Here is a 104113-nt window from a genome sequence, read left to right on the forward strand (position 1 = left end):
CCTCCTTGCGCAACAAGAGCAGGCTCGTTCAAACCGAAGCTGACGAGGAGACGACGCCGACAATGATAACAAAGCAAGCCTCGGCAGGTGTGTGGTCGTGTGCGTGTGTGTCACACGGGTCAGAAAGCAAGCGTATCCGCTCCCCCCCCCCAAAAAAAAAAATTGCCCTTTCTGTGAGTTGCGGGTATGATTTCGAGGCGCGCGTGTAGCGATACACACACGCGGCCTCTACCTCTGCTCCTGCCTCCCAAGTGGTGGAGGCTCCCTGCCTAGAGGAGACGACGAGGGCGGTGCTGGCCGCTGGCAGCAGAAGATGAGAGAGAAGCAGAAGCGACAAGATCCCCGACAGTGTAGTACGAAGAAGAAGAAAAGCGGGCCGCTGGTACACACATCAGAAAGAGCAGTCCGATATCTGCAGGCACCCGAAGTACCAAAGGAAAAGGAAGAGCACGAAATATATCTGGTCACGCTTCGCCCTGCAATGCGAGTATGGCGGTTCTCTGAGTCTGTCGTCTGCGTGTTCTCTGCCGACAACTGAGATGCAAAAAAAAACGAAACAAAAAAGGACCGAGAGGTAAGGCGACAATCGGCGACACTGAGCGAGCGAAAAATAACGTCTGCGCCGCTCGAAGTCGTTCAAAGGCGGGGAAAAGGGCGCCGTTGTGGTGCCGCTGTCAGCCGTGTGCTGCTCGGCTGTACCGGTGAAGACAAAGATACGCGACGCCCAAGCCGAAAGAAGCGAAGCCTTGAACGACAACGACAGTGAAAGATTTGTCAAGAGAGAAAGGGAGAGGGAAGGGGGGCGCTCAGCAGGGTGGGGGAGAGAGAAGGGGAGGGGGCACTAACCACAGCACGTCAGATGATCAACAGCAGCACGAACAAGATGCTATCAAGCACGGCGCTCTCTTTGCTCTGCTAAGTTGAGGAAAGCGAGGCGGTCAATCGTGTTAGGGCGCAGCAGATCGGTAGTACAAGGAGACAAGCACTTGGCAGAGAGGCTCACCAAAAGAGTCCGCGTACGTGCTGCAGCACGCGGCGTCACGGTCTCCGACACTCAGAGAAGCGAAATGATAGGGAAAGAAAAAGAGCAGCGAGAGAGAAAGAGAGAAAGTGACAGAGGGTACAGATAGCGCGCGCTTACCAGCCAACACAACCGGAAGGAAAGACGAAGGGCAACGGCGGAGAAACGAAGGAAAACAACTGTATGTCTACGGGGGACACCACATACAAAAAAAAAGAAAGGGAGTTCGAGGTGAGAGATCCGCAAGACCGCACAAGTATCACCGGCTGTACGCAAGCAGCCGAAGCACCCCTGTTTGGATCCACACCTATAGCTCGGACTCTTACGCGAATTGACTTTCCGAGGTGCACTTGCCCTCTCTCCCTTCTTTTTCCCTCAAACTCCGATCGACGCTGCAGAGCTTGGGGATATCGCGTCGAAGCACTTTTTTTTTCGCTGAGGCGCCACCGCTCGTGCCGAGGGGCGGAGCCTTCCGCACAGCACTCGGATAAGAGAAGCGTCGTCAGCACAAGTTGTACAGGCACAAGTACAGATATCCCGGACGCGCATATAATGTATCACGGAAAAGAAAAAGAGGGGACAGAACAAAAGGCGGTGAAGAAAGGTGTAAGTAAAAAAAAGCACGTCAAAGCGTTGGGCCAGGCAGGACTTGTGTCCTGCTGCCGTCGCGTACTGACGTGTTGCGTGCGCTAGTGTGCGGTTCAAGAGGGGAAAGGCAGCGCTGCGGGTGCCAGTTGAAAAAGACGCAGAGACACGAGAGAGGCAGAGAGGGAGTCAGTGAGTAGGTCGAGCTCATCAAAGGAAAAGGGATGCGTAGGACGGCCCGTCATTGCTGCGGGAGGAGGGAGGTCACTGCAAGCATGACAGCAGCCCTGACGGGCTCGGTTCACGAGAGGACCCTTCTGCGAAGTAAGGGTCATCATCCAGTGGAGACGGAGCTCACAATTGTCCATGAGCGCCGTGTGCTCCGCAAGGCACTCTAAGCCTTACTGCGGAAGGCACACGAGTGGCCGCATCTCCTTCGCAGGCGGATGTGTGTAAAGCATAACACGGAGCTGCACTTCGTGCGCCACTCCTCCACCTCATACGTCGCTCTTTGGTCTTTTTTTTCTGTTCGCTTGTGGCTCGTTGTTGCGGATACAAGGACGCGGTAACATTGACGCGCGTCTCGGCAACGCATGTGAGTGCGCGGACGACAACGAAAAGCAAGGAGGGGGCTTTAAAATGAAAAGTAACATAAAAACAAAAAACAAAAACAGCAGAAGACCGTTGATGAGAGAGGGGAACGAGCATGCCAACGACGTCGGTGACACATGAGCGACACGACGAAGAGAGCAACCCACAGTGTGTCGAGTGCCAACGGCAAACCGGCGGAATAGTGTGTGCAGAGCACCCATGACAGAAATCTAAAAAGGGGGATAAAAAAGATGATGAGACAAAGTCAGCAACAAGACACGCAAAACGGTTCGCGGAGACGTCGTATGCGGACTTCCCGTGCAGAGGGGGAAGGAGAGACGATCCCTCGTCACTCTCGTCAGTGGTTGCTGTTGTTTCGCTCTCCATCGGCGTTGCCGTGCATACCTTCCTCTACGCGCCAACAATAGAAAAAAATGAGGAGGAGGAAGAATAAGCTATCAAAAGTCCGTACAGAGAGAGAGAGACGGAGGGAGGGAGGGGAGGGGAGGGGGAGGGGGAGGCCAAGAACGGAATACAAAGGAGTCGTCCGTCGCAGGAGCGACTCCGTCAGAAGGCAGGCACAGCACACTGCAACGGAATCACGCTCACAGACACAGACACGCAAATGGTGAGAAGAAAAAAAGGACGCAGGGGAACTCGACAGGCTGTGGTAGTAAAACCAAGAGCATGTCACACACAGTAGAGGGATAGAGAGATAGAAAGAAAGCATATCGGGACGAAGGAGCCCGTCGGATGAGCGCACGAGTCGAGTGGCCGGCCACCTCCCCTCCACCTTGCCACTCATACGCCTGTGTCGCTAACATGAAGGGCAGCGACAGAGAGTCGATATCCACTCAGCCCCCGTTTCCCCTTTTTCTCTTTCACTTTCTCTTCGTTTTTTTTCCCGTGTGCCCTCTCTCCCACCAAGCACGCCCTCTTTGACTCACACTATTTTCTGTGTTGTTGGCGTTTACTTGATGATGCAGCCGACTGCCCATCCACATCTCCTTTTCTTTTTTTTTGCTGGACTTCAAAGTTTCCGCGAGACGCACGGTCGTTGTATCTCCGCCATACATCGCGCCCGCCTTTCTCTCTCTCTCTCCCCCCCAATCACACGAACGGCGCGGCACGCAGCATGTCCAACAACAAAGAGCAACGAGCGGGTCTCTTGAAAGCGAGAAGGACAGGGTCAATACAAAGAAAAAAAGGAAAGAGCACAGAAGAAGCGGCATGAACATGCTCGCGAGATGACGTGCGAATGCCTGCTTGCTTGTTTGCTTGTTGGGGGGGGGGGCGGCGGCAGGGGCGGCGGAATCACGAGACACACAGCAAGTCAAGAAGACATTTCTCAAGGTCGCCCACACCTTCTTTTTTTTTCATTCCGTATCTCGCTAAACATGTTTTTTTGTGGTTGTTTGTTTGTTGGCGTTGGAGGGGAGGAGGGGGAGGGGAAGAGGTCGCTTGAGTCGACCTAGAGAGCGCACCAAAACAAAATGCCCAACGACAGCGGCACGCACTAAAGTACTAGAGTAACGCAGGTCCTCCCCCCTCTCTCTCCCCAAATCGCTCAGACGGGGAAAACGCAGAGTCAACTAAAGCGCTCACGCGACGAAAGGAAAACACAGAAAGGCAAGTAAGGCAAAAAGGGAGGGGGGAGAAGGAAGGCTAAATCTGTGCCGTGCATGAGGAATCACTGCTCGACTCTCTCGGCTTCACCTTTTCATTTGGCCACTCGCACTCCGTGTTCGCCAGAAAACAGGTAAGCACAAAGCAGCCACAACACCGAAGAGAAGCGAACGACGATGGCGATGCCCTCATAGTCTGTTGCACGCCTCTGCTGCTTCTCTCTTGTTGTTGTTGCTTGGTTTCCTCTACACTTGCATGACAGCTCTCAGTGCCGTCATCGCATCGGTGTACAGCAAGCACGCATGCATGCGTGCACACAGAGAGAGAGAGTGGGGCCGAGAGCGAAAGACCCCAACGCGGGGACCAAATTACGCATGGACAAACCATAACCATAACAGACATGCGGAAAACAAAAAAAAACACTAAAGTATGGCATGTAAACAGAAAAAAGAAAAGCAACCCAGCATGCCAGCCAGCATACCAGCCAGCCAGTGTCCACCCACCGTATTGGGGCACCGGGAGAACACGACAGAAAACAACAAATTACATAAAACACACCGACGACCACAACGACGACGATAGCGAGAGAGAGAGATGGGATGGGATGGGATGGGATGGGATGGGATGGGATGGGATGGGATCGCCAAGAGGCGAACGAGGCGGTCAATGAAAAAGAAGAGCACACGAGGAGGCAGCCATCTTTTTTTTTCTGCGTGTTGTTTATTTCGTTGGAGGGCCTTCGCGGAGCCGTTCGAAGCAACAAGGAAAGACAACGGAAAGCCGTGTGCACGCGTAGAGGTCCATCTCTACGTGAGATGATCCAGCTCTTCACCTTCTGCTATCCCGTTGTGCTCGCGTTCGTGCCGTATTGTTTGCGTCGTATCTTGCTTTCCTTCACTCACTCCCAGGTGGAGGGGGTGCCTCGCCAGCGTCGCCCATTTTCTGGGGTATCACCCCCTAGTCACCCGTGTGCGCACGGACCAAGAGACTCCGTCTTGCGCACATGAAACCTTTCCCTGGGACTGTAAAAAAAAACGCACAAGCGAAAAGGCAGTAAGCTGGACGTCATCAAGCACATCGACAAAGGCGCAGCATTCACCGATGACACCCGACCTTCGCATACTTCAAGAAAAAAAAGAGGCACACACGCGCACGGGAGCATACAACGAGGCATAGAAAGAATGAACGACAGATGGAAGGCGGGAGATGTGTGCACACGGGTAGAGACGAGCGGTTCGCTGCTGTAGTGACGGAGCCTGAAAAGGAAAGACCGATCGGAAGAGGTGAGACAACGTGGGAGCAGGCAGCGCGGTCGAGACCTCAAGCAAGGGGTTGAAAAGCAAGAGAGAGCATATGCATATATATATATGTGTGTGTATGTGTGTGGACAAAGTACAGAAAAGTTAAACCCCGTACTAAAGTGTTCGATGATGCGGATGGGGGGCGACGAGCCCTGCATGAACCAACGTGAGGATCGACTTTGTAGGAAGGAGTGTGCCCCGCCCGGGGCACAGCATGAAAGAGTCATCACGAGCATTTCCCTAATACCTAGAGCACGCCCATAAAAAAAGAAGGGAGACAAAAAAAAGTCGGCCTGAGGAGATGCTCAACCAGAAAAGAAAAGCAAGAGTGACGCACGAGAAGGGAGTGGAGGCTGCCCTGCACCCACGGCGCGTGTTTTACGCTGCGTCTCTGCCTGTGTTGACGTGAGCGAGGGGGAAAAAAGGCGATGGAGACAAGCAAGTAAAGGGAGAGGCGAGGGAGGAGGGCGATTCGGGGCCCCTACGAGCGCTATCTGCGCCCGCTCCGCCGTTGGCTGCGTGCGCGCAGGCCACTGGGGAACACATGACAGGAGAGCACAGGGAAAATGCATTTCAAGATAGAAGAGAGAAAAAGAGTCCCCCTCCGCCGCCCCCATTCTTGTAAAATGGGGAAACAAAAAAGAGAGCGAGGGCGGTGGCGGTGGCGGGCGGCGCAGGCTTAAGTAACCATGTGAGCAGCGAAGCACACAATAGTCTACAAAGAGAGCAGGCAAATGACTGCGCGGGAATCGAGTCGGAAGAGCACAGAGACGAAAGCGTAGCAGGAGAAGCGGCAAAAGAAAATATGCCGCGGCTGAATGCGGCCACCTTCACACCAGAGACTCCCGTTACCAGAGTCACACCGGGGAAGCCATCGTTTCTTCAAACTCCTGAGCTTTCGCCTTGCCTTTGGACAACCTCGCCTCATTCTCGCCACCGTACCCTCCATGATCTCCTTTGTGAGGTAAGGTGCACGCCTCCGCACTAGACGCATCTGCATCGGAAAGTTTCTCTGTGTGGGGCCGCCCGCGCACCGGCGTAGAGTCGTAGCGGGGGGTGGGGGTGGGGGTGGGATTGACTCAGCACGGACGAAAAAAAAATGTGCACGCGGCCGAGAAAAGAGACAGGCACACACACACACACACACACGCAAGCGGTGACAAGTACGCACAAACCCCCGAAACAACAACAAAAAAAAGAAACGAAAAAAGAGTAGTGGTAGGTGGTGGGTGGTGGGTGGACGAGGAGCAGAGACGGAAGCATGTAGCAGCACAAGCACTGCAGAGAGACGCGCTCGCGGAGGAGGAGGGGGGGGGTAAAACCAAAAAGGGAGCGAGGCGGAACAGCAACGAAGCCCTCAAGGCGAAAGGGAAAGCCGAAAATGAAAAGAAAACTGTAAACAGCAAAACAAGAAGCCATCACACTTCATAAGGCAAGAGAGTGGAGGCGCGGCACCTTATATATAAAGAGAGAGAGGAGGAGGAGGGGGAAGAGCGGACACCTGTCCAATGACAGACAACCCTAGTTCTTTCGTGTCCTGGTGAGCCCCACGTATGCAAGTCATGGGGCGCACGTCTGCATTCACGCCTGCGCCCCCGGCCGACCGTGAATGAAGGCTAACCCGTGCAGGCGTGAATGCAGACGTGCGCACAGGAAATAACGGGCGAAGAGGAGCGGTTGCAATGTTTCTCTTTTTCTTTTTTTTATTCGTCGCTGCGCCTACGGAACATCAGACTTCGTATTCCACTACGTGAGCGTTTCGCGCAGAACGTCTCCGTCATGAATGGAGACGCGCACGGTGCTGTGGGCGCACGCAGCCCGCACGCACACACACACACACACATGTACTTCGCTTGGATTATGTCCCCCTCCCAGTGCGCTATGAGGACGGTGCATGTAAAAAAAAGCAAGCCTACCCCCGCTCCCCGATAAGCAAGAGGAGAATCGATTCGGGCAGCAATCAATGACAACCAGTCAGTCGCAAGACAACGCCAACATCTAGAAGGGAGATGCCGAGCAGCAGAGAAAACGGCCAGCACACGCACACACACAAAAACGCGATAGAGGAAACGCGCTACACATGGGGAAGGAATAATCCGCATGAGAATGAAAGCAGAACGGGCAAAACACTGGCGAGGTCGGGGAACGAGGAGATGTGGAGAGGAGAAGAGGTTTGGCACCCCTTCAATGCATCGGTGAAGGCACAAACAAAAGAAAAACGGACCAGTACCCAAAGTAATAACCAAAATAATAATAAACACCAGCAACTTTGTGCAGCTCTGTCGACTGCACATGTGTGCTGCTTGATAGTTCTCGAGTTCGCGTCTTCTGACCGTTTTCCCGGCACTGTCAACGCCGCCTTTTTTTTTGACTTTTCATTTTTTTGTGTCATTTTGGCGGTCTCTTTCCTCCCTGTAGCACAAAGATGGATCGAGCACCGAGGGAGGTGAAGGGAAAGGAGAGCACGGGGGTCCTGAAGAGCCGCTACGAGACATGATGGGTGGAGACACGCCACACAGTCAGCCACCCCGGCCGTCAACAGAGAGAGCACACATGAGTGTTTGGTACAACCAAGACAGAGAACGAGAGAGTCGAAGATGTACACTGGGGCAAGACAAAGATAGACCGTAAAAGCAAAACGAAGAGAGAAAGATGTATGGGAAACAACAGCTGCATCCGCAGCTGAGCCGATAAATAGGAGCAACGAAAAAAAAAAGCGCTTCATTCAACGAGCGTGCCAGGACGGGGCCACACCGCCTCACCTCCCCGTACACACATGTACAGAATATAAATGCGTTCCGCATTCGCATGACTACCCTGTTTGCGCGCGCGTTCTGTTTTCTGCCAGCTCATGGATTAGCATCCTTGTGCGCGCTTTGCCGAGACGCGCATGTGAGCGGGTAGCCATATCGTGTGTATGCGTACACATAGAAGGGGATGAGGAGGAGGAGGGGGGGGTGCGTCACTGAGAGGCATCGAATGACGGTACAAAGCGAAAAAAAAAAGAAGAGAGGAGAGGAAGAGACCGAGGAACCATTCCCAAAACAAAAACAAAACGCAATATACATATATACATATACAGAAACCTTTATAGATATATCTGTATATAGAGGTAGACATACATATACATGCATGTACATATATGTATATGCATACATGCATGTACGCAGTCGACTTCGAGAAAGCCGCCAGGAAGCGAGTTTGGGGCACAGAGGCAGAGAGCAAGGAAGGCTGAGCAAGACGCAGAGAAACGTACAAGAAAAAAAGCTGTTGGCACAACACGATAAAAAAGCAGCACTGCTACAAAAGTATGGAAGAGCTACATGCGTTTCGGCGGTGCTCCGCAGTACCACAGAGGGAGGAGGACCGGAGAATACACCCTCCAGTGGGGGGGAGGCGGAGACCGACAACGAAAGGGCAAAGCCAAAGACATGAGCTGAGATATAACGATGAGAAAACACTTACAAGCATCAGAAGGAGAGGCGGGACAGGGAGGGCTCCCGCATCTGCAGAGCACAGAGAAAGACCAACCGGCAAGAGACGAGATTTGGGGGCACCGAACTGAAGAAAGAAGATTATCCGAGCACAACAGTCGCGCACACACACACACACACACACACGCAATGAAGACCGCACCTACAAGACACCATAACGAGCGCCCGCATCGGCAGGCAAGAAGCGCAAGCAGACGATATCCGCGACAAAGAATAAGAAGAGATAACCGCACTGCGGACGCGCAGGAAACGAAACAGGAAAAGAAAAGCTGAATACGAGCCTTGAAAAAGACTACTGCCCACCACAACAAGAAAGTCATGGGAGGGAGGGAAGGAGGGGAGGGAGGGAGGGAGGGCAGCAACGGCCAACAGCGAAACGTCAGCCGCAACGAAAATGCGCCACTGCAGCACCAATGCGAAGACTCGATTGCACCTACACGCATCCACTCAAATCGTCTACGAGGACCGCCAGTTTCGCGGGGAGGGGTGCCACTGAGATGAAGCCTGCGGTGAGGCCGACATGGCTGCCCCGTTCGGTGCAGCTTGCACAGATGAAGAGATGGGAGGCGGTGAAGGTGCAAAGAGCGACTGGGCAGGCGCCAGAGCAGGGCTAGGGGCCCACATGAACGGCTGCTGGCCAGTACCCATGCCGACCCCGGCGCCTATACATGGGTTCGGGTAGAGGCCTCTGCTCTCCGGTGCAGCACGCAACCCAGTCGCCGCCTGCAGGACAGCCGTGTTGTTAAAAAACATGAAGACGAGATTCGAAGCCTCATGCTGCTGCTGGGAAAGAGTGGTATTGCCTGCATGACCGAGGGTGACACGGATAGAGGTCCGTTGGCCTCCAGAGGGGGTGCTGCGCTGGATCTGCTGTTGCAGCGGCGACCGCTGCTGCGGCTTGGGATATGGAAGCGACTGCGACGGCGCTGCGTTGTCCTGAATCCACGGCGAAGACAGGTCGCTGACGAGGCTCTGCGGCATCGGCACCGGGTGAGAGAGCGTCTTGAAGGTGTTGATACTGCGCCTGCTGCTCTTGTTCAGCTTTGAGTCCGACTTTCTCTCCATCGATGTTCTCGACAAGGGCTGCGAGACCTGCTGACTCTCCGGCGGCACCAGGGTAAACGGAAACACATTGCGGCCATTCGCTGGGCTGCATGAGTCGCAGCATTTTCTACCGTGCACCGGGGGCGCAGTGCTGATCGAAGTCTTCTTGTCGAAGGTAGCCACAAGGTTGTGGTAGAATTCGCTGTCGGTGTTCTTCGTGTGGCCATGCGCCGGCACATTACCACCCGCTCTACGTGCAGCCGATGAGAAAGGGACTTGCCGTCCTTCAGCTGTTTGCACCGAACCATGAAAAGGCAGATGTGCGTTACTGCCAGACGTCGGAGGCTCCCCGGCCACGGGTATGGCAGACGGCACCTCTGCGAGGCAGGGAGATGCGGGATCACTGCTCGCACCTCGCGGGACGGAGACGGCCTTGATCTTGAGTTCTTTCACTGTGTCGCATGGCAGCGCGATGATGGTGACACCACGTGGCACCTGCGCTGCCAGCTTTGGGGGTAGGCTGGCCACTTCCACCATCACGAGTGCAGGCACAGCGTTGTCCTTTAGCAGCATTTGCTGGCCGTCGGCACTGCTTCTCTTCTTGTACGCGCCGGTTCGCGGGCGAGCACTATCGCCATTACCGTTGCTCTCATCCTGTGTCAGGTGCGTTGTGCCGGTCTGACCACTATTGCCGTCATGCATCGGCGGCTGTGACAACAAAGGGTTCGCCTCACGACCGACTGGATCTCCGCGATTGCTGTGGTTGCCCGTTGCGCTCCGTGAGCCACTGGCCTCCGCAACACCCTCATCTTCCTCCATGCCGCGCAAAGAGTTGCTATCGAGCTCACCAACGGCGGAAAGAGGCACCACCTTCGGCACAAGCGCAGCGGCACCGAGGCTGGCACCGCCACCGCTCATCTGGCTCGGTGTCGCTGCCGCTGCGGTGATTTTCGCGCTGTGGTGAGGAATCAATTTGAAGTCTGTCTTGTGCATCATAATATCCTTCACACTCTCGTTCGCTATCTTGAGGTTGAACACCTCCGTCCAGTCAGGTGCTGGACCGGGGTTCGAGTCTGGGATCGTGTTGCCCGAGGGCGTCGTCGTCGCGTTCGAATCCTTTTCATCCTCATCGCTGCCACCGCCGCTGTTCGAGCGCACAGGCACCTCAGATAACTCCGCGTCGTCACGCGAGCGGGAGTCAGAGAAGTCACCGTTGACCAGCAAAGGTGCAGCTGCCTGTGCTATAGCGGCAGCGCTGCCAATGCTTAGTTCACGGTTGCGGTGGCCTTCATAGCCTTTGCGAGCAGCCGTATTTGAATGTGCCAAAACTGGCACATTGCTGCCACCGGTCACTGCTGCCGCTGCCCCTGCTGCTGGCCTTTCGTTGCCGTGACAGTGGTCCTTGTCAGCCTTGCGACCGGCTCCACAGCCGCTAAAGGAAGAGATTGAGGGTTCATCCATGTCGCCAGACAAGCCAAGGTCCTTGCAGTCGCCAAAGAAGTCGGTCAGTATCGGGCCACTCGCTCGGCCGCAGCTGTCCTTCCGATCATCGATGCTGTTTTGCAGCGCCTGACTGTGGCTGCCGGTGTTGTGGGCACTGCTCTGCGCCGGGTTTGTCGCAGTCGCAGACGTCGTTGTCACGTTGCGTGAGTGACACCCACTCGTCTGCGTGACGGTGCCACCAGTGTTGCCGTGGCCGCTCGTCACATCGTTCTTGCTGCTCGTCAGCCCGCCGCCAGAGAAGGCGCTTGGGTCCGTGTCCAGGTGATTGTTGAACGCATTCTTCAGGGATGTGCCGTTTCCCAGACTTTCCACCTCCTCTGCGGCCGGCACGCTTGGCTCCGTCGCCTTCATCGTCGTCTCGTCGAAGATGTCACACTTTTTTGCCGGCGCTGGCGTGGCCGGTGTGATCGCGGGTGCGCCTGGTTTGCCCTGCAACGCCCTCTGATCCTCTCTATCCATGGCCAGAAATGTGGCGGTGATGCTGCCTGGATGGACCACATCTAGCAACTGTGGGCCGCCGCGTAGGGCTTCCTTGGCGCCTGTACACATCGGCTCCTTGGTGCTGGCATCGCTCACCTGAGCGCCAGTTGCCGCAACAGTATTGGGCATTGCGCTCCCGTTCTCCGTTGCGCTTGTGCTCTGCGAGATGTCGACACCACCCTTGGTAGCGGTGGTGGTGGCCGGGGCGCTGCGCACCGCTGCTCGGTCGGTTGTCGCCCCACTCCTCGTCGATGCCACAGTTGTCTGGGATGGAATCGGCCCCGTCTTCGGCGGCACACACACGATGACAAGCTCACTCTGACCCTCGACAGAGTTCGGAATGGCCGCTGAGGGAATAACAGCCATGTCGGTCCACTGCACAGAGACCCCGCCCACGCGACTCTGCGGCACGCCGCCACACTTTTTGCCTGTGTCGTCGCCGCGCTGCTCCGCCAGGTGGTGGTAGCGAAGCACAGTGGCGGCGGTAGGAGTAACCTTGTACAGGGACGGCTGTGCGAGCGCTTCCGGCGACAGCGGCTTCTCCCACTCGGGGCCGAGTGGGATGACGTCGACCGCCTGCACCGTGTCCATCAACACAGACACACTGAAGCGTACCGTTGTGCCCTGCACAAAGACACGGAAGCCATCCATGGAAATACAGGAGTGATGCACGAAGATGTCGCCCAGCTGTGCTGGCTCGCGCTCAAGCTTGCCAAAATCCTCGAACGGCGCACGATAGTCATGTCTGCCTTCATCGGCGTCGTCTTCGGCTTCCCATGCAGCGGCATCATCCTCAGCAGAGGCTCGCTTACCCGCCGCGTCCACTATGTGGAAGTACCACTGCATCGTGCTGTATACAACGGTGCCGTGAGCCTTCCCAGTCGACTTCGTCGCCGTCGCGGACGAGAGAGTGGGATCAGAAGCCTCAGCGACCTCCGCGTCATTTGTGTCTGTCGTTGCAGCAGGCGCTGCTGCGTCGTTGTCGCTCTCGCGGTGGGCTTCGGCGGCCACCGACTTGTGCGGTAAGCAGATGTCGCCCTTCTTGACGGAGTCCATCGAAGTCAAAAGTAGCGCGGCGCTTGTGTCGTCTGCGTGCGACACGCTCCTGTTCGAGAGCGACTGCAGCTGCTGCTCGCCTTGCTCTGGTTCATCCTCGCTGACGGACTGCAACGTTGCACGCGTGCTGGTCGTGGCGGCAGCCGCAGCTTTCTCCAGCTCGCGCTGCTGCTGTTTCTCGGGCACCGCATCCGCGTGGCGAGTGCAGGCACGCTCGCAGGCGTGGGGGTCGAAGCGCAGCTGGTGCGTGCAAGTCAAGAACCCAAAGCCGCGTAGCGGATTGTAGCGCTTGACGACGCCCTCGTACCATGCACCAACGACGAAGTTTGCGCCATTCTTGGGCTCGGTGTGTGCGTCGCCCGCGGTGTGAGCGGCAGCACCTTTCCCACTGTTCGCATGGCCGTCGTCGTCTACCTGCTGGCGCCGGCTACCGTTGCGGTTGTTGCCGCCAGCGGAGGTGTTATGGTTCCCGGTGGCCGGCGCTGTACCGTGTCCTCGGCCTCCATGCCGATTGCCGGCACGGCTCGTTGGCTTAAGAGGAGGCTGTGACTGCGCAGCCGTCGGCGGTGGTGGCGGAGGGAGGCCAGGCTGACAGTACGGCACAGCACCTGTGAAAAGAGAGTACATGCCCGCCGACAGCATCGGCAGAGTCGCCGCGCCAGAGGGAGACGGTGGAGAAAAGGCGTGGTGCAGCGGATTCATTGCAGGCAGCAAAACTGCCGGGGCAAGCGTGTTTATATGTGCTCCGCTATCCGAACCCTTCCTAGACGCTGGCGGGGGTGGCCGTGAGACAAAGTGGTAGGGGTAAAGGCTCGTCTGCCCCAGTGATCCGGACAACGATGCCGCTGGGTTGTTGCTGCCGTTGCCTCTGGCCCTTGTACTCGCTAAAGACTTGGTCGCTGTATTGCCTCGTATCTGGGCTTCGTCGTAAACGGTGCCGGCGCCAGGGGTGCCGAGCGACGTTGCTGTCGGTACACTATCTGAGTCGATGATGTTGTTGCCCTGGGGCGCTCGTGGCGCCGGCTCAGTAGACGGCGAAGGTGGTGGCAGTGGGTTAAGAACGAATAGCTGCTGCAGTGGAGCATGAGGAGTCGTCTGCCCAGCCTCGTTGCCTCCGTTTCCGCTCATCAGCTGCATCAGGCAGGCACTGATGGCGGGCATCGTCGTAGCACTCCCAGCGGTACACGACTCCTCCAGCCCTCCCAGTGCGTTCGCCCTCGGAGAGCTGGAGGGTATGAAGCTATTTGGTGGGGCAGTGCCCTGTGGCTGGTGCGGCTGCAGCTGCTGCTGGAGGAGCATCTGCAAAAGTTGCGGCTGCAGCATGGCGTGCTCATTCCCATCCGCGATCTCGCCGTTGCCGCCACGGTCACCACCAGTGTTCGCAGTTCCCAGATTGCTGCTGCGATGCTCCCCCTGCCGCAGCGTGCTCACACTTCCCCCGCCACCGCTGTCGGGCCATGCCACTGCCGCTGCCGAGGCGCCGTCACCACACCCCGAAGCCCCGGAAACACACCCCATAAAATCGGAATAGGCTCCGCTGACGCCGTTGGGACCGACGTCAAAGCACGAGGCTGTCACAGACGATAAAGCGGGTGCGCGTGCAACGTTGTGACTCCCGGCACTGCTGGGAGGGTAGCTCATCGTTAACCACGGCAGCAAGCGAGCGTTTCCGTTAGCTTGACAGTCCTCCTGCAAACGCTCTGGCTGTTCGTTGCGCTGGCGGCGGTCTTCGGGGTCATCGACACGGTCCGCTGGCGAGGTATCGACTGCGCCGGCACTGGCACTGTGCGCCTTTTGAAACGACAGCGTTGGCAACATCTGCAGCGGCTGCTGCAGTTGGTTTTTGTTCGTGTTGAAAGAGGTGAGAGATGCTGCGGCGCCAGGGGCGTGTGGAAAGTCCGACCCGCGATCCGCGCTGATAGACGTCTCTGACGAGGACGGGTCATCGAACCGCGTGTACGAAATCTGCGTGCATAGCGGCAGCAGGCTTAAATCATCAAAGTCCTCGCTGCAGTGCGGGTCGAAGTGGGCGGCCGACTCGGCATCGGCCCGGTTTCTGGCAGTGCGGGAGTGCCTGTGACCCCTGTGGTCACTGATACGGGTATTGCCTCCAGCCGAGCTCATTCTCCACCTGGCGAAAACGAAAAGAACGCTCCGCTCGGCAGTTGAACTACGACGAAAAAAAGGCGGGGAGAAGTGAAGATGCTCGCAGAGACGCGCACCAACGCAGACCTTCAAGTCGACTGAGAGAGCTCCGCAGCGTGCGAAGAGGGGCTCGGGGAAGGGAGGGGAGGGGAGGCCAGCGAGAACAGAAAGCGACAGAGCCAGACAACTGCGCAAGAGCTAAAATGTATTGTTGCGGTTGTTGTTTCCTTTTTTTTGGCCTTGTAGGAGATATCCGGAAGAGAAAAACGAAAAGGTCGACGCGGCATAAGACAAAGGAGAGAGCCGGAGATGCAGAGAGCTGGCACAACAGCGTGGAGGGAAGCTGAACAGCTTCACGCTCACGGTCGCTTCGGCGGAAAAAAAGGGGAGGGGGGGGAAGAGGACAGAAAACCGCAGAACAAGGAAGACACGAAGCGACACACGTTCCGGTGAGTGGAAAAGACAAACCAACGAAAAAAAAAATGAGGGGCGGCCTAGCCGGTAACAGAACAAACCACGACGAACAAAGAAAACGAAAACGATGCGATGAACACACGGGGAGAAGGGGGAGGGCGGTGGAGGGACGCCAGATATGGTAGGGCCGGAGCAAGAACACGAGAAGACGCGAAAGAAACGGGAAAAGAGGACGGCAAAAAAAAAATGATTTCACCTCGATGTGGCTACGGTACTCATCTACTTGCCTAAATGAAATAAATAAACGGAATTTTTTTGATGCGTCTGTGTTGCTTTGCTGATCGATGCGCGCGCCTGTCTGCCTGTCCGTGCTTCCGTGTGTGCGTGTGGGTGGGTGTGTTTTCTATCTTTGTTTTTGAGTCGCTGCAGCCAGCGACTACGTGGCTTTAAGGCGAAAGAGGGAAGAAGAAGAAAAAAAAAGCACAGTACCACACAAAAGTCAAAGCAGTGCGACCGCAAAATCGGAACGGATGCGTCTACAAGACGACGGCAAACCACGAAAAATAAAAAGGAGGAAGGGAGGGAGGGGGGTTGGAGACACGCACACGCGCACAAAATAGAGAGAGAAAGGATCAGCTGTACGGGAAGATGTGGCGACAGCCAGAGCAACACAACGAGCACGACTCTAACGGGAGGGGTAATAAAATGATAAAGGCGTAGCAAAGCCAAAATGAGCCTGGCGAAAATAAACTGCACGGCTACACAGTCATGGAGAAGAGGAGAGGCGAGAAGTCGCCGGTGTCGCTCCACGGGGGAGAAGGGGTGGGTAAACACCAACGAGCACAGACGCAAAGCCGAAGGAAAAAAATGAGAGAGGAAGACAACGCGACAAAGAAGAGAGGCGTTTGGCAGGGAGAGCGACGCCTCCACACAAACAGAAACAGAGAGTGGCGTGCGCGCAGGGTCGTTTTGGTTTCCTTCAAGATCCACAGCCGGGTTGATCAGGAATGTGAAGGGAGAGGAGGGCCTCGCTTTCTTTTGCGGTGGAGAGCGCGGATCGCCCTTCGTTTCGCCCCTCGGCTACGAAAAGAGAGAGATATGTACGAAGAGCGTTATGCGAAACGGCAACACGCGCACCGTCTCTCACACGCCCCCAAAAGCACACACACAGAGAGAACGTTAAACGCGGGAGACGAGTCCGCGCATGTGAGCCCCGTACACGGACAAAATCGTACGAAGAGGCGTAAAACGAGTGCCACCAAGCAAGTTCACGGAGGGGGAGGCAAGCGGCGGAAGAGAAGAGAAGGGAGGGAAGGGGGAGAGAGAGGGAAAGCGAAGAGTACTAGACCGGCGATGCGCACGAACCGATAGGTAAAGAGGTGGTGGTGGTGTGAGGAGAGGAGGACTGTAGAAGTGTGAAGCAAACAAAGGACCTGGAAAGCAGCAATTAACTACGGAGCAAGACGCGGTGGGGGAGGGAGGGAAAAAAATAAAAGATGGAAAACCGAAAACAGCAACTCGTCCGCAATGCTGAGTGTGTACGAGAGAGTCTGTTGAAGGGGAACAAACAAAACACACAAAAGGGGAGAAAGACTCTCGTGCCGATCGGCCTCTTCGCCTTTTTCCCACCGAAGCAAGTAGCTCGGTCTTTTTCACTTCTTCGCTGCTCTCGTCATGAATGTGTGCGCGTAGTCGTGCACAGACCTTGGTGCGTCAGAGTCGGCAATGCACGGAGGGGAGAAAGAGTCACGAAGCCAACGCGTGCACGGATGTTCACACTCTTCTCGAGATAAACGTACAACGCAAAAACGAAAAAGAAAAAAAAGCCAAAAGACACCGTACAGCAACTCGCTGAACAGCTTACCGATCCTCGACGCTGCTGAGCGAGGCTGGTACACACAGGCCGGGGAGAGGGACTCGAGTAAATACGCAAGAGAAATGAGTTCTCTATTCTTGGCAGGAGGGACGGAAGGAAGGCAGGGAGGGAGGGAGGGAAATAAAACGGAGGTAACACAAACAAAGAAAAAAGGTGCCGTTGAGAATACGAGAATAGTGCGATGACTAATCGACAGAGAGAGGGGAAGGAAGGGGAGGGGGAGGGGGAAGAGGGGGACAGATATACAGAGAGGTGAGGGAACACACGTCTACACGAGAGGGCCAGCACGTGCGCGGTTCAACGACAAGGCAAAGGGGGGGAAGAACAACAGAAAAGGTTTTGAGTGTGACGTAGCACTGCGCACAAGAAAAAAAATCGTAGGGCTGAATACCAACGAGAAGAGCACCGCAGAAAACCGCCGTGCTGACCGTGAAAAAAATATATAGATATATATAGAGAGAGATAAATATGGTTATAGACTGAGCGGGTGGGTGTTCTTCTGCAAATAGAGCCTCCGCAGCCGCGCACAACGAGCACAGGAACAAAAGGGGGGAGGGGGTCGGGTGTACCTTCTCGCTGACCTTGCGGCGATGCTTCTGCGCCGATGTGTGGTGTTGGTGATGTTTGGATAGTCCGACTCGAGGAACGAGGTAAGCAAAATCGCCTGTTTTTTTGTTTGTTCGTCAGAATACGTGGACACTCGAGAACTTTTCGCCCCGCAGAAAAAGAGGCCAGGCAAGATGAGAAGGACGGGGGAGTGTTAGAAGGGGGAAGCCCAGCCGATAGCAGTCGCGAGAGAAGTCGTCGTGGGGCGGCGTGGTGCAACAAATGGGGTCTGCAGATGCGTCTTTGTTTTGTGGCGGCTGTGCGCGTGCGTGGGTGTGCGTACGTCGAGAACGGCAGAACGCGCGACCGGGAGGATACAAGAGAGGTTGGGAAGAGAGGGCAAAGGGGAGGGGCGCATGAAGCGTGCCACAGATAACCAGAGCAACACGGAGTCGGTGCCACCCATACACCAAGCATGAAGGGACACGTTCTGTGCCAGTGCGGCAAGCAACTCTGCAGAATGCGGGTATCATCAGGACACGATATCGCAGAGCGATTGTCTAAACTGCCCCCGCACGCACACTCGCATACTAAAGCGGTGCGGGGAGCTGCTATTCGAAGCTGGACAACGCGGACCCACAGAGAGAGACGCACGTGCGGTTGCCCCCTCACATGGGTGCCCAAGCCACCAACGAGCTGCGTTTCTATCCACGCACGAAAAGAAAATTATATATATATATCGTTTTCTCACAAGTGCGCTGTCGTTATGTGCCAGGTGTCGCCACCTTTTCCCCACTGTTACTTCTCGTGCCGCACATCGTACGACAGTCAAGAATCGCTTCAAAGAATGGAGGGCGTACATTGCCATCTCCTGAGTCGCAGCGGCAGGAATCTTCAGGGGACTGTGAGGAGGGGAGCACAAGCACAACGCATCTCTTGACATCTATAGTGCCCAACAATGTTTTTTTCTTCCAACATGCCCATTTCACCACGGGCACGTCAGCAGACATACGTGCACAGCCACACCCCGCCTACCCCTGTCGCACCATGGCTGCACCCGCGTCGTCCAGCACCAGCCGTCCGGCCGTCGAAGCGGGCCATGCGTCTCACGGGCTCCTCCGGTCCTTCCGCGTCCCTCTTCCTCGCATACCCGCTGCGCCATCGCCGCAGCACCGACTCAGCTGGACTGCGCGCCTCCATCCACGCCGCCCACGTCCACGGTCCTGCTCCAGGGCGGCGGCTCTGGTGGGAGTGGGGTTACCACGGTGCTAGCTGGATAGCAGGCGGCATACAATCTTCATTTTGTCGCTGCCAGTTACCCGCTGCTGCAGGAATACACTGTGCGGACCGGCGCCCGCATATTGAACGACGCAAGGACGGCCTCCCGTCCTCTCGCCAGCTCAACATCGTCGTTCTTGGGTGCCGGAGAGCGGCCGCCAAGCACCTCTTGTCCCAGCGCGTCGCATCGTGTGGAGCTGTTTCAGGGGATACGTGCCTGGCGTCCGAGACCGGCGATCAGGTCCCCAATCCGTGCAGCTGGCGTCGGCACCTCTGGCATAGCTGGCTTTGCAAACTTGTCAGCTTCGCCGTTGTGCACCAAGTTGCCATGGGCCACCGAGAACCTGCAATGAGAAGCGCACGCGGCCGCTGCGTATGGCGCAGGTGCGTCCGTGCAGGGCTCCCAAAAAGGTCGATGCGTGAATGCCGGCGTGGGAGCTGTGGAAGCACTGCGACAACACCGCCATCCGGCGGTGTGCACCTCCCTACATCAAAGGCGCCGGGTAGCCTCCTCGCTCGCTTGCGGGGAAAATGCAGCCTGGTCCACCACCGCAGCGAGATAGAGTCGAGGCGCAGGAGATCGGCCCCTCGAAGTGGGCGTCCGCCGGGTGCGTGTTTTGGGGTACCCACCATGACTACAGCTGCCTTGGCGTGAAGGTGCGCCGAAACCTTGGTGCGGTTGCTGACCAGCACCACCCGACCGCGCGGTGGCACCGTGGAGCAACGCTGACTGCAGCCGTATCATGTAGAAAGACCGAAGGAGGTCCCTTGACGGGTCACACTCGTGCGCGCAGCCACCACTCTCAGCCTGGGGAGCTTCATGAAAAGAAAAGGCGATCAACAGACATGCGAGCATGAAGCGTGTCAGTGGCAACAGCCGCAGCGTCCGTTGACACCCTCAACCCTTGTTTCTCCCCATCTCCATCCCCCACCCAAAAAAAAAAACGCGAGACTCAAGCAGGTGGTGAGGGCACTAAGCCTTACCCCGCCGGCCAGGACACAGTGAGCAGGCTGCTTCTCCTCATCAATCCTACGCAGGCGCTTAAAAAAAAGATGCGAAGAGGTACAAACAGCAGAGAGTAAGTGAGAGTGATGAAGCATTACCACTAAAAACGAAATCAAAGATGTCGTCAAGCATGCCACGCTTACGAGGAGGCACATACACGCATCGCAGGCAAGCGTCGCGCTTTACCCTCCGTCGTGCTTACGCAGTGTTAGATATTGCTGCGGTTCGCTTCACTCGCTCTCGGTCTCTCTCGATCCTTTCCTTTTTTTCGATGATGATGATGATCTTGGCTGTGTCTTGCTTCCTTCATGGATCCTTCTCGGTGTCTGGCCACTCCTCGGGCTCTGCCACTCTGTCGTACCGTGTAGAGCGGGAAAAAAAACGGGGAGCCATATGAGCGCGGCGGCTAAGCAATTTGGAAAACGTCATCCGGCAGAAAAAAAAAACGAAAAGATATGATGACGGTTGTTGGAGAGGAGAGCGGCAGGCAGGCGCACAGTCTCACACACACGCACACACATACAGACATACAGACACAGAAACACAAGCCGCCTTCACTCGCCCACTCAAAGCAGAAAAAAAAAACAGAAAAGACAGGAGAAACGCATGTAGGCTCGCAGTGGCGGGGGTACGACGGCCACGCGAGGGCACACAATTCGAGGGAAAGAGAGGAACGAATGAGAAGGAACGCGCAGCCACGAGAGATGACGTCGACCAAAACGGAGTGAGGAGTGGTGGTGGTGTGGTGGTGGGAAGGGGGGGTTATGGGGTGGGGGGGGGGAGAAGCTCAGCAAGCAAAACGAGGACGAGAGAAGTCACGGATGTGTCGCGTACAAGAAAGTAAAATGAGTCAGCATACGTCACTAGAGAACAGAAAAGGTACAAAGCAAGGCAAAAAAAGAAAGAAAAAGGGCACACGCAGAGACAGAGAGAGCGCGAGCGAGCGCCGTGAGAAGACGCGCAGCAAGAGAGCATAACACGGAGAACAAGCCAAGATAAAACATGAAACCAGCTGGAGGGGGGGGGAAGATTTATTTTAAGGAAGACGAAGAAATAAATAAACGAAATAATAAAAGAGCATCGAAGCAGATGTCGCCCGCAGGAGAGTGAAAAACAAAATCGTGAGGGACGGAGCATAAAGACGAAGACGGGGAGAGTCTTTTCCCTTCCCTGTGGGTGTGGCTCTTCCGCTTGCCGACTTCGCGCGCGCGGAACACAGGAAAGAGGAAGAGGGCCCGGACAACCATGTGCCTCGGTGATGGCGAATCAAGGAGCAGCCAACATAGAGATGACGACTGCAACAGCCAGAGGACGGCGGGGAAGGAACGGGATGGAAAACCGCACACGCTCGCCAACCAAAATGAGTGATACAAGACAAAGTCCATCAAAGCTACACGAGGAGCGCGAAAGGAAAACAACAAAAAAATGGATAAAACAGAGAACCACGCAGAAAGAAGTGACGATCATCTACAGCCGCGTGCATGAGTAGAAAGAGGATATCATCGCGCCAGTGCCAGCGCGGCGAGCAGCGGTTGCACAGGAGACGAGGGCGTCAAACTACCAAACAGGCAAAACGAAAAAGACGCGAGAGGATCACGAGAAGACATCATCACGCAGTCAAGCAATGCTCTGAAAGAATTCCTCACCACAGGAAGAGAGAGCAGAGAGCAGAGAGCAACGGGCAAATGAAAGACCAACAAATGAAAAAAAAGTAGACCTGCCGCTCACTCGGTGTACATGAGCACCAACAAGAGCAAGCAGAAGGGCAACCGTTATTAAAAGAAGTGCAGAAGTTGCAAAGACATGAGAGACGATGGGGCGGAGGGAGGTTGCTGTGCTCATGGGATATGTTCTCTGTGCTCGTTCGAGAGCCGACAAGAAATCGTAACGCGCAGGAAGGATGAGAGCCCGTGCTCCCCTCCCCCCTCCCCATCCCCCAAGAGAAAAAAAGCACGAAAAGGCAGACCACTAGCAAGCGAAGAAACCAGCACCAGTGATACACCGCGTAGCCATCACAGCAGGTGAGTGGGCACCTGTTCCCATCCGTGCGCCTGTCGGCACTGTCGTAAACTGTCTAAGGGACGTGGAACGAAAACAAAAGGCAGAAAAAAAAGCGCACACCAAAAAAATCGGCGGAGAGAAAATAATAAAAATAATAAAGCAGAATGCTGAGCGTGGATATATAAATATATACATACATATAGATAGATATGGGAAGGAAGAACAGCGAGAAGTCGCAAACAAAAAAAAAACACACAGCGGTGTTTTCGTTAGGTAAATTTCTATATATATATATATATATACATATACACATAGATACACATATACATATATTTATGTGCATGTATGTATATGTATATGTGTGTGGGAGGAGGGGGATGGAAACGCGTGTGGATAGGCGACAGAGAGAGCGTGGCCAGCAGCTGAGCAGAAGCGCGCCGACAGAAGAGAACCCGAGAAGGCGCACCTCGCACCTCCCCCGCCCCCTCCCCCAAGCATGATGAGGGGAGACAAGGGAGGCCCATGGCAAGGAGCCGCGCATACGTCCATCCTGCCTGTTCCTGTTTGCTTCGCTTTTTCGCTCTTGCGGAGTTTGGCTGGGCTCCGTCCCGAGGAGAGAAGCAGGCGAGGTACACACCATACTGCGCAGAGAGACACGGAGAGAGCGGTCGGTCAAAAAAAGAAGGCACTCCCGAGATGTGTGTCCGCGGCCAGCTAGCATTTGGACCACTACGTCATGTGCGTGAATCACAGCTTGCTGTCGCCATCAGTGCAGCCAATAGTACCCACGTCATAATCCGCGTTGAATCGCACACCCAGTCGGTCAAAACCCGCTACCAGGGCTTGAGTTGTACAAGGAAAGAGAGGGGAAGAAAGGGTTGAGGGGCGTTTCATAAACTTGCTGCCACCGGAGTCAACCACGTTCATGATGTTCATACAGAGAACAGCACATACACGCCCTACCACGACGCCAGCGTGGGCGCAGAGACCAGGCATGTAGAGGGACAGTGAGAGAGCCAGGTCACAAGGGCCAAAGAACCGCTGAAAGAGGAGCCCAAGGCAGAAAATAATAGGAAAGAGAGGAGAAAAGAAAAAAAAACAGATAAAAGGCATCGTGATGAGCCTCCATGTAGAAGAAGAAGCGGCCGCGACCACCAGCACAATAGACTCCATCTTTTTTTTTCGTGTTGCTGTGTGGCTGCGCGTCTATGCCATGGACTTTGCTCTCCTGTCCATCAGCTCACCAACCGATAGGCGTACGCGCACATTTTGGACTGTTACGATACGATCACAACACCGAAAGAAAAACTCTTTTCCAGCACGCATGCGCGCATTCTGTTCCAAGAGACCCGGCGCGGCACTGATGTCCTGCCAGGCTCATGACAGCAGCGGTGAGGGAGAAAGGGTGTGTGTGTGTGTGTCCACCGACAGCAGTGCAACGATAAATGCATATAAATACGTATAGAGAGAGCGAGAAACCAAGGTAACAGTGTACCAAAAAAAAATGGAAAAGGTAACAACAGCAACAACGGCAAAGAAAACAGCAGTAAGAGAGCATCGATAGCCACGCAAGATACAAGTTTTTGGAGAATCGACAAACAACAGGGCGTCACACACATATATATATATATATACGAGTGAGACAAGCACGGATAGGAGGGTTGAGGGAGCACAAAGCAGCACGATGAAGTCCTTGAGCCCTTCGCAAGTTCCCATAAACCGACACGCACCACGAAAAAAAAGAGTCAAGAGGAACGACAAGTACCCAAAGAAACAACAACCAACAGCAACAAAATAATAATAAAAACAGATCGAAAACACACAGATAAAGAGTATATATATATATATACATACATATATATAGATATATAGATATATAGATATATAGATAGATACCTATATATATATGCATTTGTATATGGATATAGATACTGTATATATATATAGTAAGCAAAGGGGAACCGGAAACAGGGGGTGGGGGGCACGATAGAAAGCGTGACAAGGCACTGCGTCTTCGTGGAGGCACAGAACAGTAAAGCAAAGGCCAATAGTGATAATAATAATAAGAGAGAAGAAGCACGCGAAAGGGTTTAAATACGGCAGCAGAAAAAGAAAAAAGAAAAACATGATACCATTTGGATCTGAGAGAAGTGCAGGCTGACGGAGGAGGAGGGGGGAGGGGGGGAGATCGGACGGAAAAGCCCCCAACCGAACGAAAAACAAAAAAAGGAGGGGGGAGGGGGGACGGCAAAGAAAAAGAAAGTACATGTCACAGCCACAGCCACAAAAAGGAAAAGAAAAGTGTAGGCGCATCGGCAAAGATGGCGCTACAACAGCGAGGGGGAGCCACATAGACAGGTGCGCAGGCCTGACCGAGAGGTGCCATGAGGCGCTCCTCTTTCATGAAGAACTACGACCTGGGTATGTATGAAAATGATTTTCAGCAAGAGGAAGGATTGTTGGGCATGGCGCGTGTGGTGTGTGTGTGAGAGAGAGGATGTGGAGGAGCCGAAGCAACGAAGATCGTGAGACGAAAAAAAAATAGAAAAAAGGGGGCCCTCGGAGTCTGAAGGAGCGCGAAAAAAAAACGAAGAAACATATCTGGCCGTGAACCCCCGCAACAAAACAACAACAAAAGAAAAAAACGAAAGAGACCGAGTGACAGGTGAAGGCCTTCGCACGCAAGCAGAAAAGGATAGAGAGGAGAGGCGGACAACCACGGGAGAAGAAGCGCTGAATACCAATGAGAAAGAAAAAAATCGGAGAGAAAGCGAGGCACAAGTAGAAAAGGAAAAATAAACCGAACGCCACTACCTCAGACACAAGAACGCCACAGAGGGAGGCGGGGACAGAGACACAGAGTCGGAAGCTGCGGGACCGAGTCAGCATACTCTTCGCATACGTTTCTTCTGCTCGAATCTTGCGAGTCCCTCTCGGCCGTGAGTTGTGCACGTGGTACGCATGGCTGCTCCCAGGTACAGCAAGAGCTCAAAGTGCGCCCTTGTGAGCCTGTCTTCCTCTGTGTCCCGCTGTTGAGACCTTGGACGGTGAAGATGCTGAGTGGAGTGAGGGAGCTTACCCAGCCGTTGTGGAGGGAAGTGCAATACATTTCGGGCATACCCTCGTATGTGCCGAAGTCTCCAAGATCCAGCGACGATATAAGTAAGACAGAGAGAAGGACACCAATCTCGACTCGCGTTCGATGAAGAGAGATAAGGGGGGCAGTATACGTGATAAGCTACAAGAAAACAATATATATATATATATTAATAATAGTACAAGAATGACTGCTCTTGTGTTCGAGGAGGTGGTGGTGAATAACATACCGGACTTCACCGTAGGGAAGCGAAGCGGGACACGGCAAGCAACAAACAGCAAGCGAAGCGCGCGGATGTGCAGACATACCTCGGGGACCAACGGACACGCGGACATACGTCGCGGTAACCCCCGTACGTCTCTCTCTTCAGGCGCTCACCACCATATCTTTCGCTTTTCGGTCATGCCACTCGAACGATCCAGCCTCTGCCTTGCTTTAATTACGTATTTGTGGCGTTTGCCCCTTAAACCCCACACCCGTGGATGCTGCTTGCTGATATCACGTGTATGTGTGGGTGTGGGTGTATGTGTGTGCGGCCATGATGTCAACTGAAAAAAAGAAAGCATGCGCACACACGAAAACACCGTCCACATGAATGCCAAAAGAAGCACGACATCGATATATATATATATATAATCAGGTCGAAGAACAAAAGAGACATCGGCACAGACACCGATACTCCCAGACAACATATGTGTATACATACATCTCATATGCGCCTCCGTCTGGGAGACGGAGAGGGGGGAGGCAGACGGGGAGGGCGTACGAGCCCCTCTTCTGACGCACCGAATGCAAAAGGATGGGCAACAAAAAGGAAGACGAGCAGGGCAGCATCGAGAACGCTCAGGCCACGCACAACGACACACGAGAGAACAACCAAGATGATTCCACACCGTATTTTTATATATTTCTTTTTTCGGGGGGAGAGGGATAGGGGATTGTGGAGGAGGAGGAGAGAGATGTACAGAGAAAGAGAGGCATATCATCTAGGCAGGCGAAGATCCCGAAACAGCAACGATCTCATCTCTCCCTTTTCGTCTCAGACAGCTCTAGTGAAGGCGGCGTAGGACAATAAACGGGTGCGGAGAGAGTTAACAGAAATAAAAACAACAGAGGGAGCAGGAAGAAATCGGAAAGCGCTTCAACCAACAGTAAAGATGGACGCGGGAGGTCAAACAACAACAAGGAAAGGATGGGAGTCGCCGTGGCAATCTCGGAAAGAATCCGGACAAGGAAGAGGGGAGAGAATCAAGCAAGTGTTGTGTATATATTTATATATATATATATATATATATATATTTTTCGTACCTTGGGTAGGTACCCTAACGCTTCTAACATGGAGGAGGAGGGCAGAAGAAGAAAAACGAGCGAAAACAGAAGGACATGCAAGAGAGAGAAAGACACGCACACACACAAGCATGGGTAAAATGAAAAAAAAAAAAACGATAAAACGATAAAACGATAGACAAGGTGATATGCAAGAAAAGACAAGGAATGTATCCCTTTTCGAGGCTTTTCTTTGCTTTTTCCTATGTCCTCCCTCTCCCGCTCTCTTCCTTCCAGCCGTGGGGACGTTTGTAGCGAGCGAGCGCAGTCCACATCACCGTTGCCGTCTTTTCCATCCGAGAGAGAGAGGGGGGAGAAAAGGCAGAGGGTCGGAAAAAAAAAAACACGCACACACACAAACACAGAGAGAGGCTTGGCTCACAACAAGGCGTATTCTCAGAAAAAAGGGGGTGCGGGCGAGTGGCAGAGAACACAGATGATGAATGAAGGGAGACGTGAAAAAGCAATGCGTTGATGCCTTTTGTGTTTTGTAAATCTCTCTCTCCCTTTCATGAGCCTGAGAACCGAGTGTTACACTGCAAAAAAAAAAAGTGAGGGGGAGAAAAAAAGCAATACCGTTCACTATGCGTTTGCGGGGAGGGGGCACACTCGATGAGCTGGTAAGCCGTCCTCGCACACCATTCCGTATGAGACACAGCACAAAATACACACACACATACATACATATATGTATATATATGTGTGTGTACGTGTGTGCATAAGAAAATTTGTTGAAGCAAAAAAAAAAACGAAACTGAGGGCGAAACATGCAGCGTGACTTTTTTTCCGTTCTGATAGATGTGCACATACCGATCCACCACTGCTGGTGCTTTGCGGCGGTTTCCTTTTGCTTCGTGTTTTATTTTATTTTCCGTGTTTTCAACCCATACGTTTCCTGTGTGGAGGAGGGAGCCGCGAGGTGCCAGAAAAGCGCGGAGTGCGTGGGTGAAGAGAGGAGAGAGGGGTGGGGCATGAAGAGCGAAACAAACAACGAAAAAAAAAACGCTCCAGCGCCGCCGGCTCCCTTTCCTGTCTCGCTTACGGGCGCCGCTGTGCCTCTCCGTGCGCACGAGCTGCGTCTTTCGCTGCAGAAGCCCGCACATGGCGCAGAGAAGAATACCAGAAAGAACAACAGTGTGCATCGCACTCCATGAGGAGAGACAGAGCAGGACATCATCGATCCGGTGAAGTGGAAAAAAAAGAAGTAACAAAAGAAAAGAAAGAAAATGACAGCGCATGCATCACATCGCGCACACAAACGTTTGTGTTGTCCTCTCGCATTGAAGTCGTTTCTTCGGCATGTGGCACTGGATACAACTGCTCTGGCCTTTTTTCTTGTTGCTGTTGTTCTGCTTCGTGTGTGCCCGTGCCTGATATCGTGCTGCTGTGCACCGCCTTTGAAATAATAATAATAGTAATAAACAGACCAAAATACATCAAAAATAATAATAAAAGGGATTAGACATGTTGGAGGTGCATGTGCTCACAGCAGCAGTGGGCCTGGAGAGGGGGAGAGGGAGAGGGAGAGGGAGAGACACACAATGTGGCCAGCACGCAGAGCGTTCCCGGAGAGCGAGAGCGACAAGAGGAGAGCGTGCATGCGGAAGGAGGAAGAGAAGATGGCAAAAACGATAAAGAGAGACGCGAAAGAACGAAGGAAAAGGAAAAAAAAACGGGCATCCAAAATCACCATGATATAACAGGGCACCGCAACACAAGAAGAAACGTCTGCTGAATGCATCTCTCTCTCTTCCGCTCTGCCCTTTTTTGCCGTCTTTTCTCTCTCCCTCCCCCCTGTATGGCTTGCGGTTGCCTCTTCTCACGTTTTCTGTCCGTTGTGGAGGGAGGGAGGGAGGGAGGGAGGGAGGGACACGTGTGTCTGTGTGTCTGTGCAAGGAAGATCAAAAACGGAAAAAAAAAGTTGAGTGAGAGATGAACGGAGAAAAAAAAAAGAAAAGAAAAACGAACCCAAACAAAAAGCCAAAAAACGCATGCGAAAGAGATGCGCAGCAATACAGACGCACGTGCAGCAGTAATACACGCAGCGAGAGCGAGAGCGAGCGAGGCACATGAGGACACTGTGAGTGGGAAGGAGTGCGACAGAGGGAAAGGGAGGGGGTCGTTTTTTTTTGGCCTGTAGAGATGACGAATGCAGCATAAGCCGCCGTCTCTCTGGGAGCCCGACCCACTTCTTGTTGTGTGTGTGTGTGTGTGTTTCATATATCCCCCGCGACGATGACGGACAATAAAAAGAGAGAGAAGAGAGCCCGCCGCTTTCCACGGCTCTCGCGCATCCCCACTCGCCTCCGCTTACCTGCCTGTCTCTCTCCCTCTTGCCGTGTCTGCGCGTGCGTGTAGCCGACGCAGAGAAGAACGGGAAAAAACACGAAAACACGAAAACACAAAAACGCTACTGGATCATTTCGAAAGGGGGAAAACGAAGAACAAAAAACGGAAGGCAATGCGCAGTCATACCGTAAAAAATTCAATGCGCATACACGCCCACACATACGCACACACGCGCGCGTCGAGTATCCGACTTGAGCAGACGATGCAAGGTGGTTGTCACAAGAGAGCCACATTCGCGGAGGTATGCTGCACCTCCGCATGAGAAAACGGCCATAAGGTCGAGGAGAAGAGCTGTCGCCTGATAGCGCGTGAGTAATATAAGAAACGCAAGCGAGTGCGAGCGTGAAGGGGCACAGCATTCCACACGAAGCACATACTGTCGAATTCTTCTCCCGCTGCGCAACGCATGTTTCGCGAGGATGAGGCTCACATGCGCACATCGAACACTTCATTCGAAGCTGGCGCACATATCGTACGCCAGCTCTATGAGTGGCTTGTCGTCCTCGGAGGCGAAGTTGATGGCGTACCCCTCCAAGCCCCGCTCCTTCACGGAGCTGCCACCGTCACAGATAGAAGGTAGCTCCGCCTGCGGCCGCGACACCATGTTGTCGGTCTTTTCATTGGGCACTGCAATTGCCGTTTGCTGCGCTGACGATGCCGACGACGTCATCTCTATATTCGGTGGCAGCATCTGCGGCAGCAACTCTACATTGACCGCCTGGAGCGTCTGCTGGCCGTCTTTGTAGCCGATACGGAAGCGCACACGGCCGCCAACAGGCAGCGTGCGGAAGCCCTCCATCTGCATGGAGGACTGGTGCACGAAAATGTCACCGAGATGCACCGGCGTGAGGTGCTTCTTAGGGTTCTTCTCTTCTCCCGTTGTGGGGACCGCCTTGGCGGTGGCGTTCACAGAGGCGATAGGCGTGCCTGCCGCACTGTCGCTGTTAGAGCCATCGTTAACCATTGTAACGTGAGCCGTTGCTGTCAGGAAGCCAAAACCGCGGTTGGGGTTGTAGCGCTTCACGAAGCCCTCATACAGCTCACCCAGCTGGTACTGCAAACCATTCAACGTCTTCGCCGGTCGTGGCGGTTGCGGCAGCGGCAGAGTAGGCACCGAAAACGGTGTGGAGCCGGAGAGCGACTCGGAGAAGGCCTGTACCATGGCCCCGCCGAAGGAGGACACCTGCGGCGCCATCAGGTAAGTAGGAACTGATGTGGCCGAGGCCGAAGAGGACTGTGACGGCATCGGCGGCGGTGGCGGCATAGCGTACGAATGCGTGCTTGTACTCGCACTCGTGTCGCTGATAGTCATCATGTCCTCTTTCCGGATAGGCGTCAGTGTCCCCGTAGTGTGGCTCAGCCAGAAGCACGTCTGCGGCTGCTGTGGCGACGCAGCCACGGCGGTCATGGCGCCAGTCGGAAGCGGCACAGACATCTGGAAGCCTGGCAACGCAGGTGAAGTGCCCGTGGGAGCCATGGAGCCGTTCGTCGTGCCTGCCGTGCCGGTGGCAGCGCCGCTGCCCACAGTCGAGCTCGTGACGCTCGTGGTAGAAGCGCCAAAGGTGGTCGTACCCTCACTCGTCGAGCACAGGCCTCTGGGTAACCGCGACAGCGTCGGGGAGGGCTGGGCCGCCATGGGCGGGAGCTGCTGCTTGTCGGTCACAAACGCCGGAGCACCCATGGTCGGCTGAAGCAGTACAGGGGATCTGTCGGCGCCCCCGTTCGCGCCGCTCGCACACGAAGCAAAGCACACGGCGCTATGGGTTTCCGCGGCGCACTGGGCAGTGTTTTCGGCGGGCACGGACAACCAGCGCTGCCCTGCTGTGCGAAAGTACGACACCTGTTGCAGGCTCGCTTCGCTCTTCGCCGGTATGCAGTACATCACCGTCCGCCCGTCGTTCAAGGCGAAAGGGCAGCCTCGCATCACCTGGCTTCCTGTGCTGTGCAGCAGCTGTGGCGGTAGAGGCTGAGACCCAGCAAGGATGCGATTCGAGCCCGGGACGCCTGTCACCGGGTTACTGTAGACGGCGTGAAACATGCTTGTGGTGCAGCTCGTTGCTATCTACGCTTTAAGGTTGCAGTGGAGACTGAGTAGACGGCAGAGATGTGCTGGAAGCAGCCGAGCTTAAACAAGGCAAGTCCCTTTTCGTGGTTGATGTTGACATGAAGTACGCCGCAAAAAAGGGGGTAAGTCGGAGAGACGTGAGGCTGGATAGATGACGCCTAGAACGCTGGAGGTGCGTGAAGTAGTAGATCGAAGCTTTCTGCGAGCCCATCGGTAGTGTGGGGGCGGGGGCGAGAACAGGAAGAAAAAGAGGATGCGCAAGTGGACAGAGGCAGGGAACAAGGCAAAGAGGCAAGACGTGCAGCTTCCCGTTTACACGCGCCCCCCTCATTCTCTGCCATGGAGCATGAGACAGACGCCGCTACGGATGCCCGGCCCCGCAGGTCCAATCGCGTGGTGCAGAGCAGTCGCAGGCGCATCCCACGGCAATGTGTCAGCTCCGTGATCGGAGCACAACCTCTGCCTCATACTCTACCCACCCCTCACTTCGCCTGTCGCCTCACAGTCGCGCCACCTATGCCAGTCACCACGCTGTGTGCGTCCCTCCGGAGTGGCTCAGGCTCCCCAACAGTAGGCAGCGAGGGCCGGGGGTGGGATATGCTGGAGTCAAGCTAACGCATTGCCCATCATGTCAACATTACGAGTGTGCTCGCTATCGCAGGTCTCGCGGACGCCATCCAGGATCCGTCTGTCGGCATCAGTAGGGATACATCGCTCTGAATTCGCCACGTCATAGGTACCTGGTCCTGCCACCACCAGAAGTGGTTCAGCATTTGGCAGGATAGAGGGGGTGCTGCTTGCTTTGCTCCCCCGCAGAGTGGGGTTTTGCACTGGACCCTGAGGTAACACTCACTGTGAGGTGCGGTGTGCCCCTCCCCTCCTCTTTCTCCGTCGTCAGCGCGAAGACAGTGCAGATAAAACGAGAAACAAAGCAAGGAGGGCAGCGCATATTCTCGTCGCCAGCGATGGACAGAAAAAAAAACGGCGGCAGAGGAGGAAGCGTCACGAGTTTGAGCGACGAGAACAGTAAACAAGACTCACTGCACCCTATGCAAGTGCACGAGCGACCGAAACACACAGAGATGCAGACAGGCACGGCGCCACACAGCGAGGGCTCAAACACCGGGCGCGACCATGGAGGAGAGAGCACACACACCAAACAGCAAAAGAAAGAAAATAAAGCCAAGGCGAGAAATAAAACCAACAAAAAAAATAATAAGGAGTGAGAGGCCTGTAAACGACGAATTCATGTCCCTCATGGACGACAAAAGATAAACGGGGTGAGTGGAGAAGTGAGGATGAAGGGGTGCCGGGTGACTAAAACACAAAAAGAGCAAAGGCGCATGTCGAACACGATCGAGGGCTCGAAAAGTGCTCAAAGACGCCTGAGGTCGCTTGTAGCTGAAGAGAACGAAAGAAAAAAAAGAAAATGGACGTGTCCGCGCGCGCGCTCCTCCTCCCTCCACAAGTTAAGCAACCAGCTGAGATACGGTTTTCTTTTCTGGTTGTGGCGGTGGTTTGCGGTGGTGCTGCCTTCCCCTTTCGTTGCTCGCGATGCGTAAGGATGGAACACAGGGAAGAGTGTGTGCGTCCGCTAGCGCCTGCCCGCCCCTATCCTTTGCCGCAATGCTCTCCCCGATGTAGGAGCCGCTCCTCTCTTTCCATGTGCCTTGTGCCGCGCCTCACTCCAGTGGAGTATGCATGCCGGCCTCGCCGCATCTTTTTCGTTGCTCCTTCTTTGTCGGCTCTCTCCCGCCACGGCGACAGTGTACAAGGTCGTGTCGCGCCGGTCCACCTACAGCCCTATTGCTATCACGGCAAGGGGAAAGGCACACACAGGGGGAGGGAGGGAGGGGGATCAGAGAGGGAGCGAGAGCGAGCGGTCCGAGCTGGAGACGAGCAAGTGCAAATGGCGCGCACTCCTATACCCAGACGTACACCGCAGACAAAACGAAAAGCATCGGGAGAGGTAAGAGCAACACAGACGACGACAGCGACAAGCAGGGGGAGCGAGAGAGGAACAGGAAGGACGTGCACGGGTTGGCCGCGCTACCTCTCTTTCCTTTATTTTTTTTGATGGTTGGCACCGCTCACCGCATTCACCCTCTTCCGTTTCGTGACGAAGCCACACAAATTACAGCCACCCACTGCACAGCAAAACAAAAGAGCGCGCGCGGAGGGGAGGAGGCGGGGAGAAAGCAAGCAATAAAGAGATCGGCGAAAACCCAGAGAGTAACGTGCGCATGCACGAGGAGTGAGGGGGGTGGTGGGGGTCGGGATGAAGCAGCTCTGAAGCCACGCAGATGCCGTGATGGTGCATCTTCGTTCTCGGTATACGAGAGAGAGAGAAAAATGCAGCATCCGCCATAAAAAAAAAACGTTCAAGCCCAGGCTTTGGCCTGAAAAAAATATAAAAAGGCGTAGCGCGGGAGGAGATAGGCATGGCCACGGAACAGAAACAAGGTGGAGAACGCACACATCTGAATAGCATAGCAGCGACAATACAACGAAACGTTAAAGCGCGCGCGAGAGAGAGCAAGAGTGGACGGGGTGGGCGTCCCAGCGCACGATTGAGCTGGGTCCCAGCAAGAAGGATAAACGAACGGGGAAAAGAGAGAAAGGGGGAACCAAAATCCTCCGAAAGGGAGACGACCAGACACACACATATATATGCACGTAACGCGAAAGAACGTATCATACGAATATAACAGAGCCTGAAAAATGCACGCACGCACACACGCACGCAAGAGGGAAGGAAAAAAAACGTCGAGGAAGAGGAGGGGAGGCGCCAAAGTGAAGAGTACAACGACCAGAGCCGAGCGCATCTCAGGATGGGAAGCAACAACGCTGAGAGAGGACGGGGAAAGACGCGAGACAACGGAGAAAAAATAGATAGAGAGAGGCACGTATAGAAACACGTGCACACGCATCCGAAAAAATTGCACACAAGACACGGTGCATGTGCTGGAAAACGGGGAAGGAGTCTACCAGGCTACCCACACGTGCACACACAAGGACAGAGAGACTATATGCATATACGCTGGCACTGCTAGGCACAAAGAAAGCAGAAGAGAGAAACCAGCACCCGCATGCACGTCAACACGTCCTGTGGGCAGTTGGAGAGCGCGTACTGGAAGTGCACACCGTCCGTAAACGAGCGCGAACAGAACAGAAAGATGGGAAGGCCATAAAAAAAAAACAACAAAAAGAAATGAAAGACAAGATATGAGAGAGAGACAAAGTGAAGAGCACGCGGTGTGGTGAGACGGAAGAAAAGGGCGGGGCGGGGGAGAAAAAAAAATGTGAGGAGCGGAGCGTGTGTGTGGGTGTGGAAGGAGGGAGGGAGGAGCCGTCCCAGCGAAGAAACGCAAGCGCAAAACACATGTCACAAACAATGGCAAAGAAAAAAAAACGTTTTATGCACTCATTAGAAGCGTGGCGCACATTCTTGAGAAATCGGGAACCGAAGCACGAACACCTTAAGAAAATGGAAAGAGGGGGAGAGGGAGAGGGAGGGGGAGGGGGAGGGGGAGGGGGAAAAGGGGGATGGGTGGGAGGGAGGGCAGCCCAAGCTGATGCGAAAAGATGGGTGGAGCGAAAAACGAAGAAGTAAAACGCCTCGAGAAAAAAAAATATATATATAAACGAAAATGTCGAGAAAACAAATTGAGAAGAGATAGAGGGGAGAGAGAGAGGTGTGTGGGTGGGTGAGAGGGGGGGGGGCCAAAGACATAAATTTAAAGGAAGACGTATACATCAAAAATGTGTGCAGAATAAAAGCCATAAAGCGGCAGCACAAAACAAAACAAAACAAAAAAAAACACCAACCCCACAAGCATCAAAAAAAAAGAAAGAAACGAAGAGCAATAGCATGACGTGTCGATGGGAGACACGGTGGGTGAAGAGGGGGGGGGGGGCGAAAAGAAAAAAAAACACAAACGCAGCTCAAAGGTAAGGAGGGGAAACAAACACGCCCGGGGAACGGCTAGAGGGCCAAGAGCAAAGAACACACACACACACACACACACACACACGTGCGCGACATGGAGAAATGGAGAGAGAAGCTATTCGTCATGCGGGAAAGGGCATCAGCAAGACGTCGGGAAAACAAGAGAGGGAGAGAGAGAGAGAGGACGAATACAACAACAACGAGGAGGCGGAGGACACTCGTGTGCGGGATGGCGTGTGGATGTCGAACCAAGACACAAGACAGCTGCGAATGCCAAGTGTTTCTACGTGAAGCGACGATGGAAGCAAAGACGGCGGCGCCTACTCCCGCCTCTGCCGTACAAGGAAGCTGCCCGGCAGGGGAGGGAGAGAGAGGAAGGGAGCTGAGCGGTCTGGGAATGGCAGATGGTCCGAGAGAGACGGGAGATAACAGAAGACTCCGGTGTCACCACGTCGTTCCCGCTGCCCCCACTTCTTCCGTTTGTCTTCATCCCCGTCATCTCCTCCTCTGTCGCTCACGGAGCTCACACACAAAGCCAAGAAAAAGGAGAGAGAGGAGAATCAAAAGGGCGGAAGCAGGTGTGTGTCACGTGAGCGAGGGTGAATCAGCACAGAGCTGCGAGGCGGCCAGTGGAAACAGAGGGAGGCAGAAGGCAGGTTACATGTAAGCTGCAACAGACACGGCAAAGGCAAACAAACAAAAAACGACCACGAGGCTACACACGAAGAGCAGGCGGTGAAAACAAGGTGGGGCGCATGCGTACATGCATCACACACACACACACGGGCATACACGCGTACATACAGCCTGTACGAGAGAGAGCGACACACGTACACAGGAGGTCAGTGTCGGCAAACATGGTGTACGCTGTCCTGCATCTCAGCCTTGAGGCCATGAAGGGCACGATACTGCAACTGAATTCGTTGTCTCGTTGCTTTCGCCTCCATCTTCAGCCACACGCAGAGAGGGAGGGGGCGGAGGATGAGGAAAGGAACGCTTTCTTTTCGTTTTCGTGCACGTGTATGTGTGTGTGTGTGTGTGCAACAGGATTAGGAAAAGGCGAAGAGCGGCTTTGCAGTCAAGCACACATGCCCCCAAACGGTGGTGGATGTGTGTTTTCCAGATGGAGGTCGTCGTCGTATACATATATATATACGCACAACACAAGGTACTGCAGACACATCATAGAGATCATTACAGAGGTGTAATGAGTACAAGTGAAAAACAAAACGAAGACAACGACGCTCACCTACGCACACGCACACCTGCATATCAAGTGCGAAAGTGCCTCTGCTGCAGATGTGCTGTGCTACAAAAGGCTTGTCGAGCGTTGCTGTTATCGTTTGGCTGCTATACTTGCGCTCGAAATCGAAGTCGCGTCAACGACTACAAGACCACCACCACGATGATGACGCTCGCTTACGTATGATTGCCCACAGTGTAGCTTGGCATCCCCGTGGCGCCGCTGAGAAGTACTGTCGTGTACTGCATACCACCAGTGGCCGCCTCGAACCACGAAGGCAGAGGCACGTCGACCTTCTCCACCGAGGTGTGAATCCTCAGCGGCGGCAAGAATGATGCGTCATTGGGGGTTCTGTGCAGCCCCTCGCTGTCGCTGTGGCTCGACTTCCGTTCACCAGCGGCGCCGGGTGGCGACGATGCCATGCGCCTACAAGGTACACAAAGAGCTCAGGGAGACGCTGGAAGCGCTTCCCGAGGCAACGCCCTCGGTGGCGGTTGCTGAGTTCCGAGGGGCAAGTTGTGCCGGCAGGGTGCCCTTCGGTGGCAACACAAGAACGTCAATGGCCTGATAGCCCCACCCCTTCTTCGCCGCGATCGCCCCACTCAGCAGGTTCGGGTTCTCTTCTACAGGTACGCCCAAGTTGTTCAGCATCGCTGCAGCCTCTTTGTCGTCCGACGCCTTTTCCATCAGCTCCGCCGGGACAAACATCTCGACCTTGAACTGTACCCGCGACCCGGCTGGCAGGTTCACAAAGCCCCCGTTCGCCTCCATGTTCACCTCGCCCGGCAGGCGCTGCAGGCAGTTGTAATGGACAAAGACGTCACCCATCGTGACGGGTTCGCGGACGTGCGGAACACCTTTGATGTACACAAGGTCGTCCCCATCGATTTCAGCACGCAGCTCCGCCGCGGCGTGCGCATCACTTGCGAGAATGAGAGGCGCGCCCTCGCTCGCCTTGCCCCCCTCCTTGTCGGCGCCGCTACCTGCGCTGTCCCGGGGTCTCGCGTGTGGGGTGTGACGCTGCTTCTCAGACGTGCTGATGGGCCCTGGCGCCTTTCCCTCCGTCATTTTCCTGTATTTCAGCAACGGGATAAGCTTGTACGTGGCAGACACGAAGCCGTAGCCGCGGATCGGGTTGAAGCGCTTCACGCGACCTTCGTAGTGCACGCCGGCCCTGTAGCCCTTGCCAGCGTCGCCCTTGCGCAACACAGGTGTTGGATGAGAATCGAAGATGAGCCTGGATGCACCACCCGCTGGTGACTTCACAATGCTGCTGTACTGCGGAGGAGGAGGAGGAGGCAGGTGCACCGACGGTGCCGATGCCGACGCCTGCACAAGGACCGCACCCGTTGGAGAAAAGTGGCTGGTGGCGCTAAAAGATGGCGCTGCTCCCGGGAAGCACACCGGTGCCATATTCGACGTAGTCGAAGCGAACGGGCACGAGCCAAGTGTGTCCTCGCTCATAGTGCCCAAGGAGGGAAGCTGCGACATCCCAGATGCACTACCAGCTTGATAGACCGCCAAGGGCGCAGCACCCACGTTAAGAGGGCCGCCACCGCCGTCAGGCAGCATTGAGTAAGTTGAGCTGCACATCGACGCGCCAGAGGCGGTGTACGCAAACGTGGCCCCAGAAGCCATCATGACGGGGGCACCGCTTGTGGGTGCAAAGGTCTGCGTCACGTAGCTGACAGGCATGCCTACACCAGGGAAACCCATCATGTACATCTGGCTTTGGTCCATCATGGAAAGCATGACAGAGGCTGCCGTCGCTGCACCCTCAGCTCCTTGCGCGATGCACAGCTGCTGGGGAGGCGTGCACAGGAGCGTATTTGTGTCCAGCGGCTGCGAGGCGGAGGTCACCATTGAAAGGTGCATCATCATAGGCGCGGAACCAGAAACGGGAGCTCTAGCGGCTGCAGGTGGCGTTGCTGTTTGCGCCGCCGAGGTGATCGAGCTCGGCGGCACACCCACATTGTAGGCAGACGCTATGGACGGCGCGCCTTTTGAGGCACACGGAGAAGCCATGGGAAGCCAGTACATGGTGAGTGCGAGGGAGATAATGGGCAATTGCTGTCTGAGCACACAAGGGTGACGTATCGCCTGCTGTTGCCCGCCGTGAATGTGAGGTGAGCCTGAAGCGCTGCCGCTCCCGTATCGTTCAACTGTCCAATTTGCTAGCAAGATATCTGTGCCTGTGCGTCAGTGAAGACACGCGCAAAGCAGTTCAAGTGAAACACAAAGGTGAAAAGACTCGAAGCGTAAAACCAAGAATAGAAAAAAAAACACAAAAGAAGCCTGCGGAAGCACCGAGCCTACGGAGCAGACGGCACCACTGGTGAATCGAAGAAGTACAGGTACCGGTTGGGAGAGGGGTCTCGAGCACTTGGCTAATCGATCCCCAGGAAAAGAAAAAAAAACAGACAAGAGCCTCAGATTCGGTGCGCACACGTCCCCCCTGCCTCTTCGAGTTTACTCGACTCCAGCGTACAGTGAACAAGCGAGGGTCGCTCCGTTGCACAGCTACGGTTGGTCCCTACGCGCGTGGCGAAACGCGGTGGAGGCTCTGAAGATCAGCAGCAAAGCGTAGCGATTCTTGTCCTGGCACACCGCACAGGGGAAAAAAATAAAGACAAAACGGAAACAACACCAAAAAAAAGAGGGAGAGACGTCCGACTCAACACGAAACAAAATCGTACGAGGGAAGGCGAAGCGTGTCTGCAGCTCCTAATATATATATATATATATTTAGATATATCCAAGGCCGACCAAGGCAGTGCGAGGAGACGGGCAACACGAAATACAGCGCGAAGTAGCGAAGGATTAGACGAAAGAGGAGCGAAGAGAGAAGGCACAGCCCACAGCATGAACGACGCGAAGCCAAAAAAAGAAGATCCAGGCCGAAGAGGAAAGCGACCACGGGAGTACGCCAGCCTTTGCAAGCCTCGTCTTCCGTTGATGCGGTGCGGGCTTTTTCGTTGTTGTTTGCTTTCCTCTGTTCTCCACAACGCTTGAGAGGACTATCGGCGCGCGTGTGGAGAGGAGGAGGTGGTGGAGATGGAGGGGGATGATGACGCGAAAGAGGGAAGCGAGACAAGGAATAACAATAATAAGGATACACGGAGAGTAGAACAGCACACACACACACGCACACGCACACAGACAGACAGACAGAGCTTTCTCAACTTAGCGCTGGATTTTTTTATATTTTGGGTGTTCGTTCGGGACAGAGGCGGGGGCGGGGGTGTACGTGGTTAGCGCTCCAGATGAGCTGCTGCTGTTTCCTCTTCTTTTTTTTCGCTGCCGTTTTCAGTCGTCGCCCTTCGTCCACCGAGCCTACAAGGCGCCTCCTTACACACTCACAAGCCACTGAAAGCAAGGGCAAGGTCGGGTGCAGCAGAAGAGAGGGGGTGGGCTGGAGAGGCCCAGAGACTGGTTGGGGGGGGATGTGTGTGGGAAAGGGTGGAGGATCTGCTCTTCGTGAGCCAAAAGGGGGGAAGAGAACACGAAAACACCCGCAGACGAGGTCCGACAAATAGAGCCGGGAAACAAGAGCACAACGTTTCCGAGGAAGTGGGCCTAAAGAATACAAAGAATAGTTTTTTTTTAAAGATATATATATATATGCATCAACAGACGCACACACACACTTGTATTATGTATAGATGTATGTGAGGAACTATACATACACAGCCCAGATGATGGAGGAAAAGACGCGAGGGGCCCAAGTGCAGACAGAAGGCAGAGGAGGAGCTGCACCAAGATGGAGGCGGAAAAAAAAAGACAACGACTGTAGAAGAGCTCGTCGACGCCCCCGGGAACCAGACGCAGCGACTTCGGGGGAGAAAAAAAAAGGCGAAGGTAGAGAGAGTGGTGTGTGCGTGTGCGTGCGTATGTGTGTGGGCGTGTGAAAGAAAACGGAGGAGGCAAAGTGGTAAGTAATCCTACGCAACAATGACAGGAAACAAAATTAGGCGAGAACGGGAGGGAACGGGAGGGAACGGGCGTACAGGTAGCAGCGAGACAAGCACACGAGAGGCGCAGCGCAGACGCACCCGTGGAAAGAGAGCGGACACCTCAAGCAGCCACACGAATTTTGCGAAACAACAGAAAAAATGAAGTAGCAACCGATATTAGCAATGAAAAGATAACAGACGGTGGGGAAAGGGAACGAGAGAACCAGAAAGTGTGGAGTACACAAAGGCGGTCGATGCCAGCTGAGCAAGCACGCACGAAAAACGAGGGAGGGAGATGAGTGACGCACACACACAACAACAACAACAAAGAAAAGAAAGGAGGTAAAGAGTGAGTGCGGTTCACAATATTTACAGGCGCCAACACGGAACAACAAAAGACTGATGTTCAGCGATGCGCACAAGACAAGGCACTTGCGGATATTCTTTCCCCTCTTGCTTGCTTGCTGCGCTTCCCACGTGCACAACTGAAGACAGTGATGGGATTGGCCTGCTCCACCGTGCTCGTATCGTTTTTGGTGTTGAAGTTTTCGTTTCGGGGCTTCGCTTCCACGCACACTTTGTCCCCACCACAACCACCGCTAAAAGCAAATATGATCAATCAACACAGCCGCAAAAAGCCAGCACGAAAAAAAAATGAAAGAAGAGGAGAAGAGCAAATTATAAAACACGAAGACGCAGTGCAAACACGACGGAGAAATAGACCCAAATGTGGATCGAAGCGAAGGAGACAGCGTGGGACACGGAGGTGCAGACGGAAATACGCAAGCAGGCCAGCAGGAAGGGAAGGAGAGGAGCGACGGGCACAGGCAGGCGTAGAAACGTAGATGCGCACGCTCGACAATGTGCGGCAGCTGTCAGCAACAGGCTAGTCGACCGTCTTGTTGGGATTCGGAGGAACGAACGCGGTTCGGCATCACAAATCGAGCAGGAAAGGGCAGAGCTGAAGAGACCGTGTGCGCAAAGTGCGCGAGACGGGGAGGAGAGTTGTGCTCGTACTCGGGTGTGCTGGGAGGGAGAAGAGAGAGGATGATGTGTCGCAGTGCGTGTGTGTACAACAACAGGCACAAACAGCACCACACGACAGAGACGAGAGCCGCGATCTCTCCAGAGAAATAACAAAGCACTTGTGGCAGGTCCAATCCTCTGTCTGCAGAGCCAGAAAAAAAAAGAAGGCTGTCGTGAAGCTCAAGACGAATGAAAAAGGGAGGGGCACACAAAGGATGTGGTGACGACAGCAAGCCTAACGGCAATACCGAAAGGGCAGTCACCAAATCGAAGCCAATTAAAACGAGTGCAAGACAACAACAGAGCCTGTCCCTCTCTCTGTCGCTTTTTTTTGCTGCAGCAGTAGCGGCAACGGTGGCGGTGGCGGCGCCTGGAACCGAGACGAAGAAGGGCAGAAGAAGTGGGAGGGGGAGGGGCGCGAATCACAGAGAGCGTCACGGTCCGACAGGGAAAGCGAAGGAGAGTGAAAGGGTTTTCGTTGTCCTTCTGTTTTCTGGCAGGTGGAGAGGAGAGGGGAGGAGAAGGGCTCGCCGTGGTGCACAACGCTAAAAAAAAAGAAAGCAAAGAAGAAGCGCACCCCCTCCCCTCTTGTCAAAAGGATTTGTTCTCCGACTGAAAATGAGGCCTCTGTTCCGCGTGTGTATGTGTGTGTGTGTGTGTGTGTGTGTGTGTGTGTGTATGTGCGTGGGTGTGTCTTTTGGTCGCCTTTTACGCTCCTTCGCTTTCCGCTCGTACGATTGGAAGTCTGCCGGACCCGTTTTTTGCGTGTTGTGTGCGTGTGTGTACGCGCTTACAGAGGGTTTATGTGTGCGTAATGAGGCAACGGCACGCTTTGCTTGTCTTTTAGCGTGTGTCCCGGAGATGAAAGGAGAGGCAAGGGGAAGGGGGAGGAGGAGGAGGATGCAGCGGGGCGACGCTGTTGTTCTACGGAAACGGTCGTGTGCTGCGTAACGATGGAGGGAAGGACACGATATACGAAAGTAAAACACGAAAGGTGCCGCGGTGGTGGTGATCTTAGCGGGATGAAAAATAAATAAATAATAAAGGAAAGAAGACCTGAGAGTCTGCAGCGAAGGCGCTCGGCAGATGCACAGAGACGGACTGGAGGAGGCAGAGAGCAGAGACTCCACAACGATTGGGAAGGAGAAGAACGCACACACGCGAGCGGAAACAAAAAAAAACGGAAATAAGAAAAGGGTCGGGAATTCCGTGGCGTGTGGTGTGCGCCTCCCTCCCTCTCCCTCTCTCTCTCTCTCTGCGTCTTTTTTTGCGTGTGCGTCTCTTCCGTTTTTTTTCAGTGCTTGACTCTGCCACGCGTCCCTGGCGTTAGGGATGCCCCTCTATCAAGCGCTTGGGTGCAAGTGGCGGAGTAAGATGTGCTGAACGCGGGTCTCCACTGCCGTTTGGCTTCGCCTCGTGTACTGCTGCTCAGCTGCCGTCTCTCCTGCCTATAAATATGTGTACTGAGCTTCGGTTTCCTTTTCTATCGTCCTCCTCGAAGGGTGATCTGTGTGTGATGTGGCGAACGGGAAGCGGAGCGAGAGGGAGGGGCAGGCGTGTTTGTCACGGCGTGCTCTGCTGTTTCTGTGCGACGGCTTGGTCGATCTCTATCCTCCCGCCAGCAGGGTGAAGCCTTGATAGGCGGCGAGCAATCAATGTACGGCCGGGACACACACACAAGGAATATGACGAGGGAGGAGAAATTGAGAGAGGGAGAGAGAAGGTTGGGGACGGAGGGAGGGGGGAAGAAGTGAGGAAAACGCACGTAGGAGGACACGCAGGGAAATTGACAGGGAGAAAGTGACAGGGACACAAGAAAACGGCGGACGAGTGCGACAAAGAAAAGATGAGAGAGCTGCGTGGATGTCCAAATGAGGCGCAACGCCGGCTCGGACGCAGAGACAAGGTCGCGAAACACTTACGAGAATGCGTGAGCGGACGAAATCGAGAGAGAGAGGAGAGGAGAGGGGAGGGGGTGGGGGATGAAGTACCAAAAAGGAAAACAGAAGAGGAACAGAGAAGGGAGAATCCAGCGAGTCGAAAAGGGCACGGGGCCGTGACGTCATAGAGAGACAGAGGGGAAGGAGGCGTAGAACGGGCGCGCGGCGAGAGGGACAACCGAGCAAAAGAGTCCGGATCCTCTCTGCGATGTTGGTGGGAGGAGACGGAGGTGTAGAGAGGGACGAGACGTGGACAGTTCGTCGGTGAAAAGATTATAATATCCAGACGAAACAACAACCATAATAATAATAATAAACGAGAACGAATCGCACAATGAAAAGCAAGAAGATAGATGTGTGGTGAACTACATAGAGCGAAGATGTGGTGAGGGTGTGGGTGTGTTGGAAAAGAGGGAGGGAAGGGCACACGGAATGCACGAGGAGAAAGCGGTCGTGGTGGCGGGGGATGCAGGGGGGGAGGTGACACAGCAGAAACGAAAAAAAGGGGCGGTAAAGTAGGAGCGGGCGTCTACCTTTCGCTCTTCAACGTTGTTGTTGCTGTTGTCTTGCTTCACCCCTATTCCCTTTTTGCTTTGCCCAACGACGCTCACAAAACAAGGCAGACGGACCAGACTAGACACGGGATGTCCACACACCACGCTCAAAGACCAGCTGCACGTTTCCTTTGTTTTCTTCGTCCCCTGATCTTTTTCTTTACGGGGGAAGGGGAGGGGGAGGGGTCAAGCAGGGGCAGAAAGGGGCAGGAAGTGGCGAAGATGACGCGGAGAAACAAAGAAAAATACCCAGCGAGAGGCGGTGTGTAAGAGTCCGAATAGCTGAGCAGATCCTTAATGGGCGTGGTCGACTCTCTTGTGATTGTGGTCGTCGTCGCAGTTACGAAATGAGTGCGGGCGCGCGCCTGAGCAGCATACACGCGGTGAAAGAGGGACTCGGAAGAACGGGCCGGCTAAGCTGCATTCATGTGCGACTTCAAGGTTGCTGAACACTCCCGCCTTTTCCTTTTTTTCTTCTTCGCCGGTCCCCTGCGGCAGTGTTCAGGAGAGTGGGGCAGGGGAAGGCGCGAAGAAAGCTCGACTGGGGAGAAAGCAAGGGGCGGGGAGAAACGGAAACGGAAACGGAAAAGAGAGCGGTCCTGCAACTATGAGAGGAGACGAATCGAAGCAGGCGCCAGATCGTTGTGCGTACGTTTGTGTGTGTGTGTGTTACGTTGCGGGCGGGGGGAGGAGGAAAGACTTTATCCTGTGGTGTGTGTGTGTATTGGTGTGGTGTTGTCTGTGTACTCCTATTGATCTACAGAGGACGAGCATAAAACCAAAACGGAGATTAGTGTCCTTGTTTGTGGTGCAACAGCGGGAGGAGAGTTCGCATACGGTTTCACGTGCGCACGTGTAAGAGGAAGCAGCACGTCCGTAAAGGCGAGAAGAGGCGCGAAGGAGAGCTAGCAGTGGCTGGTAAGAGTGGTGTGAACATCTGCGGTGAGCTGGTTCCTGGGCAACTCGTTCCAGGAAGATCCGGTGACCAGACGATCCACGAATGGTAAAAGCAGCGCGGGGTACGCCAAACTGCGTACCGCTGCACGCACAACCTCCAGTTTAGCGAGACGAGGCTGATGTGCTGCTGTACAGCTGACAAGATCGCATAGACTCCCCCCCCTTGAGGGCCTCTTGAGGACGCACATTAGAAAGCAGCGTTGTTATTCAAAGAAACGGGAGATCGACAGAGCGCTGTCCATCGACCTCTAGCAGAATAAAAAAGCGGTAGAGGCACTCGCACAATCTGTGGTAATGGGATTTCGCCTACGTTCTCCTCCACCCCTCTCTCCTTCGGTATCTGTCACACGAAGCCGTCAAAAAGGTCGCAGGTGCATCTCTGGCACTGCCGGAGCACACCTCCACCTGCTCCACTTGCGGCGTCATTCAAGGCGTTATGGTACGCCTTTTGCTCTCGCTGCTGCGCTGCGTCGGCCCCTTCGATCTCTTGGCAAAGCAGCAAGACCTGCCGTTTCAGATCCACGCGGAGGTCCTCGAGCCTCGCTTGCTCTGCAGCCTGCTGAGTCTCGGCGGTCTTGCGTGCGGCCACCTGCTCAGACCGCCGTCTCGTCGCCTCCGAGAGCCTATCCTCTTCACTCAGAAGAGGCACACACGCAGCGCGCTCTTTGTCCTCAGCGTTTAGCGCTTCCCCGTTCCCGTCGCTAGCTAGTGCCGACACTGCAGCAGCTTCCTGGTTGCCCTTGGTTCCTAGAGGTTGGCCATGGCCTGCGGTGGCGTTTCCGTTTGGATCGGTTGGCGCATCAAGCCTGTCGGCAGCTATGAGTGCTGCCAATTCCGCCTTTTGCTCCTCCAGATGCCGCTTGGACGCCGTCAAACCCTCTGCCTGTGAGGCACGCCGCTGCTGGAGTTGTGCAAGCTGGCATCGAAGATTTTCCAGGCTGTTCTGCGGTTGCAAAAACTGCGCAATGAATGCGTGTACCTGTGCCGCTCGAAGCCCGTACTGTCGACGGAGCGTCTTGACGTCTGCCTTCAGCGCATCCGCCCGCTCGGTGAGCCTCGTGCGGGGCTCTTTCAGGTGCTGGATGTGGGCCGCCGTCGCGGCAATGGCCTCGCGTTGATGCCGCGTGTGATGCGACATCTTTAGCTTTTCCGCTTGAAGTGCCTCCCGTCGCTGACGAGTGGCGCTGTTGGGGGCGCTGTCTGCTTTCAGGCAGTCCACCTCTAGCGTCAGATCACCTAGCAGCTGCGCCGTTGCGCGGAGGCGCTCCTCATCTCGCTGGAGCGACTGCTGGGCTTGATCTAGCGCGTTGTGGAAGCTGCGCAGAGCATCTCCAGTGGCGGCGTCCAAGTTTCCGAGCATCCTGTGGCGCTTGCCTCGCGCCGGAGCAGTCTCCCACGCTGAGCGAGTCTGTGAGGGCGTACAGCTGCGGCTTGATGTGCGTTGATACGACGGCGGTCAGCAAACACGGAAAAAGCCACGGAAAGAGAGAGACCGCCTGGGTGAAAGCACAGCAGCTCTCGAGGAGAAGCCGCCACGAAGTGTCTGTGGATACAAGAGAGCGCGTGGACTCAGAGTTCAAGAGCACAAAAAAAGGGGTGACGCGGAATATAGAAGCCATAAACCCGAATAAGCACACCAGCATCGGAAGAAGCGCCGACACAGGGCAGGTCTCGTAATCGGAGAAGAGGCATTGGGCAGCGGAAAACCGACACGCCGTCCGTTTACACCGGCGCTGCCCGCTGTACAGCCGTCATCTTACGTCATACGCAAAATGAGGCATGTGGCGCCTTGACCCACGTGCATCCTCGCATGCGTGCTGCGGTCGAATACCGATTTGCCCGGCGCCCCGACGCTGGTGCGTCCAGCACCAACACTCGGAGCACCGTAATCGGCTACACTAGTAGTTACCCACGTGAAGCCCAGTGCAGCACACAAAGATAGGTAGGCACACGCTTGCGCGAGCGAGACGAGAAACGACACGAAACCAAAAGGCAGAGCGAGCATGGCAAGCATGAGAAAACGCAAGGCAAGAGGAGGGGAGGCTGCACACCATCCAGACGATGCGTCACGGATGAGGATAGAAAGCGCCCCACCGTTTTGTCGGCTGTTTTTTTGTTATTGATGTTGTTGTTATCCTTTTTTACGCAGGAAACGTGAAACAAAACAAACAACGATGGCGGTGAAGTCTAAGGCGGGGTTCGAATAACGAAACAACGTACAGGTACAGAAAGGGGGAAAAAAGGAGGTGTGAGATGAAAGCGTCGCAGGGTCGGCGTCTGTTCGGCTGTGCGGCAAGTGCCACGTGAAGCAGGGGTACGGTGACGCACATCCTTCCTGGGCATCACGGGAGCGTGAGGTGCCAAACCCGCACCGTCAGCGGCTGCTGGAATCGATTCCGAGGAGTTCTAACGTGCCGCCAGAGGTATTTACCTCGACGCACGGGTAAAGGGAGGGCGACAGAGACACCGACGTGAACGCAACACCGCACTCGACGCCGTTCCATGAATAGCTGATCGACCGCTCATCCGTACGGAGGGTGCAGGCGATTTCGTCACCGGCCCGCGCGACGCACTCGGGCCTCGGCAGCACACGTCTGTGCACGGGTGAGGAAGTCGCACGCGCCCCCGTGAGAGGCGCCTCGACGCCGTCCGAAAAAGTGACGGAGCCGCCTCGGTCACCCCTTGGCCCCGCCCCGCTGCCACAGCGTCGCCCTGCTGCCTCCGCCGCTGCCGCTGACCAGCCCTCATACGTCGCATCACAAATATCCTGAGCAGGACAGAAGAGGCCACCGTCACGCAGGCTGAGGTAGTAGCAGCCCCTGTAGCGCAGTGCGTTTCGCTTAGCGCCGAAGCTCTCCATCGGAATATAGCGGTCCGCAAACCCGATGAGGATGTCGCCGCCGCTCTTGAAATCGCTAAGAACGCGAACGATAAAGCGGAAGATGTGCTTGAGGTGGTAGTGCCCCTTCGCCAACATGTGGGAGGCGTAAATTGTGTGGCTCATCGAGCCGATGGCGGCGCAGCACACATCCAGATCCGCAGCCTCGCTCGCTGCGGCGGGAAACACGGGGCGCTGCACGCGGTGCCCACGTTTGCTCACCAAAAGCCGCCCCGCACTGCTGCTGAACTGCAGCTCCACCGCAGCACACGGTCCTGCCCCATTGCCACTGCTGCCAGCAACGCGAGTGGAGTAGTACACCGAGGTAGCCGGAAGCTCAGAGAACACTGAGGCGACGCTCGCGCTGCTGTCGCTGCAGTAGGGCTGGAGTGCAGAGGTAGACGTCGACAGCACCATAGACCGAGGCGAAAGCCCTCGATACGTCGACTGAGCATCGCCTCTACTGCGCACGCCCGGTGACAGCTGAAGTACTTGAGAGGGCAGTGATCGGCTTCGCTGCTGCAGCTCTACGTACTGGTGTAAATTCGCCGCGCCATGTCCCCTGACCTTGACGGAATCAACTCCAGCGCAGCGAGTCGGGCTCTCCTGGCAGGAGAGTAGGGTGGGGTCAAAGTAGCGACTGTCGAGTGCGTGCGTGGCCTGGGGCGAGCGAGCGCGACCCGGCGAGCGTGCGCGACCCGGCGCGCCACAGGTGGCGAGACTTGGTTGCAGGGCTACAGGCATCCACGACGATTGCGGAGGGTCTCTTGGTCGATCATGCGTGCTCCCCAATGGCAGGTTCGTCGGTGATGCACCAGTGACAGAACAAGCTCTCCCTCGCTCCACCGAATGCCAGGGTCTTTGTTCGAGGTGGTCGATGGCGGATATCTTCGAGTAGAGGGACAGAACGTCCGACTCAAGCTGCTCGCGAGCCTGCCGTTCCTGATCCAGTGCCGCCATCGCCCACGCAGTGGAAGTCGCCCCTATTACAGGAGCCAGCCTGTTTGCGGAGAGGAGAGCGTCGGAAAGATTTCGGGACACGCTGGCAGTGGGCTTCCCTTTCAAGGGAGACACCGCTCGAATCACCGCTTCCGTCTCTCTCGTCGTGGTGTGCTGCTCTATGTATGTACCCGGCTCTCCACGCATCAACCTGCGTGTCTCAGCGATCGCGCTCTTCTCAGTGTCGGGCATCGCCGCCGTCTTACGCTCCTCGCAGATGCGCTCGTACTCTTCTCCCAGCACCGCGAGCTCCCGCAGAGCTTCGTCTAGCTTCCTGGTGAGCTGCTTCATTTTTTTCTTGTAGTGATCAGCCTGCTGCTTCGATGCGTCGACAGCGGCGGCCTTTGCTGCCGCCTCCTCCTGCGCAGCTCGCTTCTCCTTTTCCAGGTTAGAGCACCGCTGCTGCTCCTCATCAAGTTGACTGCGAAGAGCCTTCGATGCCTCCTGATGCCCCTGCGCGGAATCTGCGGCGGCGCGCAACTCGGCCTTCACTGAACGCAGCTCTATCCGAGCTTTCTCCAGCGCCCCGGACAGCTCCGTTTTCTGGGCCGCCAGCGCGGTCGCCGCCTTTGCCTCAGCTTCGGAAACTCGGGACCGCAGCTCTCGAATCTGCCGTACGCGTGCATCTCGGTCGTCTTCCGCTTCTTGGAGTGCGGACTGCAGCGTGGTGGCCTCCTCGGTCCGCTCCCGTGCGCGCTGCCGCAGCTCACTACACTCGGCTGCCACACTCGCCAGTTGCTCCTTCATGGAAGCCATCGTCTCCTTTAAACTGGCAGTGGCCGCGTCCGTAGAGGCAGGAGAGCCTGCCGCCTGAGGCGCGATCCCCTTGGCCGCCTCTTCTGCTGTTTCAGCGCGGCGCCGGACAGCAGCCAACTCTATCTCGAGTCGCTTGATGCGGCGCTCGGCATGTTCGTGCATGCGCTTGTACTCGCCCACCTGGGTTTGTGCCGCCGTTAGCTCCTCCCGCAGGTGCGCCATCGCTTTCTTCTCAGGGGTTTCCAGCGTCGCTGCCTGACGAGGCGACCGCACTAAAAACGACTGCTCCTCGCTCACCCCCTTGCCTGATGCTGCAACCGTTCGCGGAGTGGAAACAGCGGCATCCTTGCGCGCGGGCCTCCGTTCAGCTTTCTCGCGTTCCCTGAGACCTTTGTTCTCTTCCAGGAGTGCATCCAGCCTTTCTTGCTGAGCACGCACCATCGTGTCCTGCGTAGAAAGTTGCTGCCGAAGATGCAGCACGTCCCTCCGCAGCGTCGCAACCGTCCCCGCCTCTTTCGTAGCTGCGGCTGCAGAAGAAGCGTCGCGCTGCTCCTCGGCTGTCTTCGCAAGACCAGCAGCAGCAGCAGAAACCTTCTCTTCCAACTGCCGAATCGTGTCCTTCATGAGCTTCCTCTCACTCTCTAAGCTCGACACCTTCGCCTGCAGCATGGCATCGAAGGAGGCCGAGGACGGCGCCGCAGACCTTGGAGTCATGACGGGGGTGGTGGTAGTGCTCGCTGCACGCGACGACGCGGTGGCCAGCTTCTCCTTTTGTTTTTCTAGCTCTCGCTGCAACTTATCTTGTACCTGCTCCGCCAAGCGCAGCGCTGCCTGGGCCTGCCGCAGCTCCTTCTGCAGTTCCTGCCTCTGGGCCAGGGTATCCTTCTTGTGCGCCACAAAAGCTGACTTCTCGCTCTCCAACTTGCCCTGCAGTTCTTCGGTTTTCTTCTGCGCCTTCGCTGCGGTCTGCGTAGCCTTTTCCACGTCACGTGTGAGCCGAGTGAGGTCCCGTTCCTTGTCCTTGAGCGCCTGACGGAGCTCCCGCAGCTCCGTCAGGGCAGTGGCCTCCGCCGACTTGGCATCAGCCGTGCTACCAGCAGAAGCGCCAGCATTCAAGCTGCCTGTAGAGGTGCGTGTCGTAGACAGACTGGAGGCCGCTGCAAGACGACCTCTAAGAGCTGCCACTGTGGCAGAAGCGCTACCGGAGTCGGTGCGGCGTGGCGCAGTCGATGCTCTCTGGGTGCCATACGTCCCTCTCTCGTTGCTGCCTGCTGTTGCTGCCGTGTGGGCGATGTCCACCCTCCTCTTGGGAACGGCTGGGCTGCCCTCCTCCTTTTCATCGTTGCTGCTTAGGGTACGAGTCGATGCGGTGGTGAGCGGCGACACAGACATTGTAGGCCGAAGAACACTGTAGCGCTTCCGAGGGGTAACGAGAGCACCGCCCCCGTCGCACGGCTTGCTGCTGGACCGCATTTCTGGCGTCGTGGTGACAGTCTCCTCGGCCGAAGCAGCCTTCCCACTATTTGTGGGAAGAAACGCTGCCCCTGCACTTGGCTTCGCTGCTGCAGGCTTCGCGGTCTCTCCGGTCACCGCGCCGACAGATGTGGCGGGTGTGCTGCTGTCGCTCTCACCGCCACCCTTGACCTCAGGGGACGCAGCCGCAGCGGCAGTTCCATTGACGGCTCTGCGAGGTGACACCACTGGCCTCCTCGGCGCGTGCATCTGATTAGGGCTTTCCTGCAGTTTTGCGGGAGAAGAAGTACACTTGGCGCGTGTGCACGCCTTCTCTGTATTGGGCAAGGCGGAGGGCTCGTCGGAGACGATGCGCAGACGTGTTCCGGCCGCCGCATCCTTCTCCTGCCGTCGCTGCAGCAAAGATGCCCTCCCGGATGGACTCAGCGTAGATGTTAGGTCGAGAGAATCAACAGTTTTTGAGGCGGCACTGCTGGCGGCGACAGGAGCGTCGCCTGAAGAGGCTGGTACTTCACAGAGTGGGCCTGATGCCGGCGTTTTCGTCGATGCCAAGGCGGTGTTCACGTCTGATGGAGACAGAGGGCTCATAGTACCCACTGCCGTGGCGGGGGGAGTGTCGATCGCTTTCCTTAGTGAGCGTGATGCCGCTTGAGAGGAGGAAGTGGGCGCTGGTGGCAGGGTGGGCGGCGCCACGGCGTCTTCTAAATGACGTACACTGGACGACGACATTCGTGGCGTAAGCGTCAGCGAAACCGTACGAGACAGTGCAACGAGGAAAAAAAACGTCGACACGCACTCGGCTGTCCGCTCCAGCGGTATAAACGTGCAGTGTGCCTCAGTGGCTCTTGCACTAGGGGAGCTGTGCACCAAGACAAAGCAAGGGAGGGAGAGAGAGAGAGGTGTCCCGCCACACGTGCGCAGGAGAAGTGGTATGGTGCTCTACTGATATCTGTGTATGCCTGTGTGTCGATTCACCAGCACCAGGAAGATGTCGTGGCGGCAGGAGAGCCGGAATATATATATATAAAAAAGACGAAAACGAGAAAAAAGAAAAGAGAGCGCATGAGCGAAGGCATCAGGAAGGCAAGGCGGTAGACACAATGGCAGATCGAGGCGAACACGCGGGACGCTGAGCAGTAGACCACCGCACACGTATATCAGCCGTGCGCGTTGGGCAACCCAAACGGCGTTGGCCGTACGACCACTACCGACTCGTACCATGGATGCGGCGCTTGTAAGTCGCGGTAAAACGCGGCGACGGTCCTCCATCCGCTGGACTCGGTTGCTTTGTTTTTTTCTTGCGCGGTGTGTCGGTGGAAGCAACGCCCACGCCTGGTTAGCATTCGAACGACTGAGGGGGTGTGCAGGAATATAGAAACAAAAAAGAAAGAAAGGTGGCGAGAAGCGCAAAAGCAAACACCGACTCGATGAAGCACGATGAATGGGCCACCGCGATCAGCAGCACAGGAGTACAGTGCGAAATGCAGATGCGCCATCACTATCGCGTTGAGCACGTACCTCTGCGTCATACCCCCTCCCCAATTTCCATCCGTAAGCGCCGCAGAGGCAGTCAGCGTGGGTTGGACGCTTAGCCGAATTTCGAACGCCTCTGTCTTCAGCAACGCTCAAGCGGCACACCTCCGGCGGTGGTGAGCCCTCGTGAACCTCCATCTCCGACCCGTCCTACGGCAGCGCAGATGGCACGTTGTCAACGCTGCAGAATAGGTGACAGGCCAGATCGGTCGCCGGATTGAGGAGGGGAGGAGAAGAACGCGGCACCCGTGGCGATGTGGACGCCAAGGCGGACACCGTACGCGGCGCATTCAGAACAGCACTGAACGGCGTGCCTGTAGGAGGGGGCGGGCAGCGCAGAGCGCCATCGTCATCCTATCCTGGCCTCGCTCTGTTGAGTGTGTGCGTAGGCCTCAAACTTTATAAAGTCGCTAAGGGATGTGTCAAATCACGCCACTTACTTTGTGCTCGAGTCACGTTTCGTGTGTGATGCGGCTGCTGTACCGCCAGAGGACCCGCGCCTTCCTGGGACAGCCCCAGTGCGATGTGGACGAGCAGGATGTGACTCAGTGGTGCACGTATATCTAGCTGAAAGGTGCACCAGAACGGAAGGAGCAACACGTTCGCCTTGCACAGTCGCCTCCGTATCCTCATCGCCATCCCAGCACGGCTCGGATAGAAGAACCTCTCGGTCGCCATCGCTCACAGATGCTAGGGTGCGTGGCTGCATGCGCTGGACAGCATCCGAGTCGTCGAAGACACGCTTTTCAGCTGACATGCACTCTTGCCTCGAACGCTGCAACACACACGCTGCGGCGCCCCCGAGCGCTGTTCTTTCGGTCGGTAGATGCGGAGCGGCCGCAGAGGTGTGATCAAAGCACGATAAGAACTCGTCGTTGCCGCCGAAGGAGGACCGGGAGCGCTGGGAGCTCCGCCTCGGCCTCTCCAGTGGTATCTGGGGGCAGTGGTCTCGAGGCAGCGCGGCCGATGTGGCATGCTGAGCCACATCACGGTGGCCTTGCACGTACTGCAGCCACCGCTCTGCCACGGAAGAGGACCGTGAGTGGACACCGCCTGCATGGTCACTGTCAACGAGAGAAGCCCCTACAGATGGCGACGGTGCCTCGCGCCCAGCGGCCTTCCCCTCTCCCCGGAGGGCAGCCCCATTCGACTCCTTCCCTGTTGTGCTGTCGCGGAAAGAGGAGTAGAAGGGTGAGGAGGTGCGCCGAGGGTGGCAGCACTCCAGCGCCTCCATGCAACTTACCAACACACGATCGAGCGCCTCGAGCTCTTCTGTCTGCTTGAATTGCTGCACCAGGTGCTCCTGCGGGCCCAGTGAAGCTGGGGGTGAGTTGCGCTGGGCCGAGGACTCCGCATGCAGCTTGGCGCAGCGAATCACGGACTCCAGCTGCCGCACAATCGACTCCAAGAGATCCAGCAGAGATGTTGTGGGCTCCCTATGTTCAGTGAAAGCCGGCATAAGTGAGCCACCCATGAAACTGAGCGGCGCACTCGCCACATCGTGACCGCCCGCCCGCTGCTTCTCTCGCTCATTATCCGCTATTTGCAGGAAGGAGTCGGTCGGCGGAACGGGAACGTAGGACTTCGATCGGCGGCGGCGATGATGGCCGGCCAGAGCACGTCTGCTCTTCGGTTGATCGGCGGTGGCCTGCTGCATCGACTGCAGCTGCTCTACAGTGGAGTTGGCAATGTGCAGCCTCTCCGTCAAGTCCTTCTGCACACTCTCAAGCTCTGCGATGCGGCGCAGCAGAGCGTCGTAGCTGCCCACGGCGCTGCTCGACTGGCTGCCTTCGCGGTGGTCTAAGAAAGGCGCGCTTATCCGACGACGCTCCTCTCGAAGCTGCGACACCTCCTCGCGCGCGCGGCCCAGCAGGCGCGTCGCGTCGGTGCTCTCGCGCTCTCGAATGTTGATGGCGTGCTCCAGCTGTGTATTCGCCTGTTTCAGTGCGGTGATTTGCTGCGACAGGTCGAGCACCGTAGCCAAGTGCTTCTCATGTTCGCGGTGAGACTGGGCCTTGAGGCGATCGAGCTCCTCCTGCACAGATCGTGCCTCGGCCGCGTACTGACGGACAAGAGCCGCGTTTTGATGCTGTTCAATCTCTTTCGAGGTGGCGCTCTCCAACGAGCGCCGCTGCGCCATCTCTGTGACACGCTCCAGCTGCAGCTGCAGGCTCCTGATCTCCACGTGGCATTCACTGAGGGCTTTTTCGTTGCGCGCGCGCAGCTGCGCCACCTCGCTGCTGTCGCACTCTAGCCGAGTCTTCAACTCCGCCAACTCTTCTCCCATTGTCGCGCAACGCTGCTTGAGCTCCTCGTTGCGCCCTCGCAGAAGCTGCGCCTCGTCCTCGGCACGTTGCCGCCTCTGCTCCAAGAGCGCCGTCGACTCTTGCACCGCTGCCGCGAACTCTTCCTCCAGCTGCCGGCAGCGCGCCCGCAGCTCATGCACGGTGCGCAGTACGCCTTCCTGACCGTTCTCACGGTCAAACAGGTTGAGGGTAGTAAGCCCAATTTTCTCCTGTAGCTGGTGGACAAACTGCCGCTGCGCCTCCAACTCTGCCTGCCGCTGATCTGCCACGGCCTTCATCTCTTCGAGGTTCTTTGAAGCAAGCTCGGAGGACAGCCGCTCCGCGTCCTGGGCAGCCGCAAGCTGACGCTCGAGGAGATGAACGTGCGCTTCCAGTTCCTGAATATGGATGGCGCGCTCGTGCAGCTGCACATCCTTCGCCTCCAGGACATTCGTCGCCCCCTGCAGCGCCTCTTGCGCCTTGGTGATATCCTCCTCCGCCTTTTCAAGCCGTTTCAGCGTCATCTCCGTCGCTTCCTCGGCCTCGGCACGCTTGCGTTGCTCCGCGTAGAGGTTCTCCTGTGCCTGGCGCACAAACTCCTTGCGCACCCGCGCGCGTGCCCGCTCCTCCCTTTCCTTCAGCTTGTCATAGAAGACGTCGCTGATGTACGCGTTGCTGGGCGAGATGCCGAGACTTTGGCGCCCCTTCGTGTCGCCACTCTGCTCTGTGCTCGGTGACCCACCACCCGTGCGTGGAGTGTGGAAGGGGCTCATAGCGGCCTGCGCCAGGAGGTCCTCGCGGTCCTGCTCCGCCTTCAATCGTCCGGCTCTCTCCTCCTCGAGCTGCCGCTTCAGCAACTCCAGCTCGCGCTTGTGCCTCTCCTCTGCGGTGTTTGCAGCACGTCGCATCCCTATCAGCTCCTTTTCAAGCTGTTGGTAGAGTTGACGCAGCTCTTCCTCCGCTGCGGTGCTCTGCTGCAGCTCGTGCGACCAGCGATCCGCGTATGCCTCGGTGGCGGACGCCTGCTCCTGGGCTATTCGCGGCACTGCCTCGGCGATGGCCACCGTCAGCTCGCTGGCTTCTGAGGAAACAGTGATCGCAGTAGCATCACTCGCGTCACGCGGTTTACCGCCCCTGCGCCCCTCGCCTCGTTTACGGCCCACGACAACTAACGAAGTCTGAGAACACCGCACAGAGTCCTCGCCGTCTTTCAGCTTAATGGGATTCCAAACCCGCTCCTCGAGGTCGCTGCGAGCTGGCACGGACAGCTCGCCATGCGAGGCAGCCGCACTCCCGGGCAGACCAGAGCGGAAAGACCGCTCTTCGACCGAGGTCAATGGTCGCGCCTCGGACGTCGTTGAGGTGTTTTGCTCCGATGAGCTCCGCCTACCTTCCCGTTTGCGGTCGCGTGAGAGCTGAATGACGACCGGGAGACTACTCGCTGACGCCTCCGCGTCAGTTGTGGACGCCCCGTCGGCGGCCGGCGAATGGCTTTGGAGGCTGCGGTCGGAGGCGTCTGCCCTCCGTGACTGCCGCCACCGAGTATAGGAAGTGGAAGCGCTAGCTGCCGACGTGGAGCGCCAATTTTTCGGTGCTCCGCTGCCGCCAGATGTGTTGTCGGCGGCGTTGGGCGGCGTCACCAAATCCGCAGGATGCGACATGGCGGCAGCTCAATCCTCCCTTGGATGTATATGCCGTCGACCACTATTGTTGGTAGCGATGGTGGCAGCAGAGAAGCGCTGGCGAGGCAAGCGACAGCACACCAGCACGCACGAGCACTTTACGCGAGGGAGCCCCCTAAGGCCTGGCCGGTCCCTGCAGCAAAGCAGCACAACGGGGAGAGCGCGGAAACTCGTGAGTAGCGCAACTCCTGAAGGCTGCGGAGGACCTTCAATGCGTGAGCTTAATCTAGAAAGCGAGAAAGACGAAAGAAAAGTTTTCGATAACAACTCTGTGTTGTTGCCGGGCCCACTTCCGGTAATCGACACTTCACGAAGACTGCGCACTAGAATACGTCAATCACGCGACATCGGAAGAGGAAGGGGCGAGGAGACGCAGTGCAAGAGTGAGAGCGGCGCCGGTAGGCGAGGGCCCATGCAAGGAGCGCGCACACATAAAGATGCAACACCTCCGTCTCGTGCTACCGCTCGACTCCTCGCTATGGAGTCCGTGCAAGCCGAGCAGCAGAGAGGACTAGAAGGAGGCGAGGGACAGCGGTGCTTATTTCCTGGAGTGGTGACGATACAGTATTCTCAGGGAAGGCAAGACGGAACAACGGAGGAGGGGCGCGTGCAGGGCTGACATAGACACAAAAAAAAGGCAGCAAGCAAATCACAACCAACCGAAACGGACAACAAACACAGCCCCCCCCCGTCATCAGACACCTTCTTGTGATACATCGTGCCCTCGGCTCAGAGCCGCCGCGCTGGCTCCATCGCACCGCAGCCTCGCGGCAGCCGAGCACACCTGCAGATGGCTCATTCTCTGGCAACGCCCAGGGAGGCGAGCCATTCGTGGGCCGAGAGAATCATTATCGTAGCGTTGCCTTGAATGGCTGCTGCGTAGACACGCAGGATCGGCCACTGGCTCCATGCAGCATCCATCGCGACCAGTCCAGCAGTCAGTACAAAGAGCACCACAGCGGAGCGGATAAGCGCCCGTAGCAGACTCGTCACCAGGAGACGCGGCGCATAGTAGAGCAAGACGAGAGTCACTCTCGCTAGAGCGTTGTTGCCAGCGGTACAGAGAATAGATGCGTGCAGCGAGGGGTTCGGCACTTGGACCAGCAACGGACGACAGTAGAGCGACACCTTGACGGCAGAAGCAGACGGAGGCGGCAACACTTTGCCCAAGGCGCCTACAGACGCTGGTGCTACCTTGCGACCAATCACAGACGTCGACCTCTGAGTCGAGCATGCTGGGAGTGTACTCGACGAGTCCCATGAAAGCCATATCCTTTCTGTCTCCGAGTAGTTGAACACGTTCGTGACAGAGATGCTGAGGGCCATGGTCGGCGCACGCCCTGGCGGTGCATCGGACCTCGCGGCCGTGCTCTGTCTTTCTATGCGCTCTGCAGCAGCGGAGTTGCCTCCTGCTTCGGTCGCTTCTTCCGCCGTCTCTCGGCTACGGACCAGCTCCAAGGGACGCTGCCTCGTTGGGAGAGGGGCCAACGCCGGGGGTACGCTTTCCAGCACCGTTGATGCTGCCATGTTAGAAGGCGGCCGCCCATGGCTCTCCTGCTCGCAGGCAGACTTTGCGACATCCGCCGCGGTTGCAGAGGCTCTCCGGTTCGCCCGCAAGTTCTCCGCGGACCGGCGGCAACCAGAGGAACACAGCGGATTCAGCTCTCCTGGAATGACAAGTGCGCTGCCCATCGTCGCCGAAGGTACAGCGTTGACGGCGATAGTCCCCATCGTCGGCTCCGTCGGCGCAGGCAGCTCTGCCCCCTCCGCGCCGCGGTGGCAAGGCTTGTCGCTGCTGCTCCGTGCATTGGCGCCCCCGTCCAGCGCCAACACCGGTGATGCGAATGTGTTATGGAAGCCCGTTGACGGAGCGTAGTCACCACACCTGTGGGCATGCACGTCATCCCTCGCCCCGACTGTGGGGCGCTGGGGCGAGAGCGGCGACGATGTCGTCGATGAGTGCTGGCGATCGGGAGCTCTCTGCATGGACTCTTTCGGGCTGCTTGTCGTTCCATGGGCTGGCGGGAACTCGGAGGCCTGTGCGACGGAAGTGAAGGCACTGCAGCTGTTCGAATTTCGGTTATAGGCCGCTCTACTGCCGGCTGCAGAATGCGCAACCGACACAGCTGGCATGAATCGAGCGTCAGCGGACGGCGCTGGATTAGCGTCTTCCATGCTGTACCCGAACGACTGCGTCGCCACCGTCATGTCAGGACCGCCCCGTTTTGCATTGCCGAGGATATGTGTGGTGGTAAGCTTTGGCGAGGCTCGCTCAGATAAGCCAGTCTCTCTCGTGGCTGCCGCCGATACAGAGGCACCAACATCACGCAGTGGTGATGCACGGAGCGAATCCGCAGGCGACTCGCCAACAGTGTGGTCGTACCCCACACTGTAGGCAGCGCGAGCCACCGGCGTCGCACGCCGGAACGCACTTGCCACTGCCGGTGCAACCTTTGTGGCAGATGAGGACGTAGCGGCAGCATACATCGCAGCGCCAATACTGCGCTCCCCGGGCACACTGTGCTCAGACTGCTTCCCAGTGTGAAAGCCAAATCTCTCAGCGGGCTCTGCACCAGCAGTCGGTGCAGCCGTTCTCGCTTCAACGTCTAAGTCCCGCACACAAGCACCTTTAGAGAACACCCCTGATGCAGCCGCGCCATTCTCAGCTGAACTGTACTCGCCCAGCTCCTCGTTGTCGTCATCCTCCTCTGTATAGTACTCCTCGCCACTTGCCCGCTCACAGTCATCACCGCCCTCATCTGTGTCCTCGTCATCCTCGTTGGCGTCGGACTCCTCGTACACGCGCGCCGCGTAACTGCCCTGCGGCCTAACACCGGTGTCGAAGCCGCCCAAGGCGAAGGTGAAAGGCAGCCGCGGTGGCGGACTCACATCGGTACCAGCGCCTCTCTCGGCGTGACCCTTCCCGTATGCGTCAGCCCCTCCATGGGGGTTCCAGCGGGCACTGCCATCGTCTCGGCTCTCGCTCCGGGTGACAGGTCGAGAACCATTTTGGCTGTTGTCTGTTGAGAGCTCCACAGCGTTGCTGTCAAAGAGGGCCCTCGACACGGGGCCGCCCGTGTAGCGACTCCGGCTCTTGTGTCGTTGCGGGTGCATCTGTGACGTCTTTGAAGGGAAAGATAAATCAGGGGGAAAATCTAGTGGTGAACGGAGATCGCGATACGGCAGCGTTCACGACCACGAAAGCTGAAGCCGGGACCTGTCACGTAAACGACCGAACCACGTGCACGCAGGATGGTACGTGCCTTTGTGCCTCTTTTGTGTGTGTGTGTGTGTGTTTTCGCTTGCTTCACCATCCACAACACGCTGCAATCGGCGCGTGCGTGTGTGTGTGGGTGTACAGATGTGCAAGCCACCACTCGCGGAGTGGCCCACGTGACCACAACGAGGAGGAATCAGGAAACCAACAAAGGTCAAGGCGCGCAACGAAACAAAAAAAGGGGAAAAAGAACAAAAGAAAAGCGCCGCGCTCTGTTGCCAGCTATGCGGAGAGTCTGTAGGGCAGCAATGTCTACGCGTGGCTGCTCTGTCTATGCCGTGTCCCCGTCGACTCCCGCGTGCACGTGGTGCTGATGGGGCGTAGAAGAGAAAAAGATTGTTCCACACTGTAATCCGAATCGGTCGTCCGTTGTGTGACCTGGTGGTGGCCCTCCGCAAGAAGGATAGACGGCTGCTCTCGCTGCGTGATCCGGCTGAATGGGTTTAGCAGGTGAGGCTGAGAGAAAATCTAAAGGCAACCACCAAACACAAAAGAGGGGGGAAGGAGAACAACGAGAAGAGAGACGCTTGAGAGGTCGCGCAGGCAACCATTAAAACCTCTGCGATACACCGTCACCGCCTGAGGTGAGGCGGTGTGATGATTTACCGTTTTTTGTTGTTGTTGCTGATCCTGCGTCGAATCCGTATTACATACGATAGGGAGGAATAGCGTGCGTGGCAGGGAGTTGGTGGGAGAATCGGCAAAGAGGCGTGGATGACCCGCAACGGCGTGACTCGACGTTTTCCCTGCGGTGGAAGACACCACAGATAGACCGGCAGAAGACAGTGAACGATGGAGCAGGTCGAGTGAGTACAGGAGACAATGAGAGACAAGCAGCGAAGGGCGACCAGTAGCCTACCCAAGAGGGCTTGCCAAGAGGTCCAGTTGCATTAGCTGCTTCGCAGCACTGCGGCACACAGAGGTCCTCTGCTTTCGGCATTGGAACGCGCGCGCGCATGCATGTGGCGACATCACGCAAGTAGGCCTCACAGAGTCAGAGGACAGCGTCATCTCGTGTACGGAGAGAGAGGCGTTCGTCAATGGAAGGCCTATGCATGCATCTTTCATTGTAAGAGCGCTTCGAGGCAGAGTGCCGCAAGCGAAAGAGTATACACCGTGAGCAGAACACACACACAAAGAGAGACACAGAAAGGGCTGATGGCACCGCTTTGCTACTTTCCTCGCCATCTTCCGGCGCCAAAGGCAAGATTTGCATCGGGCATTCACAGTGCTCTGTAGTGCCAAGGGACGCGCGGGCAGCGGCGTCGTCCCCCAGGAGTGCAGAGAAGGTGCTCGCCAACGCACTACTCGGTAAGCGAATTGCTGAGCACGTGCAGCTTATCGCTGCGGAGGATACTACAGGCAGCAAGGGGGAGGATCTTCTTCGACCTGAGGTGAAGCAACTTGCGGAGGCGCGGTGAGTTCCACTGACGGTGATACGGATAAATCACAGATGCACTCTCCCTGTGCAGCAGGGGGGGGCAGCGGCCGGCCCCATTTGTCCTCTTGCTGCTCGCGACGCCGCTTTAATCGTCACGAAGGAGGTGGCTTAGGTCGAGGGCACGCACCACAGTAGAGGGTCACGCCGACGATGCGCTTTGCCCGGGAAGCGCATCTGCCAGCGCAGGGCCCCGTAAGAGCTTCAGTGGCGGACGGCACTCGAATGGAGGTGGTGGGTTGGGCGAGGCAACAGACTCCCCAGTGACCGAAGCATGCGTCTAATCGAACGTTATCTGCGTCGGTGGGCTCCCTTTCTGACGAGTAACTTGAGAAATTAGGAGCAGAGACCACGCGCTGGTGTTCTCCACGACGATACATGCTGCGTTACTACGTGGCCCGGGTGCGGACGAAAGTAGTCGGCAAAACTGAAAGCGCTTCAAGAGAATAACTCCCGCGCTGCGCCACAGAGAAAGCGACCGCGGAAGCGACAACGGTGACCAGGCAGTCGAGACACGAGTCTGCCCCCCATCATCTGTCGGCACCGCTTGGGTAGACGAAGGCGCGAGTAATGTGCTGGGGCTGTTCGCACTGAGAGTGGTGACACGGTCATGAGTAACCGTCCCTGAAAGTGCCGTTAGCATCACCACTTTGGAAGCCGGCTTCGTCGTGTCTCTCCTCTTGTCTCTCTCTCAAGAGCAACCGATATCCATATGGATCCTCTCGCATCCAGGTTAGCCGTATCCTCCGAAAGACCGCCAAGGCGCATCGCGCCCTGCATGGAATCCACTGAAGAGGCCACAACCAGCAAGCGGAAGAAACAGAAGCCGTCGCACACCCCCACAGGGCTTCGAGGAAGCCGGTCAGTGCTGCGCGGCCACAGCGGTGCATCATTCACGCGGTTCGGCAACTCACTCACTTCATCGACATCAGGTACTGGGCAAAGGCTGTGCAGCTGGGGAGGCCTGCGCGCTGGTGCACAGCACTGTCTCACTGGGGCTTCCGTTGGAGCACGTACACGTGCACCCACATCACCTCGACTGAGAGCCAGCAGACACTACACTGATGCCCTTGACAGAAGAAAAGAGCGGCTGCGCTTGTGTTGTGGACGGAAGACTTGTCAGAAGTGGTCTCATACAGCGCGCAGGTGTCCAGCTGCACAGGCTCGACTGCGCTCATTCCAGACCGCCGTGCACCGCTGTCTTTCAGTGTCGACAGGCAGTTAACTGGCACCACTCCATTGGCGCCCATTGTTGGTAGGGACGTTACCGGCTTCCAGGAGCTAAGCAAGTGAGTGGACCTCTCGCAAGCCATGTCACCCAGGCTGAGCATGCTTATATCAGCGCCTCCATCAGACGGCGTCGGTGGATTCGCGGCGCTCGCTTGCCAGCTCACCGCTAGTCGAGCGTGTGCGGCTCTCGGGCAGCCGTACGTGAAGGAGTTGATAAAAGAGCGCGATACAGCAAACAACGAGGCCTCCTCGTCGGCCGCGCAGCGCTGTCGTGATTATTTTAGTCCATCCTGCAACATGGCACGATCCAGCTTGGAAAGCATTCCTGTAGAGAGTGCGTGTCGCGTACACGTGAAAGGAACACGGCAGAGGCCTCAATACGCATCCTGTCCCGATGCAACGTCCAGCGCGAGTACGCAGCGAAGGGAGTGCGAGAGCGGCGCACGGCAGAGTCGCCGCCTCTATCCAGCAAGACGCAAATAGAGAATTCGCTATGACAGCGGTGCTGGCGGCGGGGGGGGGGGCTCAGAAGGCTTGCGATCCCGTTGACCTGCACGACCTAATCTGACAGCTGCTTCATCTCCTGTCTGCCCTGCAGCGCGACGACTAAGGGCGCCGAAAGGTGCACCGCTACGCACTCCATCAGAAGAGGAGGAAAGAAAAGAGAGAGCAGGTCATGCCTACGCGATGACGGAGAGGTGCAGCAAGGTCAGCAGGTGTGTCTATGCATACGCGCTCAACGCCATTACATCCAGCGATCAAGCCAAGCGGAAAAAAAAAGGCGCCGAAGAGGACAGGAAAGTTCCTAAAAATGATGAGCAGCAAGAATGTGCGCATTCTGCGGAGTGGCGTCCCCGCTCAAAGCCGTGGGAGCTCGTAGCCTGGACTCAGTCGCCTCCTACGCCGACCACAACCGGGTCAAGTGCTTTCTGGCGTGTTCAGCGACTCGCGTGTAAAGAGGCGTCCAGCAAAACGAAATCGCCTTTCGTATAAAGCACCGGACAGCACCACCCAGCGGCAATGCACGCCACGAAGGGGAGACGGCGCAAGAGCCGCTCCTCATCCCCTTCCTCCGGCACGACGCTCGGTATGACTTGATACAGACAGAGGGAGCAAAGCCCCTGCGCCTGGACGACATTGACAGTTGCAAGAAAGATGCGCTCATATGGAAGCATACGTCATGCACACGAACAGCATAGCGACACACGCACACACACACACACAAGCGCACTCAACTTCGACGAGGCACATACAAGGCACAAGCGCCAAACGAGGCAAGCCGTGAAACCAACACAGAAAAAGAAACGGCTGTGCCGGACACGCCGCAGACACACAGCACTGACAGTGCAATGAAAAGAGATGATCGAAGCCAACGCCCGCGACCGAAACATGCGCACGCACACACACACACACACACACAACCTCGTGCACAGGAACCTGACGGCACACAAGGTCCCGGAAGCATACAACTGTATTGGCGCCTCTGGCAAACGCCAGCCACCCGCAGGCCCACAGAGAGAGCGCCATCTTCCCAAGACCTCACCCCGCACTCCGCACACAAACGCGTCCATACCGAAGAACAGCATCTCATCGCATCACCTCAATGAACACCGCAACAAAACTTCTTTCGCGGCCACATCCCCATTTCACCACGGGCACGTCAGCAGACATACGCGCACAGCCACACCCCGCCTACCCCTGTCGCACCATGGCTGCACCCGCGTCGTCCAGCACCAGCCGTCCGGCCGTCGAAGCGGGCCATGCGTCTCACGGGCTCCTCCGGTCCTTCCGCGTCCCTCTTCCTCGCATACCCGCTGCACCATCGCCGCAGCACCGACTCAGCTGGACTGCGCGCCCCCATCCACGCCGCCCACGTCCACGGTCCCGCTCCACAGCAGAGGCAGGGGCGTCTGTCGCGCGGGCTGCAGGGGGTCGGCTAGGCCCACTCCGGGCTCTGCACGCCTTTCACACGCGTGGGTGTTGCCCGAGTTGTCGAGCCGCCGACACCATGCGCAGTGAGCGGGCACAAACATCAGCACCACCCCACGTCTCTCTGGCACAGCGCCAGCCCAAATCTGTCCGTCAACGACAAGAGCCCGCAGCCGCACCCGAGGGCAGGCTGTGCAGGCTGTCTAGCCCCCGCACCCTGACGGGGTGTGGGGAGCTGGGTCCTCGATGCCACATACTAAGGTGGCCGGAGGGCAATAAAGCCGAAAGTAAAACCAAACAAACAAAAACAGAAAGCAACAACGGGAAAAGCAGCATTGAAACGACGGGAGGACGGAGCAGGCGGGAAGTCAAGCAAAGCCGAAGTCAGAGGGCGCACGTGAGCCCACCCACCCACCCCCTCTTCCTCAACAAAAGTGGGGGGCAATCAACGGGGATAAAGACGCCTCGTACAAAAAAGGCAAAAGTGGCAGAGAAGGCGGGCAGTTCACTGAAGATGGGCACACTACAGCACACAGTGCGGTGATGGCACAGCACGAAGAAGCATAGGCGAAACCGAGTCCGTGCGAAAACGCAGTGTGAAGGGTGCGTGCCTCTACTCCTATGCAGGTGCTTGCGGGTGGCCTCTTTTTACACCACAACGTCTAGCGCTTGTCAGGCGGGTTGTCATCGTCGAGTTTCGTGCCGACAGCCAAGTGGGTCACCTTCGTACCCGACGAGTTGACAGTGGGTGGGCGGTCAATGTAAACGCATTGCTTTGGCGGCGCCTGCGGTCCGGTGTGACCCTCGCGAATACTAGCCGGGATAGACATCACAGTGCGGCATCGCGGGCACATGGCAAGGCTGGTGTTCTGCGGCAGGATGAGGATGCAGCGGCAGCACACGCACGTCACACTGAACTGCTGGACCGGCGTCACGGCTGCGCACATCGGGCACCGCACCGAGGGGGCACCGATGGGGTAGGCAAGCGTAACATGGCACTGCTGGCAGGTAATCTGCCCTGTCGACTGAGGGGAGTGCGGCATCGTACACACACACACAGCAAACGGAAACAAAACCGAATGCGCCCGATTCTCTCGCGTATCGGAGGCGCTCTCCTTCTGCAGGGCTCCGCGTGTTACCAGTCGAGCGCTGCCGACAACCGCACAGAATCACGAGGACAGGCGAAGTGAGGCAAGCCTCGCTGATGGGAAAAAAAGGTAACAATAAAATCAAGCCAGCGACTGAGGGAGACCGTGTGCACCACCTCCGCAGGTATGTGTCAGATCACGCGAAGCGAGCAGCAAGGGCAGCTATCATAAAGATACGATGGAGAAAGCAAACGTGCAATAAAGAAAGGGGAGCGCAAGGCGAGGATGAAGGACGGGAGAGGTGCAGCCCTGCTGAAGAGCCTCCGCAGAGACGCGCACCAAGACATCGGCGTCCGATCCACCATCAAGCACGCTACACATCAAGACGGGAAAAGGCGCCATGAACCGCCGGCTGCTCTCTGCACGCTGAGGTACCGACGCAGCCTCATGAACGAGTTCGCCTCCGGCTTATGAATAGCACCTCTTCCAAGAGCCCACACGGCACATGAATCGCTCCAGTGGGCAGGCAACGACTACATGTCCGCCCCCTTCAAGACCACCAGCGCATTGCCAACAGCCCATCTCTATTTTCTAGTTCGATACAAGACAGAATACGTAAGAGTTGCAGGCGAAGAAACGCGAAGAGCACTACACACCTTACGCGGCACACTCGAGCACGGGAACGCCATTTACGGACGCGCCAGTGACACGATTCAACGACCATACTAGGGCATATCAACTCGCACTTGCTTGCGTGACAGCGCCCCGCTCCGCGAGAAGCGTGCACAGAGACAAAGTGCCTCCGAAAAAGCTAAGACTTGGTGCAGTTTATTAAGACAGCCAGCCAATGCAAAACGTTTTTTCCAGCTTGCCCATTTCACCACGGGCACGTCAGCAGACATACGCGCACAGCCACACCCCGCCTACCCCTGTCGCACCATGGCTGCACCCGCGTCGTCCAGCACCAGCCGTCCGGCCGTCGAAGCGGGCCATGCGTCTCACGGGCTCCTCCGGTCCTTCCGCGTCCCTCTTCCTCGCATACCCGCTGCACCATCGCCGCAGCACCGACTCAGCTGGACTGCGCGCCCCCATCCACGCCGCCCACGTCCACGGTCCCGCTCCACAGCAGAGGCAGGGGCGTCTGTCGCGCGGGCTGCAGGGGGTCGGCTAGGCCCACTCCGGGCTCTGCACGCCTTTCACACGCGTGGGTGTTGCCCGAGTTGTCGAGTCGCCGACACGCATGTACCTACGCACAAAGAGATTGCATAGCGTGTCGCGCAGAAGGTGCGCTCTGGGCCACCACAGACCCGTGACGAGGAGGGAAACCGGGGAGGACAGACGCAGCGGTAAAACTGGGAAAAAGAAACGAGAGCACACGCAGACACACACGACAACGCACATAAACAAAACATTATCATGACGATATAACAAAAACGGAAAAACGCTTTCATGGAAGACGAGCACGCAGAGCACGGCGCGAAATCGGTGACGGATGCTTGCCGGCTCCTTCGGGTGCAAATGGCTCGCACATCCGTTGATCTCGCGCACAGCAGCTCGTGCGCCTCACCACCCTCGCATCCACACCTTTGCCTCGTCCACTTGCTGCGTCCCTTCTGCTTTAGAGCATGAGTCAAATACCAGTCTACCCACCCGCCTTGCAGCAGCCCCCATCAGGCAGGTCGCGAAGTGGTGCGCCCCTCGGTGGCTGCTCAGACTCCCTCTCACCAGTGGGTGGTGTCAGGGCTGAAGGGGGAATGCGTTCGAGTCACACTGACACTCTGCCCACCACATGGATCGTACATGCGTGTGCACTGTCGCACGTCGTTCCAACGCAAAGTCAGCCAGGGCCTGACGGCTGGCATACGTAGCGATATGTCGCTCTGACTTCCCCAAGCCATGGACGCCTAGTCCTGTCGCCATCAGAAGCGGTTTGGTATTGGCAGAGGGGTAGGGGGAGGGGATGCTTGGCTTCCTACACACAAAAAGCGAGAGGGGAGGGGAGGGGTGTGCTGGACCCGGAGTTGTCGCGCTCTGAGGTGTGTGCATCCCTCCATCATGCGGTACGTGAATCTGCCGCGCAAAACGTGAAACAGAAAACGAAATCAGACACATACGCGCGCCTTTGGGCGTCCCACAGACACCCCAGCGCGCCAGAGAGACGGTCTAAGGCGACACTCCTTTCAATGCCGTCAGGAGGAGAGGCGGATGAGAGGATTCCGAATTCTGGCCCTTCGATGAGGCAGCAAGAGCCGCAGACGCAACGAGGTCTACCAGCATGGGTGGGGAACACTCAGCGCAGCTACTCGGTATGTCGCCACCAGAGCCACCGCATCTTCCCTCCCACCCTCGCTGATCGGTGAAGCAGTCTGCGCCCATGTTCACGTCTGCCACAGCGAAGAACAACCAAGCAAGGCAAGGACACGGATGGCCTATAGTGCTCACGTCAAGCAGCCAAAAAAAGGGGGGAGGCTTGACGATGCAGCGCGATACCGTTTCAGCACCTGCACGCACACCAGCGCATCACTCGTCGTCTTCGCCGCCAAAGAAGAGGGGCGCCGAAGCGCACCGCTCCAGCAGATCGTCCACCTCAAAGCCCGTGCCCATTAGTCCCGCATCCCTTGCCCGTAGCGACGTCGTGGCTGCGGATTTGCCGGCTGCGGATGCGGTATTTCCAAAGACTGTCGTAAAGGCCAGGCGGGAGCTGGCCTCGACAGACTCCCCTGAATCGCTTTGCTGGAGGGCTGCATTCAACGACGCCGCCAGAGAAGGCTGCTTCCTGGGTCCAACGGTCAACGGTGCAACCGGTGTGCACGAGGTGCTCGACAGTGGTGAGTGGGTCATCGGGATCACCAGGGTGCCCCAGACATCGTCAAACATGCTGCTCATACCACCGGCACAGCTGTCTGGTGCCTTGAGAGACGAGGCGGCGGAGGCGCCAAAGGCGTACGAGAGCGACTCCGTGTGCCGGGAGACAAGCGACACGGACGAGTGACGGTTATGTCCCTCCTCCTCCTCGTTGTAGGGGTCATCCTCATGGCTGGTATGAAGTCCATCTTCGCACTCCTCGTCTTCCTCGCCGCGACCCTGGTTCTTCAGGCGCCAGCGACGACCCTCGCGCTCCTCCAGCGCGAACACCTCGCCAAGCACCTTTTCGATGCGGCGCTGCTGGCCCACGAAGCGCGGCGTGACACCAATGAAGAAGCGCACCCCGTCGTGCTCGTAGCGGCGGATGACGTACCGGTCTACGCGGACTGGGTTACCTTGCGGGTCGCGCACCCACGCGCGGTCCTCCTCGGTGGAGTCGCGGGTGAGAATAGCAACCACCTTGATCCAGGCCAGCACCACCTCCTCGATGTTCATGGTCCCCTCGCGGCGGTCGATGTCGATGAACAGCTGCGCAGCAGCGGACACGGCAGCCTCGGCGTTTGTGGGGCGCCGCTTTTTGCCGCTGTTCTGCGTGACTGCCACAGCGGCAGCGGCCTTCTTTGCCCGCTGCATGGCGGCCTGCATCAGCTGCTTCTCAGCCTTTGGGTGAGGCGGCATGTTTGTCTCCGTAATGTTCGTGAAGGAGTCATCCAGGCCACCGGAGCCGCGCACCCAGAAAGCCTCCGGCGCGGCCATCTCCTTTTCCTGCAAAAGCGGATTGCTCGCATGATTGCTGGTGAAGTTGACGTGTCCGCCACCGCCAGTGGTCGCGACGCCGCTATCTGCCGTGCTGGAGGCGACAGACGGGCCCGTGAAACCGCCGATCGACTCCATGGCAGCAGGCTTGGCGGCTTGCCGCTCCGTTGTGCCGGTGATGACGGTGCTCTTGCTTTCAGTCTCCTCTGGGGCACACGGCAGCGGTAGCGGGGCCTCCCCCTTTGACTTGAGCATCGCCTGGAGTTCCGCCTGCGTGCAGCACCGCAGCACATCCCCCTGCCACAAGCCCATGGTAGGGATGTCATCAGCCACAATGATGACGTCGTTCACGTGCCGCGGCGGTGGCACCGTCGTGTTCGCGTGCAGCAGTCCGCGGTAGTTCCACGAGCGCTGTTCCGGTACCGAGTTGCTGTCCACCGTGGTGTTGAGCTGCTGCGCCATGATGAGCGTCGCGCGACGGGCGTAGGCCGCACTCGCCCAGATGCAGATGTGGCCATCCTCGACCCAGATGCGGAAGCGCTGCTTGCGTCGGTGCAACAGGGCACACTTGCGCGCCTCATCGGCAGGGGTCGTATTAGCGGATGCTGAAGCTGGTGCCCCAGGCGCCGGCGGAGGGGGCGGCGGCGGTGGCGGCGGCAAGGTGGTGCTGTTTGACGCCGACGCAGACCCCACCTGCCCCGGCAACGGTGGCGGCGGCGCTGTCAGAGGAAAGGTTGGGACGCGACCCATGCCAGGCGCGGCATACGGAGATGCTGATTTTGAGCCCGACCGCGGGCTGGACATGGCGGAGTGGCGGTGCGCGGCGGCAATCATGGCGGCGGCGGCCATGGCAGGCGGGTACCCCGCCGTGTTCAAGGCCGGGTGTCGCAGTGGCGTGGACTGCACATTGAAGCCGGACATCATGATAATTGGATACTTACCGCAGCTGAGCGTTTTCATGCCAACGTGGCGTCGCAGCGGCGCAGTGTTGCTGTTTGCCTGCTCCGCGGACATGAACAGTTGCTGCGGCGTTGTCACGCATGGGATGTCAGGCTCGAAGAGGTAGCCTTCTTCCTCGAGGCGCTGCAGCTGCGGATGGTGAGGTTCGGCCAGGTCCTCGGGATTGAAGCCGCTCATCCCGGTGTGCACCGGCTTCTGACCCGCCTTCGCCGTCCCCGCCTCTAGCAGGCTGCGCAGGCGAACGCGGAACTCGCGCACAAACTGCAGCATGGGTATGTTCGACAGTGGGAAGCGTATCAGCACCGGGAGCATCGGAAGCGCCTGGGGGTTGATGCGCGCCTCGATGCACTGGCGCACGTACATGTATGTAGCGAGCATCACCATGTTACCGAGAATTTGATCGCCGACGTCCTTGTCCACGAACATCGTCCCCTTCAGCAGGTGTTGTTCAACCTCAAACTCCTCGTCAATGTCGTCGCTGCCGTTGCAGTTTCCCTCCTTGCGCGGAAAGCTGCGCTGCGGTTTGCCGGCACCAGTGCCGTCTTCGGAGCCGCGGCTTCCCGTCGCCCGGCGCATCCCGACGGTAGACGGGAAGAAGCCGAACATGCCCATAATTCTCACGTAGGAGTCGCCAAACTGCACGTAGAGCGGATCGTTAACGGGCTGCGGCTTCCCGGGGTCATAGCGTGAAGCAATCACGCAAGGAAGTGGGCGCACGTCATATGCCACCGGCGACGTGACGTGCTTGTAGTGTCTTGCCGAGTACTCGTTCAGTACCTTGGCACTGCCGGCCGCACCCATGGCCGGCGTGATTGGATTGCCTTTCACGTCGGCGGCTGCGGTTGTGCTATAGCTGGTGTGCGACGGCTTGCCCTTCATGTAGCGCTTCGCCGCCACGTAGCCAGAGACGAACTCGTCAAACGACAAATCGCCCATCGTAGCGCTCGCCGCGGGCGGCGCGCCGGAGGCGTTGGGTCCTCCATGAGGCGCGTGCGCGTCGTTCATGCCGCAAGAAGGAGACAGCGCCACCAACGGCGACAGGGAGAACGGGGGCGGAGGCGGTATGGCGCCGCCTACACCCGCGCCGCCCGTTGCTGCTTGGCTAGCGAAGTGTCTCCCCTGCTGCTGCTGCTGCTGCTGCTGCTGCTGCTGCTGATACGCATGCTGACGCCCCGTCTGCTGCTCCTGCAGCTGCTTCCAGTATGCCTGCCGCAGCTCCTCATCCGTCGCGAAGACGCCCGGCTCATTATCGCGAATAAGGATCTGGTACAGTCCTTCGCGGGTGTCGGAGTAGCTGCGGAAGTCCATCGGGCACACCCTGGGCGGAAGACCCTGCGCATTCAGGCAATCCTGAGGCGACTGGGCGGACGGAATGGCGCCTCCCAGCCCATTCGTACTTCCCGCGTCGGCGCCGCTGTCGCCAGTGGCTGAGCACCCAGACAAGAGAGGGGAGGAGGCTGTGGGCGACACCGCGGTCGCTGTCGCTGCAGTCGCATTCGCCTTTTCTCCGCCGAGCTCGCGCTTCTCGAGATACTCCTTGTAGAATTTTTCAAACTCCTCCTCCTCGTTGATGGCCGTCGTGGTGCAGAAATAGTCGCTGTCACGGGGCGTCTGGGCGCTGCGCAGGGCACGAAAGTAGTACTTGGCGGTGCGTCGGTACCGCGAGTTGTACAGATGCTGGAATAGAGGGCAGTCGGGGCTGGGGAAGAAAGATGTCGTCAGGGGGATGAGGATGATCTCATTCCGCCGGTTGCGTCCGTGGCGGTGGCTGTAGAGGCCACGCTCGTGTGTCTCGTGGCTCGGAAGAGCTCCCATTGCTTACGGTGGTGTTCAACGATCGGGGCCTGAGCGGTGGTGGAGCCAGGGCGCTTGTTGGCAAAGGTCAAGAGTAGAAGAGATGCAGGCAGAATCTGCTCGGCCTACCCACGGACGGCGGTCCAGCAACCAGGACAACGACGAAAACAAAGTCTCTCCGGTCAATGCGCTCCAGAGGAGAAAAGAAAGGCACGCACGGGCAGAGAACCGCTTGCCGATTTTTTTTTGGAGGGGGGCGCGATCCTTGCGGCTGCAAGTCGAGTCAACGCCTCCGTAAAGTAGTGGGCAAAAAAAAAAACAGGAAAGAGAAGGAAGACGGTGGGTCGAAGCGGCGTGCGACGGAGCTGATATACACGCGCGTGCACGCACACACGCACACACACGCACACGAGAAATATATATATATAAAGGAGAGAGTAAACCAAGTCCCGCGGCACAGGAGAAGCAGAGCAAGGCGCGGCTTGAGAGGAAGGACACAAGAGAAACGGACAATCACGAAAGGCGTTTGCAGGCTCGAGGCGGAAACATCAAGAAGTAAAAAAAAAACACAAACGGAGGTGGGTGGGTGAGGGAGCGGGGGAGGGGGACACAAAACAGAGGCGTCGGAAAATGGGAACACGCACAGACACGCACGCGCACGCACACACACAGATACACGCGCGAAATAAATAAAAAAAACTTTAGGAGCCACGCGTGTACACACACACACGCGGCAAGGCAGTCTTCGCAGTCAATGGCAACGCCGTGGGTTGGTTATAAGGGGCAAGAAACCAAGTACAACCGACGAAATGAAGAAGCACTGGCCCGAGTAGGGCAGCAGCGCACACGCGGAGGGAGGTGAACACGTAAATTACACTCGTGGGAGCGGTGTCTCAGTCGGCAGAACGTACAACGACACTGAAGGCAGGGGGAGGGACTTGCTCACAGATCGGGTGAGCCTTCGCTCTTTTTTTCTTTACAATTGATATGTAACTCTTTCGTCCCGCGCCGCTGTGCAGAGCCTGCTTATGGTGACACAAGCACAGGGCGGTGAGAGCGAGACGAGAATAGGGAGGGCAGAAGGCAGAAAGTACAGACAGAGACACGTGCCGCAGAGAAGCGCTGCGACGTTATGCGGCACGGAGGCCGTTGCAAGTGAAAATACGCTCGAGACGAAACGTCAAGAAGAATCGCAGCGAAATCGATGCCACCGATCACCACACGCAGAGAGAGAGAGACTCTGCCAAGGCACACCCGACACGCGGCACGAAAAGAAAAAGAAAATCCTCCGAGGCGTAAAGGATGGTGCAAACGGCAACGGATGCAAATACCTCATATATATATGTGTGTGTGCAAGCTAGACGTGGCCGACCCCTAGAGGGAGAGAGGACGCAAACACTCGAGAGAAGGCGAAATAGACGAAGAGTTTGGGTTGGGAGAATCGGAGACGCGGAGCGATGAAACACAAAAAAAAACGAAAAGAGAGTGCGCCCTGTCTGAAGGGACGTGTGCGACCCCCTTTCAAAGATTCCCTTTTTCACAGCTCCAGCCCTCGCTCTCTCTCTCTCCCTCGCTTCTCGAGTCTTGACTCGCCCACGCGTCTTGTCGCTGATACCCACAAGCGTAGCGGATCTTTCTTCGGCGCCAAACACGACAACTACAGGCAGCTCTCCACCGTATTTTTTTTGCTTTTTTTTACGTTGGAGGGGAAGGGGGAAAGGAGGAAAAAGGGGGGAAAGGGGGGAAAGGGGGGAAGGGGAAGGGGGAAAGAGGGAGGGGGGGGGGCTCTGTTCTCTCAGGCGTGTCGTTCTCTGCGTCTGTCTCGCAGGCCTGTACGTCCCTCTTGTCAGTGATGTAAAGAGGATGAAGTGACGGCGCTGGAAAACAAACACACACACACACAAAAAAAGAGCGATGGAGATCGCCCACTGGGCCACGCCTTTTACCGCAACACTAATGTATCACAGGCAACACGGAAAGCTTAGTGCGTTCGTTTTTTTTTGGTTTGATTGTTGTTTTTTGTGAGGGTGTGTGTGGGAGGGGGGAAGGGAAGGGAGAAGGGGAAAGGGGTGCGCGCAGAGTGTATTCGCGGCAGGTGGAAAGTAACGAAACACCGATACGATACCAGCAAGAGGCATACAATAGCCTGACACAACCACAAATGCGGAAAGCACAGCACGGCTGCAGTGAAGCAGTGCACCGAAAGCAGAACGGAAATGGTCCCCAATTTCAGCACTGCTCTACCTTATTTTTTTGGTTTCCTTCGTGTGTCGCCGTGCGTTCGTGAACGCTCGCGCACACACAGACACACACGTTCACAAACACGAGCCGGAAGCGAGGGCGAAAGAGGAAGATAGAAACACACTGGACGGGAAAACGCTGAGAGAAGAAAAGGGCGAGTAATACATGAAGGGAAGCGGCAGAAACAGAACAGAGGAACAGTGGTCAAGAACACCGAAATCAGATCACGCAACAGAACATCTACACAGACACACCAAAAAAAAGGAAGAGCACAGAACAGAACAGGAGAGACGGAGGAAGAGGAGGTGGTGAACCAAATTGCACGGCGGCTTCTACGTCGACTTGCTTCACTGTTGTCGCCGTCAGCCGGAGCTGCAGGTCCCCACCACCGTCACACCTTCACGGAAACACTTTCGTTACTCTGTCACGAGAGCACACGCCTGCAAAATAATAAAAAACGCGATGATAATAATAGAGCTCTCTCAGTCGCTTTTCTTACGCTTACCCCAAAGACACACGGCAACGACCGGCTGCTGGCAGCTGTGTAGCGAGCAGGCTAGTCCTGTATGCTTCGCTTTCTGCCGGCACGATATGCTTCTGGGCTTCGAAAGAGCGAGGTTGACCTACACGAACGTTGACAGAGAAGCAACGCCAGCAAGGATGGGTTGAAGAGGTGTGCAGCGAGAAAACGCCAGCGTGCTCAAAAGGAGGAGGGCCGACACGGAGAGTTGATTGACACACACACGCACACACGCGGAGACAACAAAGGCAGATGAGGTGGGAGAGCGCCCCTCCCAAAAAAAAAAGAAAAGAAAAGACAGGCGAGAAACCACAGCGTACAAGTGACAGATAACCCAAAAATGCAGAGCACAGGAGGAGGCGCAAAGAAAAGAGAAAAGCGCCGGTACACGGAGGAGAGACCCTACAAGAGAGAGATCCCATGCAGGTGGTGGGGGAGGGGTCTTGTTCTCCAGCGTGTGTATGTGTGTACGTGGGTGCGTGTGCGTGTGCGCTTTCCTCGTTGCAGACTCGTCGCAAGACACGAAAACAAGCCGTTGCTGATCAAGATAAACTTTCCCGATCGAAAACGTCGTGTGGGTGTCGAGAGTACGGTGCCGGAGTCGCCCCCCTCCCCTCCCCCACACACACACCTCCTCGTAAATCGTTCCGTATCGGACTGCGCCCTTCGTTCGTTTTCTCCCCTTTACGCGCGCGTTACGGCACCTTTTGTGTTGTGTATTATGTTGTGTGGGTGCGATGTTTATCGTCACGCTGTGGGTGGCGAAGGCGTGGCGAGTGAGTGTCCGGTCGTATTTCCCTTTCGTTCGTTTCGTGTCCTATTTCCTCCCCCCGCTTTTTTTTGCAGAGGATAACGGCAGCACGAGCGAGAGAGGGGAGACACGGAAAATGGGAAAGGGACGTTAGAGACGACACAAGGAAAAAGGAAAAAAAATGCAAACGCGCACGCACCAGGCGATGAGCCTTCTCCGTGTAACCGTATTCGTTCCTTCTTCTCGCATCGACCGCTCCCCGCCTACGTCACCTGCTCTCGCCCTCACACACACACACACTCTGCGTCGGCTTGAACCTTAACGAAGAATAGTAATAGCACCACCCTTTCCGCTATCCTTCTGTCCGTGCCTCGAGGTGCGAGAGAGAGAGAGTGCAGCAGATGCGCAGCGTTAGGGTGGAGGAGGCGTGGTGCAAGAGTGGTGGGGAGGGGAGGGGAGGAGAGGCGCGGTGCGTGAGGGGGGAAAAAAAAGATGAAAGAAGAAAACGCCGTCCAGGGGCTGCCGTTCCCTTTCTCCCTCCCTCACCCTCCCCCCCCTTTTTCCTGATGCGCAGAGCAGGAAGGGACGACGAGCAAGCTAGAAAATCGGCCAAGTGGTCCCGTGCGTGGAGTACGAAGAAATCAACGGAAAAGAGACAACAATCCGGCAAAGGCGAAAAAAAAAAAAACGCTCTGTCAACAGTCCTCGCGAGGGGGAGAGAGAGGGGGGGAGAGATGCACGCGTGTTGGCGACTGGATGAGAGCTAAACAGAAATCAGAGGATGAAGCAAACGGCAGACAGTAAAAAAAAAAACGGCAGTCACGACGTATGCCTGTCTGTATGTAGGCGTGTACTTCTCCGTTAGATCGGATACAGCGTTTTATAGACGGTTAAGTGGGGGCCTCGGGAGGGGGGGGGGTATCAGCTCCGCCGTTCTTTTCCTTTTCGAGGTCGTCTCTCGCTATCTGGCGTTGGCGTGCCTTCGCTCTTTACTGTGGAGTCGCAACACGCGTGCAGAAAGGCTGAGAGCGCAAGAGAAGTTTTGTCGCGGTGGGCGCCTGCAGAAGACCACAGTGTGTGCCCTCCGGTGAGTGCGGCACAAAAGGAAACAACAAGATATTGCAGCACCGACCGGCACCGTTCATCCCCGCCCACGCGAACGCCGATGGAGCGCGCAAACGTGCGCACGATAACGAAAGAAAAAAAAGGAAGAGAGAATGCGAAGAAGAAAACACAGCTGCCTAACCGGGCCAGAGGGAGAGCACGACAACGCAGCAAAGGCGACCTTCGGGAGAGACGATGATGCGGGAAGGTGTCCAGTGATCCACAGCGCGATGCGAAAGGTAAAAACTCGTAGACGCCGTCCGCGCCGTTTTGCAGCAGCTCGGCAGAAGGGCACGGCAATAAGCAGAAGAGAGCTCAGCGCGGAAGCGGCCAATGAAGAAAAATGTGCCTGTTGTGTTTCTCTCCTGCCGCTCCCTGTTGAGGTGGTTGGTCCGTTGTTTCGTAGCTTGGCGGAAGGTGGTGATGGTGGAGCTGCCGATGTTTCTGTAGCTGGTTCAAGGCGATCCCGAGGCCTGTGCCTGCGCGTGTGCCCCCGCACGATTTTCTTCCTGTCTTGAAATGAACGGAGTGGCAATGGCGTAAAGAAACAACGAGAAACGAAAGTAAAAGAACATACAGATACACGGGTGTAGTGCGTGTGCTCCGGAAGTCGGTGCCCTGTCAACGATCGATGACAACTTGGCAAGAAAACAGGGAGGAAAAAAAAGAGTTCTTTAGCTGCTAGCCAGCGGAGGAAGTGCGTACGTGTGTGTGTGTGTGTGTGTGTGTTTGTGTGTGTGTGTGTGTGTGTGTGTCGAGGGGGAGGTAGGAGGGCACACACGCACGCGCAAGCGTGGCGTTGGCAGCACAATGGCAAGGCGGTGCAGTGTACGAGCCCAGATGCAGAAAGGCGAGACACTCGAGAGAAGAAAGCGGGGGAGAAGCAGAGGGATGCAGAGACAAGGGGTACAGAGGCCCGACAACACGGAGGCATTCCCCCATGTGATGCCGTGAGGAACCCTTAGCCGCACAGTACTCTGCCATCGAATTTGTAGGGAAGAAGCAACGCTGTCAAAGAGTTGTGAGAGAGTCGTGCCGTTGCGGGCGCACCTCTGAGAAGAGTGCCTGCTGATCAGTGTCCCGCTCCATCATGTCTACGAATGCCGTCGAGGACGAGTGCCGGACACGCTTGTGTGCTTTTTTTTCCTTAGGAGAAGGGAGGGTTCCCTCCTGTGTCACTTGACCAAAAAACAACAGCCGGGTCCGAGAAACTGCTCCGGCGCTACACATCTTTCGCGGCTGCGCTTCTCGTCTGCAAGTAGTGGGTCTACGCGAAACAGACACGGGCCCACAAGCCCACTCAGAAAGTCTTAAAGCCCAGTCGCCAGCGCATGCCGCGAAGAGAAAATCGTGAAGATGGGGACCGTGTACACGAGCGCGCCCCGTGCACTGACGCATCCCATCACAGTAGGCGCCTTCCTCCATATGGCGTTCCAACAGGCACGAATACCCCCTGCAAAGGTCTATGCAGCCTTCTCCTCCAGCAACGTCGGGGCTTGCAACAACGAGAACTATAGTACTGGGAAATCCATGCAACGGTAAACAATAACAAGAGAAAAATATATATATGCAAGCTTGAAAGAGTCAACGATGACTTTCCGCTTGTGACACCTTTGTGAATCCATCCTCAGCACGAGTGACACGTCGACACACAAGGATGCGCGCGCGCCCTCCCCCTCCCACCGAGCGCATACACCTCTCTCTCTCATGCGCTCATTCGCGCTGCGTGCGCTGCTACTCACGGTGCTTTCGGATCCCTGGGTGTGTCTCCGCCCCAGGTGACCAAACCGAAGACCGTCGTCAGGAATCACGACACGGGCACCAGCAGCAGCAGCAGATCAGGAAGAAGGGGGGCAGAGGGGCGGGCGCTGCCGGGCCCACACACGTGTCTTCCAGCCCACCGCACGGGCACCACACACCAAGGAGTGCTTCGTCCGCGACGAAGGTAGAAGCAGTCCCACCAGACGGCAGGCGTGCGACAGCACATGGACAGTGGCAAGGACGAGACACACAGGGTAAAAAAAAAAAAGATGGAGAGGGAGGGAAGAGCGGGCGGGGCCGGCGTCCCCCCCCCCTCCCGCTGCAGATGAACAACAAGACGGGGAGGGAAGAGGAGATGGTGGGCGGGGAGGGGAGGGGAGGACGGGATGAGCGGAACAACAGTGGCAGAACAAAACGAAAATGAGAGCACCAAACAAACATGAAAGGACGCCGGCGACACACAACGCAGCAACACACGCCTACACGCGCGTGCGCCCTCGCGCCGGAGTGCCACTACACGCGGCATAGAGAGAGAGGGAGAGGGAGAAAGCCGTTTTCCAGCAGACGAGACCATCCGAAGAAAGGCGCACCCGACCGCAGAGGCGGTCCCGCACGCGTGCAGAAGAGGAGGAGGAGAGAGAAGAATGGGAAAAGCCCAGGAAAACATGCTCTGTTGTGAAGAAGCCGAGATGGGCATACACTTTTCGTTTTTCTCCGCTCGAAGTTTCTGTGCACATGTGGCCCGCAGGCAAGACACGCGAAAACAAGAGACAGCGGCGGAGAGGCAATCACTACAGATCAGTGAAGGCGGAGAAGGAGTTGAGAAGACGACGCGCAAGAGCCATAACATCCGCGCCATGGATAGGGAGGGGAAGGGGAGTACGCTTGCACGTGCAGTCTGCGTCAGTGTACCGACACCATAACGACGAACAACAACACAAAAAAAAAAGAAAACGGAAAGCAAGAGAAGCTCGCCAGCAATGAAAAACGCAAGGGAAAAAAAGCGCTGGCCGCTTCACACGTACCAGCGGCATAACGCTACGGCGAGACGCCCGGGTCATAGTGCCCGCCGTCGTGGTCCAGCGAAAGAAGTCCGAGAATTTTGTGCACCTGACAACAAGGGAGAGGGCCAAACGGCGAAATAAATAACAAGGTAAGCAAGACCGGGTACGCGCAAGCCCGCCCAGTGCGCACACGCCTGAGAGGTGCGTGATGAGAAGCTCCCGCACTCTTCGGTCCGATCGGCACGGGAACCGCACACAGACAGCAGAGAAACACCACGCGCGCGCATGTATGCGCAAGTGAAAGGGAAGAGAGAAGTCGCCAGGCGGAGCTCACGCAAAGGGTCGCCACCACCAGAGAAGAAATACGAGCACACACCCGCAGGAACGGGCTGACATGATTCACCGCTACCGTGTAACAGCGCTGTGCACCGGTCATCCTTTCTGCAGTCGAAATCATACGGTGCACACGCACCACCAGACTAACAGAGGTGCACGGTCCCACACAGACACACACAGTATACAACAGAGAGGATGGGATGAGAGACGATGGCCACATGACGCTCACGTGCGACAGGCACGCAAAACGCGTCATCCCTCGCCCCACGCGCACTCGCGAAAAAAAAAAAGCGTGTGCATTCGAAGGAGCCTCCCACAGACGAAGAGGGGCGCCTCACGACCCAACTATGAAGAACGAAGAGAGAACAACCTCTCCTCTGAATACACTACGGCACGCATCACATGCGCACAATCCTTCGCACTCCCAACATGCCCATTTCACCACGGGCACGTCAGCAGACATACGCGCACAGCCACACCCCGCCTACCCCTGTCGCACCATGGCTGCGCCCGCGTCGTCCAGCACCAGCCGTCCGGCCGTCGAAGCGGGCCATGCGTCTCACGGGCTCCTCCGGTCCTTCCGCGTCCCTCTTCCTCGCATACCCGCTGCACCATCGCCGCAGCACCGACTCAGCTGGACTGCGCGCCCCCATCCACGCCGCCCACGTCCACGGTCCCGCTCCACAGCAGAGGCAGGGGCGTCTGTCGCGCGGGCTGCAGGGGGTCGGCTAGGCCCACTCCGGGCTCTGCACGCCTTTCACACGCGTGGGTGTTGCCCGAGTTGTCGAGCCGCCGACACCATGCGCAGTGAGCGGGCACAAACATCAGCACCACCCCACGTCTCTCTGGCACAGCGCCAGCCCAAATCTGTCCGTCAACGACAAGAGCCCGCAGCCGCACCCGAGGGCAGGCTGTGCAGGCTGTCTAGCCCCCGCACCCTGACGGGGTGTGGGGAGCTGGGTCCTCGATGCCACACACTAAGGTGACCGGCACCATCATCAGGGCTTACGATGAGAACACGCGCGTAGGGAAATGAAAAGGGCCGATACTTTCATGACACTCCGTCAACTCGTGCAGGCCACCCAGCGCATGGACGCGACCGCAGCACCACCTCCCTCTTGCCCAGCAAGCAGTGGAAAGGCGCCTGCAGAGGAGAGACCACACGCACACGCACGCAGAATAAAAGTTGTCGTCTGCAAGAGAAAGCAACTTAAAGCAAACCGAGCAGGCGAGGATGGCCACCGATGCATGTGAAGGCGCACCGGAAGAGGGGCGGAGAGCATCACAGACGGTCAACACGGCTGGTGAGTGGTGGGGAGGAGGACTAGAGGGAGAACAGGGAGCACAGGGAAAGGAAAAGGGCGGCGGCGGTGAGCAAAGATCAGCAGTGCAATCTGCTACCAGTCCAGTTGCACGCACAAAAAACACAGATAAGCAGCCGAAAGCAATAAAAAAAATATGGAGCCTGAAAGAGTATCCCGCCTGCCGACAGGACTGGCGGCTCGCACATCGGATGATTGCTTCCATCGCTCGCAAGTGAGCGCGCGACACGCGCGGGACGTATGGTGCGAGACAAAGACGTCTCTCACCGCACCTCTTCACTTAATGCCGTTGAAAAGCTGGCGACGTTGGACTGTAAGCGTGCTGGTGCTGAGTCTGTGAAGAATGCGGAAGCACACTCGATGGAGTACTGCTCTCGTACGCGTCACCATTACACGCACTACCACCACCCACGTGGCGCTGCTGCAGTTGGTGGTGGTGGTGCATGCTGCGAGTACGTAGTGGCACGCCCCCGTAGGCACTGCCGCCACGCCCGGCACCCGTAACCGTTCTCCCTTCCAATTGCAGCACACGGCTCTCTGCGCTTTGACACGGATAGCCGGGGCCACCGCCGTACAGCTCCTCTGCTGAGTGGCCAGTTTCCTCGTAGTCGCCCATGGAGAAGAAGAAGCCCTGCGTCGTGCCGTCCGCGGCGGCATTTTGGTAACTGTCGGAGTAACGTGTCGACGTCGGTGCATCCTCGGCACCGTCATAGAAGGACGCGAAAGACTCATGTCGCCCTTCCCGCTGTTGCTCCGCGCGGGCCGAGTCGTCCACATCGCATGCAGCGCGTTGCGACGGGTAGAGACTTGGTCGCTGAGAGGTTGCAGGACTGCCCCTGAACCCTGTCGGGTCGCCTGCACACCGCGAGTAGCACGTACCATGTGGCATACCGTTGGCGTTGTGTGCAAGGCTCAGTGGAAAGGCAGCAACGCTACCGTTGAAGTCGCTGACGCTGCCATAGCGGTTGTCGAGTGCGTCCGTAAAGGAGTCTTGGGGCCCGTTGCTGCCAGCCCTACACCCGCCAGCACCACCCTGCGAGTGAATCGACAACCCCGCAGCGGCCGATAGCGGTGTGACATACAGGGAGCCAGCAGTTGTGTACGGATTGTGTGACATGCGCTGACTCGTCCGCCGCGTCGGTGATGAAGAGCCCATCATGCTGGTCTGGTGCTGAAGCCGAGGAGCTTCAAAGACAGCAGCGGTGCTACGTCCAGAAGCCACGTGCTGGCCTGTGGTCGAGGTTCGCATCTGAGACAGCCTATAGGACCGGAGATCCGGGGCAGCTCGGCTGTCGTTGGCGGAGACGCCGCCGGTCTGGCGGTGGATAGAGTTCGCTTCGTCTCGCATGCTTTCAAGACCACCAGAAGGTGACACGCCCATAGCACCGTAGCCTATCGGCGACGCCGAGAAGGCGTCTGGGGCGCCACCGTCACCAGCAGCGTTGGATAAGTTTCCGAAGGCACCGCTCCCGGTCCTATAGCCGGACGCCGCTGCTCCGCCGGTAGCCCCGTTGTGCGACGACTGGCGAGCCATCGACGACTTGCGCTGTATGACACGCACAGTGATGCTGTCCGCCTCAATCACATCCGCGGTGATGGTGTCGCGGAACGAGCCAGGGCCGGATGCCAGCTGAGGCGAACACGGAGGAGGTGCCTGAGCCTGTTGTGCCGGCTGCTGTTGTTGTTGCGGAGGTTGCTGGTAAACGTGCTGTGTGCCGATACGCATCTGCTGCGTGGCGGATGGCAAATCAGGATCACAGACCGGCACCGCACGCGCTCGAGCCGGCCGGCTGGGCATGCTGCCATCGCACACCGTATCGGCTCCACTATGGAGCCTTTCGGCGGTGCAGTCTTTAGGCGTCATCACCGGACGCGTGTTGCCGCCGCCGGAGCTGAGAGGCGACGTGTCGACAACGTCAGGAGCAAAAGACGCTACTGGCGGAGCACGATGACCCACAGTCGGGCGAGTACCGCGCAGCGTCTGGATGATCAACTTCTGAGACGTCGGCTTTACTGCCGATACAGTCATGGCTGTGGTTGCGAGAATTATGGTGGAGCTCCGGCGAGGTGGATAGTCGTCTGTTGTGCGCCGCTCGGACGCGTGGCCCGCCCGGTCGCCTTCTCCATGTAAGGAGAGATTCACCTGCTCCTGCTGCTGCGGAGGAGGAGGAGGAGCTGGCGCAGACGGCGGTGGAAGCATCGATGAGTGAGACTGGTGCCGGGGGTGTTGCTGGTGCTGTTGGTTGCCGCTCGCCACATGAATCATAGATGGCTCTGAGGACGAACTGGTGGCTTCCTCCTGGTCTCGCCCGCACCCGCCAACTGCCATCGACGGATTCGGTACCTCTTCGCCAGGGGGCACGATGCCAGAAACGTTTGGCGGTAGTCCGTACGACAGAAGCGTATTGTCCATGTGCCGCGGCCCACTCGCGTGACCGCTGGCTGGTTCGCAACCATTGAATGGCGAATGCGCCTGAGACCTGTAACGCTGCTGCTGCTGTTGCTGCGGCGTGTGGGGCAGCTGCTCTACAGATGGGTTGTAGATACCCCCGTAGAAGCTACTCGTCACCTGTGCCGGTACCACTATTGTGGAGGCAGAGTGCGCTCTGTCCCAGGAGTGGTAAAACGTGCCGTCCGGGTAATCGATGAAGAACCCTGCGCCGCCGCTGGGCATTCCTTCGCTGAAACTCACTCCATCCGCATGGTGGCCATGGTAGCCTCTGGGCTGGCATTCCGGCTGTCGGTGGCTGCTGCTGCTGCTGGTGGCAGCGGCGTTGCTCTGCAGAGGATCAGCGTCGTTGAAGTAGAGCCCATTCACTGTATTTGGCGTCGCAGGCCTCACCCTGCCCGCCCCTTCGACCGCGCTGGACGAAGAATCACCGTAGTAGCCAGATGGCATCGTCTCCTGCTCACTGCCACCTACCATAGAAAAGTGGTCAGTGGATGCATAATGTGCCTCCGGCCCAGCGCAGTCACCGTAGAGGCCGGCAGGGCCATACCCTGGCCCTCTGTGCTGCTGCTGCTGCTGCTGCGGTGGCTGCGGCATCGTCTGTTGCTGCTGCACTGTGTGGTGAAGAGAAGCGCCGGCGACGTGCTGCTTTTTCTGTGAACGGTGCTGCGGTGGATACTGCTGTGGCACGTGCTGCGAGAACTGCTGCTGCTGAGGCAGCGCTGAAAGGTGCGGGTCCAGCTGCTGAGACGCCATCGAGGGGTCATAATGCTTCCCAAGCACCCTACCACTGCCGCCCATGAGGGGATGCATCGCTTGATTGGCATAGTATGCGGGTCCACCAGTGGCAGCGCCGGCACCGTACTGGCCACCTCCGCCTTCACCGCTACCACTATGTGGCATAACGTCCGACAGCGGTAACTCCTCACCGTACTGCATCACAGAGCTGTGCTGCGGCACCACCGACTGCTGCTGCGGAGGCTCGAAAACGGCACGGGCACTCGACACGACAGCCGCGCCTGGACTGCGCCTGCCACACATGCCAAAGGTCATCTCGGCGCGGTTGTGGATCGCTGCGTGATACGCTGAGGCCGTCATGGCTGCCGCGGGTGGCGGGTGCGACGGCAGCGGGGAGGAACCCGGGATGCGCACCGTGACGCCATGAAAGTATACGTAGCCGTCGTGTGAAAAGCGCCACTGCCGGAAGCGGCGCGTGCGCAAAATGTCCGGGTAGTTCTGCAGAAGGTCCGGCTCCACCAGCTCCTCGTCGGCTGGGTGCAGAGGAGGTAGTGCGTGCCCCGTGATGAGCCATCCACCGCCCGGCTGCTGACGGCACGTGTGCGCGAAGCGCAGCAGGACCTGCAGCACAGGCTCGGGGAAGCGCACCCACTTAGTATCTGTGCCGCAGGTCTCGCGAGCGCGGCCACCGACACGTCGCATCCATGACAATATCATGTCCTCCGTCGTCAAATTGTCGTCCACATACCAGTAGCCGTACTGTGAAGTTCCAGAGGTCGCGTTGCCTCCGCCGCGTGACCGGGTGTGGGGGGTGCCGCTGCCTGGAGCGTCCATGGGAGAGTTGCGCTCGCCAGAGTTCGGCGACCCACCACGGTGTGGTGCGAAACGAATCCTGTCGCCAGTGTGCAAAATGCGCTCTGGTTCACGCACAAAGATGGACACAACCCCTTGCGATCCCGGCACGTTTGCCGACAGTGTCGACATGCTTCGCATGCCGGTCACCTCGGCACCTGCATCGCTGCGATCCCCACTGGGTCCAGCATACCCGCACCCCGCCGCCGCCAGGGCCCGCTTCCACCGCAGCGAGCCGAGCGCCGCCATCGGGCTCCAGTTCAACACGCTGTCCGGCTCAACGTTGCCTTGAGCATCCACCGACTCAATCATCAAGCGCAGCGTGCTCTCCAGCGTGGCGCCGTAGGCTGTCGACTGACAGCGCTGCTGCTGCTCCTGGTGCATCAGCTCCACCAATTCGCGAAACGGCATACCGTCCAGTTCAGCAGAGACCGTGTACACATCCACCTGAAACAGCGCGCACGCGGGTGTCGAAGACAACGAAGACTGATTGTGGCGCTGCTGATGGGGCTGTGACGGTGCAGATGTGCCGGAACTGCAACCTTGATACGCAGCCCCACCGTTGCAAGCAACGCTGGCTGCTGCCACCGCTACCTCTGACATGAAAATACCACGCAGCGGGAGCAGGCGCCCGCGACGTTGCTCGATCGAGTTACGAGGAAGGACACCAATCAGCTCATCAGGCGTGTCCTCCAGCGCCGTCGCGTGTGTCGCCCACGAAGCGCTGTCCAGCTTTATCGGCCACAGCGGCTCCATCGAGAAGCCGGTCGCGCAGGAGGAGGAGTACCGCACTGCATTGTTGTACATGTTCGCAAGGGCCTCTGGGGTGTGCGCCTCAGCGCCTGCCACAGCACCGCCTCTCACCTTGTCGTCCCCGTCCGCCACATCCTCGCCTGAGCCGCTCACATCTGCTGCTGCCGCTGCCATCGTGTGTGTTCGCAGCCTCGCTGGTGGTCGCAGCTCGCCACGGTAAGTCAGCGGAGGTGGTGCGGCAGCTGTCAACGTAACACAGAGCGCCTCGACAGAGTCGTGCAGGGGTGCAAAGCTCAGCTGGTTGAGCGCGCGGCCGACTGCGACCCGGCTGAGTCGGAACACGACCAAGCCGTGCGACGCGTAACAGCAGAACCCGTCCCGCTCTAGTCGATCCCTCTCACATAGCTGATGCGGACGCTCGGCGATTGCCTCGGGGTCGAGCGACAGCGGCAGGACTGCAGACTTTCCACATCGCTTAGCGATGGCGACGCCTTCGTGTTCCTGCTTGACATCCGTCTCCGCGACGGCAGATGGTGACGCGCCGGCGCTGTCCATCCGGGAGGCCTCACTTTCTCCCTGCAGGCTCGGCGGCACAGTAGTGACCTCATCGTCGTTGCGGCACTTCAGCGGAGAGCTACAATGAACACGTTGGTCCCCGCCCTGAGCGCCCCCAGCCCCAGCCCCAGCGCCCGCGCCTGCGCCGTTGCCAGTGCCACTCCTCCTTGACATGGTCACCATGTTCCGCTGGCGCTGCGCTGCCTGGAAGCCCTCCAACGACGGCGGCGCCGGATATATGCCTTGCAGCTCCGTCAGCATACGACGGATTTGCCGGCACAGCTGCAGCTGCGGAATGTTCGAGAAGCGAATAAGAAAGCAGTTCGCGAGGTCACTAAAAGCCGACATCGCCGACGCACCTCCTGAGAGGGCGCCCATGAAGTCGCGCCAAGCCGGGTCCGCTTGCTGACGCTCCGTCAACGTCTCGCCCGTCTGCTGTGATGACTCGTCGGGCACCTCATCATCCGCGGAGGTCTGTTCGCACGCAGCGTGGTCTCCCGTGCTCGTCACCGCCGCCTTGTCTGGCGTGTCGCCCAAGATGCACCTTCGCATCCCGTGAGCAAAGAGGCGGCACAAGGCGAAGTACGTGTGACACTGCTCCTTGTCGCCCACCTGCTTCTCAAAGAAGGCAGTGTTCACCAGCGTCGACGATGGAACACCGTGCGGTGCGGCGCGACGCAGCACTTTCTCCACATGTGCCGCTCGTGCTGGCGAATTCTGCATCGCGACAGTGCCTGCCGCCCCATCAGGGTCAGAGGAGGTGTGCACGGTCGGGGCAAAGAGGGTGTGTCGTAGAATCTCCTCTACAGTCCAGCAGCCGTACATGCCCACCACCCGCAGCTCGGCAAGGCCGAGCGGCGCTTGCGGTGCGCTGACCTGCACCCATGGCACCGTCAACTCGTCATCGCCGGCCTTACCCGGAGGGGTTTGGTCGACTAATTGTGACTCCTCCACAGCTGCGAGCACACTACCACCACACACCAACGTCGAGTGCGACTCCCTCTGCTGCGGTTGATGCGCTTCTCCTGTTCCACAGGCATTGGCTGGGCCTCGACGGCGACTAGAACCTCCACCGGCGCCGGCACTTGTCTTGTGATGGCGCTCGTTGTTCGCGACAAAGTATATGTACCGATACTCGTGCGCAGGCATGCAGCGTCGAACGAGGACAATGGCGCACGGCACAGGACGCAAGCGCTGACGATGCCTTTCAGCCTTACCGCTTTCTCCTGCCGCAGGCGCCGTATCGACATTACCGGTGCGCTTACGCATCGCCTCACCAGACGTTGCCACGCCGCAGACGGCGGCGCGCAGCTCCTGATTAGTGTCGTATATCATCGATTCCTTTGTTGTGAGGACGACAAGGTTGTAAAGCTCCTCGCGCGTGGCGAATGGTACTCGAGTGCGCTGAGATCCTGCGGATGAAGCGGCGCAGTGCCCCATATCGCCGTCACCGCCGCTCAAGGCACGCATGGCCGCCTGCAGCTGCCCTCGCGCCTGTGCAAGGTTCTCTTTTGTTACCGGCTGCCCCGCTGACAAGCAGGCCGCTTGAATGTCAGCCATGTTGCGCGTCGCCAGCTCCGTGAAGGACTCATACACGGCCGTCGGGTCTGTCAGGGCGCCAGGCGACCACGTGTGATCGAGCTGGAAGTGGTACCGCGGGTTCTGCTGCTTTCGTGCATGCCACAGCTGGCGGAAGAGCACGCAGTCCGGGGAGGGGAAGAACTCCGTGGTGAGAGGGAGCACGCGGTGTTCGTAGTAGTACACATACGGCACTCTTCCCTGTCTGAGCGCCTCTGCTGCGGGGGTCTCCAGCGCTAGGGTGCCGGCGTCACGGCCTCGGCCCTGAGCTTCCGTACTTTTGGCAGAGCCTCGACGGCTTCCGCGGCTCGCAGCCACCGCCGCCGTCGCCTCTGCAGGGTCCTCGATGAATACGGCGTTCGGATCAGCCTCAATAATCTTGTGCGCCAGTTCGGCGGTTGGCACACCATTCAGCAGCGCCGTTGGCATCCGCGCGTCCCCGGCAGAGCCCAACGCCATGCCAGAGCCAAATACACGACCCGTGCGGTTCGTCTTGTACATGTAGTTTTCTGCTGCGCGGCTGATGAAGGGCAGTGCGCGCGGTTGCGAGGCGGCGGCCGGAGTCTCGTAGAGAGACTCACGGGAGGGCACGAGACCCATGATTGCCGCTGAAGGCTTGTCTGTGTGGAGGCTTACTAAGCGAGCTTGCGGTATGGACAAAATGCACAACAGGATGGGGAAAGAGAAGATTGCGCTCAAAGCGGGGGTCAAACGTGCTCCTATTCCTGTTGCGCGCCGCGTGTCGCACAAGCCCCTGCCCCCCCCCCGCCCGACCCTCTCCGCAACCGCGAGACACCAGGGAAGTGGCAGCTCAATCCTTCTTTGATTGCAAGAAGGCAGAAGAGCGGCCAAATAACAAAATAAATGGCGTATACAACGGACTATGCAGCCACGACAAGAACACCGCAACGACAACAAAAAAGATAACCGCAGACGAGTTTCCCGGCCAGCCAAGAGAACGCACAACAGAGAAAAGCGCAGCGCAATGAGCAGGAAAAAAAAGAAAGGGAGGAAGCGAGCACTGAAGTCGATCTCGACTCCCGTCGACACACGTCGGTCAGCACAGCGTCGAGCACGCCGGCGCGGGACGCACAACGCACGCTGGAATGCACAAACACACACACAAATGGGGGGGGACACACCGGAAATAAATAAATAAAAACACGGATGCCGAAAATGTTGTTGTTGTTTTCGTTTCCCCCTCCTCTGATGAGGCCCCTCCGCTCTGCGATTTGCCGGTTGCTGCTCGACACGGTGGAAATCGACTGAGCACACCAGCGAAGGCGAAACAAATATGAAGAGCGCACCGCTCCCACACACACACACCGTCCGTAGCCCGCGGGATGGCACCGAAATATATATTTGTATCCAGCACACGTCTCCGAGTCTTTCCCGGGTGGTGGAGAAAGCAGCGGCACCGCAAAGCTATTCAAAAAAAAAAATATAATACGATATATATAGAGAGAGAAATATATGTGTTTGTATACAAAAAGCAACGTGTACAAGAAGGGAAGGGGAGGTGGAGACGACGAAGGGAGGCGGAAAATGGTCAATTAGGGGGTGGGGGAGGAGGGGAGAAATGATAGGGACTAGGAAAAGCAAGCAAAAGCGAAAGGTGCAAGAGGCTAGAGCTGATGGACAGGAGAGAAAGAAGGGGGAGGGGGAGGGGCCAAGAGCAGCCTGTCCGTCACCTTTAGCGGTGTTTGCCTGTCCTCACGTCGCTACAAGCGGCAGGTCTGGGACGGCGTTGGGTGCGCTCTTTTAATGCTGTTGTTTGCGCCCCTGACACGCGATATCGACGTACTGGCAGGTGTGCTCTCTCTACCTCCCTCCCTCCCTGTGCATCCTTGCCGGGTCGTAGCTACGCGCCTCTTACAGTGAGTTAAGAGGGCAAAGAAACACACGAAGGCGAAATGCTTGACAGGAGAGAGAACAAAACAAAAAAAAACGAAGATCCTCTCTCGTCCGCGGGTGATGGCGAAGGGGGTGGGGGAGGAGGGAGGGAAGGCTGATGCGTTTGAAAGCAGTGTGCCTTCCCGTATACGAGACCCGAGGCACCAGTGGGCGGAAAACGGAGCACGCGCAGCCTCTCCGTTTGCTTGTCGTCTCTCTTCTTTTTTTGTCGTTTCGTTGGGGAAAGGGGAGGCGAGGGAAGGGAAGGTGTGTGCGTGTGTGGGGGGGGGGCGAAAACAACGCGCAACTCGGATAGAATGAAATCAAAAGGGGGGACAATAAATAGAAACGAAAAGTGAAGAAGAACGAATGAGTGCGCCAACGCCGCAGCAGCCTCTCGCGGTCGAGTCGTGAACGCTGATGTGCACTTCCGTCGGCGAGTGGATTCACTCTTGCGTCTGGGAGGTGGGGGGAGAGGGGGGAGGAGGAGGAGGAGGCGGTGTGTGTCCACTTGGTGTGAGATGCGGTTCATGCATCATGGAGGTGTTGCATTTTGGTTTGATAGAGGAGAGAAAGAGAGGAGGCAAACGTATGTTCGTCTGTGAAACGTCATTCGTGACGCGCTAAAAGCCGAAATCCATTCAAGCGTTTTTTTCTTTTTTCCTGTTCGTTTGCGTTGGGGAGAGGCGGTTGCGGTGGGAAAACAGCGTCCACCACAATGATGGGGAGCGTCTTCCTCTGGCAGCACCGCAGTAAGCCGCATCAGGTACGCAGGCTCACTCCCCGTCTCCGGAGAAGGCCATACGAGCCGCGGTATGGGTGCGGAGGGAGCAGCAGTTCACCACACGAGCAGCGCAGGCCATCGTCGTGTGTTCTTTCGTTTTTTTCGTTCGGTGGGAAATTCATATAGAAAATGAGTAATCCACGCACGTCATGCATGAAGAAACATGCCTGCGAAAAAATGCGGAGGATAGATGGCTGCCAAGACACTGCCTGGCCTATGCACGCGCGTCACAGAAAACGGAGTGCACGCGTGCGCAGGTTCGTAAACGGTAAGAAGTGTGAAAGCTCAAACAGACACCATGAATGCGCCGCGAAAAAACAAGGCGTTCTATGCGGCCCCAGCTTTCATGCTCTGAAGCTGGCCTGCCGCAAGTGTGCCCCCACCCGTCGCTCAGCACACCTCCTTCACAGTCCGACTCAACGGTGAAGAAATAGAATCACCACCACCACCACCCCTACACGTCCCCCAGGCCACCATCACCATTACGGGTCCTAGTGAACACGAGTTCCACACAGGGGTGCGCGCCTGGATAAAGAGAAAAGATGAGCTGAAAGGCTCTCCCCACCATCGGCGCTTGCGACAGTGGCGCCAGCGCTTCTTCATGCGCGGTAAACACTGCTACGCCTTCATGCGCGTTCCTCTTGCAGCTCGACCAGCGAGACGGAATCAAAACGAGAACCCCGTGCAGAATGGCCAGCCCGATGAATCGACATCAATGAGGTGGGAAAAAAAAAACGATATCATTGCATGCGGACTCCACTTCATCTCGAGCGGGCCCAAGACGGAAACAGGAGCGGCAACGCACAGGCCTCCAAAGCCCAAGCCCAGAAAGTCACCACGCCGGACTCCGACTGCATGATGTGCACTCGCACTCCCCGAGCCATCACATGCGTGTGGTGCTGTGATGCGCGACGACAAGTCGCCAAAAAAAAAAGCTACAAGCAGAAGAATGAGGGTCAACACCTAAAAAAAGAAAGAAAACAAACGCCCATCCTCGTGAACTCGCTCCGACATACACCCAAAAATGGTCCATCTTTCGATGGGCACGATGCGCCAGGGACCATCCCGTTACGCGATAGCTGTCGTGAACTCTGTGACTTGCGAATGTCCACGCTGTAGCAACGTCCAGCCCTTGTATCCCACTTATGCCACCCGACTCAAGCCCAACAACGAATACATGCGCTCCTGCCAGCAGCGTGACCGGTCAGCCACACCGCATGAATCGAGCCCCGTTCCACAGGCCCAGTCGCCTGGTGCAACGCAGCCGTAGACATGTTGCAGCAGTCCCCTACCCTGCAGGCCCCCATGCGGCGCGTCCCTCGGCGCGGCTCAGGCTCCCCGCCTGGGCGCAGTGTCAGCGCCGGGTGGGATACATCCGAGTCGCGTTGGCGCGCTGCCCCTCACATGCCTGCCACAAGCGTGCTCGCGCTGCCACGTCAGCCCGCCACAGCGCCACCCACGACCCGACCCCTGGCATGCACAGCCGTACGTCGCCCTGACCACCCCACGCCGGCAGCCACCCGGCTCCGCCACCACCAGAGGTGGGTCGGCATTGGCAGGGGACAGGGGATGCTCAGCTTTCTCACACAGAGACGGCGCCGGACCCTGAGATAGCACGCGCTGAGGCGTCCCCTGTTATGAGATAGGTAGAACGAGGTGAAGAGAACGATATGCGCAGAAGATGATTTTCCCGGGCGCACACGCCCACGTGCAGATGCCCTTCTCAGCTAACGAGAGCTCCATACCGCCACGGCCGGCACGAAGAGAGATGGAAAGGGGGGCGACGACGACGACGACGGCAGCGGGGGGAGGAGGGACGGACAGAGAACAGACGAGCAGGCGAGAGGCAACCAAAGAGAGAACACAACGGAGGCGAACAGGCGAGAGCGAGCATCGACGCTTCGCACACGGTGCGGCTCACGCGTCAGCACAAGTGCGGCCTGGGCAAGACACGCTGACAGCATTGGGACGAAAACTATAGCAATAACCGAAAGCGAAAAAAAAGAGGTGAAAGGCGCAGATCGATGCCACTGCGGAGGAGAAAATAGGCGGCTCGGTGAGCCCCCCATTTCAAGGCAATATGCCCTATACATCTATATATATAGATAGATGTATCACTGGATCGGTGAAGCGCCCCTACACACACACCTCCCGGACGCCCTCGAGCATGGAGAGAGAAAAACGTAAAATCCCGTCGGACACGGTGCGTGCGCTGAGGTGCCTTTAGGCTGCTGGACACGCACGCCTCGCCTTGGCACACGGGTGCAGCGCCAGACAGCGCCCCGCCTCAGACGGCTCTCCACCATCTGCCCACCGCTGGGGGGTGGAGGGTGGGAGACAAGACAAGCCAGAGAGGGCATCCGATGTGCACATCGAGGGGCAAAAGCGTGAGATGATATCGAAGACGAGTTCACTTTAAAGGCAGACAAAATGCGAACAACAACAGCATCAAGAGAACAATTAGACACAGACACAGACACAAACTGAGGGAGGGAGAGGGGAAGAGAAGTTTGAACATGCCCTCCAAACACAAAAAAGACATGCAAAGGAAGACGCGGGGGTTGGGGGGACGGGCTGACGGCGAAGGAAAGAGAAAAGGGAGGAAAGGCAAGGAGAATGCAGAGCAGACGAGCGGAAGAGAGAGGGAGAGAGATGTATGTATCGGTTTGTGTGTGCGTGTGTGCTCGCACGTGGGCACAAAAGAAGAAGAGAGAAAGTGTACACGCGCACGGAGAGAGAGAGAGAGACATCACCCATGGGAGCAAAACCCAAAAGGCGCGAGCCCTCCCCCATCCAGAGGCGCGTGCACCCCAATGAACGGAGGCGAGAGAGGCTGCACAATTCTCACGAAGGAGGAGAGAACAAGTAAAATATAAAAAAATAGGAAAGAATCACAGTGACGGGAACCCCGCACCCGAATGTGCGCTCGTCCGATCTGCTGTGCCTGCAATCGTACACACAAACGAAAAACAGAGAAGGATAAAAACACACGAAGAAGCAACACGCCGATGGACACGCCGACACAGAACAGGAGAATAAATATAAAAAAATAGACGCCAAAACGACGGAGCTGCACGCATACATTTTGGGGGGACCCCAACGTGATGTGGCAAACGCGATGAGCGGGAAAACACAGAGGCGACTTTCGCCCCCCCGGACATCGCCCGGTACAGAGAGGAGCAGAGAGGTGACGCAGGTGCCTAGGAGCTCGCAAAACAGAACAGCACGCACACGGTGTTTGCCCCGGGTGCACCCGAGTACAGTTGTATTCACGGAGCCACATCGAGCGTTCCTTCATAAACCTGAGACCACGCGCGCACATACCAACATGCTCTTTTTCAGATGCTGCTCCGCTGCCCGTCGCGACTTGCCCGATTCCTTCCGTCATGGCGTGCTCGCGACGGCGCTCTACCTTTTATTCAGGCTTCGCCAGTCCCATCGCAGTTTTGTCTTGCCATCCGCGTCTTTCACTTCTTGCAGATGCGCAGCCACGCTCAGCACCGGGGGCTCCGGCATCCTTGGAAACTCAGCCGGATTGCTGGTCACCAGCGCGGTCTGAGTGCCCGCCTTTCCGCTGTCGGCCAGCGAGCAAGACGGCCCGAGAGCGCCGCGGCTGTCGCCCTTCCGTTCGCCAGCAGGCTGCTGCTGCTGCTGCATTGGTGGCGGCTGCAGCGTCCTCACACCAGTCATCGGCGCCGTTCCCTTCATCGCGGACTCAGGAGGAGAGATGCCGGTCTCTCCCAACCCCTCGTAGCCAACGTAGTCTACAAACCCGTCAAAGTAGCCTCCTGGGCCAAATCCATGAAGAGAGGGGACGCTGTTTCTAGCAATGCCGTCACCGTCCGGGTCGAGTTCAGGCTGCACTTGAAGGAGCAAGCGCACATCGCTCTTCGGCGGAAGGCCGCGAGATACACAATCAGACAGGCGGCGTTGCAGCGCCTGTGGAGGCTGAAACTGCTGGCGCGAGTGTTCATATGGCGTGTTCACGTATCTCTTCTGATGCGGCAGCTCATCTGGGGGAGGTACACCATCGCCGGAGACCGTGTGACGCCCAAATGCACCGCTGCTCTTGTGAGCGCTGCCGACGTAGTCCAGCGTGCCGTTGCCGCCGCTGCTTATAGGCAGAGCGGCAACCGCACCATCGCGGTTGTTGAAGCTCGTGCTAGTCATGCCAGCGCCGCCATCAGCGTGAATGACAACGTTTGCCTCATTCCGAATCGAGCTTCCAGCATCTGGCATGGCGCGTGAATGGCAACTTCCACCCACCGGAGGGATGGCGCTTGAAACGGGGACACCGTTCTCGTAGGCCTGGGCTGTCCCCAGAGAGAGGAGCATGCGACGCTGCCGGGCGCTGCGCCGGCCACTGGCAAGATGAAGGTTACTTATCGTCGAGTGTGACGAGGCTGTGGTGTGGTACGTCTCGCCGCTCCGGGAGCTGCGATCGCTGTAGGAACGACTATTCTCATTGTGCTGCGACACGGCCGAGCTTACATCCGTCTCGGACATCGGGTCCACTGCGCTCGCGATCACATCGCCACCAGCGGAAGCCCAGGGCGCTGTGGGGGCATTCCTCTCCCAGTTTGAGCTCTTGTTGCGGAGGTTCGAGGCGGGGCGATCCACCGCGTTGCCTCGTCTTCGCTGAACAGCTCGAGCAAAGTTGGGCACGAGTCCAATAGTGTAGAAGCGGCCTTGATGCTCGAACTCCCAGAGATAGAACGCGCGTGTAGCAGCCTCGGGGGACGCGGACGGGGTGGCGCCGGCGTCAGCGGCATCCTTACCGTTGGCAGCGTGCTCTCCATTGCTGCCACAAGGCGAGGCGTGCGAGAGGGCTTTGACGTTTGACGCCGTGAGTGGAGAGGTGTGCACTCTGCCGTCACTGCCGCCCTGCGTCCTGGATGGCGCTGCGGGTGCTACGGGGGAGAGTGGCGATGGACTCGACGGTCTTGCAGCTGGGCCCTCAGTCTGGGCAGGCGGCGTCGTCTTGGACCTCGCCGCCGTATAGTAGTCCAGCGGGTACGAGTTCACCCAGTGACTGTTTGAAGTATCCGCCGCACGGGCTTGAACATACAAGTCCTTCGACCACGACAAGATAACGTCCGAGGCCACCGCCGTCAGCTGCGGACCTGGCGCTGCGAGCGGTCGAACGCAAACACTGTAGTCCCGCGCGTCCTCAGGGTCCGGGTCGTGAAAATCCGTCGCGAGCATCTCCTGCCCTGACAAGTCCTGTGCTACAGCCCAGTCCGCGTCGACAAAGGCACCCGTGCTGACCTGCACAGCCCGCTCGAGCACCGTCGCGTGGGGATACACCACCCTCCCGACCGTCAGCTGATTGGTTCCAACAACGCAGGCCAGCTTCACCGTCGCAGCACCGGGCCCTGCAGAAGCAGGCGTCCCACCGTTGGTGCTCTCCTTTGCACGACCGCAAGACCCGCTGCACAGTGCACTCCCGCCACCGTGGCCAGGAAGTCTCTCGCCGTCCGCCCTGCTCTGCAGCAGCTTCTGCACTTCCGCACTGGCAGAGCTTGGCAGCGGGGCAGCGTGAATGGCTGCGGAAGGAAAAGCCGCGTTCGCGTCAACCACCACGGCAGATCCGGCATCCCCGACAAAGCCGGCAAACAGAAATACCGGCGGCGTCGGCGAAGGGTGAAAGTCGAGCTTCAGGAAGCACTCCGCCATAAAGGCGCACAGCTCCGATGCAACGACGCTGTTCATCTCAATCGCCAAATGATGCGCCGCAACGCGTATTCGCCGCAACGCTCGCGCCAGCCGCCGCGTCCACTGCAGTTCCGCGCACCGCAGCCGCACCTCGCGCAGGAAGCACAAGGAAGGCACGTCCATCAAGAAGCACGAGAAGCGCGTACTCGGCAGTGGCGGGTTGCCTGGAAGTCCCGCACGGCGACACTGATCCACGTAAAGAAATGCTGCCTGAAACAGCGCACGACCGAGATGCTGCTCGCCAGCCGATTTCGAGATGAAAGCAACCAGCTCGTATTCGGCGGGCTCATCTCGCGCGCCAGTGCGCTCGCCTTCTCCCTCATCTCCGGCGCTCTCGGCCGGTGGCCGGAGGAAGGACTCTGCAGAGGCCCTTGTCGTCTGCCGTCTCACCGGCACCAGTCCGACAAACCCAATCACCATGAAGGAGCAATGCGGCGCAAACACCACGCTGCCGTGCGGGGCGCCCCAGCGGTTGGCTTTAGCGGCCGAAAACGCGTCAGACCCCTCTCTCGGTGGTGGGGCTACGGAGCTGGTAGGGTACTCAAAACAAATGGCGCACGGCGTCGGTCGAATTTGCGGACCCTGCATAGACTTTTTCGGCCGCCGTGTCGGCGCCGCGCCCTTTTGTATTGAGCCGAAGGCTCGGAGCTGGCATGCGAGCTTCTGCTGATCGTACGCCCGTTGCATATCCTCGTTGGTCTCGTACATGTCCCCCTCGTAGCAACTGACTGTAGCCGCGTAGAAAGACTCTACTGTAGGGTAGTATAGGTCGCGCGGCAGCTCGCTCAGTGTCCCCCATGACGCCTTCCGGCAGTAAAACTGTGTACCTGGTTCTCGGTAGGCGTTATACAGCTGCTGCACAAACGGCAACGAGGCCGGAGCCGCGTCGAGGCGTAACTGCGCAGGGCAGTAGTCGCGCCGTGAGCTACGTGATGTGTGAGAGCTGCTTGCATCTGTGTTGGAGTTGCGGCTGCCCGAATTAGATGACGTTCGAGAGTCGAGCCACGTGGACGGGTCGGGTTGTGCGAAGTGCATGAACTTCTTCGTCAGCGGCAGCAGTGACACCTCTTTTCGGCGACGGTCGACCCGCCATGCCTTCGTCTTACGATAGCAGAGCTCATCGAGGTACTCATCCTGCGCCTCGCGACTGGGTGAGATGCCCATTAGTAGGTCCTTAGAGGCCACCTAGAGAGCTCGGCAACACGCAAAGGCAGAGGATCCGTGCAGAAATCGTACCTCGCTGCGTTCTTGACAGAGCGCTGGTCGTGTAAGGTCAGTGCAGCGCGCAACCACAGAAAAAGCAGATGGAGAAGGCCACGCACACTGGGATAAGCTGAGGTGCGATAACTCCAGCTTCTCAGCACGGCTCGTGAGGGAGGCTGGGAGAAACAGGTCGCGAGACTATGGGTGTGAATGAGCCAGGCGCACGTAACGCGATGGGCAATACGATACTGAAACCGTCGGGTAGCACGGGCGCGCAGAGGTCACAAGCGAAGAAAACAACTGCACCGGTGCATTCTACGTTATAGCTAGTCAGCACTACAAGAGGCGCCGGCGGCACAAGTTGTGGCGGGCGATCACGGGGACGGCTTCGGTGCGTACAAGGCGTGGAAGAGGGAGGGTGAGGAGCACAGATGTGAAGCAACAGGATGTCGGAGGCGAGCAGAGAGAGAGCAAGAAGAGACAAAGAGGTATGAGAAAAAAGTCAAGCTGAAGAGATGCACGCGCACGTGTCGCACGCACCAGATGTAAAAACCTGGCACCGACACGGGAAGCCGTCCGAATACGCAGGGCAAACAAGCCCGCTTGAGTGAAACGAAAAGAATCAGCGGAGCCCCCGCTCATCTCACACGACGCCGTCATCGACAAGCCGTCATGCCAGTCATCGCACTCAGCGAGTGGGACAACGTGGAGTCGATGAAGATGTTTGCCGCGATGTCGCCCCCCCCCCGTGTCACCGCACCTCCCGACACGGGCAAACGAAAAAAAAAGCGTCATGGCAGCCACTTCATTAGATTAGGTCGATAGTGAGTCCTCACGCGCCACACCGCCCCCCCCCCTCCGCCGCCAAGAGGCGATCGCACAAGACGACATAAAATGCAGTATGAACAACAGAGAGAAGAAAAAAAAGAAAAGTGACGCACCACCGCTCGCGAGGTTTGCCTCGATGACATGGAGATGTGCAGAGATGCGAAGTCACTTGCACTGACGCAGGAGCGACGCGACGGCGGCCGCCACGCGGTATTCGCGCCCTGCCGCGCTCAGCTCAGCTCCTCCGGCACCGACGCCACGCGAAAGCGCACCACCGACCGCATCCTCAGCATCCTCCCGCGACAAGCCCTCACGGGAACCAGCCACCGCTGCGCTCTGCGCCACCATACCGTAGAGCACGGAGTCGCGACGCTCCAGCAGCGCCCGCGGCTGCCCCATCTCCACCACACGCCCGCGCGCCATCACAAGCACAACGTCGTACGCCGCCACCGTGTACAGCCGGTGCGCGATCGTCACTACCGTGTACGCGCCAAACTGCTCCGCCACAATACGCTGCACCGCCTGGTCCAGCTGTGCGTCCACGTTCGCCGTCGCCTCGTCCATCAGGATGAATGCACACCCCTTCTTCAGCAGCGCGCGCGCTAGGCATAGCAGCTGGCGCTGCCCAACACTGAAGTTCGACCCGCCCCCCTGCACCACAGTGTCCAGTGCAGACATGCTGCCAGACGCAGCACTCGGCAGTCCAGCAGCTGTAGGAGAGGTAGCTGAGCTGCCACCCACACCCACAAACCCCACAGACACCAGCGCGGCACGCACCTCCTCGTCCGTCGCGTCGCCGAACGGATCCACGTTGCTGCGGATCGTCCCGTCGAACAGCACGGGATCCTGCGGGATCATGGCGAACAGCCGCCGCAGCGCGGGAAGCGTGTACGTCCGCGCGTCGCGTCCGCACACAAGCATGCGGCCGCCGCACACCTCCACCAGCCGCAGGAATGCCAGCAGCAGCGTCGACTTCCCGCTGCCGGTGCGCCCCACAACGCCCACCTTCTGCCCAGGGGCAATCGCAAAGCTCACATCGCGCAGCACCAGCGGCAGCCCAGGCCTGTACCGCAGGTCCACGTGCTCCAGCTTCAGCGCGCCAAACTCGTCGCCGGCGCCGCTCCTCGCAGCAGCACCCTGCCACGCAGACGCGCCCTCCTCGTCAGCACCACTGGCAACCACGACGATGTCACTCGCTCTTGTAGAGCTCCCGCTTCCTCCCCTGCCGCCGCCGCCACTCGCTGCCATAGCGCGCGCCACATATGCGTCTCGCGGCTCCAGGAACAGCGCTTCCTGAGGCACGCGGTCAATGTAGTGGCAAACGCGCTGCACACTGTTCATGCTCGCCTCGACAACGGCAGCGAGGTCTAGGAGTGCAGATAGCGACCAGCTGAGATCGAGGCACATGGTGAGGCTCAGCGAGATCAGGCCCACACGCGCCTCCGGCATCGCCGGCGATGCTTCGACTAGCTTCTCCACAACGCCGATCAGCCCCACCGCAATAATGAGCAATGCCGCAATGTACTCGATTCGGAGAGCGAGCCACAACGTCACAACCTTCTCCACGTACGTGCAGCTGTACACAAGGTCCAGCCGTAGCAGCGCCTCGGCGAACAGCACGTGCGACTTGTCGTATGCCGCGATCGTCGCACGCCCGTGCATCACCTCCTCCAGCAGCGAGAGCAGCGGAGACTGCACCACACTGCTGCGCCGCCGCACCTCACGCACCACTGTCGCGTAGAACTTCAGCAGGCGCACAAAAGCGTAAGTCGCTAGCAGCATCATGACCATGCTAAGCGGTGACGTGTACAGCGTCACTGCTAAAGACGTCATAACGTATCCCGCAATGCCCAAAAAGGGAATCACGTTCGCCGGCAGCTCATCGTCGAGGACGTATATGTCCCTGCTGAACCGGTTGACAATGCGACCCAGCGGTGTGCGGTCAAAAAACTCCAGCGTGGCTGAGCTCACCGTGTACAGGAGGGTGGCGTGCAAGCGGCGGGCAGCTCGGCGGGCGAACTGAAAAATAAACAGGTCGTTGGCAGAAACGGTGGCAGCAACCACAAGGACAAGTCCAAGATACACGCCAAGCTGTTTGTGCGTAGAGAGCGCAGAGCCAAAGTAGTTCACTGACCACAGCGTCAGCCAAACGCTGGAGCCTGTCGAGAGCGCTTCGCAAACGAAGTAGCGCAGCACAACTTGGCTTGCGGCAGATATGCCCCCGCCCGCCTCAACGTAGGCGCGGTACACGCTCCACGGTGTGTGCCCTATCTCCTTCTCCTCCGCCGTCATCAGGCCGCCGCCGTCCGCTGCGTCCTCATCAGTGACCAGCCCAGATGGGCCTTTCACCGTGCACGGCGCGGCCTTAGAGCTGCTCGTGAGGCCTACACCTTCACATACCGTAGAGTCCCTCTCGTTGCCGCCCTCCGCCTCTGAGTTCTCACTGACCCGTGAGCCGTGCCGCTGCATGCTGGACAAAGTGCTCCCGTCCTTCTTCCCCCATTCAACGTCCTCTGTGCTAGCACAGCCATCGGCACCGCCACACCGAACACGGTCACACTCCTCACGTATGCCACCACAGGACGCCACGCTCACCGCCGACGAGCACGTAGAACTGACCTCGGCGCACTTCGCCTCAACATCACCACCAGTTGTCCCAGGTGGCTGGCCAGCGCCACACCCGCCCTTCTTGCTCGCGGCGGCGGCCTCCTCGTTCTCCACGTACGCCCTCCACTCCGACACAGCGTACGCAGCATAGCTGCCCGCAAACACAGCGCAGCCCTCGCGCATCACCACCACCTGGTCCGCGTGCGGCAGAACCTGCAGCTGGTGCGTCACTAGCACGCGCGTCTTGCCCGCCAGCTCGCGCAGCACAACCTCCTCCATCACGCGCCGCCCAACGTGTACGTCCAGCGCCGACAGCGGGTCGTCCAGCAGGTACACGTCGCGGTCCGCATATACGGCGCGCGCAAGGGTCACGCGCGCCTTCTGCCCACCGCTCAGGTTGATGCCGCGCTCGCCGATCTCTGTCCCCAGCCCGCCCGCCATCAGTGCCATATCAACATCCAGCTGGCAGCTCCGCACAGCGCGCGCAAGACGCTCCCTCACCGTGCCAAGGCCGCAGCCGAAGCACCGTGACACAGCAGCAGCACCAGCAGCTTGCTCAGCGCACCGCAGAGGCGAGAACGCCTGCGCAGAGCCGCTATAACCATCGTTCGCCGCGCAGCCAGCAGCGCCGCGCCGATCGCCCTCGAAGAACGTGATGTTCGCCTCTAACGTCGCCTGCATGATCCACGGCTGCTGCGGGACGTACGCCACCGACCGCGCTACGCCCACATGCCCCTCGAACCGGAACGCACCCAGAAGCGTCGCCAACAGCACAGACTTCCCGCTCCCCGTTGCGCCAACCACCACTGTCAACTGCGCGCGCGGGAACGACACGCACACATCGTGCAGGAGAGGCCTGTCCACCATCGCGTACAGCGCACCGCCACCATCACTGCCGCGCCCGTCCTCACCACCCGCAACAGCCGGACCGTCATCACCTTGCCCCACAGCAGCACCCACAGGCTCCCTACCGCCTTCACCCGTGGCAGGGGATACAGCCGCCCTCCGCCACTGCAGCTCCACCGGCACGCGGCGGCGCAGCGCCGCACACAGTACCCTCTGCGCCACGCGGCGCAGCCCCACGTGTCGCGGCTCGTACACGGGAAGCGCAGCCGGCACTGACACAAGCACCCTTGCAACGTCGGCCGAAGCGGCACTCGGCAGCGGTGCGTCCATGGAAGCAGCGCCGCCACTCCCTGCGCTGTTGAACATGCGCTCCGCGTGCTCCACAATGATGTGCGAGTCGTCGCACTCCAAGAACTGCGTGACGCGCCCCGTCGACACAATGAACTTCGCCAGCGACGCGAAGGCCTCGGGAAGCATCATTACAGGGAAGGTTATAGCACTGACAATTGCAATTAGAGGGAACACCACCGATGCGTCAAGCTTGTGTCCGCTGAGGGTGTAGGTGGTGAGAACAGCGGCGATCATGAACGTCGGAGTGGAGAACACGCATGACCACAGTCCGACCTGACATATCTGCAGTCTTCGTCGAAACCGCAACTCGTCGGCCCGTGCGTTATCTTCGATCGCCGAGACAAACTTCGACTCCCAACCCATCGTCTTCACGACACGGATGCCGGAGAGCAGCTCATTCGTGAGACGCAGGCGCTGATCCGTGCAGCTCGACAGGCTCTCTTGTGCACCGCCTATGGCATTCGTTAGACCCCCTTGTACAGGCAGTGAAGCAGCAAAAACCAGGACAGCAGCCAGGGCGCTCGGTCCCACGAGAATGAAGAGGTAGGCAACGTACAGCGTCAGCATAGTCGGCGCCATCCACAGGAACATCACCCGCGTGGGAAATTCCTTGATGTTCTCAACGTCAGAGCTCGCCATCGTTAGCACACGGCCTGTGCTCATGTCCGGCCGCGACAGCGCATCCGGCGACACGGTCAGACACTTTTCAAAAATCAGGGCAAGTGTCGAGGTGCGGAAAAGGCTCGAAACACGCCGACTGCGGTGCATCTCCTTGTTCATCAAAGCTGGCTGTGCCAGCTTCACGATCACAAAGATCGAGAAGAAGAGCAACCCCGTCCTCACACCCTCGCGCTCCTTGCTCGACTGCAGGAACACCACAAACTGCTGCAGCAACCACGGTGTAGACACCTCACATATCATACCGGCAATCGAAGGTGGCAGCATCGCCATTAGATCGGAGCGAAACGTGTGGAGTAGCGCCCGGAGCAGCGACGGAGCGTGAGGCATACGTGGGCGCCTCGTATCTGCAATTCCACCCACCGAAACCGGCACCAGATCCTGCACGTACTCGCACGTGCACCGCGCCCGCCCATCCTGAACCTGATAAAACAGACGCTCGCCGTGCACACACCCGTCGTGCACCACCTCCGCAGCCGCATCACCAGCCGCACGCACACGATACAGCGGAAGCGCACTGTCAGCGTCCCACTCCACACCGCACACAAGCGTGTGCGGTGTGTCACTCGACCGCACGTATCCCACCCACCGCAGCCGCCCGTGGACACCCTCCTCCCCCCGGAATGCAACACGTGACAGCTCATTCCCAACACCCACACGCGCGCCAACCCATCGGCCGTGGTGGCCGCCGCCACCAACATCACTTTCACCCGCAGGGTCATTGCGGTCTCCACACCGCACTGGCAACGCAGTTTCCACGCGCGAACGCCACGCGTCCCGGCCCCTACGAACTTCTTCCTCGCGAAACGCGCGGCTCAGCAGTGCGCCACAGCACACGGCCCGGTGCGCACGCTGCGGCGGAGGCACGTACGCCTCCTCCAGCCGCTCCCTCCACGCAAGCGTAACGTATGGATCCAGCCACCTCAGCAGGTATCGTGCAAAAACGCCGCTCCGCTCCTCAGGAGCCTGCTCCAGCGACCCGCGTACCGAAGCCCAGTCCGGCTCAGCATCATCATCAACGCTACCCTCCAGTAACGTACTAGTCGGCAGGCGCCACAACCGCCGATTCACCTCCCCAAAGGAAAAGATGCTATCAATCGCCGCTATTACCGACATCTCCGGTCACTCAATGCACATCGATCTGCGATGCCGAGGTTAGGATGAGCAGGATGTGCAGCGTGCACCAAAAGGGCGCAGCAACGGTAACAAAAGACGAAGAGGATCGAGTAGAGCTCGGGCGGTTCGCGATGCATGTGGTGCGGGGGGGGGGGGCGAGCACTGCGGCGACGGGGGAGGCGATGGCTGCCTGCTGGCGCGCCTGCCGCAGCGGCCTAAGCAGCCAAAAGACACACGAAGCCGGCCTCGCGTTTGGTGCGCCGGACCACGCCGTGTCGCGCCGCTGCAACGCGTGGCGGCACAAAGATGGCCCCTCGAGGCAACGCCGGCGGCTGAACGGCGCCAATGCTGCCCACGCACGTGCGGCAATCGCGGGAGCCTCGGTGGCGAGCGGTGTGCCGCCACCAGTGCCGTAGTGGCACGGCCCAGTGTAGCACAAAATACGGAAGCATAGACCAAGCACAGCGGCAAGCCTGGTGCTGTGAGCCTTCACCAGAGAGAGAGAGCGAGAGACGCAGGCATACATCGGCGCGCGAGTGCGCTCCCGGCTCCACACACATCGGCGGGGACGAGACGAGCCACAGCTGCCGACAACGCGGCAGAGATGCGTGGCGGTGGAAGAAACAGACTGTGATCTGCGTGTGTCACGACGCGAGAAATCAGATGCGCATCCGCGTGGGGTGAGGGCACAGTCGCATCGCCTCGCCTGGATCGCGCATACAAAACGAAGAGCCTGCGCAAGCCGGCAGATACCTGTCC

General features: G+C 57.8%; 12 protein-coding genes across 12 annotated transcripts; all 12 read right to left on the reverse strand.

Moving 5' to 3' along the window:
* Window positions 1–9074: 9074 nt before the first annotated feature.
* LMXM_30_1330 (hypothetical protein, unknown function) lies at window positions 9075–14825 on the reverse strand (the record flags this gene model as incomplete). Its single annotated transcript, XM_003877602.1, has 1 exon — window positions 9075–14825. The coding sequence occupies one exon, from the start codon at window positions 14823–14825 to the stop codon at window positions 9075–9077; it is 5751 nt and encodes a 1916-aa protein (XP_003877651.1).
* Window positions 14826–29187: 14362 nt separating this feature from the next.
* Window positions 29188–30777, reverse strand: LMXM_30_1340 (conserved hypothetical protein; the record flags this gene model as incomplete). Its single annotated transcript, XM_003877603.1, has 1 exon — window positions 29188–30777. The coding sequence occupies one exon, from the start codon at window positions 30775–30777 to the stop codon at window positions 29188–29190; it is 1590 nt and encodes a 529-aa protein (XP_003877652.1).
* A 5645-nt stretch (window positions 30778–36422) lies between these two features.
* Window positions 36423–38021, reverse strand: LMXM_30_1350 (hypothetical protein, unknown function; the record flags this gene model as incomplete). The annotated part of the gene is made up of 1 exon (XM_003877604.1): window positions 36423–38021. The coding sequence occupies one exon, from the start codon at window positions 38019–38021 to the stop codon at window positions 36423–36425; it is 1599 nt and encodes a 532-aa protein (XP_003877653.1).
* Window positions 38022–44769: 6748 nt separating this feature from the next.
* Window positions 44770–45786, reverse strand: LMXM_30_1360 (conserved hypothetical protein; the record flags this gene model as incomplete). The annotated part of the gene is made up of 1 exon (XM_003877605.1): window positions 44770–45786. One exon carries the CDS (start codon window positions 45784–45786, stop codon window positions 44770–44772), a length of 1017 nt encoding a protein of 338 aa, XP_003877654.1.
* A 1014-nt stretch (window positions 45787–46800) lies between these two features.
* On the reverse strand, window positions 46801–50781 carry LMXM_30_1370 (conserved hypothetical protein; the record flags this gene model as incomplete). The annotated part of the gene is made up of 1 exon (XM_003877606.1): window positions 46801–50781. The coding sequence occupies one exon, from the start codon at window positions 50779–50781 to the stop codon at window positions 46801–46803; it is 3981 nt and encodes a 1326-aa protein (XP_003877655.1).
* Window positions 50782–52501: 1720 nt separating this feature from the next.
* On the reverse strand, window positions 52502–56011 carry LMXM_30_1380 (hypothetical protein, unknown function; the record flags this gene model as incomplete). The annotated part of the gene is made up of 1 exon (XM_003877607.1): window positions 52502–56011. One exon carries the CDS (start codon window positions 56009–56011, stop codon window positions 52502–52504), a length of 3510 nt encoding a protein of 1169 aa, XP_003877656.1.
* Window positions 56012–56827: 816 nt separating this feature from the next.
* On the reverse strand, window positions 56828–59146 carry LMXM_30_1390 (hypothetical protein, unknown function; the record flags this gene model as incomplete). The annotated part of the gene is made up of 1 exon (XM_003877608.1): window positions 56828–59146. The coding sequence occupies one exon, from the start codon at window positions 59144–59146 to the stop codon at window positions 56828–56830; it is 2319 nt and encodes a 772-aa protein (XP_003877657.1).
* A 5422-nt stretch (window positions 59147–64568) lies between these two features.
* Window positions 64569–64949, reverse strand: LMXM_30_1395 (conserved hypothetical protein; the record flags this gene model as incomplete). Its single annotated transcript, XM_003877609.1, has 1 exon — window positions 64569–64949. The coding sequence occupies one exon, from the start codon at window positions 64947–64949 to the stop codon at window positions 64569–64571; it is 381 nt and encodes a 126-aa protein (XP_003877658.1).
* A 2565-nt stretch (window positions 64950–67514) lies between these two features.
* Window positions 67515–71390, reverse strand: LMXM_30_1400 (conserved hypothetical protein; the record flags this gene model as incomplete). Its single annotated transcript, XM_003877610.1, has 1 exon — window positions 67515–71390. The coding sequence occupies one exon, from the start codon at window positions 71388–71390 to the stop codon at window positions 67515–67517; it is 3876 nt and encodes a 1291-aa protein (XP_003877659.1).
* A 9298-nt stretch (window positions 71391–80688) lies between these two features.
* LMXM_30_1410 (conserved hypothetical protein) lies at window positions 80689–87933 on the reverse strand (the record flags this gene model as incomplete). Its single annotated transcript, XM_003877611.1, has 1 exon — window positions 80689–87933. One exon carries the CDS (start codon window positions 87931–87933, stop codon window positions 80689–80691), a length of 7245 nt encoding a protein of 2414 aa, XP_003877660.1.
* A 5485-nt stretch (window positions 87934–93418) lies between these two features.
* LMXM_30_1420 (conserved hypothetical protein) lies at window positions 93419–96889 on the reverse strand (the record flags this gene model as incomplete). The annotated part of the gene is made up of 1 exon (XM_003877612.1): window positions 93419–96889. The coding sequence occupies one exon, from the start codon at window positions 96887–96889 to the stop codon at window positions 93419–93421; it is 3471 nt and encodes a 1156-aa protein (XP_003877661.1).
* Window positions 96890–97921: 1032 nt separating this feature from the next.
* Window positions 97922–103354, reverse strand: LMXM_30_1430 (p-glycoprotein-like protein; the record flags this gene model as incomplete). The annotated part of the gene is made up of 1 exon (XM_003877613.1): window positions 97922–103354. The coding sequence occupies one exon, from the start codon at window positions 103352–103354 to the stop codon at window positions 97922–97924; it is 5433 nt and encodes a 1810-aa protein (XP_003877662.1).
* Between the last annotated feature and the right edge of the window lie 759 nt (window positions 103355–104113).

The sequence above is a fragment of the Leishmania mexicana genome, chromosome 30 (assembly GCF_000234665.1).
Source record: "Leishmania mexicana MHOM/GT/2001/U1103 complete genome, chromosome 30".
Classification (NCBI taxonomy): Eukaryota; Euglenozoa; class Kinetoplastea; order Trypanosomatida; family Trypanosomatidae; genus Leishmania; species Leishmania mexicana.